This window comes from Xiphophorus couchianus, chromosome 8, assembly GCF_001444195.1.
Source record: "Xiphophorus couchianus chromosome 8, X_couchianus-1.0, whole genome shotgun sequence".
NCBI classification, from domain to species: Eukaryota; Metazoa; Chordata; class Actinopteri; order Cyprinodontiformes; family Poeciliidae; genus Xiphophorus; species Xiphophorus couchianus.
In genome coordinates, this window is record NC_040235.1 from 17891473 (window position 1) to 18035651 (window position 144179).

General features: G+C 38.7%; 3 protein-coding genes across 7 annotated transcripts; 2 read left to right on the forward strand and 1 right to left on the reverse strand.

The window, feature by feature from the left end:
* Positions 1-39041: 39041 nt before the first annotated feature.
* On the forward strand, positions 39042-96371 carry znf462 (zinc finger protein 462). 5 transcript variants are annotated; one of them, XM_028024730.1, is made up of 13 exons: positions 39045-43476; positions 72212-72466; positions 72680-77874; positions 78586-78720; positions 81423-81847; positions 84028-84146; positions 85447-85644; positions 88447-88687; positions 88780-88919; positions 89812-90035; positions 91220-91604; positions 91938-92067; positions 92378-96371. In XM_028024730.1, the coding sequence occupies exons 2-13, from the start codon at positions 72253-72255 to the stop codon at positions 92595-92597; spliced, it is 7626 nt and encodes a 2541-aa protein (XP_027880531.1). In that variant the 5' UTR covers positions 39045-43476; positions 72212-72252; the 3' UTR covers positions 92598-96371. The 5 variants fall into 5 exon arrangements, with proteins under 5 accessions (XP_027880533.1, XP_027880531.1, XP_027880532.1 ...); XM_028024728.1 differs by having other exon boundaries at positions 39049-43476; positions 81420-81847; XM_028024729.1 differs by lacking the exon at positions 39045-43476 and adding an exon at positions 52847-53050 and having other exon boundaries at positions 81420-81847.
* A 3219-nt stretch (positions 96372-99590) lies between these two features.
* rad23b (RAD23 homolog B, nucleotide excision repair protein) lies at positions 99591-106466 on the forward strand. Its single transcript, XM_028025326.1, has 10 exons — positions 99591-99790; positions 100446-100527; positions 101592-101671; positions 101930-102141; positions 102211-102266; positions 102632-102759; positions 104811-104949; positions 105055-105182; positions 105661-105840; positions 105981-106466. Exons 1-10 carry the CDS (start codon positions 99725-99727, stop codon positions 106092-106094), a joined length of 1185 nt encoding a protein of 394 aa, XP_027881127.1. The 5' UTR covers positions 99591-99724; the 3' UTR covers positions 106095-106466.
* A 1822-nt stretch (positions 106467-108288) lies between these two features.
* On the reverse strand, positions 108289-111821 carry klf4 (Kruppel like factor 4). The gene is made up of 5 exons (XM_028025325.1): positions 111493-111821; positions 111260-111368; positions 109853-110717; positions 109471-109641; positions 108289-109061 (listed from the first exon to the last, which is right to left on the reverse strand). The coding sequence occupies exons 1-5, from the start codon at positions 111495-111497 to the stop codon at positions 108886-108888; spliced, it is 1326 nt and encodes a 441-aa protein (XP_027881126.1). The 5' UTR covers positions 111498-111821; the 3' UTR covers positions 108289-108885.
* Positions 111822-144179: the final 32358 nt, after the last annotated feature.

Genomic DNA, 144179 nt, shown 5'->3' on the forward strand with positions numbered 1-144179 from the left:
GAGGGGGGAAAAGGTTGGGTGAGCTCACCTCTTTGGATGGCAGGACGCACAGAGAGAGCCGGCTTGCCTTCTTAGCTCGCGCCATTTGAATTTCTCCTTTGATGGAGCAGGGGATGGGCAGAGGCACGAGCGTGTGGGCCCGCATTTGATTTGGAGATGTTTTGAATTCGGAATGGGTCACCCCCTCCCTACCCCACCACCCCCCGCCCCGTTCAATCACCGTGTCACAGATGGCCACTGTTTCCAGATCTAAGTTGCTCCAAAGAACAGCTGGTTGTCTTTTACTCCACGCTGAGTCTGTTTGAATCAAATATCCTTAAAAACAACGTTTGTATGAGTCAGTGTGGTGTGTGGCTGACGTTTTCCCCAAGCAACACTAGCTGCACTGCAAGAACCGTAAGCCACCAGTGGTGGTTTTTCGATGTGGGAGGGAAAGTTGTCTAAGGCTTGTTGATGGGTCGTAAAGCCAAGAAATAGTTATTTTGTCAACGACACAAGAAAAAAAGGAAGAAAAAAAAACATCCCAAAATTTTAAAACTCATTACTAAATTAAATGGACCTAAACAACATCAGGTAGGGCTTACATTGAATTAATTTTCTGTTCTTTGCATGTCCAGTCAATAGGACTGTGCTCCCTCCTGGGGCTATAATACTTGTCTGGTTTACAGTTCGTAGCTTAGCGCCAAAATAAAAGTCTCTACATTGCCAAATTAAAGGCAAATTTCAAAGGTGTTTGCTGTTTGATCGTTGTCTTGATTTTCTTCTTTAGTTCTTGCCATAATCTTTTCAGTTCCCATTATTGTTTGAGAGGTCTTTCCGTATACAATCATTTCTTTGCATCCACTTTCTTAGTTTATTCTAAGTCACCTCACCTGCATCCAACGTCTTCCTCCTCTTCTTCTTCTTCACTGGTTTTATTGTTCATTATTGGATCTTCTTGTTTTTGTGTCTGTTTCCGCTCCATGTTTCTGCTCTCCTCGTGAATCATCTGTAAGTTTTTGTTTGCTTAATTTCATCACGATCATTCCAAACTCCTGTCAGCATTTCGGTCCAACTTTAAACACAAACATCAGGATAATGTGCTTTTGAAGAGTGATGGCTGTGTTTGTCCGTCTTTAGTTCAAAATTAGATATTTATTTAATATTACGTCAATATTATGTCAATCTTCAAGTGAGTAGCTATTTTTTTTTTCATGCTTTCTTGGTATTCAGAAGTTCTACGATTGTCACAAGCATAAAAAGCACACCTATCGACTGGTCAAACATTAAATGAATCCATTGATCATGGATTCCTTTAAACACAGTTTGTGATCTGTGAAGCCTTTGATGAGGATTTTTTATTTCAGAGAGACATTTCACTGACAAAACAAAATAAAAGAAGAACATTCCTATTTTCTAAGTGTAAATACAATATCCTATTACCAAATGTTCATACTCAAATATATGCAAATACACAACCTGTCTTGTAACTGTGAGGCTAAAAAGGCACCTGATGAAGTTTGACTTATGTAATCATACCTCTTTTCCATCCTGCAGTTTATGACATGAATAATCTTCCCATACATGGAAGTTTCTGAATTTCCTCAATGTCTGATAAATTACAGGCAAAACATGTTTTTTTTTAAAGTTTTTTTATTTTTTGCTTCTTATTTAATAAATGGGTGTTTGGTTGACTGCAGAGTTTGACCAGGGAACCAAGCATGCAAGAATCACCGCTGTGAACCATGAAAGCTCAGATTTCCAGTTGAAACCATCCGTCATGTGATAAGACTATCAGCACAGCCTGGAGAACTTGATACAACAAAGGCGACCCGCAGAGGATGGAGTGAATCTAAAAGAGAGGAACAATGGCACAGTAGATGGAGCAGATTAGATCCAAACTGGATTTACACATGCAAACTGATAAAACTCGGTCACAGTTTGGATTTCTGGATGATGAAACAAATTGCGATTGAGGAGAAGGAACTGTTGACTCAACAAGCGGTGTCGACAGACGAGCTGAGGACAGGAGGGGCCTGATAAAGGAGACAAAGAGGGCAGCTAGAAGGAGGAAATAATACATTCAGCTCAGACAGAGAGAAGGATGAAGGTACAGGAGAGAAGAGGGTCCACCAATGGTTGCAGCTCGGAGCTCATGTGTCCTGCAGAAAATCCAATCCTTTAGACTTGGCAGATAGTGTTACCATGAGAACAGCAGTGGGGTTATTGTGAGCAAAGAGAGATGGGGAAAAGCCTGACTTGCTCCAGCAACCATCTGTTACTTCAGCTCATCATGGCAATGAGACTCACCTCTCTCTGGAAAGGAATGCAGAAGTCTAAACATGATTTAAAAATAAAATAAAATAAAAAACACAAACAATGACCTCTCACTCCGTCTGGTGCCTTTGTCCTGCATTAGGCAAGCAAACTTTATCATTTAACAGATTTCGGAACAATGGTGCTTCTACACGGGAAATATGAAGAGCTGAAGTAAGACTAATACTTTGTGTTAAATTCTGAGAAAAGTTTTATTTTCTAAGAATTTGTCAGTAGCAAGAATAAATCTCGTGGCTCCTGTGGAGGAGGGATAATAAAGACAATGAAGACAAATTATCAAACGTAAATTAAGAGGTAAACTACAACTAATGCAAACAACAAATCGTTTAGAAAATCTGTCACTCATTTGCCTTTTGTATGAATAAAGTTAACAGATTAGTTATATCGACATTTTGAATCGTCGTATGGTCTTCTTCAGAGGACAAAAAAATGGTCTTTATATCATGACAACAGTTCAGTTTTAGCAATGCTGTCTCCATGTCGGTGATCTAGTTTTTGTGGCCTCCAAGGAAACATTTCAATTCCCCATCCATCTGTGACCTCCACAATTAACTTCGCGGCCAATCATATTAGAGTGGGATTCAAGAGGATGTGAGCCACTCAGAACTCTGGAGACAGAATACTTGCTGTGAGATGTAGTCCATAAGGTCTATGTTGTCATGAGAAGTGGCTGTCAGTGAAGTGGAAGAAGCAAAATGCAAAACAGGGTCACAAAGATACTGTGCAAAAGTATTCATTCCTTGAACGTGTGAGCGGTTCACTCTGTCTTTGACGTTTTGACTCATACTCGTGCTGGCCAGAGCAATGCTGGAACTACATGTTTTGTGTCTTCATTTTTCTTCCTTTTACCCCATCTGCCAGCAGAAGTCTGTTTTGTGTGCAGTGTATTTAATTGTGGCGTATTGACACTGCAGCACGTCATCGATTTCTTCTTGGGAAACCTTTTATGTCTGTATAAGAGGCGGCATTATATTTCACCTGGAAACTAACACAGCACAGTGTAGTAAGTATAGATTTTCATTTACAATAATGCTTTTCAGTAAATTAAGAAGAAAGGAGCGAGCATGCAAAGAGCAACCATTCTCTACTCAGGCGGATGTGGGTTTGGTGGTTATTTCCCGGATGTGGTTTGGTGGTTTCATTCAGGGGTTAAACGTATGACTAAAAGTACATGTTCACTCGTGTATGCCCTTCCCCCTCACCTACTCCCTTTTAACAAGGTTCCCCAAAACAACCTTTCATTGTCAACTTGTACCAGACAATGAGATGGGCTGTATAGAGTATAGGTGTGTGTGTTTTTGTTGTTTTTTAATGGATGAAGAATACAAACCAGGTTTATTTCGTGTGTGCTGTGAAGCAGTTTTTAATGATGCTGCAGCTGGTAGCGCCAACTTCAGATCTAAAGTACAGCTCAACTAGATTTCGTTTTCCACAAATCAGTGTTCCATCCACAGTTTATATTATAATAGTGGCAATAGATTTTCAGATGTGGAAAACAAAGATTTCTTCAATTTACCGTCTCAGTCAGATTATGAGGCAAAATTGCAGAGGGACGTAGAGCTCTGCAACTCTGTTTAGAGAGAGTATGCATGATTTCATAATGGAAGATGAGATGAGCTGAAAGGTAGATTCATAAAATGTTCAGCATCATGATTCTGCATATTCTGATGGCTTCAGACTAAATCTGACTAAATCTTTTTTTTATTATTGATTTATTTTTTACAATGTATTGATTTTTAAAAATTTCTTTGTGCTTTTGTCCTGTCCTCGTATAGAATATTATTTGCCCCAGTTAGCTCAATGCTATGTGATTGGTCCAAAAGTTGGAACCATCCTTAAAGGTTTTATTGAAGAAACAAATTAATATTGTTCATATTAATTTGTTTTGACTATCTGGGCTGAATAAATCAAATGTGGAAGCATCTTTGAACATTAGGTTATAATAGGTCAAATAGCTATGAGAATGTATGAAAGACAATGGTTATTGATGTCAGATAATATTATATTTGAACACATGTAGAGCTTTACAATGCTATTCATAATCCATTAAATGCTTTTTTTTCTTACAGAAACCCCAACACCCATGTGTCATGTGAGTGTTATGCAATGGAAAACACATAGTAGTGTATAAGTGTGAAGTAGAAGCAAAATTCAACTTTCTTTTTTTAATTGTTCCTTAGATGTTTTTTAGACCTCTTTTACCCTGATACCTCTTTATGGATAAAATTCAGTGCAAACAAACAGCATGAGGACTGAGGAACCACAACGAACAGATTGGGGTAAAAAGCTTAAAGCAGTGTTGGGTTATAAAGCTTGAAGCATCTCACTGAGTACTACTACCTGGTCTGCACATAAGAGTATGTGCAGACCAGGGCAAACTTTTAAAGCTCATATCACAATTCAGCCTTTCAAAGTGTCAACAGATTGTAGGCCAGTAGTGCACACAAGACAATCCAGACACTTTTCACGTTTTTTCCACAATGGTGACTCCCCAGAATTGCGGTGTCTTTGTTTGTCTTCAAGAAACTCTTGGAGTCCCAAGTCTTCAGAGAGCATCTCCTACCTCAGCACCTGTACCATACCTCCCTACACGCTCTACTGCAGTATGTCATTATTCCTCTATGCTTTCATTCTATCTGTTTATTTTCATCACTGTCACCTCTGACAGAACCTGACTAACACTTCCTTCTTTATTTCATTTCATAAGTCGCTCTGGATAGACATCTGGAAAGTGGTTAAGCATAAGCATCCCTCTTATCTTAGCTAGCAATTACAGGGATACGTTAAAATGTGCACTTTCTTGTTTTACACATCAGTCACCAGATAGCACAAACTTCAAGTTATGATAAATACCCAGAGGGTAAAGCCACATAAGTAAATGTATAACATAAGGGCCAGCAGTTATATACATCCAAAATTAAGCATTTTTTCCATGTGCAAAATGCAATATGTAAGATGTGGGAAGACTAACACCACTACACACAATCTGTACCAAAGTGGTGGCAGCAACAGGATGAGGGATGCTTTTCAAGAACAGGGAAATTAGTTGTACTTGACTATAATTGTTGCTGAAGGCTGCAAAAAACTTGAGTGGAGGTTAACCCTACAGCAGGACAATGACCCAAGACTAGACATACAGCAAAAGCGAACACCACATCTATAGGATTTGTGGTGACATACCAAAACAGAGATGCAGGTGGAATTGCAGCTAGAGGTATTGACTCCATGGAGATGGAGGCAAATGTTTGTGGTTGTAACGTGAGAAATAATGGAAATCATGTCTATAAAGTTTTTAAATGCTTGTTTTGAATGAAAGAAATGACTAAATACCATAAAATTGCGATTTATGCAAATGCATGACAGGCAGTGTATAAGAATTTGTCCATAACTCATTGGATAATTCAGTCTGCATCACACTATTTGACTGTAGCTGAGAAATGCTTGTCTTTTTCAGAGTTGCTGTTGAGTGCAGACTATTTGAGGTGTGAACACATGATCAAGGGTGCACACTCTCTCTCTTTAATCTTATCTTTATAAATCCAAACTTTTTTTTCTTTTTGGGAGTGGCACCCTTCTCGTGAGAACTGCAGAGAATTGCATCATCTGATCTTTTACAAAGAACTCTGGAAAAGATCTAAGAGAGAGACAGAGACATACTTATGTGCACTCGCTAATAACTCCATACCTACGGTCAGCACATCTTTTAAATCTGTACCTGGCCTTCTCTTCTCACCCCCCATAATCTCATTTTTGTCTCACAATGTGCTTCCTCTCTTCACCTCATCCTGTTTCCTCTAAGCCGAGAACATCTCAGCCTTGCTTTGAAATGCGGAAATGAAAGAAGGTCTAAGCATTTGGCAGCACGAGGAACCATTCTTCCATAAACACTGTATGATAAAGGTTACAGAGGCACAGACGGAGATAGAGCATCACAGTCTTCAGGGAAAGGGCTTACTCCCATTGGTAGATGGTTGATTCTTTTTCTTCTCCCCCCGATGAGAAAAGCTTGTGCTGAAAGATGTGGTCTGTCTGTGTTGACAGGCTGAAGATAAGGAAGTGCCCTCAGGTATTAGTTGTCATTGCTTTTCACCAGGAAGAGGAGCTGAGAGCAGGTACCTTATTTTCTTCTTCCCTCCTCAGTGGACCACCTCCTCTTCCTCTTTTTTGGATGAATAGAGAAATTCGCAACAACAAAGCCTTCGACTCTCATTAAGTCAGCTGCAAACCCAGACACAACCGAGGAGCACAATATCTCAGACAGATGAGTAATCCCCCCCCTGTTCAATCTGGAAGCTGGCACAGAATTTCAAATGTCCATAATAACTGCCAGAGAAGGAAGTGAAGGACTCACACATACACACTCTGACACACTGTGATGAAAATAAATTTGTTATTGACCATTAGCCCAATGCAGCAGAGCACAACTAAAATGTCCTTCATCTTAGAATGTCACACTGTGAGTCTGAGTGTGTGAGTATTTGTGTGCACCAAGTCTCCAAGCGAAACATCTTGGAGGACAAAAACAAACAGATCTCTGGCTATTTAGCAAAGTCTTTAAAATGGCGTCTTTACTAAATGATCACATCTTTTTTTAAAAATTGGGAATAACCAAATAAGTCAAAGCAATTTAGATAAAGCTGTATTCAGTGAACAATTACGTCTTATCTAATAATTAACCGCTGCCCCTTTTGGCAAAAAGCTGCAGCAGTATATTTCCGTCCTCTGCTTCCTGCACATTCAGCAGCAGATCAAGAAGTTTGCACTAACTTGCAAGAGGGGAAAACGCTATTGGTAAATCCATTTAGCTTCTATCCACTTTGGAAATATGGAGCCGAGATGCAGGAATGAGTCAGCTCTTTTCACTTGGGGAATGAATCATTCATCTTGGCTGCCAGCAAGGTCCAGAACCGGATGAGGAAGAGCGGGAGCAGGAGGAGGGGGAGGCCGGTTGAGGGGAGCTTGAGCAGGAACTGATGGCTGGTTCTTCTGCTGACTCCACATGCAATTTATGGAGCTGCTGGCGTCTGATGCATCTGCTCTAGGATGGCTGAGATGTTAAGAGGACAAACGCTGAGGTGCACACACTGCAGTGAGCTGCAAGCATGTCCAGACCAGAAGCGTGACTTTAATGCATCACCTTTTACACACACCATCCCCACTGTGAAACATGTGGGCTCGATTGTGTGATTAAAAGTTGTAAAAAAGAAATGCCACGCCCAACCTTCCTTCCACCTCTAATCCACAGCCTGTCTCTAACAGCAGACAGTTACCTCCAGCCCATGAAAACAACCCTGTGGAGGCCAGCACACCTGATTCAGTGGGTTGTGAGTTTGAACCTTGGCATAATGCTGTTTTTCCGACAGGAGCAACAGCAAGTCACATCTAGCAAACTGGTCACAGGACAAGGTCACCTGTAGCATCTACATAAATGATCTAAAGTCTTACATAGATTTTGACTGTAAATTTTGTCTGATTTACTGTTGAGGAAAGTAATTGAAGTTTGGTATAAAGCATAGAAAGTGGATTCTAGCTATGTTTCTTACACCTTTCCTGCCCATTGCTGCCAAATTAAAGAGATCACACTTAGAAGAAGTGGGTTTTATTTCCAAGATCCACGGCTGTGGTGGTGGCAGCGTAATGCTGTGGGGTGACCTTTCTTCAGCAGGTTGAAGTCGTTGGGGAAATTGATGAAGCATGTCTAACATATGAAAACATCATGACAGAAACTCCTGGCCTATAGGCCGGGATTCTAAACAAAAAATCCTGGAATGGATTCTAAACAAAAAAAAAGACTTTAAAGAACCTTTCTTATGCTTAAAATGGCTTGAGGGTATAATACACATTTATCAGTGATGACTATCTATGATATAAAGATTCACAGTATATCAAACCACACTATCAATATTTGCAGTATTATAACAGTTAACTGACTGGATACAAAAATTGGCCGGCGAGAGTGTTTCTGCTGCCATGCAATAAAACTCTGTTCCAATGTTATGTTTGACAACATGGAAGGAGCTCAGGGACAGTGGTTAAGACACTGTAACAATCTATGGATCCAGCCATTAAGACCACTCATGTTTCACATCTTAGGTCACAGGTGTCAAACTCCAGTCCTCAAGAGCCGCTGTCCTGCAGTTTTTAGATGTTCCACAGGTACAAAACGCTGGAATGAAATGACTTAATTACCTCCTCCTTGTGCAAATCAGTTCTCCAAAGCCTTGCTAATGACCTAATTATTCTATTCAGGTGTGGTGCAGCAGAGGCACATCTAAACGTTGCAGGACACCGGCCCTTGAGGACTGGACTTTGACACCCCTGTCTTAGGTGTTCCTATACCTAACTCCGACTTTTTTTTTTCAGACTCTATCAGGTAAGCTCCCCTGCTGATTTATGGAGCTTGAGCCTAGTAGGTATGCTTTAAATTAAACTCACAGATGTTTGGAGGGTTATGGATGTGTTAAACTAGTTGATTCATAGGTTTTGTAGAGAACCTTTTCGCAATATAACAGGGAAAATTTAGCTATTTTCTGTGTCTGAAGCAGATAACTGTGTCTACTTGTTAACATTTTGTGCAGTACAACCGCAAGCGTAAAACGTATTTTTTCTGAAAAGTTCTGGATATTTACTGCAAGCTATTCTATTAAAACAGTTTCCCAGGATTTGAACATCGCATATTTCTGATAATAGAGTTGAATATGGTGTAGCTGCAGGGAAACAAAACAGTGTTTCTATGAGAAATAGAACTGGAGGAGTTTAAACAGGTTCATAGAGAGGGCATGGCGGCCTTCAGAGAAAGTTTAGACCCCTGATCCCGCAGGGAAGTAGACTCTGAACAGAAGGTAGGGCCCATCTCAGCTCCCCTCACTAACCTCTGCAGGACTCTCCTTCTGCCATGTTGCAGCTGGAGTACTACAATAAGAAACTATGTGCCATGATCTCTGAACCACAACTCTGAATAATGCTGTGCTAGGGGGAGGTGCTTCTTTCACTTCCCTCAGAAACTGGAGTCTCTGCAAGAGGTGAAATTCCACCCAACTGTATTTTGAGGAACATAATGAATGTTCTCTTCACAATCCCTGTCAATAGTGACCAACTTAGTCATGAAATTAGTGTCAGTGCACTGCATATAATAAATAATAAATCTTAATAATGAATCTTAATTTGTGCCTCTGCCCATTAGATGGAGATCTGGTGGCCATGGAAACGACTGGAGTAGAGAAAACTCATTGTAATGTTTAAGATATAGCTTTGAAAGTATTTGAACCTTTTTGGCATGGTGTAGTATCCTGCTGGACAAAAGCCTGGATCATTAATACAAAGCAGGATGAAGATGAGTTTCACATTGGTCAATCAATCAATCAAATTTTATTTGTATAGCACATTTCAGCAGCAAGGCATTTCAAAGTGCTTTACATCATTACAAATACAGAAACACAATACAATATAAAATCAATCATTAAGTCAAGTTCCATCAATAAATTTGTAATTGATCACAGGCAAATCAAGGCAAATTCTGACTACAATCTGAATGCCACAGCAGAATCCATAGCTGGAGCAAGAAAGACTCTTCTGTCCAATTTTGGAGACTCTGGGTGAATTATAGATTCAATTTCCTGTCCATAACAGGCAGCAATGGCAGCCAGTGTGGTCTTCCATATGTTCCTGGTTGATTTACGCAAGGGTTGCCTTTCTTTTATGTCCAACAAATCTGCCCAGTCTTTCCTGTCATCAACAAGTTATTCCCATCAACATAACATCTGCTCACTGAATGTTTTCTCCTTTTTTGGACTAATCAAGTAAACTGGAGAGTTGGTTGTGATTCAAAATCACAGTAAATCAGCATTTTCATTATATTCAAACCAGCCTGCCTGGCAACAATAAGCAGGGAACATTCAAAGTCACTTAAATAACCTTTCTACCCAATATGATTGAACTTCTGCAAGTTGTCCTTGCCACATCTACAAATAGTTTGGGTTGTGTGCCACAGGATCGGCTAATTTACTGTTTGTGTTAGCGAGCATTTGAACCAGTGTACTTAATAATGTGGGTGCTGAGTGGAAGAGCAAGCTTAGTTACATTGTGGTAGGACAACCTCACCCAGAGGGCTGCACAGACAACTGGAAGAGATGGGAGAGCAGCAAAGTGGCGGGAGTAGAGGGAAGCAAAAAAAATCAAAAACAAAAAAAACACTGACACTGGAGTAGAAAATATTAGGGAATATGAGGGAGGTAAAAAAGAGAAGAACTGACTTTCTAAGAGGCATCAAGTGACCTCCTCTCTCTCCATTGTCAAAAAGCAGGAGGGACACAGGCTGGAGGCCACGGAAGGGGCAGAGCGTATTGGATCAACCAAGCAGAGTGAAGCCTGCTATGGAGGTACAGAGACGTAAAGCTGCTTATGGATGTCAATAAAGGTTAATAAGACAACAGAGTTTGTTTTTTTTAAAAAAGGACATAGGCCGAGCATATTATAAATCAGATCAAATGTATTTCTCTAAGTCTGAACACGTATGGCTTTATTGAGAGTAGTGAGTAGAAGGAAACAGACATATGATGAAAAACATGAGGATTACAGCATTATCTGACCAAGTATGATCACAGGAAGAGGAAGTGTCTCATCACACAGAGGAAATGCTTTTATAGGATGGGGAAACAGGTGGTGCTACCATGTGATCGAGACAGATCAACATGTGGAGATCAAACAAGAAGGACTGTCGCCTCTTTGGAAACAAAGGATTGCACATTAAAATCATAAAGATTTAAAAAAAATAAAAACACTTGATTTTATTTTTAAACAAAGATGACATTTTAAAAACTTTTTAATTTAGAATTTACCAAATAATTATCTGTATTTTATTTCTACAACTACAAGGTGAAATGATTATTTCTTGATATGATAAAACAAATCATTAGACCTTAATTGTGAAACTCAGAAGATGGAAGATTAAATGGTGTAGGTTTTCTTGAAGTTTTTCCTCCAGTTGGAAAAAACTTTGCTGTTTTAGACACTGATTGTAATTAAATTGCCACATAAACCATCCCATGAAGATGAGTTTGATTCTTTTCCAATGAAGTGTCATATCTTGATGAGGTGGAGGACCCAAACACAGGCGAAAAATAGTCACAGCCCAAAACTTATAAAACCAAGAATCAAAGGAGATAGAAAACCCACAAGAGGGAACCTGAAACTAATAGGGAATAATAGAGAAACCAACAAAGACGATAAATTATGCCTTACAATTTCATTGTGGGTACTTGAATTTAAATTACTGAGGTATAGGCAGCATGGAAAGTCTAGTAAAGCACAGATTAACAGAAGTAGCATCACTCTCTTCTGGTCAAGCAGGCCGCCGACCGCATTACTAAATCAAACTTGAGGTTAGCGTGTCTAAATTTATCTGATCAACTTTAATTTGAAAAAACCCGAAAACGACAGAGTATAGACTTGATTTTCTAAGCAATACAAGCTTTGTTTTTACCATGGTATCTCTCACACCAGGCTTTTATTGTTGCTAAACAATGTGCATGTTATCTGTACTTACTCATGGCTTTGGTAAAATATTGCCTGCATGGCTAGAACCGATTTCAATTTCATGATAGTTATGCAAGATATCAAGAGGATAAATACATAGGTAGCATCAGAAATACAAAAATAAGATTTTCTCACATTGTTGAGATTTATGGTTTTGTATTAATACCGGCAAACAACAATAATATGTGCATTGAATTCGCTTAATTGATTGCATTGATCTCCTGCATTACAAGTCATTGCTAAATTTTGGGAGGGTAGATCACTGGATGTGAAACATTCGAGTCTGATCAACTGTTGGCAGAAGCAGGAAGTTAGAACAAACTGGTGTGATTGACTGGAGAATGACTCTAAATGAGCACAGCTGAGAAGGTGAAAAACTAAGGCAATGGCAAATGACACATTAAAGAACAAAACATCAGAAACCTTCTAAGACACTGAAGCATCAGAATAACTAAATCAATTCCAATGGATCCTGACACGACGAGTCTTAAAAAATGATATGTCTTAAAATTTCACAACAGCTTCATGAAAACTTTATGCAGTTTGAGTTAAATGTGATCTCACCAAATGCATAGCAAAGTTTGAAGAGACACGACTGTGAGTGTCCCTGTCATGGATGTGTTTGGTATAAAGCCAAATTAAACAGAGAAAATCGTCGCAGCCACGGAGAGAACATGCAAACACCTTGCCAAGATTTAAAACCAGCACTGTTTCTCAGGCAGCTGTGCTAACCACTCTGCCCTTGCTTGGCACATGAACAGCAAATATTTTTGAAGGATTCTCCTTGACTGATTCAAAATTCATATGCATGTGTATTTTTGGTAATTGTCTAATATCACTTGTAAACTTTTTTCTGCTAAATGAGAAATGCCATCTTTCCAAATCCCTCAATTAACTGCACAGTCTCAGCCATAGAGGATTGTGGAAACCTGTCCAGATTCAAAACAAACCAAAGCAACATGTTCATTCTATGCATTTAGAAGCCCTGCGTTATCCCCAACCAATCTCTCTCTGTTGTTTTTGTTTTTAATTATGGAGAAAAAAACATCTGAAAATCCGAGAGCAAACGCTTGGTCTAATCTGCCTGCCCCTACACCAAGAACAAGCTGAGACATGATGTGTGCGCTGATGAGTGGATGAATGGTTGTCAGCTGCCCTCCACCAAGGAGCTGCATGATGCCACAGTGACAGATAAAAAAGGGGGGTTAAGGGGTAAGAGGTTTTGCCATGAAGCCCTCACACCAAGGCAACCATCTGCCCTGAAAACCTCACATCTTCTCTGAACTAACTGAAAACCCACAAGGTGTACTAAGAGGAAAAACATCTGCAGTCTATAATGGTGACGGCTTATTCTCATAAATTACAATACATAGAGAAGAAATACAAATAAGCCGGGAATGTATACGTAAATAAAGTGTTGTCTTATGATTCTTCTAAAAAACAAACAAACGGCAAGAAACAAAAAAAACCAGCTTTGTCCAGCCCAGCATGAGGCACTGACTGCTCTTTATCATCACACCAGAGGGAGCTCCTGTCACTGCTGTACTATTCTTTGTCCCTCTGCACATTCTAATGCTTCATCCCTTATGATAAATTAATGCCAACTGATGATGACGGATATCAGCGTGCCAAGGTAACCGCCATTATGGAGCGGTGATTGAGGGTCACTCAAGCGGAGCGGATGTTTATACTGTCCCCCTGGTGTAAAAGTGCTGCTGTGGAGCCATCGTGATGACAGGGGTCATTAGCTCAGGGAAGGTCAGCGGTGTTGAGCTTATTCACTTAGATGTGATAGAGACTGATACTCTGCAAAAGGAGGAGGAATATGTGAGCTGCCACTTGGAATAGTTTGAGGATGATCAATAACCTACAGGCAAAGGAAATACCACAGCTCAATTTTTTTTGTCAGCCCAACGCAGTGAATTACACATTTTTTAATGGTCGCTTGACAGTACAGTTTCAGTAGTTGTTGTATTTAAACAGCATCTTTAGGGTCAGACTACGCATGTTCTGAATCTAAATTGTTCACATACAGAGCTCATTGCTCATTTTCTGACATGTATAGAAAGTAGTGCAAAGTGAATTTTAATTGCAAAAGTTAAAAATGTGAGAAATCCTCAGCAATTCCTTTGCAATTTCATTTTTAAGCTGACCAGAATGTTAAGTGACTTATTTAGTAATTCATGACTTCCTGTTTCCCTTTGGCTAAAAAAATGCATCTAACTTTCTCTGTTCATCACGTCCATATGTATAAATTTGACTTGACAAAAGGAAATGAGTTTAACCACTCCCATCTTTAAAGTGGGAAAAAAAAACAAAAGGACATGGAGGTTTCATATCCATCAATATCTATTAGGAACTAACTACAAGAACAGCTACTTTCCCAAATTTGTCCATAATATTTTATTTCAAATAAAATTAAAAACTTTAAAACTGTAACTGTAACAAACAATAGAGAATGAAGACTCATCCTCAGTTGAGTCCTCAGTTTTTATATTTTAGAGAGGTAAAAAAAAAGGTCAAAGCTCACTGTTCAGAGTTATTCTTAAAATGACACATTTGTTTTAAGGCCAATAGCACATTTTTACTGGGGCTGTAATACATGGAAACTATGTACCCAATTGATGACACTATTTATTCTAAAATGTTATTGAATTAAAATTTTTGTTACTTATACTGTAATATAATTAGGATCAAATTGTCCTGCATATAATTGAGTATGAATGTGACAACATGACGGGATTAGAAGGAAATGAACAGATTTTCTCTCCATATTTATCCACAGATATTCTTGGATATTAAAACTGTTCAGTAACTTTTCACAATGCTTCAAGTGTTCCATGTCAAAAATGGTTGAAACTGGCAATTTGTCATTGCTAATTTAATACTCCTTATTTAGTATTAGGTGTTCATCCCCAACAGGTGCTTTCCTATCTTGTTACAGGAAATATTGTTGGTAAAAAGTTGGCATTCCAAAGGAAGTCTTGATGTCAAGATCCTAACCATTGCTGAATTTTCTTTCAGTGACAATTTTATGACACTTTGATTATAAAGCATGAAAAATACAAAGTATATTATGTGTCAACCAATCACTGATGGGGCTGCAGGGTTTATGCTAGGATTTCAGGATAATACTACAGCACAATTTTTAAATTGATCAGGTGGCATGACTGTTCGGCAAATTAGCATTGTTAGACTCAAATTTGGATTCTGATAACGTTCACTGAGTTTGACAGACTACAAGAACACAAGTGACCAAGAATATCATAAAAATCAAACTGAGGCCTGTTTAATTTTTATGAGAAGACCTTGATCTGGAAAGTTGTTCAAGCTTTGATTTATCCATCTGATTGACTTCTGTGGATGTCTGCCACTGGTAAATGGCTTCACTGGGCAGTGAGCCATGTTACCCATTTCTAAACTGCCACTGATGATTCTGAATTTGGCACTTGTTTTTCTAGCTTTTATTTTGGATGCATTTTGAATATTTTAATGCTTTTAAAGAATCTATTTTATAGTCTTAGACACAAGAAAGAAATCCAGCAGATCAAAAGTGGTAAAGACTCTTTACAAGCAGAAACAGACACACCATAGAAAGGTTGTTATTGAAAATAGGTCACTATCAGATACCTATATTTGATTCTTTGCTTCTTTTCTGCAAACAAGCTTATTTTGGTTATTAATGATAACCAAACCTCAATAGCATTTTAAGGTTTAAAATGTAGGGACTTTTCTCCAGTGAATCATCTTCATGCTTATTTTGTTATTTTCAAGCCAAATACAATGGACATTGTAAACAAAAAAGAATCAATACATCTTGCTTCCTCATGGCGATAGTAGAGTACTATTTTACTATTTTAACACATAAAATATTCCATCCATCCATTTTCTTACACCCTTGTCCCTAATGTGGTCGGGAGGGCTGCTGGTGCCTATCTCCAAATAACGTTCCGGGCGAGAGGCGGGGTCACCCTAGACAGGTTACCAGTCTGTCGCAGGGCCACAAAATGTTTCCTTATGGTCAAAGTGTGGTATGTGTTTCTGACTTTGGCAGCACAGGTGTAGTTAATCTGTCATGCAGTCTTTATGTCTTTACGTTGTTATTTCTGATGTTTTCCTCTCCCCGCGTTTTAAATTTGACGATAATATAATATCTTCGGATTGCTATAAGAGCTAGAGTAAAAACTGAAGTCACTCCTCCTCACCAGTAAAGCTTATAGAAATAGATAGAAACCAAAGTTGCAAGTTACATCTAGATGATTTTGTTCATTTGCGATTAGACAGCAGAAACAAGAGAGACCTCACCTAATGTAGGGACTTTTCTCCAGTGAATCATCTTCATTTACTTTTCAACAGCAACACCTAGGTATATTTACTCATGCATGTCATAACTGGTATTCAGTATAAATATGCCTATTAGTGGTTGCTACTGAGGTCCATTTCATTCAGAGTACTGAATCCATATTTATGAGTATGACTGCCATTTTAAAGATGTATGACAGAGGAGTTACGTCCTGCTGCACAAGGCTGAGGAGGATATAACATGTTAGTTTGCATCAGCTGGAATGAGTCTCTTCTGCATACAGGATGGCACTTTGACTTTGACTTTGAGCAAAAGAAAAAGAAATGTATTGGATTTGTCACTTGCAGTCTGGTTTTTGATCTTCTGGTTACACGTGTGATGCAATACTCATGTCAAAAAGTCAGTATTATTCAGGGATAAATATGAGATATGGATGCTGAGCCACATGAGCAATAATTTTAAATTAAAGCATGCATGCTGTCTTGCAAGCGCCATGCATTTTGTTGTCAGTACATTTAGGAAATTGTTTGCTGTGTTAGATTTTGTTGCTCCTTCCAAAAGCAACTGAAAAGAGGAGGAGACAAGAAGACTGAAAAAAAAAATAATGGAAACAATTGTGGAGCGTGAGAACAGGAAAAATATCACATCTGACAACACTTTTGTTCTAATTTACTATTTCTGCTAAACATTTCATATGCAGCATCGAACCTCTGGAGCATTCAGCTCTAGAACGCTAGAATTAAACTACGGTACGTGTAGATGAGTTAAATCCACATTTTTCCGTTGTCTTGGAAATCTGGTTTCATGAGTACCACCATTCAAAAGATCATATTGTATTCATTTTGGATTTTCTATTTCCATGTGTTTGACATAATCTAGAATCCACACTTTCAGAATCCGTAAATAACTCAAAACATCCCAGCGGAGACTTGTTCAAGCTTTTTTCCTCGGCACATTTCACATATTTGGGGATGGGCCAGTATGAGATCCTCAAAGCCGGATACTCTTGAGTCAAAGACATTATTCCACTTCATTCACACAAACACTGAAAACAAAAAAGTATAGCATGATCAAATTACTTTTATTTAAAATTCAAAAGCTAGAATTTTGTTTAGTTACTGATGCATTTTTAAGCAAAAACGTCTCATGAACATCCATCAAATGAATTTTGGGTAAAATTGCCCTTGGCCCTACACACCTGAATCAAAAGACGGAATTATCTCCAAAGTATGCAGTCAAGTTGTCCAGGTGCTAAGCACACGATTCTTTGACTCAGGTGTGCTGAAGCTGAAACCTATTTAAAGGTTGCAAGACGCTGGCTTGGATTTGACAAACCCTGTATAAAGTAACACAAGCACAACAAGCTGATGCTAAATTATTCAATTTCTGGGATGCCTAATAATTTTGGATTCAACTTTTGAAATGATTGGCATTGGTTTGTCTATTTTATAATAATGAATTGTTCTGGTCTGAAATGTGAAGCTAAGTTGAAGCTGAGCAGGATTAGAGTCTGCACAGACCTCCATTCCACTGAAATGTTGCAGGAGGAATTGAAACATGAAAAATGTGCATGACAGGTTCCTTCCAGCTGGAGAAATCATATAGGAAATATTGTTTTGAATTGTTAGCAAGTTGATGTTAGCAACTAGTGAGCAAATATGAAAAAAAGGATGACAAGAATTTTTTTTGGATGCCAAAAGTGGATGTGTGACAGTACATTTTTCAAACAACAAAGAACGCACTGCATCTATGGCTGCAGATGCAGATTAGATCAGCCATGATGGCTTCCAACATGCTGCTGAGCGAAAGTAGGCCTATATTTAATAATGCTAAACATCTGTCCGCATTCCTTAGTTGTCTGTTGGTGCTTCATTCCAGCAGCAGTGGGAGAAGCAGATGGAGGCAGCCAAAGCAGTCCTGCTACAACATCTGGAACAATGTCAGTTTTCACTGGTTCTGCTACACTGCTGTTCCACTGAAGTCCAAAGAATATCCTCAATCCTCTGCTGTTTCTTTCCTCTCCCACTTCTAATTCTGCAATATCCACCTTTACATTTATATTTTTTGAACTTTTATTAAACCATTCTTTTCCTACCCTGCCAGGGTGAAAAGAGCTGGCCTGAAGTCCCTGTGCTTTCAGAACCTAATCCAGAAGCTGTGGAGGAAGCTTTGTGGACACAAAGCTTTGGTCTTGCGCCAGGGGTATTTCTGCTGCAGGCTGACTGGGGCCAACATCATCTGTGATTCAGACAGAAACCACTGGTGTGACCCAGCCCAGGGACGGAATGCTGGAAAAAAGAAAATTACTCTTTTGAGGAAAAAAAATGTCCGATATTCTGGAAACCTGCAAAAGTAACTAGGCTGCATTTCTAAGAAGCTGATTAAATAAAATGGACCGATTCACAGAAGCCTACTGTGAAAAGTACTCACCCCTTAAAAAATTTTTTTTAAAAAGGATTACTTCTGTATTTCCTTGTTATTTTGTGAATTGAATGTAATTGATTGCAGTTTTTTGAACAATGTCACTAACCATGCACAAGTCCGCTTACTTGAATAGAACCTGTCTGACAACATAAAGCAGGCTACAAAAGCTTAAAAAGCAACATATCTTACCCTTAGATAAGAAAGTTAATAAAAACTGATCAGGGAGGAGAAAAGCAAATGGTATTTATTAGCATGGGAAGGCTTGCAAAGCCATTTCTAGGGTTTCCAGTAAACCACTTTGAGAGCCAGTATTTATAAAATGTAGGAGACACAGAAGCAACAGGGCCTGGTTTTAGCAACAACAAAAAAATATCACCTTGAGGATTGCCAAGACTCTGGAAGATGTTCTTTGGACTGATAAGATTTCAACCAAAGTTGTTGGAAGGCATGCATCACATTACTTTTGGAGTAAAACATGCACAGTTTTTCAAAAAATGGACTTAAAACTCACACTACCATAAATTCTGCTGTCTACCTGGAAATCCTGAAAAAAGGTTGTTTGGTAATGAGTTTGTCAAGCAAGCTTGGATAATCCAAGGTCCACCAAACTGGCTGAAAAAAAAAATAAAATTCTAGGTACTATAAAAATCAGACTTAAATTGGTGCATAGGCATGACCTTTAATAGCCAGGCCAGTCAATGCCAGGATGTTACAAGCAATTGTTAGGTTAAGAGGTCAATTACTTTTCACATCATCCCAAGTTGGTTAAAATAATTTTTTCCCTCAATATAGAAAGTTTTTTTTTAAAACACAGCATTCTGCATTTTCGCTGTGTATCTTTTGTCTCACAACAACATTTATTCTGTGATCTGAAAGAATTAATTTTGATAAAATGCAAAAATGTTGGAGGTCTGCAAGCGGCCAAATACTTTTTCCTGGCGCCGTAACGTGGTGCAGCTGTCTAATGCTGGCGAGCTTAAAACACTCAATTTAGTATAAGTAAATATGGGCAAAGGACGCTTCAAGGTAACTGCAGTGAAGGCGTTGCACGCCACAGTGGAAGTCTGAGGGAAATACAGGAGAAGAAAACAGAGGCAGTCATTTTGAACAGCAGCTGCAGTGCAGTGACACTGTGCTGACAGGTCGGAGATTGGAAGTATGAGCAGCTAATCCTGCCGGGTGAACTGAAACACTACGCCTTTCGGAGGACCAAGGTAAACTTTGTTGAGGACAGAGAGTTAATTGAAGTGTCACTCTATTCTCCATTTGAATGACATCTAGTTCAAATGAAAATCCCAATTCGCTCCTCTCACATTTCCCAACTCTGCATAAATCTCTCTTTGGAGGTCAGTGACTCTGAAAACAGCAGCCGGCCACTTAGCTCACACCAATATCTTAGTCATACTCGGGCATAAAGTGGTTGCCAGGCTTTATCTACAGCCAGCGGGATTGACTGACATGCATATTAGCTCCTTTTGTCCCAAGGCTCTGAAAACACATCATATTTCCTATAACTTTCATTTTCTCCATTCAGATTGCAGCCGCATTGAGGCATCTCAGTTGCATACTAATTGCACGACACACAACCTCTGAGGACAAGCGAGCCGTCTATGCAGAGAACTATTTTTCACCATTGCACAATAAAGTGCACAATCTCAGACAGACATCGAGAATTGCAGAGATCCGCCGCCATCCGTGGAGAACTGGCAATGATCAAAACATGGACAAAATATGATTGTTTGGGGACAAAAACTCCACATGGTAAAGTAAATACAGACTTTGTTCATCTGCAAACCCCATAAAACAGCTTTTCTTCCTCTCTACCTCTGATGATATTCTGAATCCCCCGCTGTTTCTGTCTCTCCCCAGTTTTAACTCTGCAACGGCCCCCTTTTGGTTTTGCTTCCTAGTTAAATGACAAAAACAGGGCCCTTCCTCTCTCCCATGGTGGACATCACAGGATTTTTTTGCTGCAGCTTTTTGTATCCTGTCTGCCCAGGAGAAAAGATGATCACAAATAGTGAAAATAGAAAAGCTACATGTAAAATATTGCACCTTGGGTCTCTGGACAGGTTTAAAACATGTTCTGGCAGACAGACCAAAGTTTGAAATTGGTGAAGCCAAATCAGAGGCCTTGAAAAATCAGATGTGTGAGATTTTTAAAAAAAAAAAAAAAAAAACACCTGAAGTAAGAACTGGTGGGGTACTGAGCATTTCACTGCTTTGTCATTTTATACCTTTGTGGTTTTGGTTGATCTCTACAGACATTTTTTTTTTTTCATTAAAAAAATAAGCCCTCTCTCTCAGGAAGCTTCTTATGTGCATCAGTTCTTTGATAAATATATATTTTTTACATAATTCCAACAAACTGCATCCATTTGACTACTATAAGAATTATCTATAAATGAGTAGTCACTACTTGAAATTCTAATTTAATGTGACGTTCTTTACATACAAAATGCAACGTGTGCTAGAAACTCTCCAGTTTTAGAGAACTATTAAATCAGTTATCCATCTAAACTGCAGCCGGAAAACATGGTAAAGTTACCTGAATTGGATGAACCAAAAAATAAAGATTGGGGTCAATAAAACACCTCTGCTGATCTTAGCTTTTACACTTTGTGCTTGTCAAAGATAAGCATTTATTTTGAAAACCAAAACCTCTGCATATCTTTGGAAAAATACCCAGGTCTTTTAAGGCAAGAAAAGTGCAATGACACACAGGCTACTGCTTTGACACAGATGTCTGGCAGGTGCAAATTGTCAGAGTTTTGAAATATGAATATTAATGTACAGTAGAGAAACTGAATTATTATGCTAAAATCCCTCCGTCCTTCTGTTTCAGGCAGATTAATGCAGCCAAATATGAACTAATATGCATAATACCGTCAATTAATTCAGTCTATATTCAGTATAAAATTCTCTAAGAAGACCAGAAACAGTGGAATAAAAAAAATTGTATTTTAATATTTTTAAACATGTTATAATCATATCTCTCTATATGCTGAGGGAGAGATAAAGAGGGCCTGACAATTGAACGCCTAACTGAAATAAATGGAGGCTAAAATCTGCCCATCAATAAGCAGCTTGGGCCTGCGCCATGAGGGCCACATGCTTCCCTGCAGATGCAGCATTTAGAAAAAAAAAAAAAAAGATGCATTTGGATCCTTAATTGTGAGTCTGTAGGTTTGTGTGTGTGCACATATGTGCTCGCGTGTGTGTGTACATGGATACAAGCTCGCCTCATGCAACTTGGAGCTCCTTCCTACAAGGATTAAAACCTCAGACATAGATTCATCTAATCTCTGGTGGCCCAAATGGAAAGACAAAATCCAATCTCTTCTCTGTAAACTGTGATCCTTAGCACACAGAGGAACAAGTGCTCCCCTCAGAACCTGGCCACATGAAGATCGTTCCCCTACAGCAGTCAACAAAGGAACAGAGCCAGAATGTGGGGGAAAAATATACTCCAACCATTGATTGAGTAGCTTTTAGAACAACATTTAGCAACAATGAATCAGAGGATTGTTGCTAAATAAGGAGAGGAGAAATATTGTTCCAATCTTCTTTAAAATGCTTCTTCAATTCAGTGACCTGTCTTAAACTATCTTAGGTCTACGACATTTCCATCTAAGAGGTATTAAAGTAGTGCTTTGTCAAAAAGGTCGAAAGGTTTGATTGAGGAATTAACATGTTCTTTATAAATCATTTACTTTTATACTTAAGTCAAATTTTGATTTGTTTTGTTTGATTTTGTAGCTAAAGGATGTTAAACCTGATTTTTTTTATCCTAATATTTCTATTCAAAGAAATGAGCTTAGAAGATGTGAAATTAATCCTTTCCCATGCATAACAACATGCTGCCTTCTCTATTTTTCTTCTCACTGGACTGTTTTCATATTTTGTTACATTAAATGACACATTTTATTGGGATTTAGTAGATCATGAGAAATAGAGTATACATTTGTAGAGGAATTAAAGAGATAAACATGAGTAGGCAACACCCCTCATGTTTTTTGTAAACATGGTGTCCTATCTTTTCATAGCATAGCGCTGACACTTTAATACAGTCTAAAGCAGTCAGTGTACAGCTTGTGTAGCAGTGTAAATTTGCTGTCTCTTCAACTTAACTCACATAACCATTAACGTCCAACTGCATTGTTTACCTTCATTAATTACACAACACTGTCACAGATTCTGAATTTAATTTCGGTCTCCATTGACTTAGCCATTGAAACACGTAATTTTTTTCATGCACATGCAGCATTTAGAAGAAAAAAAAGATGCATCTGCATTGCAACTCTGGCTTATGTTTTGTGTTGTTCTGCTGGAAGATGGACCTCTGTCCCAGTCTGACTTTTTTTTTCCAACCTGTGACTAGTTTTTTTTTTTTCTTCTCTTGTATTTGGCTCTAACATTTTCTCATCAACTCAGATCAATTGATCGGAGGACATGAAGAAAAGAGTCCCCACAGCATGATGCTGCTACCACCATGTTTCACTAAGGGTGATGTAGGCCAAAAGGTTAAATTTCGGTCTCATCTCATGATCCTTAAATAGCTTGTAATAAAGTGGAAATAGTACATCTTATAGCTGTGGGTATCTACAGCTCCTCCAGAGTTACAGTAATTAATGCTCTTCTTTCTGGCCTTTCAGTTTATATGGATTGCTGTACCTTAGTGGGTTTGCAATTGTGCCATGCACCATGCACAAGTGCTCTTTGAGATGCTCAAAGCTGTAATCTATATCTGCTAAAAGCATTTTCCCCAAACACTTCAATAAAATAGCGATGCAGACAAAACAACTCATTGGTCTTTTGAACTGCCTTAAGAAAATAAAATATCAAAGCAGTTCTTGTATCTCCATTTCAAATCAGTTAACTTGCCTGAAGGAAGCAGTTTATGTGTGATAGTACAACTTTGCAGCAAAACAGATGCATTCTTAAACAAGCAACAAAAAAAAAGAAAAGAAAGAAACAAATCTGAGCTGCACCTGAAGCCACCTCATCTCAGAGGCACTGCACAGAGCTCGACAAGCTTCTGATGTTTAATATTCAATATGTGAAATCAGATGAACAGAGGAACCCAGGTGTATGCAGCCTCTGTCTGTGCAAGATTCAATCAAAGCCAGGTCAGCTTTATTCAAGCTTCCTTTCCCAGAATTCTCTCTCAAGTTCTTCTAATTTCACTTCAATTTGGAGAGCTCTGTGGGAAAGAATGAGCACTTCTCCCACTGCATCAAACAACAAACATTATTTCTGACTGTTTGCATGATTGCAAACTGTATATGAATGTGTGTCTTTGTGCATTATACAGCGCCAGACTGTGTTGGATCTTCATTTCCATATTTTCTATCCTCTCTTGACAGACAGGAAATCACATCTGACACAAGTTATCATTGTTTAGCTCATGAATTTAAACCAGGTAAACAGAATTTCTGTAATGCAGCTCAGCCTTGGGCTTTCTGAACCTCCGCTTGTTTCAGTTTTCAGATATCGGTGGCATGTTTAGAATTCTTGACTGGCAATATTAGAAAAAAAATCTCATTAGGCAGTTTCAGGTCTGTTTCAAGAAGAGAAAAATGAAAAGGCAGTTCTTGGAAAGATGTATAGAAGATGCTGAGGCAAACTGGTGACTCAATCACAAATACCAGGAAGAAGCTCTCACTGTGAACTTTAATGTTGAAGCGGGGTGCACATTTTGGGTCAATGTATAATAATGAATACAATAAACAGATTGTATTCTGTTACAATGTAACAAAATATTTTTTTCTGCAATGTTGTAACAAAACATTATTATGATGTAACAAAGTTTTGTTACATTGTATTTCATTAGTCAAGAAATACAATGTCACAAAATTTGAAAACAGTTCAATGGGTAGGAATAGAGAAAATACAGAATGTTGTTTTTCAGGGAAAATGATTGATTTCACGTCTTTTGAGCTCATTTCTTTGGATATGAATGTTAGATACAAAACAGGTTTAACATCCTTTAGATAAAATACATGGTACATGTTTTCCTAATAAACGTGCCATGTAGAAATAGCTGACCAACTGTAAATAATGATTTAATGGAAGTTTCTTTATTAATGATGGTGGAAAATACAAGCTTAACATTGGTTTTGTAAATGCATCATTTTTATTTTCAAGAATAACTTTAATAACACTTCTATATAAAAAGAAATTGATGATGTAACATTAATCATCTTTGATTATAAACACTTAAACAATTACTGTAGTCTGATTAACTACTTCAGTGACTGAAAGCAGAGGAAGTAAGTGCCCTTTAATTAAATAGCACTTTCTTGCTGCTGCGACTATATTTAAACAGTAGCTTTTAATTAAAAATATGTTTTAAGTTGAAAGGTTACAGTGAGACATTTCATGCTGGTCAAACCCATCAGTGAGAAGTTGAAATTAACTTCTTCCATCTGCGCCATGTTAAAAGTAGAAAACAAGAAGATTTTTTTTTAGAATGTCTCGTTGTAAAATGTTCACATGGAACAGAGGAAATAAATTAAACAAAAGCTTATGTGGCAGAGGTCACGGTCTGAAAATAGACAGCATTTGTGATGAAGTTTGTAATTATCATATCTCCCAGGTCTGCTTCCCTTGTATTCAGGTTGCCTGGATTTATGATGACGCTTGGTAACCATTCTCCATTGGCGGGTGTGATGATAAATCCCCACCATCTTACACATTGTTTTAGCTCCATGTTAATACACCATCTTTGATATAACTCATCATTTTATTGTTGTGGTTGTATTGTTTCCCTCTTTCAAACAGTAGAAACCTGAATCAGAAGTTATTTCTTGGTTAACCTAGATAGCTACCTTTGTGTAGTATTGAAATGTATTTATGTATATATTCATATATTATTTTTGAAGGCTTTTATGAATACATAAAAGCATATTTTGTCATATAAGAGATTCTCTTGGTGATCAAAATTTCATTGAAATATAGAAAAAGGGAGTTCTCAACATTTTGGCTGGGATTTCAGCCTTGGAGGGGATACATCTGGCTGGTTTGAAATATTTTAATTCATCATGTCGAAAATGCACCATCAGGAAAAACAAGCTGCAGCAGATGATGTTCTCTCATCTCAACCTGCACTGACTCGGGGTTTTATTTGACAGGAGCATCTGAAAGAGATTAAATCCACTGTGGCAGCTTCTCCAACAAACTTACAACAACCTGCCTGCCAAGCATCTAAACTCAGGGAGAATTACTGTCATTACCCACTGTTCTCTACATCAGTAAAACTGTCAATAAAATCTAATGTTACCCCACAGCCACTTACCTTACATGAGTCTTTTACCTGGTGATTTTTAAATAAGATATAATTACACTGTATGTCGCAGAAAATTACCTTTTAACATTGCTTGATGCATATCTAATACAGTTTAAAACATTGTACATGCTCACAGATCTAAAATGAGTGCAGGTGTGTGTGCAGGCGCGCGCATGTGTGTGTGTGCAATAAATAAGGAGATCTGCTATGAAAAAGGTCAGAGGATCTCATTTTCGTCGGATACAGTTGCCACATAAATGCTGCCGTGCATCTTAAAAGCACTGCAGTGGTTTGAAGCTTCTCTCTCCTAAAAGAAAAAAAAAAACTATACATATCTGCACACTCCTTGACAGAATCCATTTCCACCAGCAAAATCAAATCCTTTCAAACGTTTTAAATACTTTTTATGTCTTTTGATGGTAGGCTTGTTCCCCATCTCAACAGAGATTATCAGGGCAGCGCAAATTTCTAAAATATTTCACTCCAGGTCTTCATAGCCGGGGCAGTGCAGATGTCCTTCAGATATCTACAGAAGTCTTATTGGATTCACTTTAGACACTATGGCCAGGTATGTTGCTTTCCGTCCATCTTTTTTATGGTGGTGCGCTTTGGATTATTATCAAGGTGGAATATTCCTCCTCTGGCACGTCTCTAGAAGCTGTGAGTCATCCTGTCAGCCACTATTTTGACAGATCCACATACATGGTGTCATCTATAAATGTCACCTCAACACAAGCTGAACACATGCCTCACTGTCAGGCCCTTGCATTTACTGTGGCAGTCCTGGTTTAGCTCATACCAATAAAAAATAAAATAAAAATAAAAAAAATTGCCCTACACTGAAATAAACAAGTTCTTTGTTTTTGCAGGAAATGTCTTGGGCTCAAATTTTACACAAGTTCCATTATACATTTACTTCAAATATCTCTTAATAAATCATATAATAGAGAGCAACATGCAAATTCAGGAAAAACAGCTGCTGCTGTTAATGACAGAGAACCTTTGAGATGTCATACCAAGATCAAGCAAATACTTTCCATATAATTTTAACACTTCTGCTTATGTCTGAGCTTACAAAACATTTTCCACACACACATGTGAAGTGTGTAAGTTGTTTACTAGCCTGCTTGTCTTTTATAAACTTGCCTCTCTGGTGTCAGACAAACAGTTGCTGCACACATGGCTGCCATGTTTGAAGCCAATTTGAAATAGGAATTATCTTGAAATATGTCTATAATGTAATATTCTGTCTGCTTTGGTCCATTTTGTTCCTTAATTTGACTGTCTTTGAAACAGAAGGGGTTTTGGGTGGGGTAGACTCTCCGCTCAGCAAGTGGCGGGTCTCTAACTCCCAGATTGTAATCCCAGTTTTCCCACCTGCATTCAGTGATATTTTCCTTTAACACAGACACACGTGCATTGTGGGGGCTGGGCACAGGGGGTGTGGCATGGCCCTCCTTTGCCTCTGTGCCCATTAGGCAAAGGACTAGTGATATAGAGATGACCTTGGGTGCTTTGGCTCTGTCACAGGGGAGGGCTCAGCAGGGGGCTGTCCTTCTTGGTGTGTTGTTGCTCCCTGCCTGGCAGCCCATTTTTTCTCAGGGACGCGTCGGCCAGCAGGGGGCCATAGGAACAGCTCTGTGTTTTAGTGGAGATCCTTTCCTCTAGGCTGCCTGTGGCTGCCTCATCAGGTGAGATTGCTCCGTGTCCTCTGACTTCTGGTCGCCAAGGAGGGCTGATGCTTGCCAGCCAGAGGCTTGAGGCAGGTTTTGATGGGTGAGTGCCTGGCCACTGAGGTAACCAGGCTCCAGGCTTGGCCTGCAGTGGGGGATGTGACTGTTTTGGGGATTTCAGTGCCCTGCATCTGACTCTTTGCCTCACTGGCCTAAGGACAGCTGTTCCTGTGCTTTCTTGCAGACCTTGTGTCCAGTTTCTGACTGTCCTGTGGGGTATCTGGTGTTTGTCTGCCCGGGGCTACTGCTGCTTTCAGGTGCCAAGTTTACCTGCTCTGCCCTGATCTCATGTGTCTGTGTTTCAAGATTTCTTTCTCTCTTTCTCTAACATTTTTGAGCTAATCAGGTGACAAACTGGCACACACCTCTATCCCTCGCAAACTCACGCATCCACACATCCATACATTTGCAGTAATCCAAATGGCTAAAGATAATAGAATTACAAGTTCCTATTTTATTCATGTGGTCTGTCTACTTTAATGACAGATTCTGTCTTGATTTCATGAAGTCAACCAAACAAAAGGAAGGTTTCATCTAAAACGTATTGGAGCTTCAAGCTTCAAATACAGCAACAAGACACATGAAAAACATTAAAAACACTTTGACACTTTGTCAATCACAAAACAAAACAAGAGAAACTATCATATTTTTCAGATGTTTTTCTCTGTGCAACTGAATAGTTTTATAGAACAACTGTGCCAATCAAAGTCTGAAAAACTGAAAAGTTTTTGTAAACATTTTAAATGGAGTGCTATTTATTGTATTAATGATTTTTAAATTAATTTGATTGTCTACAAAACACAGACAGTCAATTTAAGGTCTCATTGGCTCAGTTTTTAATTGTTGAACAAGTTGTCTTTCAAGTGGACTGCAAAACAAGAGAATAATATAACAGGAAGCTTAGTAGTATTGTGAACAGCTAGAACTGCTTGTGTGTGCGTGTGTTTGGGGGGGAGGGGAGAAGGGGAGGGGGGGGGCTCAAGGGGCACATTAGTGCAGAAATAAATGACGATAACAGAAGAATATGTTGGTTATATACAGTATTTAAGGGTGAAGTTGTGGCATTTTTCATTTTTAACTGCATCAAATTCTCCTGTTGTCAAATGTGTTTTTTAAGCTTTTAAAGATCCTTATTTAACTGAAGATAAATGATGTGTGCATCAAAAGATGTTGTGCTTATATCAAAATTAAGCTGCTGAATTTCACTTGCCAATGTTTTGACTGTGCCAGCATGAATTATAATGCACTGTGTCAACAGCTCATTATAATTCATGGAAAAATGGCTGTGCTTATTTTTCATATTTTTGGTGGATCAAGTTCTTTCTTCTGGCTATGTGAAAACTTAATTCAAAGCCAATATATCTGGAAAATATCTATTAAAAGAATAAAAAAAACTGTTAAGTGTTTAAAAAAAGATTTTCATCATCTAAGGAGGGATGTAACTAGTGACAACCAATCGTTAATATTCGTCTGTCAGAGCTGAAAGGAACATCAAGCAGTTTAGACCTTTGCTTAAAAAACCACTTTAAACACCTGCTCCAGACATAGTTTGTATTTCACTGCAGGAAAAGAGAGAACAGATCAAATTTAACTTTGATTTCGCATTAATTTTCATTCAAAACATGTTTGCAGCAGAGATATCACAAGAATCCACGTTTAAATTCTTCAAAAAGGAATATTTTCACAAAAACAAACATGCACATGCAGACAGCCACGCTTTGATTCACGAATGCGCACAAACACGGACAGAACTGTCAGTTCATCTGAAAACCCCTCACAAGTTATCATTTCGCTCAGCCCAAAGGACATCCTCTTTGAACGAGGCCTCGTTCTCAGACACACTATTTTATTTGTCCTTATAATTCTGGCTTAGTGCAGCTGACAAGTGTGATGTCCTTTTGCACGCCCCGGCTGAGGGGTGGGGAGAAAGTGCTGACATGGACACTTGTCCCATGAATTTCAGCCCAAGCAAAGGGAATCTGCTGACGCCGCCGACCGTGGCAGGAGGAAATCTCGACAAAGAAGTGAAATTAAATGCCAACAACTTCGTCTGCGCTCCCCGAACTTACACCACGGCTTTAATATTTCATACCTGCTTCCATATCTTTCAGATCTATTTATTGTCTGACCTTATGAGAGCGCAGGTTCAAAGAATCAAAAAAATAGACAAGATAACAATGTTCTCTCAAGGATCCTGGCCACGGATTTTTTTCCCGGCTGTTTAGGATTTCAAATAAACCCTAAATCATTCACAAAGACCAGAGAGTAAATTGGATTATTTGGCATTCCAGTCATGCTTTTAATTTCATGAGGAAATTCACATTCTGATTTGCTCTGTCACCACAATTTAATGCACGGCACACAAATGGTGTAGAAATACTCTTCTTGTTTCCTATTTGCAATTAAAAAATACTTTCATTGCCCTAAACTGTTAGACTTAAATATTGACCAAAAGAAAAGAAAGAATCTCTTTTAATTTACGAAATTAGGCACATCAGCATTCAAAAGATTCTAAGAATTATAAGTAGTCCATACATACCCTTCTCATATTATTGGGTTTGTTTTATTGTAGCCACAATTTATTTTCTTTATGATTGTTAAAAATTTCAGACTGTGAAATACATTGCACAATGATGTATTACTTTGCATTGATTTATCATTTAAAAAACCCTGCTGAAAACCAGAAAGGTTTATATTTGTGACATGAGAAAATACAAAAGAGGGTTCAGGGTTACGTCTCCTGTAACAACACAGGAAAAAATAATGAGTTAAAGGAAAGAATCCGGTAATTGGAAGGAAGACACAACAGAAATGCAGGTCACGATGATGCCTTGAGTATTGGATTGGATTTTTGGGACTTGATCCAAAGAGATCATTTTGCAGAATGTGTATAGAGATGACACACTTTAGTTGCGGCCTTTTTACATCACCATCAAAAGCATCGTCAACAAAATAATATAATGAAAAAAGAACCTGTGCAGATTTTAGGAAATAGTCAAAATCTTGAAATTTTACAATAGATGCTGAAAAACACACACACACACACACCCCCATACCACTAGACACCCTACACAATTTGACCACAACCCAGTGTTTTGCTGTGGTTTCCCCCCTCAGGAAGTGGCACACTTTCATTTATTTCTCATGATTGCATGACATCCTTAGTGCAAAAATGTGACCTTGGAGAGCCATGTTTATACTTGTTGTAGATGTGCTTTTTATGTCCCGTATCTCGCACATGCGAGGGACCAGTGTTGGGGGGGGGTAAAAATCATGTATTTAATAGAAAATGTGCATTGCCGTATTCTTACAATCTTTTCGTTTGTGTTTGGTGACACAAACACAAAGCTATCTTTTGGCTAAAACTTTTACTGCTTTGAATAGATTAGCTATATTTTTGACCAATCAGTATTGGTCAGCATCAGTTCTCTGGAACTGAAGCTGTGTGAAAACACCCAACTTTCTAAGATATTTAACATTATCATGTTTGGTATTTAAATTCTGCATTCTTCGCCATATAGATGTCTCTTTAAATTTACTGTTGCACGAAATAGATTGAATTTACCGCTGCGTAAAAAATACTATTAATATTTTTACTATTACTAATAATATTAATTAAACACCTAATATATAAAATTCCACAGCAGATATGAATCTATGAGAATCTATAAGTCTGTGAACATCCGACGACAAGCTTGAGTGATCAAAACTGATTTGCATAAAATTGCTTCAGAGCAGCAAAGTGAACAATACAAAGATGAAAATGTGAAATGTTTCCCAGACTTTTTTGTGAATGTTGGCAATAGATGTTGCTGCCTTGTTTGCCTCTTCGCTACAATCCCAACTCTGCCTGTATTAGCTGAGATGCTTTTAAAGGGAGCTGACAGCAAAATGGATTAAATGGGGTTTGCTGACAGAATACATATCAAATCTTAGGGCATGCAATTGTGGGGCTGCAGCATTTGCAAGGCTTATGACTTCTGCTGAGGCTGTGGATCCATCGTGCCTCTGCCGGCTCTCCTCTTCTCACCGCCGTTCAGATGAGGAAGAAGGAGGGAGAAGAGGGGAAAATGGAAAGAGCTCTTGATCACCTGCTTTGTCTGAAGTGAGTCACCTTGCAAATATATGAATAGCAAATGCGGGAAAAGTAATCTGGTGGTGCACAGGTACATCGTCCCATTTGCATATCTGCCAGCCCCCGTGTTTAGCTGCCGCATTTTAGGACTTGGCATCTGAAATATGCAAAGGTATGCATATATTTCACCCCCTTTTTTTACACTACACCATTCTTTTTCTGCAGGTCACCCACTTTGGTCTCCTCAACCCTGTACATCTTTCTGCATGTCCTTCACCTTTCAGCTCTTCCCTTCTCTACCCCATCCTTTCCCTACCACCCCATGATTTTCTTCTCACTAGGTCTCCCTCAGACATCAGGGTGCAGTTTCTCCCCTCCTGACAGGTTTCATGACGAGATAACAGGTGGAACAAGGATCAAGTGACAGATCTTCCCCTTCCTTTCTCCCTTCATCTCTCACCCTCTGTCCTGCCGGAGGCTTTCCTCAGACATTCTTCCTCCTTCATACCAGCAGCTTTCCATCTCATCTGACCACATTGATATTCAAATCTGATCCAGGCTGAGTTCCACCTTCACTGAAGGTCTTTCCAGACAACCAAGTTTTCTTGTGTTTTTAACAAAAAAACCAAGGAAAAAATAAAGTTTTACGTTGACTGTTCAAGTAGAAGCAGAGTTGAGATAGCTCTGGATTCTGCTGGTTAGGAAAAAATGAAGTTCCGTTCAAACACTGTTGAAGCAAGAACCGTCACTTAGTCAGACTTTTCAAGCCTGACTAAGTGACGGCCTCAGACCTCTAGCCAATAAAATGCATACAGTAAAAACGCATAAGGCTCCATGCCGTCTTTACAGATGTGTTCGTACCTCTTGAACTTAAATTTATAACATTGTAGCTGAAATGTGTCATATGCATTTGCATTCAACGGTTGCATTCAACTGTGGAACTAATGTTTTAAGGGAGACATACAAATGAACTTTCTGCCACATATGTTGCATGTAGTTCAAAGCGTTATAAGTGGAACCATGTATTTCTTGCCACACTTGCTAAATTTATGTAGAGCGTGATTATTGGTTGTCTTGCCAACTGAATCTCCAAGACTGAGCTTTGGATCTCTGCACTTCCTCCAGCCACCATGGGCTGTTTCTCTGATTAATGCTTAACAGGCATTTTGTTAGGGATATTCAGACAGGGAATAATTTATACACAGGTGACCTCTACTTATCACTTAGATGATTTCTGAATGCATTAATTTGCATCATAAATTCTGAAAAGCATGCATCCACTTCCTTTCACATTAAATTATGCCCTTCTTTGGTTTGACTGAAAACATAAAATCCCTGTCAATATATCAAATGGTTTATTGCAACAAAATATGGCAAAGCTGTAGGCATATGGACATGATTGTGCAACAAATAAAAATGTTAGTCAAAACGGTATCGCACTGCAAATATGTGTGCAGATTAGGTTCACTTTATCTTTCTTCTGAAGAGACAATCCTAGAGGAGAGGTGAGAAAGCATTGTTTACCTGTCTGCTGTTGCTCTTATTGACATGGTCCCACATGACATGTGAAAGGAGCCAGAGTCTAGCATCTGGCCATGAGCTATCATTATCTTTGCCTTCTCCTCTCTGATGAATCTTGCCCAGCTCCTTGCTGAGGAGCACGGCTTTATTTAATGGGCTCTTTCAGCCGTGGTTTGCCAGGCGGAAGCCTCTTACAAACCCATTTAAAGAAGGTTCTATGGATTTCATGGCTCCCCGGGCACTCTCTCCTCGTTTCAATAAGGTGAAGTCCAAGGCTTTATCCATCTGTCAATGGGCCAGGGGAACGGTGGATGCAGCAGTTTTTTAATCCCTGAGATGCCACTGTCCACTCTGTGCTCGGCTGTTCTCTGATAGGACAGCCTCGTTGTGCGGCGCTCACCTGGGGACTTTTGAGTTCCTGTGGCAGAGCAGATTTATTGTTGCATTGATGAGGATAAAGTCTGGGCATCTTAGACTGTGCCTGCAGACAGAAACTCAGATAATAGGATGGGAGGGGAGCGACATAAAAAGAAGATCCAGGTGCTTCTAAAGTAATTACTCATCTACTATGTGGGATGTGCAAATATGTCTACCTCAAATTTATTCAACATTTTCTTGTGAATTTTACATGTGCACTAACAATAATCACATTTGCAGGAAAACATAACAAGACCATAGCTAAAGTAAAAAGAATCACACACCAAACTTTTATAAACTCACACTTATTAGTTGCTGCATTGTATTACATTTGTAATGATGATTACATCAACAGTATTAGCAGTATATTTTGATGGATTCAAAAGGATATTAAGCAACTTAAGATCTAAGAAAAATACTGTTAAGTCAACTTCATGAGATATAATTGAAACAGAAAAGTTAAAGGTTTAAATCAAGGCTTACAAATGGATTATGTAATGAGATGGATTTTTTTCTCATCTTGTTTTTGCATTCTCTTTCCTGTTTGTTGTGGCAAGATAAGCTTAGCTCCTCATCCAGCCTCGTCTGCCCCAGTTCTAGTTGTCTGAAGAATTGCTCTGAGCACAAATATGAGCAACTTTGGGAGAGTCGCTATTTTCTGACTTACGAAGATAAAAACACATCATCCTTCCTTGACTGATTTGTTTTATTAAAATGCACTAATTTTTCAAACACAATTCCACTTTTTAGGTGGGCAGCTATTTTTGTAGCCGATTCCTGACGTGTAAAAGATTGGCGCACATGCACCTTACTTCACTGGCTGATTTTTTTCATTTTTGCTTATTTTTTTCGGCCTACATACATGTGCTTCCTTGTGGTACTCCATTAGGGGATATTGGTGGTCTGTATACATTGTCATTTAGAATGAGTGTGTACATGCGTAGCTGTTTATCTCTGTGTTTCGACCAATGAGCTCTGAAGACAGGTCCCAGCCTCCCCTCAACCCTGCAAGGAGAAGCAGGTATATTTTCCCATTTTGGTTTTATTATTAAACAGTCAATAATTATTTGACTATTATTAAACATACATGAATAAAATATTCAACTCAAACTAAACCCATTCTTATATAATGTTCTCATTTGATCACAAGTTGAGAAGCTTAAGAAGTGTCATAATATTTTGCATGTAAGGAATATATTCTACTCCATCATATTTTTAGTATTATCATGTTGGGATGTTGATTTGCTATGATGAATTTAAGTTTCCTTATTAAAATAGAAAAAAGAGAACAATACATGAAGACTTTAGCTTATGATAAATGCGATTCTGACTTCAAGTATTCTAGTGTAATATCATTTAGATAGTTAGAAGCAAAAGATGTAGTCATTTTTTGGTCCTGATAAATCAGGATAGAGGAACATCACTGAGTGTTTCAGAAATGAAAGCATTCGTCATTCTGAGTCTCTTGATTGTGCCCTAGAGAACGGGGAGGCACTCGTTAATGGCATTATCAGAGGCAATCACTTCACTGAGATCAGACAATGAGGACTTAAAAGCCGTAAAGTTTGCAACAATGACAAATTATCTGCCAACACCACACACTTAAAAAACACATTTACCCGTATTTTTTGTCTCTGGTTTGGAAAAACCAGAGACTGGAAAATCGGAGAAAAACTCAAATTTATATCAATATAAACGTAGACATTGTACGTGCGTCAACAATATTCTGGAAGAAAAATAACACAAAATGTGTTATTGCATTCTATTGTGTTGTACAAGATTTAAATATTTTACATTTTATGTAAACTTTCATGGTCCTCAGTGTAGGAATCATGGTATAATTTTTCAACTTAAGCTGTTCTTAAACCCTGTAACATACTTGAAGTTTAATAAAGGAAGAGAGGAACCATAATCCACTAATTAATCTTTAAAAATCTTCTCTGAATATAAAGTATTATGTCTTAGTCTTTGAGATCAGATTGTCATAACTTGACTGTAAGTGCAAAATGCTGCTAAACACATGACTGATCTAGAACCAATCCGACAACAACTGACCTCCTTGCTGTAAGCTCATTCCACTGACACTGAGGAATTTGAAACATCTGTAGTGGGGGAATTAAGCCCACTCCTCTTTACAAAAAAACTCTCTAAATCCTTTAGGTACTTGGATTCCACTCACAGCTCAAGCTTCAGACCCCTCTGCAAATGATTGAGGTTCTGAGACTGCCTTTGCCACTCCATGACCTACATGTGATTTATCCACATCCACTTCTTGTTTCTCTTGTTGGTTTTGGGTCACTGTCATCCCAAAAGACCCAAACAGGACCCGTCTACAGTGTTCTAGTTGAGGGAAGGAGGTTCTTCTCCTAGCTTTTATAGTACTTGAACTTATTTATCAGCTCTTCTGATAAATAAGAAGAGCAGTGAAGTCATCATTCACCCTAATAAAAACAAAGATCCAAGCATGATGATCCATCTCCATGTTTTACTGTGAGGATAGGGCTCTTTGGGTTAAAGTTCTTGTCTTCAAAAAATCTGAGGTCCAGTTTGTGTCAAAGAGCTTCAGTTTAATTTACATCTGACAATGACATGCACTCTCTCTCTGAATATTTTAGATTGATAGTGTGACAAATTCTCAAGTTAAAAGAATGGGTTAGATTACACTGATTTAAAAATGAAAAACTATTACTATTTTATTATTTTTAGCTGTTTAATGATAAACTAAATAGCTTAACATTTAATTTTTTTGGGGGGGGGAGTGCTCTGTTAATCAATGTTGACATGGAAACTAGAAAAGGTCTTATGAAGAAATGAAAGGTATAAAATGTAAAGAAATTTTGGGTGTTGATTTTCATTTTTCTTGTCTGGAAGGACTTTTGTCTATTCTAATAAATGGATATGTGACATTATTTTCTTTGGAAAATACTTGCTGTTGTCATGAAGTGTTTGCAGGAGGACTCAAAATGCAGACAGGAGTGTCACCAATATTTATTTGTACTGTAAACGGAAAAACTAGGGGGTTTTTTTATGTCTAAGACCCAATCTTAATATTCAAAATACTAAATTATATCCACAAAGACTTTGCCATACACTCATATATAAATTATTCAACTCAAACTAAACCCATTCTTATATAACATGTTCTCATTTGATCACAGGTTGAGAAACTTAAGAAATGTCATAATATTTTGCATGTAAGGAATATATTCTACAAGATCTACCGTCATTGTGACAGTTACTTGTGACCTACGCTGGTAATGATCAAGGAACTCTCATCTTTGCAGGCTGAACAGTCTAAGCCAGCATCCACTATGACTGTCAAGTACAACAGAATTTTAAGTGACAGAGAGGGAAATGTGTGAAGATGCATGGAGAGCTTCCTAAAGCTCTGGATGGTTACTGGAAAAACTACTCACCAACAGTGAGTTCAGTCAGAGCAACAACTAAGGTGTTTAAATCAACTAAAACTAACAACATGGATCCATGTTTGTTTTATACCAAGACAGTAAGCAGGATAATAAGTGAGATCAGTAAAACTTTCTTTTGGCTCTGTGCCAACAGCAAAAGAGGAAGTTTACTCATTCAATATAAACTGCGTGGGTACACTAGTAACTGATCAGAATGCCTTCTGGGAACCATCCTTTGGAGGTTTTCCTGGGTCCAGCCCCCTAAGATTAGACCCCAGAGCAGACGCAAAAAAACATTGGAAAAGCAATATTTCCCTTCTGGTCTCCAAATGCCTGGGGATCTCCCAGGTTGAGTTTGAAAGTGTCACTGGGGAGAGGGTTTTCTGAGTTTGTCTCCTGGATCTGTTACAGATGAATGAAAAAAAAAAAAAACTAATGATCTGAAGGCCAGCATATGTGTAACAGTACATTCTGAACTTTATTATTCTTCAAACATATTGCTCAGATGAGCTGAAACATTCTACTTCTAAATCTTCTAAATCTATCCCCAAGATTTACTGACACCAGCTCTATCTGCAAACGTCTGATACTAAAAATAGCATGGAGGAAATCAAAGAAGGTGTTCTTTCAATGAGTTCTCTATTTTTCATAAGAGAAGGTTGATTGTCATTCTCAACCTTCTCTGTCTGTCAGCAACAAGGGAGTTCAAAGTGCTTTACATTATAAAAGCACAGAGATAGTCATAAAAATTCCAATAATATCAACAATTGAGAAATCCATTAACGAACATAACATTTTGATGAGTGCAATGTTTCACTCATCATGTTTCAAAACAACTCTAAACAGTCTTGATTTAAAAGAATTCAGTGTTTCAGCTGTTTTGCAGTTTTCTTGAAGTTTGTTCCAGATGTATGGTGTATAGAAGCTGAATGTTGCTTCTCCATGTTTGGTTCTGGTTCTGGGGATGCAAAGCAGACCAGAACCAGGAGACCTCAGAGGTCTAGAAGGTTGATACAACAACAGCAGACCTTTAATGTATTGTCTTATTAGGCCGTTCCGTGATTTATAAACTAACAACAGTGTTTTAAAATCTATTCTCTGAGCTACAGTGAGCCAGTATAAGGACTTTAGAACTGGGGTGATGTGCTTCATCAAATGAAACATCAGCACCAGCCCCACCACAACCCTGCAATAAAATGCTGGAATACATGATGGATGGATTTTATAATAATTGTTCTATTTAATTTTTTTTTTTTTGAAACCTTAGAAGAATTTAGACTCGGAAAATGTTCCCAGTTCCTAAAATGCCCATAAAGTCCCCTGTCATTGTTCACCTTGTAACTAACAACACACCCTCTCCTGATTCCCCACTGCTTTGACCATCTGAATCTGTGGTGGAAGGTCCTTTTTTAGCTGTGCAGGCTAAGTTTGGAACGTTTGAGGGGGAGGCCGGACCAGTGGGGATGTCCTGGCGCAGTCTATCCTCTGTTGTACGCCGGACTCCTGGCCCTCCCGTATTAATCAGATTTGCTGCAACGGCCATATGTCCAAGCAGCATGATAAACCCTCACTGCTCTCCAGCACCTCTTAACATACACTGTCAACACAGTGTGCATTTGTCTACAGTACATGCATTGTTCCTCCAGAGGTTTTTCTTTAAAGAACTGCTGAGACATTGAATATGTCTGGCATAAATATCTGAGGTGTTTTTGTTTTTTTTCTCCAAGTAAAGGGTGTTAAAGAAACAGCTAGAACAGTGACATTGCATCAGAGGAAAACCCAAAGGAGGAGGAAGTCACTTTTTGGCGAAGGGACCATTGCCACATTGGTAGGGAAATACATGGGGCTATGTACGTCACTGCAACAGGAGAATTGGCACAATAGAAGTGCATTAACTTAAGCTCATTCCTGTTTCCATCTGTCATCTCATCCTCAAACAGGATGTTTCATACTTCATATTCTTACACGACCCCACTCCCAAGGTGTCATCGTTTGGATACAGTTTATTTCACACTGCTTAGCAACAGCGTTGAGGAGATACTTGTGTTTCAACTCTAGAGGCAAGGATTGCACATTGATAACACAGAGAGCAAAAATCATTTGTCCATCCAAAGCTTTCTATTTTGCTCCACAAAAAGATGCATCTCGCAATCCATAATTCATAAGCGAAAATCACAAGAGGGAACATCAACACTTATCAAACATGATTAACTATGTATCTTGTATCACAAATTGAATTTGGCTCTGTATGGATGCGTGGATGTTAGACAGCAATCACCAGAAATCCGGAGGCAGTTATGTGACACAAGCAGGAAAATGAGTAAGAGTTGGAGAGTTGAAGCCTCTCAGTGTTAATGAAAACAATAAAATCCTCTGTTGGAATCATCAGATAAGATATGGCCATTTATTGTCCACAAACAAAAGGCAAAAATAAAAATATTACAATAACAAAGACTTCTGATTTTTTATTTTATTTGTTTTGTGGACATAACATAGTGCCTTGTTAAAGTACTCATACTCCTTTAAATGTGCCTGATCATACCAAAGCCATAACTTTTCCTGTGTTTTATTGGAATTTTATGTGATAACCAGCAGAATGTACCAAATACTGTAACTGTGAAGTCTGAGGAAAATTATTCTGTGTAGATCTCAGACAGTTTATTCAAGAACATAAGTAAACAATTTCTATCAGAAGACAAATGAACAAAGCAAACTGGTTCAGGATAAAGTTGTGAAATCAATGTTAGTTTGATTCATTGTTAAGTTTATATGACAACAACCCAAGTTTTAAACATCTCAATGAGGACTGCTTATTCCATCATCTGTAAGTGGGAAGAATGTGATACAAATACAGACCTAATATATTGCAATCCTGGCTGCCTGTTTCAGATGCAGTCATGTTCCAACACACCTGAATCAAATACCTGACTTAAGTCAGGCGACCAACCATTGAAAAGTCTAAAAAAATGTAGGATGTCAGCCCATGACCTAACTGAAAGGCTTGGCATTAGAGAAAGAGTCAAGAGGTCCCTAGTAACCTATTGGCAGGTGGGATAAGGTATTGATAGAACAAATGTCAGTCCTCCAATCTACAATACCTTTATTGTTATAAAACAATAAAGGCATTGTTTTATTTAAATAAAGACAATTTAACATTTGCATTTTGAAGAAAATGGAACATGTGAGCTCTTTTTTTTTTTCTTTTGGCCTAAGAAGACTAACAGTACTTGTGAAACCAGTCGTCTCCACAGTCAGTCAAACGGGGTTCTTGTCCTGCATGTTTCAGATATTTAGACATGGACATGAAAATGCCAACAACCACCTGACTGAACATGGGGAAAAGAAATAGAAACGTGTGCCCTCCCTACCCTGCCTTTTCTAATGCTGCCCTGGGCAACTGCCCATATGGCCATTTTAAAAAAACAACCACTGTTTTCAATACACCCTAATCAAATGAATGGCTCACTACCATCCTCCTTTCATCCTTCTGATGAAAGCCATTAACTCAGAGAGACTGAACTCAAATTCATGTCGCACTTTTTCACAGATTTATATATGTCTTTTTTTTTCTAAAGTCATGTACTATTTTCCTTACACTTGAGGAACATGGTCTACTATATGCTGGTCTATGAGATAAAATACAGTTAGATAGCATACACTAAATTTTGTTATATTGTGATCAATTATGGGATATAAATACTTTTCAAGGCACTGCGTATTGTCCTACAGAACACATCTTCTCTAGTAAGAGGACCAAGAAGTCCTGCAACAGATGGTATTTCCCACCCCACCCCTGGTTCCCCCAGGGCCCATATATCAACAACATAGTTAGTCTGGGATTAGATGAAAGAGCAGAAGTTGCTGCATAGTCTAAATCCACAGAGGAACTGTGGTAAGATCTCCATGATGCTTGGAACAACCTTCTGGCCAACAAACCTAATGAGCTGTGTGTTGATTAATAGGCAAGTACATGCTGAGCCAAACACTGACCTGATTTATGCTGCCATTTGAAGACTTGTAAAGCCTTCAAAATGTTCTTAATCTGTATAAGTATGACCTCAAAATTTCATCATTCATTTGTGACATCCCACAAAGCAAATCACCATATTGCAATATTGCATTGGATAAAATACAACATGTCAGAGGTCAGATGTGAAAAAATGGGGTAAAACATTTGCGATTATATCTCTTTGTGATTCCTTAAAGCTATCTTGGAGAAATACAGACAAATGCAGACCTATTTTCTCATTTTATAGAATACTTCATTATGGTGGTATGATTACTAATTTGTTTCTCCAAAATTGATGGTAACCTGTCTTGTCCCAGAAGTTGCTAAAACAGGCAGTTTCCAGTTTTGGCAACTTCAGGAATGTTGCCAAAGTTGGGATAAATTGTCAAGCTAGAGTGTAGTGGTTTCTTCTCTTCAAATAAAAACTTTATGACAAAACAAATCCCTAAAAATATTTTCCAACAGTTCTCCAGTTTGTCCATGTGAACCTCATTCGAACATTCTGCAGGTGGCCTGCAGAGGCATATCTGGTGAGCAGCAGTTTTATACTGTGCAGTTAAAACTGTTCCGGTTGGTTGCCAAGCAGATTGTGAACCCATTGACATCAATCATTATTAAAGGTTGAGTTTATATAGCTAATCTTGAATTTTCACAGTTTGTGGTTTGTTTGGACAGAAACAACTATTTTATTATTTTTTTAAAACTCTGGGGATTTGTTTTGTTCAAATAAAATTAAAAATACACCCTTCTCAATCTTTTGTATAGATATAGATATGTCATATTTGTCCTACAATACATTTATCTTGACTCATCTCTATTAACTCTAAATAAGTCTGTACGTTTATTTCTATCTCTTGAATTCTCTCAAATACTTACAAATTGTTTATCAAGAAGTATCACATTCGATTTTTGACTATATTTCTTTCTTTCTTTGTTTTAATGATCTTCATGTGGTAAAGGGAATCGGTCAAAATATAATGACACAGCACCATAATTGTTCATTAAACCTTTAAAGTCTAGGTCATTTTGTTAAATAAACTTAAGTTTAACTGAAAACTAAAAAATAGACATGACACAATAAGGATGATCTCCAATACTTGGAACATTGTAGATATTTAATATATTTTTTGATGATGCATTCAAATGTTAAACCCCAAGACTATAATGTAAAATAGCATAATTGTCTTCATAAAAGAAGATGAAATAGTTATTATATCAGACATGATTTGCAGAGGCATATTGTATATAAAGCATACAATGATTCTAAAGGCTCACTTTTTCCCAGAAAACCCTTAAAATAAATAGAAGAGGTTCTTAGATTGTAGTTCTCTTGTCTTTCCAATTTTGAATGGTGTGTCAGATAGATAGATATAAATAGATAGATTTGTTTTGTTTTTTTAAATTCTTCTATGCAACTGCATTAAAATGTAACTTGTGTGACTTTGCTGAAACACAGCAAATATAGTAATATTCACCTATAGCTCTTCACTAAAAAAAAGGCTCTCAGGTGATATATTACACTCTAGTTGCTCAATCATGCAAGGCAGGTAGGTTGCTTCTCCTCACTAACCACCCACCCATATATGCATGCCTGCCCTCTTGGCTTCTTACAGCTCAGCTCCCTCCGCCCCCCCTCAGGCATCCAGCCCCATCCTTTTACTACTGACATACATCTGAGCAGGACCCCCGCACCTTTTGTGCTGGGCTCCTTTTCTTTTGTTAGCTGGTCACAGCAGTAGCCCGCAGGAGCACATCAGCCATGTTTTTTTTTTTTTTTTGTGATTGGAGCAAGGGGCATAAAATAAGAAAAAAAAAATTGAGATTATTATTAATTGATTATTTAGAATAACCCTTTTGGTAAATGTGGTTGTGTTTACAAATAGCTGAAAAAGTCTTTTTCTGTCTTACTAAATACGTTTTTTAATATATATATATTTATTTTTATTTATGTATTTGTGGAAATATCTATATTCTTATGTATGGCGTGAAGCTGCAGCATCACCAAGGTGAACTGCAGATAACCTCATGACGTTGCGCACATAGTATTGCCTGCCTATATAAAATTCACGGTGGCCGCGTGTATCTGCTGGTGCTCTGAGCCGCTGATAAGGCTTTGCAGATCATCTGACTTCAGTCTAGATGAAGGATGAGCTTCTCGGGCATAGACATTGTCCATCCTGCTGATGCTCTCTCCTCGTCTCATCGTAAACTCTTGTGCACCCTCTGGTGCTTGCTAGTCTCCCAAACTTCTTTGTGTAGCCTGCTTTGCAGATTGTCTTCCTTGTCTGTGTGGTTGCTCATTATTCAGAGACAGACGGATCTCAGGTCATCTGCAGCTGCAGCGAAGGAGAAGCAGGAAAGATGGCGATCATCCATTAGACCGACCGGGCGCACGCATGAAATACGAGGACAACTTTCGGGAGGATCGCTCGAGGAGAAGATTGTACCAGTGAGTTTTTGGTTTTAATCTCCCCTTCTTGTGATTGTGCGTCCAGTTTCGTCAAGATTGCTGCTGGGCTTTCAAGGTCCAAGAGAACGTCGGTGTGGTAGATCATGGGATATAATTTGGAGAGCGCCTCGTGAATGACCTGGAAAGAGCTGCGTGCTCGCTCGGGTTTCGTCCAGGGTCCAGACGAGGAAGTCGGGGCGAGATTTTTTTCTTTTTAGTCAGTAGGCAGCCCAAAAAGTCAAGTGGGTCCTCTCGCTTCCCAAGCCGCTGCTTCCTCGCTTATGTCGCCTTTCGGTTTGTTGTTAAAGTGACACAAGGAAATGGACGCGGCGGCAGCGTTGGTGGTGGTGGTGGCGCAAAGTAGGAGGCTCGCCTGCGTGTTTCGGCAGCACCGGAGCGGAGCGTTTTGTTATTCCGCCGGCATGTCTGGTCAGGGGAATTAGTCGGTGGCCCCCCTCTCTCTCTCTCTGGTGCCTGCGCGGTAGCTTCATGGAGGAGCCATTGCTCTGGGTTGATCTCCTCTCCCAGACTCCATTAGCGACACAGAGAAGCTGCCATAGCCGCTGGTCCAGCCACACACACACACACACACCTACTCACTCACCATGAAAGCCATGTCCAGTGCTTTCCTATCCCCCTCCTCCTCCTCCCAGCTTCTAGAGAAAGAAACCTTATCAGCTAGCGATTTTTGGACTCCGTTCTCCACAGCGTTGGAGTTAGATATCTCTAAGATAACCCACAGTTTGGTTCTACCTATATTATGTTCTAAGGTTTTTTTATTTCCTGGGTGATTATTGCTTCAGTGTTACCAGCTTGACTGCTTGGAGGTGCTGTTTTGCTTGTCACTGGTCTCAAGTCAGGTATGTCACACAAAGTAGGGCTTCACCATAAAATGGAGGAAGGAAAGATGAGTCTCCAAGGAGAGCCCCTGGAGTCAGACAGGCAGGCAGAACAAAGGTTGTGTTCAGAATGAGCTCATCCACCTTTTCTTCTTCCTCCTCCTTCTGCTGCTTTTTTCAGCTCTGAAGTTTTAGCTTGCTGAAAGGGAAGCAGGAGAAGTTTAAAAGTGGCGGTGCGTTCAAGGTGTTAACTCCCATGAGAATTTTGCTTTCGCTTACATGCTTACAGATAGTCTAGATCTTCAGGTTTGAAGATCTACCAGGGTTTTAAAAAGTTAATGTTTCAAAACCACTGAAATGCTACACCGTTTTGTTTCTCTTTTTCAAACTAATTTTAATGAGATCCAAGGCAAATAGCTGGACATTGCTGGAGTGAATGGAATTGTGGTGCATGGAGTAGCATATCACCTCAATGACCTGCACACTACCAGCCAGCTGGCTGAAAGAGGACTACTGCATTTCCTGGGTGCTGGTCATGTCACCCCTTTGCTCTTAAAGTAAATACTATTTATTCCCTGAGAGAAATTATTTTATCATAATAGTATCTAGCAAACAAATTGTTGCACTTTTTAAAATTATAATTATAATCTATTAATATTAAATGACAAAAGTAATGCAATGGTTAAAGTGCATTCTTTGTTTATGGCTTAGCAAATATAACACGGAGAGACAAAATGTCAATTTGAAGGAACAAATTGGGGAAAGAAGAAAACTGGTTAAGATCTACACTTTTCTTTATTTATAGGAAATAAACATTTATTCAGTTAGTAATTATTTTTGGATGCAATGTATTGGAAACTATTAAGTAAAAATGTGGAGTACTCCTAGTGGCAACACCGTTTTATGTCTGTTAAACTGGCTGGTTTGGCTACTGCAACAGACAGCCTGACCAATCAGCTAATATTAGCTTCTAATAGCCTGTTATGAGTGCAGAGCTGGACAGCAAACTTGAAAACAGCTAATTTACTGCTTTTAACTTAAAATTATATAATTATTGTTTATCCAAATAACACAAGCCAAATGACTATTCAAATATGTATAATGGAATAGTCAATGCACTATTTGTGGTAGGATTAACTGTTGCTCTTTCTGTCTATCAATGGCACTTTTGTCCCGTATAACGTTTTAAAGTGCTTTAAAAATAAAGCTAGATTTTATTGAATTTAACTTTTAAAGTAAAAGCAATTAAGTTATTACATGTTTTCACTTAAAAATTACACTCACAAGTACAATAATACTTTGATGGTTGATCATTTTCTCAGTTATCATATTGTGAGAATCTTATACCAGGTTGTGGAAACAAGCTTGCCTGGTATAACATTGGAAGAACTTCAGTAAAAATATTAATACAATTCCCTAACACAGTGGATCTCAAACTTTTTCTAAAAACTGCCACGGCAGGAAACTGTCCTCTTACTACAATACAGTCACATGTTTTAGTATTGGGTATTATTTGTGCGCTTTTCCCAAAATGGCTGCCTTGGATATAAAACTGAGTGGTAGCTGCAGTTAAATTTTTTTAATTTTAAATATCAGTCACCTTATATGATGCAATCTCCTGCCATAAATATGTCGTTATTGTGTAAAGCATACATAAATGTACATTGCAGGCATATATTGCTAATTGTAGTTCATTTGGTCACTGATTATATTAATTTGAATATCCTATAGTTTTCTTATTTAACTGGAACACATTAGTTTAGGTTTGACGTCATTTCTAGGTGCCAGTTCATAATTTAGTGTTAAATGGATCTACTTTATGTTTCTATTAAGTTTGTACAAGGACATCTTCATATTTCTTCCTCTACTCTTGCTATATGATGTTTTGATGAAGCAACAATCAATATGCTTGGACAGCTCATCTTTTTGGCTGTTGGCATTATATCCCAAATCTTTTGTTTTCAATTATCTAGCACATTACTCTTTCAAACCGACTTTTTAATACCACTGAGAGCAGCCCAACCTGCACCAGCGCTGCTTGTCGAACACTTTCAGAACCGTGACTCTATCTACAGGTGGACATGGGGATACGATAGAATTTTTAATAGCAGAACAATGCCATTTTTTGTTTTTTGGTCTTGCAGGTAGTTAAGGTATCGACACGCACGCATGCACGCTCTTCTGTTTCTGTGTGTGTGCGTGAGTGAAGCAACGGCTTTTGCAGGCGGTTTCTTGTAGGAAATTCTAATGATGATTCTTGCTTTGTTTTTGATCCGTTTCCAGGTTGCCCCATCGGGCACTCTTTAGCGGTTTTCATTAAAATAAAAGCAGATCGTTACAACTTATGATAGCTTGGACTCGAGGGAGTGGAGATCTGGGCTGCACATGTTCATGTTATTACATAATTACTCGTATTGATGTGGGTTTTGAGCCATTTAGAGATTAGGTGTCATGCATGAACATGCTCTGTATTATCTGCTCAGCCTTAGGTGACTTTGTGTGCATAATAGACTGAAGGTGTCCAGCCTGCCTGGAGATTGAAAGGAGTGTGCGTGTGTGTGTTCTGCAGCTTTCCTAGCCACTGTGTGAAATCTTGCTGACAAGAAGCCTGTGAGCTTGACACGGTGTGCTGCGACAAGGCTGGGGCTGGGAAGAGCAATCAAAATGGTGGCCACGCTCCTTCTCTCCCCACCTCGGTAGGGCAGACAAGTTCTCGAGGAGGAGCCGATAGAGGACGAGCAGGCGAGAATCTGCTGTTGTAGACACATTCATCTGGCAAGACAGGCTGGCTGCGGCGGATCTAGTCTGCTAGAAGTTGCTGCAAATGAGCTTGGGGATTGCATGCTCAAGGGGTGATTAAGGTCTTTTGGTGGAGGAAGCTTCAGCGTCCACACAGATAACTCATGCTCTGAGTTTGCACTTCCAGCTCAAGCTTCAACTTTCACATGTCTGCAACACATTCCTTATCTGTTTTTTTTTTTTTCTCCACAAACAGTCGATTGATAGGACTCCACCTTTGGGTTGCAGAGTCTTTCGAACGCCTAAAGTCTGTTGGCTTGCTGTGTCGGTTTTATAGCATAATAGACAAACATCTCACCACGCATTTCATATTAAGAATAGGAAGCACCATTTTGTTCTAAATGTCAATCGTTTAATCAATAATCTGATAATCAGAAACTGACGCAAAAGACCATAAAGCTAATAATTGCCAATAAGCTGATAATTTCTTTTATTTGGCCATCTGTAATTAAAGCCTCTTAATGTTCATGTGGAAACTTTGCTTTCACTTTTCACCCAGTTTGTTTTAAAATCATTATTCACACCATAAGCTAAAGTTAAACTCATTTAATGTTCTTGACTTTATAATTTTGCACTTGTCCAAAAAATAACTTTTTTTTTTACTAACAATGTTAGATTCAGAATAAATATTGAAATGTTTTCATTCGACAAATAGGACAATAATCCTAAAGTTCTATATAAAAGGTAACGGGACTTTTGAATACTTTTGAACTCTCATCTAAAATGGGATTTGGATCATGCATTAAAAGGATCTGGTTTAAATATTTACACCAGAACGATGATAGTGATTACGACACTGATTTGGCATTATGGTCACAATAAGTAATCGACATAATCAAAGTTAGTGATGAGGTGTTTTACGTAAAATGAAATAAAAGACATAAATACAGAGTAAGGGGGAAAAATTGAAGTACGTCCTTTGGTGAACCCTTAATGGCTCCCTCCTTAAGAGCAGACTGTTTTCTTTTTGTTTCTTTCTATATTTCCTCTGCATGTAACTCCAATAGTCTATAGTCATACCTAAGCTCTGAATTTTATTAGAGATAAATATTTTATACTTTTTTTTTTTTTTTTACATTTCATCAAATTAGGTTTAAACTTGTTAGTTAAGGATGTTTTTTTTATGGATAATTGTGATTTACGTTTGAGGCCTACATTAACCCAAAAATCAACTTCCCTTTCTTAATACTGCAAGTTTTATTTATTCTATAACTTTAGCAAGTTAAATATAACTTACTAAATTTAAGTGAAATAGGTGTTTCTGAACTCTGGTGTGTGATGCTAGTACAGAATCCAGTTTACATAGAAAATGTTACTGATTATATGGTTTGCCAGCCTTTAACATCTCTTTTCACAATCCAAATTTTCTAAATATAAATGTTTCACATGATGGAGCTGGTTGTGGATAACGTAAGAACACATTGATTATAATTGCATAACTATGGCTATCTAGGGAATTTATTTTCAATCCTACTTACTGTGTCTTAAGTAGGTAGAGATGCACATCAGTCTTCCTCCTTTACTTTTTAAAAAATCTGACAGGTGATTTTGCTTTCTTTTTAATTTATTTTTCTTTTAAATTGTCAGAACTGTAAGATTTAGAAGATAAATTGTACCAAAGCTCTTGGTTTTGTTGCATCTCAAGCATATTGTTAGAATAGAATTTTTTCATATTTTTAAATCGTTTGACCTTCTGATCTGTGAAAATGACCAGATTGCTGCATCTCTATTCAGTAGTTTTTGCAGGTGTTTTTCACTTCATATTACAACCTGAACTCCTTTGCTGGAGCAACAAAAGAATGCAAGCTTCTCATTTATCAACAAAAAAAATGATGGAGAAGCAATGAATGGAAAAAAATGTCCAACAATTTTGGGCTTTCTATTCAATTCATGACTTTTTGTATATCGCTTAAAGATCTTGCAGCAGCCATTTACCTGAAGTGAAGGAGCTGAGTGCCTCTTCACAGCAGCTCATAACTAACATTTATGAACGATTGTCCAAATCTGTGATCTATTTTAGTAGCTCGATTGCCCCGATATAAATTAACACCAAAACTCAGCATTGAGGTGATGGAGCAGAGGCCAAAAATGCAAAAGCCATTGCGTTTGTGAGGTGTTTTAATCGTTTTTAACTGGTAAAGCAGAGGATCAAACAGCCACAAAGACCTCTGTGATGGTTTGAATGCTGGAAGGAAGTGGTCATGAAGCTCATCAGTCACCCGTTTCTCTATCTTTCTGCTCTTTACCTCCTCCTTTCTTTCTCACACGTACACAACGTCTCCCCTCCTCCTCCCGTTGTTCTGACCTCACTCATTCACTTACTCACACTGCATGATGCACTCCTCCATTCTTCTCTACCTGGGGCAGTGAAGGAGGCCAGGAGAGACGGACAAAAGCAAATTGAAATGCTCCAGTGAGCGCTTTCTTGACGTGATACATGGCACATGAGATGCAGCCCGGCCCTGCCTGCTGTTCCACTACCAACCAAAGCGCTGTCCAGATAAACACTGCAGCCAAATTTTGTTCCTTTTTGTCTCTTATGTTGTTAATTTTGAGGCTCTGAAGCCTCAGTCATTATTTGAGATTGTGTTCAAACTGCGATATGATTTGCAGTGTGATCTTTCTGCTGTGTAACTTTTGGCCTACTTAAAGACCTAAGTGCACCATCATGTCTGGGTTTTAGGTGGAACAAGGAAGTGGCTAAGTAGAGGTGTCATTCCAGTTTCTTTTGTCAGTTGCCACGTTACACTGCTGCAGAACTGGTTCCTCCTCTTTGCTTTCCATCTGAAGATCACAGTTTCACCGTGCTTCCCCTCCTGGAAGAAAGAAAAACGTGTTTGTATCTCAGGGAGGTTGTTTCCTCAACATATTTATACCTAAGGAGTAGATTTTTTTGGAGATCCTGATCTGAAATGACTGTGCAGATGTGACAGCGTGTCTTGTGAGATGAATGAGGAGTCCTATGGTTTCCAAATTCATCATGATTTAATGTCCTTCTGCAGTAGGACACAGTAAACCTACTCTGTCTGCCTCGAGCTGCCTGTGGTGGAGGGAGGAAAGGGAGAAAAAAAAAAACCCTCAGGCTTCTTTGGAGACGCCCGTTCCTTAGGCAGTGTGGTGCCTCTGGACAAGGCCTTCATTGAGCAGGAACAGGACTGGTCTTGTAGAGAGAGATCCACACTGGCTCAGCCTGTGAGACAACAGAGCTGTCCATCCACGATTAAATATTTAGAAACTCGGAAAGGAGGTCCCTGTGGTAAGTTAATATTGATGCGTCTCTCGTCTTTCTTTCCCTTCTCAAGCTTGTTGAGTTGCCTCAAGAGGTCAGTTTGGTAGAGCTAGAGAAGCAGAAGAACTAGCCCACCTCCTCTCATCTTCAATAAACTTTGAAGGTTTTTACTGCATTCTGATTGTAATCTGCTCTGAGTTTTTATTTTGAGCTATTTGGTTATTTTTTTTGTGGGGGGGTTACTGCTTCCCTTGTCCTCTGGGTGGTTACTCTGAAGTGCTCCGTCCTGATGAGCTTGTAACCTCACCCACCTCCTGTAACTGAAGTAACTGCCATGTCAGGCTTACAAGGAAGTCAGCATTGCAGTGTTTTCTGGCAGTTGTCCACTGAGTGCAACTCGCAAGAAACCCTTCAGTGCATCCTGCAGCTTTTTTTTTTTTTTGTCTGGTGATTTGTTTCTGGGGAAGAAATGCAGAGCCGGAGATGCCTTTTACTTTAAGTCAGTAGAGACATATTTGAAATAAAATGGGCTTAATGTTTGGAACCTTTGAGATAATGAAAGGTTCTTGGCACAAGTATTCATACCCCTTGAACTTAAGCCCTAAACCTCCCTGGTGAGTGCTTCTTGAAACCTTTTGTTACACTTATAGCTGCAAGTCTTTTAGGGTACTGAAATTATCACTCCTTGATTATCGTAAAATATCTCGAGCTCTGTCAGACTGGATAGAGAGCTTCAATTTTTACGTGTCGATCCAAATTGACCTTGATTCGTCTTCATATCAGATCGGAACAGCTTCCTTGTGTCTGCTGAAGAAAATCATTCCCACACAATGAAGCTACCAACACTGTGTTTCATAGTGAGAGTGGTACATTTAGAGTGAGAGTTTACAAGTAGGCAAGAAAATAGAAATGTTGTTTCCTCTGACCAGAACGCCTTCTGCTAGATAATTGCTGAGTTATCGGAATACTTCTCATTGGTTTCTTTCAATAATCACTTTCTTCTTGCTACTCTTCCATAAAGGCAAGGCCGGTTAAATGCAGATAAGTGGACAAAATATTGCCAGTGGATTCTACCTCCTGTAGCTCCTGTGGAGTTATTATGGCGGTCTTGACGTTTCTTCTCTAATTGTCAGTCATGTCCTGGTAGGTTTTTGCTGTTGTGCCATGCTGTTAACATTTTTAGATGACTGATCAAACAGCGCTCCATCATAATATTTAAACAACTTTTCAGCTATATTCCTGACACATCTGCTGTGTTCTTTGGTCTTCATGATGCTTGTTCTTCACTGATGTTTTCTATCTAGCCTCTTAGGCCTTCAGAGAACAGCTGTATTTAAACTGAGATGAAATTATGCACAGGTGGACTTTGTTTAAAAGTTAGTTCGACTTCAGAAGCTGATCGGTTGCAGAGGATTTTAGTCATGGAGATCAGATTAAAAGGGTTGAATACAGGCACACATTTTCCTAGCACTTCAATCTTTTGCTTTACTTAAATGTGGTGTATCTCAAAGATATACATTGAAGTTTGAGTGTGAAAAAATGCCAAATAGTTCAGGGGTTATGAATACTTTTGCGAGATGCTGCATCACGGTGGCATTTTGTGAGTAATCCATGGAGTTTGTTTGTGAAATGATGCAGAGCCTTAGAGATGGCAGCAGATTGATTTGTGTGATGAAGCCGTTTCCCTGGAGAAGCTGCTTTCCAAGGCTGCGTGGAATGTTGGGTTTCCTGGACTAATTGTCCTTGTGGAAAAGCACTTCCTGGTTTCTCTGTAAGGTCTGTCCTTGTCTCCTTGGTCGTGTTTGTTTAGCTCATGCACGAGCTGATGAGCTTCAATTTCAGGAGCTCTGACTCAGCTCTCCCGTCCGACAGTGGATATGGTCTGGTTGGACTTGCTTGTTGTTTTTTTGTTTTGTTTTGGGTTTTTTTTACCCTTTAGCCTACTTTTGTATGAAGTTTAATTTCTCAGAATTATTTTTTTAAAACCTTAAGTTAAGAAAGCTCTTGAGAAAACTAAAAATATCTGCCTACCTTCCATTGCAAAATAGTAAAAATAATCATGCCTGGAGCCATTAATTAAATTCTGCACTTAATCATTTTTGGAATATTTAATGATGTTGCAAAGGGTTGCCCTGAGATCCATCCCTCATACTATAAATTCTTTTTTCCCCCTCTCTCTGATTTTATTTGGTAACGCAAACATCTTATTTACACAAGCTTCCATGCATCATCTTAATGTTTTTTCGATGACAGGATTGCTGTAGGTTTTTAGAAGCGAGCTAACCAGACTTTGGATGCTGTCTTCAGCTTCTCTCATGGTATGCTGAGATCAAAACCACACATCTCACTTCTGCTTTCTGCGTCTCGGTCATGACAGCTTGCAGGAGGAACCGGCAGGAGGGGAAGCTGCTTGCTCAGGTCTGCGCTCTTAAAGCTAAACACTTCCATCTGTGTAACAGGATAGCAGAGGCGAGCAACTCCTCCACTCGGCTCGAGCAGGACGGTCAAAGACCTTGAGGAGCACAAAATGGCTGGCCGGCCATGCCACTAATACTCCAGCGCGATTGGCTGTGTCTCCTCGGCCGCTGCGGGGTCTGGCTGTGTGAAATGGAGTCCTCTGTGTGGAGCATTGGCCCAGCCTCGGCTCTGATGCAGAAGATAATTCTGTCAGCCTCGAGAGGGAGAGACGTGAGAGCAGCCAAGTGAGGTGACTATGCTAAGAGAAGGCTGAGCAGAAGACTTTCAGGTTACTGCTCACTAGACTTGCTTCCTCATTTAGTCTTGATTTGTGTTGGGAGCTATTTTCACTTGGTGCAATTGAAAAGGTTCAATTTATGTTATTTATTTCATTTTTGGTATCGTACCAAAAAATAAAGGGTGTTTCAGGGTCTTTGTTACCTAACCTTCACACATGGGAGGCTCTCACTCAGGGATTCTCCAGCTTGATGTTTTCTGAACATGTCAGCCCTGAAGGTCACATAAATAACTCTGAGAATCACATCCGAAAGCAGATGTAAAAGATCGTATTCTGACTGTATTTTTCTTGATAGTCTTCACCATGACAACCTGAAGACGGTAACAGTGCAGAAGATGGCCCTTAAATGCCTGCTTCTTCGTAATCTGCCCGGTCATTATCGTCTAAGCAAAAAGAGGCCAAATGTTGTCACCAAGTGCTCTGTGCTGCAGTCGTCCCTCTTTTCAGAAGGAACATTCAGAGCCCTTTGCTGAGCACAAAGGCTACCCTTGGAGCAAGGTTACTTGTTCCATGATGGCCGGCTTCTTTCTCCCTCTCTCTCTCTCTTTTTTCTTTCCCCCAGTGCAGCTTGAGACAGAAATGTGGAAAAAGAGAGCTGGAAATATTGGGAAAAGAAAATGTCTTGTGTTGTAATGAAGGACTGAAAAAAAAAAAGAGCAAGTTCACTGATCTCACTGCATGTGTGATGCCAGGTAACCATCTGCCACGGATAAAGAGCTCAACACACAAGGTGTGTCTTATCTGGTGAACTTCAATACATAGTGTGCTTTTAACACTTTTAATGTCACGATTGGTGCAGAAAAAGAAAATTACGTATGGGACAAAGTTTAGATTTCTATCCTTTATTTATTAAGAAGTTTTCTAAAAGGTAAAAATTTCTTTAAAAAGTTACATTTATCTATAAATTGCATCATCATATCTGGTCTTTAACCTTTTAACTTTATTGACTGAGAGCCTAAAAACGAAGGAACAGTCATTAAAAGAATAAGTCGTTTCACAGCTTTACAACATAAATCCTGCATTAAACAGGACCTGTGGTTCTTAAAACTGGGTCTGTTTTGCAAAAACACCTGCTATTTTGAACAATAAAATTACCACAATAACATAGTGATTTGTAAGGAAATTGTACAACTGTGTTGTACAGCATCTGTAGGGCAGTTGTGCTTTTTTTTTATAACACTATACACTATTGTTACACTAATTAAACCACAGCCATATTGTCAAGACATCTTTAAATATCTCACCTACAGAACCCGGTCTTCTTCCATATGCTGCCGTTGTCACTAAAGAAGCGAATAAACTTTTAGCAGTTTAGATGTGCAGTCTATTTTTATTCAGAGGTGAAAATGTCCCAATTTTAAAGTTGGGGAGAAGTAAAAAATTCACATTAAGCAGAGATTCCATATGGGAGAGATGGAGGCCATCCTCAAGAATCTAATATGGCGGCCGTGTGCTTACGACTTTGTGAGATCAGCACTAATAAATTATTTATTTGCATTTCTAGTAATTTGTTTCTCACTCTTTTATGTGTCTTTTTTTAATGTATTGTACAGCTTATTTATTTATTTTATGTGTGAAATGCAGAGACTTGCATTGCTGTTGGCTGCTGCTGCTAATCGTTGTTAGCCTGGTCATTGAGTAAAATAACTGACTTATCCTACTGGGCACTGTGTTTGAACAAATGATGACTTTGGTTGTTTGAGTTGCAGCTAACAGGGAATAGTCTCTGTGATGCAGCTTATGGACCAATCGTGCAAAGCTTCCATCCTATTTAATATGAATAATTTGATAATTGAAACATTTGTCACTACAATGACTACGACTGACGAAGCTTTGGTTTTGTCTGAGGTTTAATATTTTGAAGGACTCTAATCATTTCAAAAACTCCTTCCAGTGAGGAAATTTAGTGCCAGATAATGGTTTCCTTTCAGTAAAAATGTCTCCATTAACACACAAACAAAAAAAAAACCTACCACCAGTAGCAATTTTTAAATCCTTGTTTAAGATTAATGGGTGTAGAATAACGGAGTTCTGATTTGCCAAATTTAAGTGTTGCAGATTGCGAAACCAGTCAATTCAGAACTCTTTCACTGCAGTATAGAAGATCCAGATGTTTCTGGGATGATGGCTGCATGATTCCAACCAGCAATCCATGTTTGAGGCACAGCTTTCTCCCTCCTCCCTTCCACCTTCCTTCTGTTTTTGATCTCAGGACTGGCTTGGAGCCCTCAGTCAGCCGGATGCTTTGAGGTTCAAAGATCAAAATGGCTCTGCTTGTTGTCCTCCATTACAGAGGTGGCATGTGTTCAGGCTGTTATGCATTAACTGAACCGACAGTGAGATTTTAAACTTTTTTTTTGTCTGCATTGGTTCTTTTAAAAGTCTAAATAAAGCTGCAAACTGTGCAGACAAGATGAGATGAGAACTTCTCTCATCTATCTGGAATATTTAAGTAAGCAATCCCTATCCTGCTAACATGAGCTGTTTCTCTCTCTTACTTTGAATGTGACACAAGTGAAGGTCAGGCAGGAGACAGATCAGCAAATCTTGCTGGACTGCAGTGTCTGAAAGGCTCTGCACATGTATTTATGGCTCCTCTAAGGCGGACTGGAATCATAGAGCAGATCTTCTGAGTGTTCACTAGAACCTTGTCAAAAGAACTTGATGTCACTATAGATACACAAAGTGAGCTTGGACAGGAAGAGAACAAAATAACACATTTTGAAGAATTTTGAAAAATCAATCAAAGCCCATAACTATTCCACAAACATGGTGACAAAAGAACAGAATGACAGAACGAAGGCCATGTCTACTTGAGGTCATCTCTCTATGATGGATGGTCCTATTAAGCAGAAGCTTTGAAGAAGAAGGGAAAAAAAACTACCAAGAGGCCCACAGCAAAGCTAAAAATAACTGAAGGTCTGTATGGTTGAATCTGTCTGCAGCTTGCACTTAGCTTGAGTTTTATGTGCTCTGCATACTTCTGAGCTTTCCTCAAGGCAACAACATAAAAGAGGTCTTCTGGCCATGAGGTCTATTTTAATGTTAATTTCTCCAAGCATCTGGTTAATTCCCAAGCTGGGAAGCAGAACTTGTGGCCTGATGAAATCAAGGTAGAAATCTTAATTTGTAAATGTGGAGCACTGGGACATGTAGTGCACAGCTGTTAAGTTGGAAGAGATTAAATTTCCTGACATTTGTATAGAGAATCAAAACAAGAAGGCCAAGAAAAAGTTGTGACTTCAACCTGGATTGTGAGAGTTTAGGAGCTGCTTGAGATTCCACAGATGCAGCTGCCTGTTGTAATATTTGATGAGTTTGTAATATTTGAAAGAGCACATGATTTTTCATACAAATGAATAATATGAAAATAATAATAAAACTTAAATCCATTGTATATTTATCTCAGGAGGAGTAGAACCTCTTTTTAAATCAGCTGAATAGTTTGTTTTCTAGCACCATAAACACCAAAAATCAACGGACTTGGTGTGGGAGCACAAACTTTCTAACCAAGGAACAAGCTGATGACCCTTTAGTGATGGTGAATGCTACATTTTGTGCTATGATATTTGATATGTTATATTTTTGAGTGCTTTGATTTATTTTCAAATTCAACCTGAATTGACCAATTCTCAAAATTAGCGTGATGATGAAATCTTTTTTATAACGCCTGGAAAATTAGTTAACTTTTGACCTCCTGCTATTATTACTATTTTTAAATATGCTTAAGACTTACATTTTGGGTTATTTTGGGCAGTATTTTAATAAAGTAGTTGCAATTATGCATTTTTTAAAAACACAAGTTTTTAAAGCTTCCAGTGTAAATTGAAGCTGATTGACATTTACAATTCTGTCCTAATTTGTAACCTACGCAGGCAATCTTGGCATATTTGAAAGTTATTCCATTCTTCTAAATAGAATTGTAATTGAATGACTCTTTTGGAAAATGTTAACACCATGTCTATTTTAAGTGACTAACTTTATACTGAAATATATGAATAAAGTTAACAAAGTAACACCTCAATGCAAAGCATTTCCATAGCAACAAAAACCGACTGGTTCAATTAAATTAATTGCTGCATAAAATAAATAAATAAATAAAATAAAAATAGAAAAGTTGAAAAAAAGCTCTTAGTACTCTGAATTGAGCAAAGATGGATTTCATTAGTTGAGCTGAACTTTTGACTCATGGGAGGAGGCATGTACCAGATCTGATTTCACAAATGGTGTGGTTTTGCTTCATGATGGACCTGCGTTTTTGATGTGGAAGTAATTGATGACTGTCTCTAGTCAAATGCTCTATGTTGGGCAGAGGTTGACCTACTTTCTAGAATGCCATAAGCCTTGAGAGAAGTGTCTATCTCCAGATTATTGCTTGAGGTTTTTAAAGAGGTGGCCGGTTTTTATTTTTGGATCATTTTGTTGTCTCTGCCATGATGTAAAGACACTTTGGACTCTCCAGAGCTGGTTGGTCTACTCTGGTCAGGGCCTGAAATTCATAGTTGATTTGCTGGTTTACAAAGTTTTGCTTACACTTATTAGTTATCCTTCCTAATATGCTGGGGGTTTTTTACCAATCAAAAATGACCTCATTTAATGGAATTATGCTTGGTGTTTAGAAATTTCATACCCTTCCCATCGTTTTTATTTCATTTGAGGAGCCGTCTGATGAATGTTATGACAAAATGTTCATAGAGAGCATTATTGATTCCTCACATCTCTTCTGAAATGTGCCCCTCTCATTGATCGGGCAGGTGGGATCGATGTTTCATCTCTCTGTATTCAGACTTCCGCAAATGAGCCGCACCATGTGATCACATCATTTTTGGAAAGAGCTCTGCTCAGGCAGAGAGGAATGAGGTCAGCATCCATCTATCTGGTCTTTATCACACAAGATCTGTAATGCTGTTGTAATATGGCAGATATTCTTGTCAAGAATTCACAAACAAGATATCTATATAGATTATAGATATCGTGTTAAGTATTATAGTTTGGTAAAGTATTTCATTTTTATCACACTGTTTTGTCAGTACCTAAAAATCAAGACTTTGCAAGCCAGCTCATAAATGTGTTTTTATGAATATTCATTAGGCATTTTCTCCCTTAAGTTCAACTGTTGAATTATCCTCCATCACAAAATAATTGCTTATTGAATCCCAATCAGTTCTGCATCAGAATATTAACTCAAAAGTCCACACATTGGTTATTGTATCTTCATCAGCAAGAAGAAAACAAGTCCTGCAACAGATGGTCTTGCACACTTCCCGGTCCCTTCCCCCAGCCCATCCAGATCTGGATCTGAACAACATTCAGTCAGTCCAGGATTATGAAGTGATTTAAATCTTCTGAATCAACCTAAATACAGAAGAACCTCCTGAAGGTTTTAAACTGCTGTTTCTAATCTCAGCTGTTCGCACGCAAAATATTCAGATTGAGACTTAAAAAAAAAAAGGTTTTTGATTGAAATTTGAATATTTGTGTATGTATAAAATAATTCAGCCCAAAACTATTCACACTCTGGCAGATTTAGACTTAAAATCATCAATCAGAAAGGAAGGTTTCTGAAAGGAATGGGTCAAGCGTCTCTCAAAAGATAAAGCAATGTGAAAGGATTAGTAATTTCAGATAATTTTTTTTTTAAACACTTTATTAAAAATGTAATTCCTACAATTATCTACATCCTTCTCAGTAATGGACTTTTTTTAGTAGTACAACTTTTCTTATGATAGCTAAACTGCTTATTGCATGTTTTCAAGGACTATTTCCAGGATTTATCTTGGGTGGTGAGTTCCAAGTTTTTTGAAGTTAGAAGACCTTCTTATCATCACACTATTCATCACCCTAATCTCCTATTCTCTTAACATTCAAGTTATGACTCAGGCTGGACCACTTTAAAACATTAATCCTACTTTCAGTCATTGGAGAAATGTTGATATAGTTACTAAGTACTTTAATCGCCAAAAATATGTATCTCCCTAGTCGTTTTGCTATTCAGACACTCTATTGTTGTATTTATTTACTAATAGATTGGAGACCCCATCCAGGACTGATGTTCTGATATCACTTCTTTTGTTTTTAAATCTTTAGGTAAAGATAATCCACCAAAAACCCAGTTGTGCAATTTAACTGTGACCTCAGTCTGTGTGTGTCTACAATCTCTGCTGACTGATTGTTGTGTGCAGAGAAGTTAATTTAGGTGCAGATGGGCGCATGTTAGCTGACAGTCCAAATGTTAATTACACTTCCTGGCTACCCTTTTGCTGTGGTCTCAAGGCCTGCAGCTCCCTGTGTTTGTTCACCATAAAAAATTTAATTATGTTGTAAATGTGTGAAAACAAGTAAAGTGTTAACAATGTTGAATTATTTAATTTTATTATGTTGTTTAGGCCTTCAAGCAGCTCCCTGCTTTGACCACAGCACTGATGTGTCACCACCTTTAAAGTAAACGTGACAAACTGTTAGCAAAGTGTTGTTTATTTACACAGCTAACTGTGGCAGACCAGCAGCAGCCATATTTCTGGTTACCTAGTAACTGTTAGTCACTCCATCTCTCAAAAAAAACATGAGAAAAACAACTATCAAACAATTTCCCTTTTCTCAAGAATTTTAAACAAAAACGTGTCTAAAATATGTAATTGCAGTTATTTAGAAAGCTTTCCAGCTGTGGGTTTAAACCTACTTCACAAGAGTTTTGAGTGACTGATGAAGAAATATTTTAAAAACATCCAAACAATAATTTGTTTTTGTGATCAAGCTAAATGTGTCATGTATTTATCATGCTGTTTATCGCTGATCATTTATCATGATAAACTTGCTGTCATGATAAGAATAATAAGATTTATTGTGGTGGCGCACTGGTTAGCACGTCCACGTTTGGAGGCCTTAGTCCTCGACGCGGACGTCGTGGGTTCGACTCCCGGTCCCGGCGACCTTTGCCGCATGTCTACCCTCCTCTCCTCTCCCTCTTTCCTGTCTGCCTACTGTCGCAAAAAATACGAGCCACTAGCGCCGCAAAAACTCTTCGGAGAAAAAAAAAAAAGGAAAAAAAAAATATGTCCGAGTTGTTAGCTTTACTATTTTATAATGTTTGTTCAATGAAAACAGCAATAAGAATCAATATGTTTGCAAATATTATTACTGCAATTACTTTGTGCAGTTTAGTGATGCAATTTGCACATCTTTATGTGACTGGTATCCTATAGAATTGTGTTGCAAATGGGAATAATTTTCAAAAGCAGCATTTATGTTTGTGGGACTGTAATTGCTGTGACACGCAGTTACAGCCACACATATCTCAAAAAGAAGTAATAAATAGTTTGTATTGTCAGACAGTTGTCTTTTTTTGATATTGCATGTGCATTATACTTATGTATAGATGGTAGTTAAATGTTAATCACGGAAAATACTTATTCTTTTATGGGTGTATAATGTTTATTAAACTTGTGAGAGCCCCAATAGGAGGAGCGTGTTATTTCCCACACATGTGGAAGGAGTGACTCAGTTGTCCTGACCCTCTGGTTATGTCTGTGGTGACTCTGTAACTGAAGGAAGCCGTGACTGTGGAAGTCACCTTGTCAGACTTGTTTTGGTTTTTCATCAGACCGAGTCTGTTTTCAACCAATGGATGTTTGTCAGCTGAATCCTATGCGGTTTCAAGTATTGAACTGAGTTGATTAACAAAGATAACTTGTTGTTTTGGTCTACTGAGAAATGGTTTGTGGGGGTGGTGTTGGAGCAGCCAGATGCAGTCTGATTGTTTGAGAGAAAACAATCTTCATAACATAATTTGAAGAGACTGGTCTGATCTCCCCCAAAACACGCACACACACACATACACACACACACAAACAACACTGTCCGTCCTTTGGTTGTTGCCAAAACAGCTTCGACCCACCAATGCGCGAAGTCCACAAGACCTGAAGGTGCCCTGTGGTATCTGGCACCAGTATGTCGGCAGCAGGTTTTACTACGGTGCCATAGGCCGGGCTTGTACCGATGAACGAACATGAGATTGTAAGTTCTTCTTTGAATCATCATTCAAAATGTGTCATTGCTGGCTCTAAGTTTCCAGTCATACCTTGGTTCATGGATCCTTCACCTTACTGGTTTCTGACTAGAAGAATTTATTCTGACTCGGCTTGGACTGATATTAGATTCACATGGTATGATAAACTGGAGTGCAAATAACACAGCATTTATAAGAACTTAACTCACTATAACAATGTTGTCTAATTACTTTTGTTTAAAGCAGAAAAGCAAAAGTAATATTGCATATTGATTATTATAATAATCCTCTTTATAACATTTGTTATGATTTTTTCTATTCTGCTCTTTTATTGAGCATCGCTACTCTAGCTAAGAGGATACAGGCAGATACTAGACCTTATAATCGAGGCTCTTGGTGACGGTCACTTCAGGCCAGTAACCGTAAGCCAGCATCTGCAAGAGAAAAACTTAAATGACAAAAAAATATACACTGCTCAAAAAAATAAAGGGAACACTTAAACAGGTGTTTAACACTTAAAGTGTTCCCTTTATTTTTTTGAGCAGTATATATATCTTCAAAGGCCACATTTCTTCCTATGTTCCAAATTTGTCTGTTTGGACTTTGCAAGTCACCACAAATCGGGGAACTGGAAAGGTGGAAGAACATTTTATTCTCTAATGAAAAAAAGGTAATGTGGTCATTCATGATGGTTTCCAAACTTACTGACATGAGAGACATGTTTTTAGAGAAGCAACATTGGTTCCATCATGACCGGGGAGCCTTTTCCTTGGAACTATTGAGCTTCTTGTTGTGCAGTGGGATCAAACCATGGCTCATTATGTAGAGATGACTGCGACTTGATGACTAGGTATTCCACCAAGACATAGCTACAGATTTCAATACCTGTCTAACAAAGGACCTTCACCAGCAGAATAGGTACCCTCATTTGGACCATCCTGCATATTCATGTTTCTCAAAATTGTGTGATGATGGCAACTGAGGTTTACAAATATTTAGTTAAGTTCCAGACCGTGGGTGCCTTTCATAAGCCATCTTTACTACAAAGACCAATATTTCCACCAGCTTTGCTGGAAATAAATCAATCACTTTTAAATTATTTTTTTTTAAGTAATCAAGAAGACAATTGTGGCTACTCCCTCTTACGTACTTTTTTGACATTTCTAATTCTTTCTTCTTTCTTTTTCATTTTAGTCTGCACTCTGAAACTTTCGATCTGCTGACGCATAGAATTTAGATACAGTTTTGTAACAGATTTGAATGTGCAGTGTTTGGTACAGAAACCTCTGTTTACAGTGACGGAGGACAGATATTTTTGTCTCATCTGTCCTCATGACCTTCTCCCATGCTTCCTCTGAATCATCCAGATGGTCATTTGAAAACTTCAGACAGGCCTGGACATGTGCTGGCTTGAGCAGGGGGACCTTGCTCACACTTAATCCTTGACGGTGTATGTAGCGTGTTACTCATGGTAACCTTTAAGACTATGGTCCCATCTCTCTTCAGGTTATTGACTGTGTCAATAACTAACCTGTTGTGTTGTTCTGGGCTCTCACCTTTCTGATCAGTTACTTTTTTGATGCAATAACATCCATATGTTTTATGTATAACATATGTATATATATATTATACAATAAATGTTATATAACATGTAACATCCAAATGTGAAAAAAATGATCTTATATATTTAGCGAAGTTAATTTGTTTCAAGTTAACTTAATCAACTGTTTCAAAATTACAGTATTTCACAGAGTGAAGACCCAAATCCACCATGATGTTTCTCATCCATTTCAACCTGTCAGACTTAATTATTAAGCACTGGTTGTGTGATTCAGTGAGCATATTTTTATACAGATGTTTAACATGTAGACAGGATCAGAATTCTCCATTTCTATGAATTCTCTAATGATCGGGTTCAGAATGACCTACAGAGGAAAATCAAACTTTGAAAACAAACTTTGACTTTGAAATTGAGGCGTTACGTCAGTTTAATGGTGTTTTCAAAGTCTCTTAGTTGTATCTGGGAAAGAGAATGATTAAAGCCAAGGTGCCAAAACAGATACCTCTTGCTGTGGCTTGACTTGGCCCTCACTTGCATTAGCAGATGCTTGATTTCAGCACCAAGAATTGATCCTTCACATACAATAAGTGTGCAAAGTTTCTTCATACTGTGCAAGTGACAGGTTTTATTAGGATCATTATATAAGACTGTCAATTAAACTACAACTTGATGTCTTTCTACATTTAACAAGGCGAAAAGTCAGAAATTCAGGACTAAACAAAATTCATAATGTAGCATTATTTCTTCTTTTGAGAAATTTCAGGATCATATTTTCTGTAAATATATTTGAAGTCTGTTCCAAGTAAAAAGGAACAGATTTGAGTTAAAATGACAGATTAGTAAATTAAAAGATTACTAAAATTGAAACAGGAGTCTTTGTGGGTGGAGTGGAGGAAGTACCCACATAAAATGCAAGATCAATAACATACTATTCATAATATTTATTTATAGTAGTTTTAAAGCAGGGCTTATCAGTGTTTCTAGCAACTGCGTTTTAAATAAATCCTTATCTGTGTAATACTGATTGATTTTGAAATTGTTGCAAGCCATTAATGACTTAAGGGATAAAGTGGAAAACCTAATTAATGTTACAATTTTAAGATGTAATTTAAGCTAATACCAGCAAAGAACATATAGCATTTTTAAAGAAAAATAATCTAGTTTAACGTCATTCTCTAAGATCTGTAAATAATTGCATGGAATTAATAGTTGCCCTTCTGCTTTTTGTGAAGTTAAAGAAGGTTAACAAGGTAATATTAGCTAATTGTTTTGCCTGGCTTAGTAAAATGTGTTGGTAGTTTTATTTTATTAACAGACATGGTAACTCTTGAACGTTTTTGCAAATGTCTTGCAAAACTTTAATTGTAAATCAGGTATGCCTTTCTTTTAGTATCCAAACCATAGTTTTTATTCAGCCCCCCAAAAGATACTCATAACTACCTGCATGATCCTGTTTATTTTTTATATGAAAAGTTGTACGTGAGTTTGACCTCATTTTGTCACTACATACAGCTGCTTGATGGCACACAGCAGGTACCTGGTGTTTCTAGTTCAAGAATTGTATGGTGGAAAATTGTAGCGGTTTTGAAGCATCACTATGACAAGGAGGTCAAATGTAACTTTAAAAATCAGGGCATGAGAAGCTTGCTGGTAACTTTAGCCGATTCTTGCTATGTTCTTAATTTTTTCACTGTGTTCAATCTCTAGCAGAAGCGTGGTTTTCACGGATGAGTCAGAAGAAAAATGTGCTACATACAAGCTCATCAAAACAGCAACTTCTTCTATGCAACTCAGCGTTTGATAATCTATAAATCTTTAACTTATGTTGACAAAGTTTCGAATGTGCTTCTCAAAAAAAGACGCAGTTTTCAAATGTATTCATTGTTTAAGTGCAAGAAACATAAATCATAGGGTAGAGTCCAATAAATATCTGTGTGACCTGGATACTGTCAGTCAAGACAGTAAAACTTGAAAGAGTGAAGACAGAAGGATCAGAAATTCCTCCAAATCCACCATGAATTACTTCTAAAAAAAAACACAAGCTTAAAAAGAACCCCTCCCAGTTTTCTGACATTTAAAGTCGGCGGCTACGTGCAGATCAGCCCGAATCATCTTGGACCTGGAAGCGACGTTGTTGAAACAATAGGTGCAAATTAGGAGTTGAGGTGTGCTCTCAATTAACAGGTTTAATTTTGTGAAAATCAAATGTGTTCGCTCTGTTAGTGTTCATCTTGAAATGTCTTTAAGAGACATGGCATTTCCCTGCAGCATAGTTTTACATTTTTATGAGCAGCACAGAATAATCTCAAGTAATTTTCATCCGCAGTAGTTCTTTGTCACATCTCAGCAGGTAAAAGTGCCCTTAGATGTAAGGTACCTTCTCTTAAAGGTGTGTTCACACCTGTCTGGACTTTTGTTCTCCACCAAATTTGCATTCAAACCCTAATATTATGTCATGATGTTCCAACTTCTGCCATCTTTTTTAAATTTCATTCATGTATAGATATTTCTAAGAAATGTGAACCTTGCTTTACATATCATATGCTTTGAGTACCATAACTTGACATGTTTTGGAACAAAATGTGATAGTTTATCTACGAGTAAAGTGATTACCATGACGGGGTGGCGGGAATGCTGTGGCAGGAGTTACTGTGAAAACATAGGACCACCATCTTTGGCACGGCTGTGCAAACCTCCCTATCTCAGGAGCTGAATAGTTGTTATTTACACAGAGAGTCGGTGTGCCAACACGCAGGAGCTGACAGTCGTGAACCTGTTTGTCTTGTAGGGCTGTACAGCAGATACCTCGTCTCTGGTGGCTGTGATGCATGTATGATAAAATAATCACAGCGGAGAGCTTCAAACCCCCATCTGCAAAATCTCACACTTTTCATCAGTGTCAGTTCATGCGGTCTGTTGTTTGATTTTTGAGGCGCACCTTTGTCAGAAGCTGATGCCAGGATGTGCTATTAGACTGATAGTTTGAGTGATGTTCAGCATATATTACTGCTGGGTAGATAAATAGCTTTGCCTGATCGTTGGCCAGTAATTATTAAATAATAATCAATATTCTATTCATACACCTTCAACATTTTTAGTCTCGCCTCTTGCTCTGAACCCCTCTAATAAAATATAGCTTCCTTCAGAATACCCTAATTAGAAATGAGTCCATCGATGTGTAGTTTAATCTGCATACATCCAGCTGTTCTGTGAAGGCTTCAGAGGTTTGTTAGTGAACATCGGTGAACAAACATCATGAGGACCAAGGAATAAAGTTGTGGACACATTAATAGGAGGAACACGCCTCTCTGAAAGTAGAGTGTATTGTGCTGTGCTAACCTAAGAAGAATTAGCCAACAACCCAAACTGACAAGTAGTATGTTAGAGAATGCATTAGGATCAAGGAGTCCATCAAGAGAACAGTATAACTGTGGAAGAGAAATCCAATCCTCTGGTGTGAGTATTATTAATGGTTACAAGAAGTTCTGTTTGTAATTTGTTTAGCGAACACAGCAAATGTTTGTAATGTAGCACTTCATTTCAATCTGAACACATCATCCATGCAGTGAAGCTTGGTGATGGAAGCATCATGTTGTGGGGATTGTTTTCTTTAGCAGAAACAGGGCTGAGCTGTTAAGAAAATTGATGGATTTAAATACAAGGCAGTCCTGGAGGAAAACCTGTTGGTCTGCAAAAGACTTAAGAGTGTGGGTGGTTGAGATTCACCATGTTTATGTGCTAGAAGGCCCAGTCAAAGTACACCTAAATCCAACTGAGAGTTTGTAGTAAGAATAGAAAATGAACACTCTTAGATATTCTGGGACAAATGAACAAAATGTCAGTCTCTAGTTTGGCAGAGCTGGTTGAGACATACCCCCAAAGACTTTTTGACCTTGTGTTTGTCTGTCAAATAAAATCTCATTAAGTTATATTTAATTTGTGGTTGTGTTGTTGAATGATAAGGGTCAAGAAGTAAGAATGCATTGTAAACAGAAGTTTGACAGAGTTTGACTGATACTTGGTCAGTTAAACCCCAAATTTCTTAAGTTTTAAAACATCAATTTGAAGTAGACAATTTGTCACAAACCTGTAGATTCTGTCGTCTTTGTTTCAGGAAGCTCATATGTATTTGTACAGAGACGTTGGATGATAATCTCCCAGGTTTTTCTGCTTGAGGCTGCTTTTCGTTGAAAGTATGGAGGTCATGTTTCAAAGCTTTGGTAATTTTATGCTTTAGTCCTTTAAGTCATTATCCTACCTGCTTGTGCTGGTAGCACTGCATCAGATCTGCTTCGGTGAACCCTCCTTTTAGCCATCATGATCAGTGCAGCAGTTTTGCTCTCCAGTTTCTCCTCTTTGTGCACAAAGCCAACTTGCTCCTCTGCAGACACAATGGGAGCTTTCTCCGAGGTCTTCTGGGTAAATCTGAACACGGAATAAACTAACGGCATCTGAATTTGAAGTACCGTGTGGCCATCTATGCACTTCTTCTTTCGTTTAGTTTCTTTAATAACTTCCTTTGAACTAAAAAAGCATTGATTCCTCGCTGATGTTGTCATCTCATCTCTGCAGAAATCGATTCTCGCTATCTGCTGCTTTAGCTGGTGTTTTTTTTTTCTTTTAAAACCCAGGCTGTCATTTTCAATCAGCTGGTCATTAATTATTGAGGCAGCACAGGTTGACAAGACGCACATCCTGTCTTGTTTGCCAGATGATTCATCTGCAGCCAGAATGCCCCGACGTATAATAATGTAACGTGTCTGTGGGCTCCTCTCTCCCAGGAGGGTATGAGGTGGTATCTCTAACCCACAGTTAAGGACAAAACCTCTGTACTACTAATCAGCTTAATGCTGGCTTATTCAAAGGCCCTCTTTCAGACCGAGCAGCTGCTGTCAGCCAGTTTGAGTAGAGGGTGTGACTGCTGGCAGAGCTTGCTGATGCAGAGAGACCGGTTGGTGATTAACAAACGTCAGTAGACTTTGGAATCTGGGGAGCCCGGTCCACTGGCTTTGTCTTGTGAAGATCTACCAGGTGGCTCCGTCATGCTCCCTGCCTGCTTTTCCTTCCTATCTTCTCCCCTTTTTTTGCTCCTACTTCTCCTCGGGGTTGCAGAGGTCTGGGATAAAGTTCAGACACGCCTCACATTTCTAGACCCCCTCGTGGAGGCTAGTTGGCAGCTTCTACAAAAAGCAGTAGCTCTCCATTTTTTTCCCTTTTCTTGGTGCATGCTGCCTGCTCTGACCTATTCTTCTCTTTCCTCGGAGAAGGAGAATCAAGCATTTCTTCGAAAATCTCCTGATGTGTGAGATAATGTTCCCAAGAAATGAAAGGACTAAGCAGAGCAAGCCTGGCGAGAGTGGGAGATGTTTTCTGCTGAGCTGTGTGGGCAGACTGCTTGGGTACACCGCCGTACATCTGGCAGATAGATTTCTGTCAGCAGCTCTCCAGTGACAGGCTGCCTGCCTTTCAGGAAGAGGATCAGATCTGCGGGTCCATGTTGCGAACACCTAAGCACACATAGCCTGCTCCTAAAATGGCTGCCCTTGAAGCTCAGCTCAGAGGAGGATCTGAGCTGCTCAGGCGCTGTCTGCTGGGGCCCCAGCTGACTAGATGAAAGGAGTTGTGCAATCTCCCATTAGCTCGGTGTGGCGCAGAGACTTACTGGCTGAAAAGACACAGCCAACTGTAAGGCAGATGGTGGGTTGAGAAGGAGGGTTTTCTTCCCCACTTTATGACTGTATTCTTCTCTCCTCCTTCCTGAAAGGCTTCTCTTGATATCCATGTCAAGGAACCTTGTGATAGGAGCCAACTTTGTTCAGAAAAGGAGCAAACTGCCAGGAGTGGGGTGTGGACATGTGATGAGGCTGTAACCTGATCCTGGACAACAATGGATCTACTGGTTGCTCAGGGACATGCAGGCAGTTGGACTGGTTCACTTGCAGTTCTCCACTGACCGGTCTTTAGGGGTTGGGAGGTAGGATGGGAGGATTAGTTTCTCTGGTTAGATCAGATTAAACGGTTCACTTTTGCAAATCAGCAAATAATAATGTTCCACTCTAGATTATTGTACAGTGAAGCCCAAAGTAACTCATGGCAGATTTAGACTTGCTTTTCAACCAACAAGTTTGTTTTTGAGAGGAAATGTCAGACATCTTCCAAATAATAAGACAATGTAGCTGGTAAAACATATGTTTTTTTAAAAAGAGAAATCCTCTATTTAAGTTTTAACAGTATTGGCACATCAAGAGTTGTTTATACCCTTCTCCAGAAACAATAAAATCCCTTTTTTAGCAGCTGGACACTTCTTATAATTACTCACCCTCGTTTTTTTTACTCTATCAGTTATAGTGCCATTCACTAATAGTTGCACCTCTGTTTAGGATATGTACAAAAGATTTTTAATAAATTGTTACCATAAATACCACTATTTACCGAAGTTCTTGAACAATGGCCATTTACCTTACTTTAATTGCCAGTTTTCTTGTCTTTCCCATTTTAAAGAGCAACTGAGTCATGAGCCTTCAAGTCGGGTCACACTCATACTCAAAGAAAGAGTGAATTTTTATGGGTTTTTGCATTATCTTTAAACAGTGTTGCCAATTCCAGTGGCGGTGACTCTCCCAGTTAGCATTTTTGTGATTCTGTCAATCTCTCAACAAGAACTACAGACCCTATTGTAGATTCTTTTTCATAGAAAAAGCTTGATGTAATTGGGCAGACTTTGTTCTCCACTGCGGAGTTGTTTTTTAAAATTAGATCACATATTGCGCAGATAGACTTTTTCATACGCTCACCTCTTCAGATATTTTATTTTATCTCAACAAATTGTCAGGTATGCTTTAAACTCGCCAACAAATAATACAATTTACTCAGTTTCAAAGACACTACTCAAGGTTGTACGTTTTTGTGGTGAAGGAGTTTTTAACTAATGTGACACTTGTTTAATAAAAAAAAAATAATAATAATCAGAGGAAGAAAAGTGTTGGATTTTCTTAAGGTGATTTGTGCTATACATGCTAATCTTCAAACTCTGCAATCTCAGTAAATCCAAGTAATCCTTAAGAAACTGTCAACACAATGTGTAAAAATTGTTTACACTCTTAAAGGACTCGTCCCTTTTTGAAAAAATTTACCTGCTCCTGTAATTTAAAGTTGTACTTAAAAAAAGATAGTTATTACAACACAAAGGTCACCTAAAGTTTGCATTAGGAGTTGGAGTGATAACCAAAGAAAACAGCAGGGCTTAAATTAGTCCTGAATTCTTGTTCTGTACATGAACCACCATGTTGACTGCTGTCATTGACAACAATAAATTACCAAAGACTGACATTCACATTTTGAGCACTTAATCTTCTTTGAATGCATGCAAACAGTTTGGTCTTTGACTAATGGAATAATCAAATGAGCTCTTGCTGCATGGAGACAGTTCTTAGAAACATGGCTTGTTAAATCTTTACTAATGTTTTAGTTTGATGCATGCATATGTCTTTTTATTATTATTTTGAAGAATACAGACATGCATGACATAATATGCTAAATTAAAATGTCATCCTATGATAAACATACTCTTGCCATCCCTATTTTTAGTAGAAACAGAGAGATGGAAAGTGGTTTCAAGAATATTTCTCACACTGTGTTCGTTGTATTTGTATACAGCTTTTCATGTTTTCACTCTGTTGTGCTACTTTTTGTGTTTCCTTTGAAGTTTCTTCTAGGTTTGGGTTTCTTGAGTCAAAGTAGGGCATCCTCTGCTTTTAGAACATCAGAAGGTAGACACTGTTGGCCGAGGCTGTAAGCACTACACCCTGACCTATAGAAATGGCATAAATGGTTGGTGTTTGTATCCTGTGAGAGTTTTGGTTCTAAAAATGGCATGATGTGTCTATTATAGATCTATGCAGTGTCACTGCCATCTTCTTATGTTCTAAAGTAAGTGGCAGAGCTGTCAAGTTTTGTAATTTTGTGATAGTTTTGTATGAGACTATCACATACAAGTGATCAAGTGATCACATGATCACTTGATCAAGTGATCAAGTGTCTCTTGATCAGTTTCAAATTTTGCAGTTTAAGTTGATGCATTGAAACAGTCACTCACTCTTTATTTTTGCCTGTCAATGCAGACAGATTTATATGGTTATGAATTTGAAATATATCCTAATGACCAAAAAATGGTCTTAACCAGTAAAACCATGTTTAGTGGAATGCTAAAAACAAAAATCTCAGGCACACTCAATATATCTCTTTGTGTTTAGGGTGAGCAGGTACAGGCAGTGCTAATCATTCACTCTGAGTTTGACCCTAAATAATACATTTTATTTCAGTTTATTTAATAAAAAGGTATCGGATTTCAGCACAAAAAAAAAAATTAAGACAAACTACAAAATGAAGCTTAAATAATCCCTTTTTATCTAGAAGAGAGGTTACCTTGCAGAATTGTCAAGGATCTACCCTTAGACATATTTCTTTTTTAGCGCTATATTGTGACAAGCTAAAGACTGAACTGCAAGGTTTAACAGTTGCCTCTTAAGTCATTGAAGTAGGGAAACCTCTCCGCCACATACTGTACGGTGCTCATCAACAAGCATGCAGCTATGGATTTTAAACAACCCAAACCAATGGTGTCTGGTCACATTCTGCCTCTCTACCACCTGATGCCCTGGCAAAGGAAATATTTTCACCTGGATTAAGGTCTATCTCTTTTCTTTGTCAGATTGTCTATCAAGCTTTTAAATGTCGCAAGAATGTAAGACCACCAGCTTCCATTTTTCCAGTACATGTCAGAATAACAGACACCCCTCTAAATTGTAAAGCCTTCATTTCTTAGTTGATTCATTCAATCTTCAGAGCAGTTAATGCAATCAGATGGAATATTCTGCTCTAAATACTGAGCTCTGGAGCTGCTCTCCAGCTGTTGCTTATCCCAAGGTAAAAAAAAAAAAAAAAATGGGACAAATCAACCCATAATCCCTCCTCAGTTCCTGCATTGTTCTTGGAATAATGCTACGCTGAAAAAAATTGAACCTGCAGCATCTGCTGAATCGTCCCCTCTGCCAACTCCTGTTAGACTACAAGAGTTTACTGACACATCTAAACATTTCAGAGATTTCAAGATACTTTATTATATTTTGATACTTGCTTCTATTAGCTTATGTTGTGGAACGTAAAATATAAGGTTTTAGCAAGAAAACTGTTCTTAAACTGCTTTTAAAAAATGTTTTTTCACATCTAAAATTGTTTTTATAGAACATTTAGTATTATCTAATTTATTCTGTGCAAAAGCATGTCTGCATCTAACATCTGATTGTTCATTGTTTAAACCAGGAAGCATTAATTAAAGCCATCCAAGATCAAGATTAAGCCCTTTCTTATGAAAAACCATGTGATATAGATTTAATTTTTGTTGAACTTGACGCTGTCTTCAATTATTAACTTTTACATCATTGTCTCTATACATATTTGTACGTATATAAAAGTGTCATTCATTAAATTAATATAACAAAGCAGCATGCACTAATTGATTGACTGATTTTCCCTCTTTGTCTTGCAGGTTTCCCTGATTTTTCCAGGGAGTTCTCCCCCTTTTCAGTGATGGAGGGGTTGCAGTGTGATGGCTGTGACTTCCGTGCCGAGTCATACGAGGACTTGAAGACACACATTCAGGAAGTACACACTGTTTTCCTGCAGCCATCAGACGCAGATGAGTCGGACTCCCTGAGAGGAGAGGATGAAGAGGAAGAGGAGGAGAATGGGGATAAGGAAGACAAGGATGACAAAGATTACACGCCTCCTAAAGCTGGAATAAGTATGCCCACCACAATCAGATGCTGTTGTTATTTTGTTTAGGATTAAGAAGCATTTCTTTTCTCTATTTTAGAGGCCTAGTAAGTGCTGATGCATTTTAAAGAGGAGACAAAGAAATACTTTTCTCTGACTGCAAAAAAGTAAATTATATTAATAAAAACTCTGATAATAAATATTCTAAAATATATCTTCAATACTTTATTTGATTTTTTAGGTCCCAACTCTTCTGAAGGACCCAACAAAACGTCACAGAAACCAACTACTGAAACCCATCTCCCTTTTTACCAATGCCAGTTCTGCGTCCGTTACTTTCGGTCAAAGTCGTTCTTGAGAAATCACACCAAAAAGGTCCATAATGTCAGAGAGGAAAAATCAGATCCAAAAGTCTCCTCAGACAAAGCTAAGCAGGCCAGTTACACTGTAATAATGCACAACGATCATTCAAAAGTGTATTCCTGTCAGTATTGCACATACAAGTCTCCCCGCAAAGCAAGGATCTTAAAACACCAACTAATGTATCATAACAAAGTTCCCTCTAGTAGTAGCAAAGCTCAACCGGGCACAGAGGCTGAGGAGGAATCTGAAGCAGGTGCGGAACTCATCAAGGGAACATTTCCCTGCGAATGGTGTGACTACCAGACTGACCAGAAGGACAGCTGGACTGACCATGTGGTAAAGGAGCACAGTGATAAGGTGAAGATCGTTTCCGGCCCTGAAAATCTAGAAGGAGAACCAAGTGCAAGCTCACCCAAGCCCAGCTCTCCAGCCTCTTCCTCTAGCCCAACAAGATCAAATGTGATTTTCACCGGAAAGGAAGATTCGGTGGAAAAACCAGAACAAATGGTGGAAAAGTCATTTGCAGAAATCTCATCCATTCAATACGCACAGATTAGTGCAGTCACTCCCAACAGCACCGGTTCTTCTATTTTGTCAAAAAGATTCGCCTCCGCTGATGTCTCCAACAGTGTACCACATGTGGACACCAACATGGTCAATGAGGATGACTCCAGGAGCAGTTTGGAGGACGACGACGACGACGAAGAAGAAGTGGGTGATATAGATGATCCCAGCTATACGGGAATCCTCTCCGCAGATGCAAAGCAACTGTTAACAGATGGTGATAATAAACTACTGGAAACTAAAGGAATCCCATTCAGAAGGTACATGAACCGATTCCAGTGCCCCTTCTGCTCCTTTCTTACGATGCACAGGCGGAGCATCTCCCGCCACATTGAAAACATTCACCTCTCTGGCAAAACAACAGTGTACAAATGCGACGAATGCCCCTTTATTTGCACCAGCCCTTTGAAGCTCGGCACGCACAAGCAGAGCCACAATCCCTCAGATTTAGAGACATTGGACCTTACTGGGGATAGCCCGGAGCCTCAGAACGATGGTGCCACAGAGCCGCTTAACGGGGGCAATATAAGCTCCAAAGTAAACGGGAAGAAGCCAACCAGCACATCTAATGACCAGCAGAACCCTCATCGCTGCACTCTCTGCAGCTTCTCTACCACCACTCTAAAAGGTCTGAGAGTCCACCAGCAGCACAAGCACTCCTACTGTGATGACCTCGATTCCACTGTCTTTGAAACCCAGACGAGTGACCAGCCAGACACTGAAGTGGAAGCTTCTCCAGTGTTTCTGCAAAAAACCCAGACATCCATATTGGGATCCACCACCAAGAAAACATTAGTTGCAGGAAAAAGAGCCAGGAAGTCCATAAATGACCTTCCTTTGGATCTGTCCTCTGTCAAAAAGAGAACTAGAATTGATGAGATTGCCAGTAACCTTCAAAGCAAAATAAGCCAAAGCCAGCAGGACATGATCATTAACCTGGATGACATGGATGATGAATACAATGGGGAAAATAATGGCAGTGGAGACGAGAGTAAAAACGACAACAGAAACCCAGTCTTTGCTTACAACACGCATCTGTTTAATCAAGAATCCTCAGTCTCTCAAGAAGTAGGCAGAATAGGGAAAAGAAAAAACAACCCCAAGTTAAAACAGAGAAACATTCCAATATCTCTGACTCTGTCTGATGACGGTGAAAACACTTCTGCTGATCCCAGTGACAGCACCATCCACGAGAACATGGATTATTCAGATGATTCTGGAACCATGCGCTTCTACTGTAAACACTGTGAATACCACAACAAATCAGCTCGAAGTGTCAGCACTCACTATCAGAGGATGCACCCTTATATCAAGTTCAGCTTTAAGTATATCCTGGATCCTGAAGACCAGAGTGCAGTTTTCCGTTGTTTAGAGTGCTACATTGAATACACAAATTACAATGACTTACACCAACACTACATGGATCACCATCCGGAAGCAAGCAACGTGCTTAATTTTAACCAACCACATCTTTTGTACATGTGCCGCTTTTGCTCATACACAAGCCCCAACGTCAGGAGTCTGATGCCTCATTACCAAAGAATGCATCCCACCGTGAAAATCAACAATGCCATGATCTTCTCCAGCTACATTGTAGAGCAAAGTCACAAGACCAGTGAATCGCAAACCCTTAGAGAGATATTAAACTCTGGCCCCAAAAGTTTTAACTCATCTTCTTCAGTGCCCAGGTCCTCCTCAAGCCCTGTGCCAAAAACAGCTCCAAAGTCTCCAGAGGCCAGTGCTGAGACAGAATCTCTAAAAGAAACCATCAGCAATGTGGTTGTCTATGACTGTGATGTATGCTCCTTTTCCAGTGCCAACATGCACTCAGTGTTGGTCCACTACCAAAAGAAACACCCAGAGCAAAAGGCATCTTATTTCCGTATACAAAAAACAATGAAGGTGGTGTCAGTTGATCCGTCACATCCCTTAGCAAACTCCTCCTTCAGCCCTGCCATCTCCAGCACTCCAAAACAATCCAATGTAACTCCATCTGTGTATGGATCAGATGAAGAAATGTACTACTGTAAACACTGCGTGTACAGCAACAAGTCTGTGGTTGGTGTGCTGGTCCATTACCAAAAAAGACACCCAGAAGTGAAAGTGACAGCTAAATACATCAAGCATGGTCCTCCCACTCCTGGTCTAATGAAATTAATGGATGAACTGCAAATTGCTGCTCCCAAGCAATTTTTGAAGCAGTTTCAAAATAATGGCCACGATGGCTCGAAAAACTCCAAACAAGGTGGTGGTGAAAAAGGGGAAGAAGAACTGTTCTTTTGCCAGCATTGTGATTATGGTAACCGGACTGTAAAAGGAGTGCTTATCCACTATCAGAAAAAGCACAGGGAAACCAAGGCCAACGCCGACCTGGTGCGTCGTCACACTGCAGTGGTGAGGAGCCAGCGCGAACGAGCACAGATGGTCCAGTCTAGCAGTACTTCCTGTACTGCGATCTCGGCTTCTGCTGATCATGAAAATGCCACACCTATGCGTTCCCTTAAGTGCAGACACTGTCCATATACAACCCCCTATGTTTACGCCCTAAAGAAGCATCTGAAGAAGGAGCACCCTACTGTTAAAGCAACAGCCATGACCATTTTACATTGGGCTTACCAAGATGGCATTTTGGAGGCAGGTTATCACTGTGAGTGGTGCATCTATTCTCATGCTGATCCCCAGGGCCTTTTGCTTCACTACCAAAGACGCCATCCTGAGCATAATGTTGATTATGCATACATGGCCAGCAAGCTTTGGGCAGGGCCAGAAACCACCCAGCAAGGAAATACGGACACAAAACATTACAAATGTAAAGATTGTGCCTTTGAGGCTTGCTCTATATGGGACATTACAAGTCACTACCAGGCCGTCCACCCCTGGGCTATCAAAGAGGATGAATCTGTGCTTTTGGATATCATCAAAGGTGATGGCACTGTTGAAAGTTTCCAGCAGCAGGTCACAAAGGAGCATGGACTTCTGAATTGCCAGTCTGATGAAGGAGTACTAGTTATTGCCACCCCACCTCAAGAAACCCATTCTCACCCACGCCTTTCTATTTCTAACAATCCTTATCAATGTACTGTGTGTCTGTCAGAGTACAACAGCCTCCATGGCCTCCTCACTCACTATGGCAAGAAGCACCCGGGCATGAAAGTAAAAGCTGCAGATTTTGCACAAGAGGCAGACATCAACCCCAGCTCTGTTTATAAATGCCGGCACTGTCCATATGTAAACTCCCGCATTCACGGAGTCCTAACTCACTATCAGAAACGACATCCCTTGGTGAAGGTCACCGCCGAGGACTTTGCAGATGATATAGAGCAAATCTCAGAATTGCACGAAGGAGACGACAAGTTCAAAACTCAGAGGCAGGGCTACGGTGCCTACAGATGCAAAATGTGTCCATACACCCATGGGACACTTGAGAAACTTAAAATCCATTATGAGAAATATCACAATCAGTCGGCCTCAGATATGTTCACACCCTCTCTGAGTAATTTTGCCTCCTTCAGAGAAACAGAGCCAATGGCTGAATGCAGCAGCAGTAATATGTCAAGCACTGCTAAAGTCCAGGAGGTGAGTGAGTTGGACTTTGCCCTTTCTCAGTTACCCATCAATAAGCCAGAGAAACATGCTGTATTCAAGTGTCAGCTTTGCAAGTACTTCTGCTCCACAAGGAAAGGCATTGCTCGCCACTACCGCATCAAGCACAACAATGTGCGCGCTCAACCTGAGGGTAAAAACAATGTCTTTAAATGTGCGTTGTGCTCTTACACAAACCCTATCCGCAAAGGCCTGGCTGCACACTACCAAAAGCGCCACGATATTGATGCCTATTACACTCATTGCCTGGCTGCCTCCAAGACGATGAGCGACAAGCCCACCAAAGTGATTGCTCAGCCGCCATCAGATGGGGAGTGCTCAGAAATGAGCGAAGAGCTGCGTTTGGCGGTGGAGAGGCGGCGATGTAACCTCTGCGGATTCCAGGCCTTCAGCAGGAAGAGCATTGTTTCGCACTACATAAAACGCCATCCTGGTGTCTTCCCCAAGAAGCAGCATTCCAGCAAACTTGGCCGCTACTTCACCGTTATTTACGCTAAGGAGGCTGAGAAGGCTGAGGAAGGCGTGCCAGACGAAGAGGACAAAGAAATGTTGGAGGTCCCGCTACAGCCAGAGGAGGACGGTGATGATGACTGGCTTCCTTTCAAGTGTCTGAAATGCTACCGCTTGTCCTTTAGCACGGGGCAGCTGCTATCTATGCACTACAACGACCATCACAGCATAGACCTTAAGAGGGATTTTTTGGTGTCATCTACCCCTGAGGATGAGGAGTCTGAGTTATACGAATGCTCCCACTGTGAATTGAAGTTTACGGGTCTACCTGACCTGGCTGATCATCTACTGCAGCACAACGAGGAGTTTGAGAAGAGAGTTATGAGACTGGAGAGAAAGAAGCAGGTTCTTGGCAAGCAGAAAGGAACAGAGCCGCCGGATAATAAACATGAGAAGGTGAGCATAATGAGCTCTCATGGAATTATTTTGGCTTCAGAAGGACAGTTCAGAATGTCTCTTTTATAAGCAATTAATATCTGTTGTAGCGTGTGAATGTGTGTATGAACGGGAATGACCGATTTCATTGTAAAGCATCTTTGAGGGTCCTGAAAAGTGCTATGCAAGTTTGATATCAGTTCATTACATTTCATAGATAATACTCATAGCATCTTTATGTAATATAAAACTTGACTACCTGGTTCCAGAGGCTGAAACTTAAAGAGAGTCCAAGAAGACAAAGACCAAAGTGGACTTACTCCATTTTACAGGTCCAAGTTGAAAAAAGAAAATATCGTAGTGGTTAATCCAAATAGGATTCCGAAACCCTTGAAATCTATATTGTTTAGTCATAAGTCACAACTATTCAAAATCATAATGGCGTCATTTCATTTGTGCTTTCTGCATTTCTGTAGTTGTACATAGCAATGCATTTTAATTAGTTTCATTGAATGGTTGTTAAAAATACCTTCAGACGTATTGTGAACTATTAGATGTTTTAGCTTCCTGGAGAAAATGTAAGCTAAAAACAATATGAATGCCCTATAACTCATCAAATATTTTTGGTTATCAATATTTTATATTATCTTAACTGTATAATTTATCTAGAGCTTCTATAAAAATGGTTGAGTAAACCAGATTCAGTTTTTTCTTCTTCATTTTTGTCATCAGGAAAGCCTTGCAAATAAAACCCCCATAGGATTCAGGTGCAACTTCTGCGTGGAGATCCACCCGACCCTCCGAGCCATCTGTAACCACCTTAGGAAGCACGTCCAGTATGGAGAAGCCAAACGGGGTCGTGTCAAGGTGAGCAAAGCTGTTTAATATTTCTGTGTTACAGATGTAGTCATAGGAAAGTCATTCTTTCCAAGGATGTAATTGCACAAATGTTTAGCACAACAATAATACATGTACAAAAGGTAAAAGATGCTTTCAATCACACTTTAATGCTAGTATCTTTAGATCATGAGCTAATTATCTCAGCGTCTTGAGATGCTTGTGTTAACGACTTAATTGTTATGTAATTGCGAGAATCCACTTATGGTTATCAGGAGGTATGCAGAGTGTCATGCCAGCATGGATGGCTGGTATTTTAATCACTGCAGCAAGTGGCTGGCTTAAAATGTGTCATCAAACAGGGACGCTCCAGCTCTGGCAATCTCTCATATTTTGCATACTGTAAGAAGACATTCTTGATTTTTAGAGGAAAGATTTTTCATATTTTTGATTTAACATGACAAAGGTATGAAAGAGTGATGTGGGACAACTTGAAATTTAAAACTTGTGAGTTTGTTTTAAATCTAAGAGGAAAGTTACACTTACACTGTTCCTAAATCATCAAGAAAAGTTCTGAATTTCAATTACTTTCAAATCTCTGTAGGAAGAAAAAAATGCGCTCTTCCTTCCATCCATATCTCTCTACAATTTGTACGGCCATCCATGTTTGTGTGCGTGGGCGTGTGTGTGTGTGATACAGCCCTCCATACTTTCTTTTTATCTTGGAGATTAAATGGACCAAAAACTTCTGAAAAGTATCGCTATTAGAGCTGAAAAATACGTAGACTCTTCATGCTTAAGAACTTTAACATCATAACAAATATATGTAGACTGTGTCCTAGATTCCTTCAGCACACCAAGCTCTAATTCCTGCCCCCTTGCTGTTGTAATCGTCAACAATAGGATGTCAAACTGTTCCTGTAGGAAAATTAAGCTCCCCTCAAAATGACACTCCATGCAAATGTAAAGATTCCTGCTGTGCTAAAATGATCCACAGATCCTTTTTTTAGGGTGTTGTAAAAGCACACTCTGCTGGTCCCCGGCGAGTCTGTTGTATTTTCTAACTCTCTGAAAATTGCAGTGATCTGTTTAAATAGACTTTGGTTTGTGCATTTTGTTTATTGCTGACAGAGGCCGTCATCCTCTTTCAGAGAAAATGAGTTGTGCTGTCCCATCCTAAGCAAGACGATGGAGCTGTGAGCCATAACTTTTTAGACAGTCATTGGCAACAGTTTGTGCTTTAGTAATCCACTGAGACTGCCACAAAGGGCAAAAGGCCTGGAGATCCAACGACATACTCAGATAGAGGCCTGACTCGTCCATCAAACTTATCCTGTCTTTACTTGTCCAAGAGAAGATATGCAGGCAAGCACAGAGCATGAGACAGGAAAAGTTTTCTGCTTGCATTTTAGGTAACCTTCCCCAATATATATATTTTTTGTTACTATCAAAAAGTATTTTTCATATTTTTGTTGGTAACAAGTAGTGCATAATAGCAATGTGGGACAATAACTGTACATAACGTTCAGGGGTTTTTTTTGGTTTTGTTTTGCTTTCCAAATCAAAATCTGCAAAGTGTTGGGTACATTTGTATGCACACTCCACGAGTAAATATTTAGCAAAACCATATTTTGCTGTGATTAGAGCTGCAATTCCTTGGGGCTATTTCTCCGCCAGCTTTTTGTCTCCAGAGACTGAAATTTTTGTCCATTCCTCCCCAGAAGATCTCAGTCAATTTGGATGGAACGCATCTTTGAAGATCAAATTTCACCTTTTGCCACATTTTCTTACGTAGGTCTGAACTTTGTACCATTGCGACACATGAACAGGCTTTGATCTAAACCACTCCATTGTAGCTCTAGGGTAAGGTTGCTGTCTTCTTTAAAAGGCAAACCTCCAGGCACTCTTTAGTCTTCACACCTTCAAACAAGGTTTCCTCCACGACTAGCTCTTTAGTTAGGCACTTCGATTTATTTAAGAAAACCATTCCCACAGCCTGATGCTGCCTCAGCTATGTTTCAACATGGGGATTTTGTGCAGTGTTGGTTTTTCACCACACATGGTGTTCTGCATGCATGCCACACAGATCTTTACTTGAGTAACAATTCACAGCCATGGATCATTTGCATTTCACATTATAGTTGTTATTGTAAGTTTTAAATTAACATATTTACTTTATTGATTAAACTTACCATATGAGGAAGAGTTAAAAGTAATGCTTTTCAAATGTTTTTTTTTTTTTTCAATACCAGTTTTAAATCAGGAAGTGCTTCTGATATAAATGAAGAGCAGGCAGTAAAGGGTGAATTCAGGAACTGGTTGATTCTGTGGTTGGTGCTTCTTATTTATGGCAGCCTGAAGTGCAGGGTCAGGTCCTTCCACAGACAGAATGAGTTTTCTCTTGGCAATAAAGAAAAAGAGTGCAGTGATTGTCTTTCTGCTCTCCATGGTCGTAGTTACTAGCCTGCTTCTCTAGCAGATGAGGAAAGTAAAAGAGAAACTGACGGATTTTGTTTGCTTCTCTGTTCTGTAAATCAAAACAAAATTCATGCAAAATTTAATTTCTGACCAAACCAAAGTGATCAGTTACAATAAATGGTTATGGACTGACATGCTGATTGAGTAATAATAATGAGTTTTAAGCGCCACAAATGAATCCAATGGGTTAAAATTTGATTGGTGTATCCATCTCAGTGAACGAACAAATGTTCTTTTGCTTTGCTTCACAGCAGGAAGTCACTGACGTACCCCTGACCGTGCCCTCAAACACTCTAACCAATGGCGTCCTGGAGGAGGATGAAGCAGCCGAAGTCGACCACACCGACAGACCCGAAACCTCATCGTTCATCCCCCCGTTTTCAAATCGTTCCACCGATCAGAACGTTGATGACGTTGATATGGAGACCCTGGATCCCAACGCGGAGGTTGAGGGAAGAGCGGCCACCCTCGTGGCTGCCGCCAGAGCCACAGTGTCAGGGACCCAGTTGAATCACCGGCTGGCAACCGGGGGTCACGCGTGCTCCCAATGCGACCGGGTCTTCATGTCCATGCAGGGACTGAGGTCCCACGAGAGGAGCCATTCGGCCATGGCTTTGTTCAACAAAGAGGACAAATACAGCTGTCAGTACTGCCATTTCGTCTCACCCTTCAGACACAAGTAAGTGAAGAGGAGTCATGCTGCTGATACCTGACATTATTTTTCTCTTCATCTTAGATGCAAATATAGATTTACATATAAATACATGAATTTACATACATTCCTGCATATGCTCTGTGGTTCAGTTGGTCCATTCTTACAGGTTCAATTTAAAAGAAATGAATTAAAGAAAAGAAATTGAATGGATCCCAGAACTTCACCATTATGTTACTAAAACATCGTTCTTACATAATCTGGAAAAGGAATTAAATTAGATCCCTGCATCAGTCTGGAAACCATTTCCATCTTTCCTTTTCCTGTCTCTCTTCTGTCCTTCACTTTGTCTGTCCTTATCTCACAACCTTTCCCATGTCTTTCCCTTTTTGTTTTCTTCTTGTCTTCTTCCATTGTCACATTCTTCGTTTTCTTTGTCTTCCCTGCTCTGTTCTTACTGTTCTTTCCTGTTGTTCTTGCTTGTTCTATTTTCATCCTTCCTCACTTGCATCCTTCCTTTTTTAATCTATTTCTTATCCTTCTTATCCTCTTTCTGCCCTTCTATATTTCTTTCTGTCATGACTAGTTTCCTTCCATATTCATCGTTCTTTTCTTTCCTACTGAGTATATTTCTGTCCTTCCACCTTTCCTTATTGTCCTCTTGTTCTTGTGTCTTTCCTTCCATAATGTGATCCTTTCCTAACTCCATTCTTGTTATTCAATCCTTGCTTTCCTCACTTTCTTTCCTCTCTTCCTTTCCTCCCTTTCTTGTGTCCTACATTTCTTCATTCTGTTCTTTCTTGTGTCCTTCCCTCTTTCTACGCATGTTCTGTTCTTTCACTTTCTTTCTTCTTGTCTGAGTTTGTGCTTTTTGCTACGGCCATATATAAAATCTCCCTAGTGTAGAGATTCATTAGAAATTTTTGTTTTTATTTTTAAAAAGTTGAACAGGACAGAGCACAGAAATCTGAGTCTGGAACATTTTTGTATTTTTGCATTAAAAAGCAACTAACAGCGGGTGAATTTGAAGGACAGCGTTTCTAAACACAGGATTTATGAATTCAGATGGGAGCAGTGACTAAAAGGTCATATCTGTGGGTGGGATGGACCTACATTACCGCACCGGTTCTATTAGTTCTGTCTTGAATTAAAAAGAATAAAAACAAAACTAAGTCGGAGTGAACATTTCATTCACTCCACTTGTATTGGTCTCCACCAGCCTGCCTCCCGTTCCTGATGAAAGCATTTATTTCTCCTAGCTCAGCAAAGGTTTGGAGCCCAGATTGAACTAGTTTTTTCAGCACCAGTGCCAGTCAGGAAAAACCCGTTCTAAGCAACCGTTTCTTTGCACACAACCCGGTTTCACATTTGTCCAAATATCCATTTTGAGCTTTACGTTTGTGTGACAATGATAAAAGAATATCTTAAGTTTTTGTGATATATAATTTCTTGAGTTGTTACTTACATCATTTGTGACATTATGTGCTGTAGTTGCACTAATTCTTTTACTTCATTCATGTCAGGTAGGGAGAATGGCCTCATTTAGTTTAAGCTGAATCTGCGTGCACCATTTGTTGGACATGTAGCCCCAGTTTCCTACATTTTAAACCGTTTCCTTGAACACCCTTCCATTCTGACATCTGCCGTTTCAATCACCTGGCTGTTGAACTCATTTTGTTCCGAGCACAGTTTTACACCTCGCTCTGTTTACCTGATCGCAATCCCTCTGAATCTCCAATCTTCTCCGAGATTTCCTGCCTGTTAGGAGAGAAGGGCAAACATTACCGCGAGAGACAGGACATTTTGGTCCTGCGATTTGTTTTATCTGCCGCAGAGATGGCGAGAGCGAGAGGGAAAGGGAGAATCCTCATCTCCTCTGAGCTCCCAGGTGTAATCCCTCTGCACTGTACATGCCCCGACCCAGAAAGTAGCTGCATTCTCGTGCCACCGCAGAGGTACTGGCGTTGAAAAACACAGCTCCAACCATCTCCACAGGACACTGGCACACTCATTCCCTACAGGGGATTGTGGGCAGATGAGTTCATCCCTCTTGGCTCCACGTTATGCAGTCATTAGCAAAGATGTAGCTGTTGTTGGTTAGATGAACGTCATTACCCTTTTCTCCTTTTTCCTGTTCTAATCCAAACATTCCTCCTTTATTTGTTTTTCTTAATTAATTTATTTATTCATGTTTTGTGTCACGGCAGCCTGGACAGACATGTGCAGTCTCACCATGGCCACCACAAGCCGTTCAAGTGCAAGTTCTGCCCCTTTAAGTCTGCCTACGCGAGTCGCTTGAAGAGCCACCTGCATAAGGCCCACACAGGTAAACACACCTGTGCACACAGTTGGATTGAGTCACACATTACAAGAGAAAGCAGAAGGCCTAAACGGCAACAAATTCATTACTATACAGAGCACAGCTTAAGATCTGTTTGTGTTGAAACGCAAAGTTGCTTGTCTTTAGTTGAGGATAAATGTTAGCTGATGTCTTCTGCTGTTCAACCAGAAACTTGAAATTTTCAAAATGTGATGTTCTCCCTAGATAAAGCTTAGTAAGGCAGTGATTTTCCAGCCTAACCACTTCTTGTAAAGCCACATTGCAGTCAGATTAGATTTTCTACCTTGCTTTTTGAGCACATGCAACAGAAACGAGGAAACTTGATTCTTTTGTGGTGTCACGATGACGATGTCGGCAACACCGACTGATAAGATTAGCTTTTTAAAATAGCTTGGCCACCAGTTTTACCAGCAGTTTACTATTATGAATCCTTTTAGTGAGATCTCTATAATTAACACAAATTTTAAAAAATGCAATTTCTCAAGTGCTCTACCAGAAGCCTTTTTAATTTACCTTGATGGAAATCAAATGCTAAAATCATGGTCAGACTTTCAGTTCAGTGCAGAATCTTTAAATTCCCAAAAAACCAAATTCCTTCTACTTGGTCTCCAAAGGTCTGTATTTTATTCAGTGCCTTTTGAAAAGTTTCCATACCCCTTAAAACTTAAAACTTTTATTAAATTTTTTCTTGTTATAACTTTAAACATTAATTTATATTATTGGGCATTTATACAACACAAAGCGGTGTATAAATGTGAAGTGGAAGGATTACCATAAAAAGATATTTAACATTCTTGACAAATAAAGATCTGAACCTTGATTAGCTATGCTAACACATTGATCTGAAGCTATTGTATTAAAGCTATAGGGTTGAGAACCATTTTTGACAGCTTCTAACTGGATTGAATATTGGTCTTTGAACTGTCCTAAGCTTTAGATGTAGTTTTACAGCCCACTGCTGTTTGTGTTTGATGTTTCTGGTTCTTATTTTCCAGCATCATTTGAAAACCATGTGTCATTTGCCGTCCTATTCACAATTATGTGTTGGTCCAAATAAATACAGTGTAGTTTGTGGTCGTAATGTCACAAAAGTGCTAGGAGTTCGAATACTTTTACTAGACACCGCGAATGCAAAGGGGAGCCCTAATGATTCCAGGTTGTCTTGCCTGTTACAAAATAATACAGATGGCTTTGTTTCTGCAAAAAAAAATAAATCTTTGTCAACTGTTTCTCTAATAATGGATAACAATATATATTTTTTTAACATTTGTTCATTTCCTTCCAGGTGAGCAGTACACATACAAGTGCTTATCCTGCCCATTCTCCTCTATGACCATCAGCCAGCTGAAGGAGCATTCTCTGACGGACCACGGCGAGGTTCTGACCCTCCATAAACTCCGAGCTGCCACCCAGGCTGCGCACGCTGCTATCAGGCTCCCCCGACAGCCTGCGCACACTGACCATTCTCATCTGACCACAGATGGTATAACGTCATCTTCAATATGTTTTTCAATAGATTGGAGACTACTCAATAGTATTAGGCAGAGAAATTGAGACTTTTTTGAAGGTTTAGATGGAATATCTTGGATGCAGATTACAAGTGGGCTGGATGGAGATAAAAGTAAAAGTTGCCCTGTGTACTTTCTCAAAGGTTGCGCACATTCCGTAGCATTAGTTGGAAGATTTTTTTTTCCCAAGTCAAGCTAACAAGTTTCACATCAACTATTTTCATTCCCTTTTTTATGTCAGACATCTTGATGCACTTACAAAGACAAAATCTGCTTTGGATTCTTGCCTTCCAGGTCTCCCCTCGGTTTCGTCTTTGACGCCTTTTCTTTGCTGAATATGTTTAGTCGAAGCGGCGTTCTGGCTGTAGCTTGACACGCTGCTGTGTTTTTTAGGTGTTGCCGTGGTTTTTTCTGCAGCAGCGGCGTTAGCTTGCAGGCTTTTCTTGGCAGCAGCTGTCACCTTGCTGCTGGAGCTGTGGAATCTTCCCTGGAGCCGGTGCAGCATTCCTCAGTGCACCATCCACTGCTGTCAGCTGTGCACTAGCAGGACAAATGAAGCATTGAGAGAGAGCAGAGCTGACATATTGAATGTCTCCATGCTGCGTCAAACCAGCCACCTTCCGCTGAATATCTGAAATTCAGACCGAGCAAGTCTTTTTTTGTTCTTCCTTGTGAAGATCACCTGATCAATTACCTTTGTTTTTACAAGCAAAATTTACCCAGTTTTCCTTCGAATTATGTCAGTAATCGAACTGACACTCAAACTTGACGATATTTAAGCTGATGATGTGGCTGTAACAACTGCATGGTTCTCCTTCAACAATGGAAACAAAAAATGAAATAGAGCTCTGGCTCTATTTCATTCAAATCACCACTAAATTTGCTTTGTTTCTGCTTTTTTTTTTTTATTCCACAGTGCAGAGAGGATAATAAAACATTAATAAGTTGTGGTACATCTGAACTTCTCTACCTCTTCTGCAAATGTCTGAAATCGGATCTTAGAAAAAAAAAATAAAAAAGTGCAAGCTTTCCTTTTGTAGTTCTTTTTGTAGCTGAATTCGGCTTTTCCTACATGGGTTCATAATCTATTAGTGTGCCTTCCGCTTATTTATTGATGTGTTGGAGGCTCAAAGTAGGACGAAAGCATGAGCCCAATCACTGATATCATAGACCCTTAGGAGAGGGGGAAGGAGGATGAAGATGACTGAAGATGCTCACTCTCTTATACCTACGATGGTGAAATTGCGCAGTTTAACGCAGCAAATCAGTCCATTACTGTAGCAGTAGGTAGATTACTTTGTTTTATGCAAGACATGTATGAATTAAACAAATGAGCCAGTAATATGAACAGAATTGCAGATGCACGCTTGAAGCTTAAGCTACACAAAATGATGGCAATTTGTGACTTCAGTGACTTCTGGCTCTGACTTGAAGTTTCTTTTGTTTGTGAGGCAAGCAGATTTTATTTGATTTATGTTCATATTTTATAAGAATAACTCAAAAACCTCAAGTCTGCTACATATCAGCAAACTGAGGTCTTGTTTTGTCTTCATAATGCAGAGGTCCGCTTAAGTTCCTCATGAATAAGTCTCAATGGTGCGATTAGCTCGGATACCAGTAGCATGGTCAATAAGCAGAAAATATGCAAATATGCGTTATCATCCTGAAAGCTACAGGTTGATCATACATAGGAGAAAAAAAAAATTTGTAGTCTGGAGACTATATCAATTTATATGGATATTAATTTTGTCAATATAAAATGCAGTATTTCAGTTCCAGTTAAGTTGTGTTTTTATGTTGGCTAGTTCCAGAAAGAGCCTAACATCTTGTACCGTTCTAATAAATTCTTGTTCAATTACAAAACCTGAAGTGAAAGAAGTTTTTTTTTCAACAAGAAAGGCTGAAAAGTAGGATGTTCAGTCCCATTATTCAAAACTGTGACATTTTGTTGTAATCACAGTTGCAACTCTGTTGGGCTATGTTTCCAGCTACTTTAATGACTGTTATTTTTGCAGATAAATCTATTAGAATGTCTTTTTTATTCAACTAGAATGATGGAGAGGGCTGTGAACAGCCATTATCAGGTCTCCGTTATAAAGGTCTGAACTCTGACCTGGCCATCATAAAACATGATTATGCTTTGATCAGAGCCTTTCCATTTTATCTTTGGATAAGCGATTAGGTTGTTGTCCTGCTGGAAAGTGAACCTTCTGCCCAGTCTCATGTCTTTAGGTGACTTTAACAGGATTTCTTATAGGATTGCTTTTTGTTTAGTTCCATCCCTTCTCTCATCATCTCTGATCATCTTCCCTATTCACAATTTTCCATCGAGAAGCTATTTTCAGGTTGCTTTTAGCAACAGCGTTTTTATGTTGCAGTGTAACGATGGCTTTCTTCCAACATTTAAAATACCTGGATAGAAGTTGTTCTGTTCAGAGATTCTCGCACCTGAGCTGTGACTCTCTGCAGCTCCCACAGAGTTACCACAGGCTTTTGGCTGTTTTTCTGATTGCTTTTCTTGCACGTTCTGCCAGTTTGGGTGGACGGTCATGTTTTGGTAGGCTTGCCATATTGTTTCTGTTTTAAAAGGATTCATTGGGCAGTGTTACATGAACTGTCCAAAGCTTGGAATATTGCTTTATAAGCATTCACACAGTCCTTCATTCTTGACATGTCTGGTGTGTGGTCTGTAATTAACAGCTGGATTTTTCCTGAGATGAAATAACTCGATTTTTAAGATTGTAATATTCTCTTTCTTTCTCCTGCCTCTTTCTTAGATCCGTCAGATCTGGAGCCAGCTGATGTTTGTGAGGAACTCACTCGCTACAAGCTGGCTTCCCGGAGTCAGATGTCTTTAAACTTTCAACCCGGCGGCTCCACGCCGTGCGGCATGCTCACATGCGAGTTCTGCGAGTTCAGCTCCGGATACATGCAGAGTCTGCGGCGGCACTACAGGGACCGCCACGGCGGCAAGAAGCTCTTCAAGTGCAAAGACTGCTCCTTTTTCACCTGCTGCAAGTGAGAGAAAACTCCCGACCTTCATTCGAAGGGCTCCGTTTTATTTTGAAATATTATTAAGGGTGCAAAATCCATCCGTAAATGTTTTTCAGGGATAACTTTTCACTGCATGTCGAGGCTGGTCACAACAACAGTGGAAGCGGGGATTTACCCAAGGAACTGCACTGCCCTCTCTGCCTCTATCACACCAAACACAAGAGCAACATGATTGACCACATTGTTCTGCACAGAGGTACGCATTACTGGTCATGGAAAGTAGAAGTTTTACAGGAGTGGTTTGAGATTTTTGCTGTTTGTTTTTATAAGTGCCAACTCTCCTATTGTTCCAAGGTTCCAACATACACACCGAGTAAAGAATTAATATAAGAATGTTTTAGCATTTTGACTTATTTAACATCCCATTCTAATTTCTAGATACTTATTATTTATTTTTGACATGCAGTGTATTTTTAATTAAGGGTTTAATTCTAAGATTTATGTGTAGCAATTTGAAATTCAGTGTTATCTATTCTGTACAATGAATGAAGCTGAGCTTAAGCCTTAGATTAGGTTTAAAGAAATTTAGTTTAGCTTACTTTATTCTATTTTAACTTAACTTTTTTGTCTCAGTTTAGCCAAGTTTCCCTTAGTTTGGGTCAATTTGCCTTTAAACTGGCAGGTTAAAATAACCTACCAGTTCTTTAAACACACTAATAAAATGCAAACCAAAGAAACAAACGTTCCATTAACTTGCCCTTAATGAATCTGTGTTTGCAGTTTAGAAAGGTTTTATTTCTATTTGACATTTTTATGGTAGTGGAGGCAGACGATTTTCTGTAATGCGTTAAATGTAAGCCTCGACCTAGTGTAGATAAGTCAAACATAAACAGTAACATTTTAGTTTCACAGACTGGAAACTGCTGCTTCTTTACTTTTTTCTTGCCCTGGGGTCTCTCACTGGTTCCCTGGCAACCTCATGGTGACGTCAAGACTACAGGAAGTCCCAGTGCTCTGTTTGCTTTTCCTCGCAACAGCCCACAAAATGTGCAGCACTGCAGACATATCTAATTTAGATTCACACAAATCTTCCTCCTCCTCTTCCCGTCTGTTAAAATGAAACTAATTTTCACTTCCCTCTCCATCAGAAGATCGTGTGGCTCCTCTGGAGATCAGCCGCTCCAAGCTGTCGCGTCACCTAGAGGGCCTTGTGTTTCGCTGCCACAAGTGCACCTTCACATGCTCAAGTGACCATGCCCTGCAGCTCCATCTGCAGAAGCATGACGAGCTTAAGCCCTACCAGTGCCAGCTCTGCTACTATGACAGCAGCCGCAGCAGCCAGCTAGAGGAGCACCTTCGCCTTGAGCACAAGGTCAGTTGGAGACCAGTATGTGCGGTTTTGCATAGCTACATTTTCCATGGATACACAGAAACTATGAGCGGACTTTCAATGAGCAGAGACTTGTTGGGTGAACTACACCAGGGTGTCTATTAGCAGCAGAAGAAATGAATACCTTTGTAATTAGGTTAAAATGAAAGAAAAAAATAAATAAAGCTGCACTTGGGATGTTTCAGAAAGGAAACTTTTCTGTGATGGTTGCAAAAACAAATGATCTCTTAGTGAACATAAACTATCTTTACCTTAAAGGGACTCTGTATCTAAGATTATTTCAGCCTTTTATAACTAATGTACATGTTGTGATATTGTTACACATTTATGTTGCAGCAGGTGTTTCTCCATTTATTCACTGGCAATGAGTAGATGTATCATAATGTTTTGCGATTTATTTTGTTTTTCTCTGGAATCTAAATCCTTCAAAAGCCTCCATTTCTAATTAAAAATCTTTTAAAAGTATGCTGAAGAGAGCAGCACCGTTTCAGGGTGAAGCTAAAGAATTCAGAGATCAATCTTTTGTGCTGAGAGCGTTACAGAGCACCATTCACCTAATGCTTCAGCAGGTGTTTCACAAAGTGCAAAAGAAAGAATAACCTCTTTTAATCTGTTGCAGGTTATCAAGAGGTTCTAGAAAATCATCAATATAACTAAATATATGTCTGAATAACTGCATTTTGTGACTCTTATAATAATAGCTCTATTTAGTGCAAAAGTTCAGGCCTTCTAAAAAGCAAAAGTTATGCCAAAACTCAGAAGAGAACATAAACATTGCTATTTCACTCCAATCTTTCTGATTATACAATTTTTAAACATGAACCTGCTTTGCTTTTATATTTAATGCTCTAAACAATAGACTGATCTTGTTTAGATCTGGTAATTCTAGCTTTTATAAGCATATAAAAGTCACCGAATGTTCCTGATCCGAATTAAAATGAAAGAAAAAAACTTTCTTTAGAAAAGCTTTGTTTTTTTATTTTGCTTTTGTATGGAACATTTTCATCTTTAAAACATTTTAACTTGTCAGTGAAAATCCTGCCTTTAAAAAGTGAAATAAAGGTGTCAATTTTGCACTGTTCTTGGGTTGCAGTATTTTAAACACCTCCAAATGAAAGACATAATTAAAGCTCTTAAGGGAACCCTGACATCTTGTTTCTGATCAGGTTATCCGTAACTTTGAGCTGATGGGCCGAGTCAACCTGGACCAGCTGGAGATGCTAAATGAGCAAGAGAGCAGCGCAGAGGAGGAAGCTGAGAGCGAAATTCTGGAGATGGGGGCAGACGGAGAGGCCACCATGCAGGTGGAGGAAGAGGAGGAGGACGAAGAGGTGGAGGATGATGACGACGAAGGAATGGAAATCATTGAGAACATGGTGGATGACCAGGAGGAGACGGATGACAAAGATGGGGAGGAAAACATCAGAGAGGACGGGGAAAATGAGGCGGTGGAGGAAGAGGAGCAAGAAGAGGAAGAACTGCAGGAGGAGGAGGAAGAGGAAGAGGAACAAGAAGTCAAGGAGGTAGTGAAGGAAAACACTGTCCCGCAAGGTAAAAATGCACATCAACCAAAGGCACTTCTTGTATGAAATGTTTATGGAACATAGGAAGAAATAGTTTAACACTTTTAACAGCGTTAGAGTGATAAACTAATATTTAAAGGAGCAACTATTTCCATCAGATACAAAGAGGTAGAAACGTCAACAGCTGATTGTGACTGAGCTGCCAGTGAAAGTAGCTAAACTTTTCTGTGGACTAACTCTAAATTTACATTGCTTTAAGAGTTAAAGATGTGACTTGATTACCAATTGCTATGATTTTCTTGGGCTGTAAATGGCTCACTTTGTGCTAAAGTTAAGCATTTGTTTCAACTCTGTTTCCCAGAAGTCCTTGCGTCTCCCAGCAGCACCAGCTCTGGGCCAAGCAGCGGAGAGAAGCGACTTCCCTGCGAGTTCTGTGGCCGCTGCTTCACCAACAGCCTAGAATGGGAGAGGCATGTCCTGCGACACGGCATGTAAGTCTCAGCACTGCACAGCGTCTGGGCTTTTTTCTCTCTTTTTTATTTTCTTTCTCTCTGCCTCTCTCCCTCTAAGTCTCTCTCTTTCTCTCACATGTTTGTTCTAAAAATGGACCAAAAGTTGACTGGAAGCTGCTAGTTTTACTCTGGAAAAGTATGGGTTTTGGAATTTGCTGTCAGAGCCCGGAAATTAATTTGTTCCATGGATTACATCTGCCAAAGTTGTGCCGCCAGGAAGCTGAATTTTGTGTAAGGAATGCAACTAGTCTTACATGTCTCTCCTTCATGTCCCCTCCTTCATCTCCAGGGTGGTTAACAACACGCGCCTGGACACCGGCTCCACGTCAGCTACTGAGGCCTCTGCTCCGTCCTCCAGTGACTCCTTTGTTAATGCGGACTCAGGACTGGACCTGGCCAGTAACGGCAAAGAGGAAGAAGATCCCACTGATCTCTCACTGACTAGTCAGAGCCAGTATGTGGAGGACAAAGAAATGCTTCACACCAAAACGGATCAACAGTCTCCTTAAACTGATTGCAGCGACTTCATGCTTAAAACAATTGGAAAAATCAGCGCAGAAGCCTTTGGGAGGTTAGAATTTAAAGAAAAGTGACTTTTATCAGTTGGTGCATTAGTAGATTTTTTTTAGGTGTTACATATAAATATTAGGTTGTGCTGCATAAAAAAACATCTGAGCCCTTTTAAATGGGCAGTCCCCTTGGACAGAACTTAATATATTGGTAACCAATAGTGAACAGAACTCTTTTATCGCTGACATTCTGGTCACATCCACCAAGAAAGATCCCTACCTTGATGAAACCAAGCTATTTATGAAGAATATTGTCCAAATCAATAACTTAAAGTTAGCATTTTATTATTTCAAGCATCTTTTGCTTCCAGGTTTGGTGAATTTTATCTTTAAGCCAACGGCGGGTGAAAGAGATAAACGTTTGCCCCACTGAACAGCGACCAGTTCTTACTCCTTGGTAAAATTTGGGACTTTTTTTCATCCTGTGTTAAATGTGTGGGAATATTCCTTAGAAAGAATGGCACCTTACCTATGTTAGTAAAAATCAAAAAGCATCTTTTCCCCATTTTAGAGATTTTGAACATTTTTTCCAGCCTTTGTAGCAAATTGCTATAATCTAGGTCCCTTTATATTATATTATACTGAGTATAAGCCTTCAACCTGTGATGCCCAGCTCCTTTAACCTTTACTTTTTGTTTGTCCTATTTGTGAAATTACACAACTCCCCGTTATCCCTGTCAGATTCATGTTGTTAATAGACCTAGAGATATGTTTCAAGTGTCATATCTGTATTCATGTCCATTCAGAAATGAGCTGCAACTGGCTTAAAAATAATGGCCTCTTGACAAAGGCTAATTACACTTGTCTTTTCAGTGCTGATTGTTGGATTAGGTGTGTGCAACCACATCTGCAGAGACCCAGACAACATGAATTGAAACACAGGTTTACTGGGTTACACCGTGCACAGAATCAGACCACAGTGGGTTCAGACCTCATCTGTGTTTTGAAACCAGTGCCTTACAATAAAACTCCTCTACTGGCAAATATACTATATATAGCTTAGAATAACTACGTGCTTTAATGAAACCTAGAGTTTTAATACAAATACACACGTATATATCTATGTTGCTCCCCCCCAGTTGAAGACATTATCCAACAACTAGTTCTACTTCTATTGGTCAAACATAGCAAACTCCTTGTACTTTTAAGATCGGAAAGATGCACATCAGTCCAGTGACCCAAAGCGGCCTAAAGCCCCATGGTCTCTGTGACCTTAGCGATCATTCAAATTCTGCTCAGTCACTGCAGATTTTGACTGCTCTCTTTGTTGTCTTGCAACAAGAAGTCTTACGCACTCTGTATCACCTCTGCAGTAGAATGTTTTCTGAGAGACATGCACGATGCATCCGTCAGATCTGGAGCCAGCTGATGTAGTGTGTGTGTGCACCTCCGATCTTTTATTTTCTTATGTTCTTGGTGAGCAAGGATTGTCTGAGTCAGCTGCTTGGTGCGATGCTTTTTGTTGCAACAGTTCAATGGCAGAACCCTCAATGGGCGCTGGTGCTACCGAGGCGCCTGCAGAAATCACTCAGGACTCTGCGCCCACTGCGATGGTCATCATCACCATCATCTCACCACAGAGGTTTTGTGAGCAGGGTTTTTGATACACACCAGAAGACTTCTTCTAGATCCTGCAGGGAACATTCCACATTCTGGCTGATTTGGAGTATCATAGTCCAGTCTTAGAGTAGTGAGAGCTGGTCTAATGCATCCTCAACTATTATTTTCTAAGCTTTGGTAACAAACATCAACAGTCAGATTTCCATTGTCATGTTTATTGATACAGTTGGCTGAAATATAGGTGGTAAGGCTTAGACACATTAACATTCAGGAGAGTTACACCCAGACAATACCGTTCATTAAAAAATGGAATTTGCAATCTTAAGTCTTTTTTTAAAGACTTAGATTCAATTCTAGAGAATAAAAGAGACATTTTCTGCAACATTATGTCCGTTTGGGCTTTCATTAGCAGTCAGTTTTTCTTCTTTTAGAAGACTAAAAAGTAAACTTTTTTTTGATAATTGGCTTGCAAATCCTTAAAAATCATATAATAAATTTAGGGTGGAAGCAGTTTCTGTTCTGGTTTGGAAAGAAAAATCACAGAAAAGACAAGTGTAAGCAAAGCAGAAAGTTCCAGATACACATATACCTGACTTTTTATGAGGTAAAAGAAATACTGTTAAACTCTTATTCTGTGTTGATAAACATGTAGTAGTCCACATTTGTGTGCTGTTTTTTTTTTTTTTTACGATGGTTTATCTTGTTGATCTTGAAAAAAAGCAGAGATTGTATTTGTTGGAAGTTGCTGCTTAAATGCCCTGAAGCCTTATGAGACAATGATTCTGTTCAATTCGTGTCTAATTTGAGCAAAACCGACAGGAAACGGTGAACAATCTGTGATTTAAAAAAAACAGCGGATACTCGGTACCAAAATATTTATGAAGCCTGCTGTGTTTGCTGCTGTACTTGTCTTTTTATTATGATTATTATTATTATTATTATTTGCATTGAACTGTCAATGGAGATGGTGAATTCTAGGTTTGGACCTCGGAATCCTTGGATTATAGTTCAACATGTAGGAACCCAGGAAAGCTACATATTTGCAGCCATGTATAGAAAACAAAACTCCTTGTTAAGTGTGTGAACTGTGGTGTTTCAGAACGGATTAATCCACCCTGTTTTCCTTTGGGTGTTTTTTTTAAATTATTATTATTATTTTTCAGGGGAAGAAAAAAAATTAAGATAACCTTTAGAGACTTTTGAATCTCAATTCCAACGTTATCGAGCTGTTGTACAACGTCTAGTTGCTTTTTTTGTGCAGCAAAGGAGTAGAAAGGAAGCATAAAAGGAAACTTATGCAGTTCTCAATAATCGGGCAGGGATGTTATTGTGGCGAATGAAGAGATGACGCACGCAATAGTTCATTTGGAAGCACGAACTGCTTGGTTCTCTTTCGAGCTTTGCCACCATATGGGTTTTTAGTCGACCTATAGATGTAGCTGGTCCATGTCTCCAAAATCGTGTCGCTCCACTGTATTCTCTTGGTTAACAGAAATGGTGACGACTTGTTTAGACCACGTCTACCTGCTCATAATCTCATAATCTTTCCAGTCAACAAGAAGTGAAGAAAGCAGCCCTTATCTGCTCCTCAGTTCCTGAAATAACTTAAATCCAGTTGAGTTGGTGCTCAATTTTAAAAGCTGTTTTCCCATTTTGCAGAACAAACTTGTCTCCCTTCCCAGAAGGGAAAAGCCCGTTGAAAGTAGTTGTTGTAGGAATACAGTTTTTATTGCCCAGCCCGGTGTAAACCAGAGGATGAGTCTGGACAAGTGTTTCCATGAAGCTGTCGGCCTGGTATAGTTTGTTGTTCCGTGATGATCTTTGATGAATCCTTCACTGTGTTCAGGATCCAGACTGTAAAAATCCCCAGTTTACCAAATGTTCCTGCCCCTGCTGAAGACACACTGGATACTTGTATATATGTTTAGTTTGTTTCAAAAGCATTTCTCTTTTCAGACTGTTGTCTCCATAGTTTGAAACTAGAATCTCTCCTTGCCTTTTTTTTCCTATATACATCTGATTACCTGATGGTGGGTTGTGATGTTGCCTAGAATGATTGTTTACAATTTTATTCCATTTATCTCTGGATATTCTGTAAATATTGTAATTCATTGTCTTTTTTTAACTTGATAATAAAGTTATCAGAATACTGAATGTTGTTTTCTTCTCTGCTCTAAAATGTCCTGTAAAATGTTGTATTCTTGGAAATAACACAAAGGAGAACTAAAGCTTATGATGAGGTTTGATGTTATTTTAAAATAATTAATTCATGTAGTTAAATCATCATTTCCTGATTTCACTAAATTTCCCTACTAGAATGGAATTAGAGTTGGAGAATATCTCTAAGCGCTTTGCAATTCTAGAGAGTGAAAGTTTTGCCAGTTAGTCTTTGCAAAGCAAAGCCTTGAACAGAGAGCATCTGCAAACTGACATTTCCAGGTCTGGCTGCAGATTCTCAGTTGGATTCAGGTCTTGACTTTGACTACGCCATTCTAACATGAAATGAATATGTGGTGACTTAAACTCTGCCCAGTCTGTATGTTTAGGATCATCCTACTGAAAGGTGATTGAAGCTCCTATATTTGTCCCCACCATCTCTGACCAGGCTCCCTGTCCTTGCTAAAGAAAATGATCACCACAATATGGTGCTCCTTATGGCTCTCACAACAATTGTTTTCTTTTTTAATCGCTTTCTGTTTGATCTCTGTTTAGTTTTTTTCTAGTTAGCCAATACTCTTTCCATTTTCTGATGGTGGATTGAACAGTGCTCTGTAAGCACTGCTGCTGCCTGCTGTGTTCCTTGGTCTTTATGATGCTGTTTGATCTCTAATGTTCTCCAACAAAACTATGAGGCCTTCACAGAGCAGCTGGGTTTATACTGACCTTAAAACATCTGAAGGTAATAGGTTGCACTGGGTTCTGTTTAGGGCTATCAGATATGAGACTGGGGTCTTTATTATTTTACTCTAAACAAATGTCGAAAAAAATGTCTTGCAGTAATAAACTTTTGTGTTGGTCTGTCACATAATAGCCCAATAACATACATAGACGTTTGTGGTTGCAATGTGTAGAAATTCTCAAAAAGTCATAGACATTAAAAAGATCGTTTTGATTTTCTTCTTTTTGAGGGTAAGGTCTGTAAGCAGTGGCTCCAATTTGAATTTAGAAATGAATGGTCAACACATTGAGCAGATTTCAGAAGTGAATTATTGTGGTTTTGTTTTGGATTCTCATTTATAAATTGAAAAGCATAGTAAAATGATGAGCACAGTTGCAAAAGCAAACCTTCATTTCCTCTACATGTGCACCTACAGTACATTTAGACTAATTCAAGATTTTCCTTGATTTCATGTTGTAGAGTTCCATGCACTTTATGATTCTCATTTAAGTTACCTTGTGACATCCTGGTTTTATGCAAAATCAACCATGAGGCCTCTAAGGATGATATATGACCAAGCAATCAAAATCTTGAACATAAAACCTGTAAGATGTAATCATGCTTTATTCAATTTTGTAATTTCTTATGAATTTTAAAAAATTTTGTAAGGTTGGGATGCTCAGTTGCTCAGTGTTGTTGCAGTTCCTCTAGGTTTAGTAACTGATGGTGCATTCAGCAAGAATCATAAGGTATCTTTTTGTCAAATCTTCTTGAGTCAAACTGCCTTTTTCTGTGCAAGCGATTAATTGCATGGAGTTATTTACCTGAGGATTTCAAACTGATTACTTACTGGCAAATTTTCAGAATAACACAGTAGTTAGTTGTTTTTTTTTAAAGAAGACCAGGCTTGCAGACATGTAAACAGCCAGCCCATGGTTCAGTGATGGTCCTCATTTTATTGTGGCCTGTTTAAGGAAGATACTTTTAGGATTTATGTTCTTGCTATAATTTTTTACTCTCTTTAAAAGTATTCTATGTTATTAAATGCCCATCTGTATTGTAAATTAACTAAGGCTATAAATATTATGATGGATAGATAGATGGAAACGGAATAAAATACGGTAGGTAAATAGTCACTGCGCTTGTCAGTAGCTTTCATTGGCTACACCCTTCCAGTCATCTGTTTTCCTCTGAACTACTCTCCACACCCTGCAAGAACCCCGCTGACTTGAATAGATGTCTTTAAGTATCTGTTCAAGACACTTGCAATCCTGCAGGGCAGATGTTTTCAGAAAACGGCTTCAAGTTTTTGGGAAGTCTATGAACACAGTTTCTTTTTGTTTTGTTTTTTTCACTGAAATTCTCATTTTCACATCCTTCCCTACTCTGCCTGCTTAAGGTGGGGGAGTTGGGGCTGAGTCTTTATTTCACACGTCTAACATCATCTCTTAAAAATATATTCGAGTCGCCAGGGATCAGACTGTAATCTCTGCAGCTCTTCACTTCAGAGGAGGCCGATGGCAGACTGACGACCCCTGGAGACAGGAGCAGGAGACACAGTCACAGCACAGAGAGGGAGAGAAGAGGGGAAAAGAGGACAACAGTACAGCTGCCGAGTGGAGCAGCATAAGGAATGCCTGATGAGAGGATGCATAGGCCAGTGAGGCCAGTGAGGCCACTGCTCCTTCTGTGAAAATGTGATGGAGGCGGGGGGCAGCCTGAGTAGAGAGGAGGATCTCAGGATGCGAGAAGAGCAGGTCATGCAAAGAGACGCAGAAGGGCAGAAAGAGAAGTGGGAGATGAAGATTGACTAAGACTGCACAATATTGCAGAACACCTCAATTATTTTATTTTTTGTAGTTAGCAGGCCTCCTAAAGTGACCACTGGGCAACAACTTTGAAAAAAAAAACAGCATTACATAAAAGCTTTGAATATTGATTGATAACAGGTGATTTAACAAGTGTTAAAGGGTTGTGATTGTAGGAACTTTCTCATCAGTTTCTACTGTAACACAAACAAACATAGACACAAGCCTTTTTTCCATGTTGCCCACTAGTCAGCAAACTGAAATAATACTATTTTGTACATACTCATGATGCCTGCCCCGACTCTTTAAGTACAAATGTTCATGGTTACTCTGTATTAAAATAAATTAATTATGGTAAGCATTTTTTGTTTTAAACAAAGTGTAAGCAAAGGGGAAAAACTGGAATATTTTCACTCAAGCTTAATGCTGAATGAATGAAGTTGATCCATAGACTGTAAGTCAAATTAAATGTTTTATTTATACAATCACTGCCAAAACTCCATAACCAAATATCTAATCAGCTGTAAAAGAGAGTGAATAAAATGGCTAATGACTAACATAGTTACATAAAAAATATCATTCAATACAGTGCATTAATATTACAATTTCTGAGTCAAATTGAATACAAACGCAACATAGGATGTTGTTCACCATCTAACCACTAGGTGGACCATAAGCACGATGAATAACACACGAAGAAGAGAACCGAAAAGTCATGGCGGCTGACAGGTTGTGATGAGCCAACGAAAAAAACAGTGGAGTCTTTCAAGTTGGATTTAATAGATTTATGCCAGTCCAGTGGGTAAAGCTCGACTGACAAGATGCTGGTAACTCTGAAGACATTACAACAACAAACATTTAAAATTGACATCGATGAGGAGGAGACGGTGAGAGATAGAAATATAAGTGAAGGGGGTGGAGTGGGAGTGGGAGTGGGGTATGTCCTGGAACCGAGAACAGTTTGGGAATGTCTCATAACAGGCACATCCATCCATAAGTAGGTTTGCGGACATTCATGGAATGTCATTTATGTATTTGTCCTCAATGCGTCCCACTTAGGCTTTGTATATTTATGTTATCATTTCTGAACAAGTCAAAGTAACTGACTTGTACATATTGAAAAAGTGACTTATGTTATCAGTAATTAGCCGCAGCCCGCGTGATGTTCCAGATGATGTTTGAAATGATTTACTTACTAACTTTTACTTTCGCTGAGCTTATGTAATATTCTTTTTTTTATGTACGGGGACTGCGTAATATTTAATTTAACCAAAAGGATACTATAACTATTTTTTACCTTTAATTTGTCTGTTAAGCTTGATTTAACTCGGGTCGTTGTGGCAATTTCAGAAGGAAGCCGTTATTTTTATGCGATATGTCACAGGGAGTTTGGTTTGTTGACTCGGTTTGAGAGCAGGTCAAGCTCACTTCCTTTATTACTCACTGCAACTAAACAGGATGTTTTAAGGGTTGTAAACACTTGTGCAACATAACATGTGAACAAGATTGTTAACGTTTTTTTTTTTCATGTTTTGTCTATAGGTGAAAATATTAAAAGAGAGGATTGAAAAGGAGAAGGGGAATGACATCTTTTCTGTTGCAGCACAGAAATTGATCTATGCCGGTATGATATGTGCAAATCAATAAGATAAGATGCTGACTTCATACATTACCTTCCATGTTTTTGGAGAGATGTGTGAAAGTCTGGAAAAGTATGGGATTTTATTTTTCCAAGGTTGATTAAGTATGGGGGGAAAAGGTCTCCAAACTTTACATTTCAAACAGCCATTTTTGCCCTCAGCAAGCTAAATAAGTAATTTAGAGTTGCAAATGTTACACGACTTTTTGAAAAAGGGCAACTTATATGTGATAAATATTCATTATAAGAAGCTTGTTGTGATTTTTAAAGAACTAAACCTTTTTATGGAACCTTTTTTGTATCTTGGCTTTTAAGAAAGTCAAACATGAAAAGCATCACCAACGTTTTGAAATGCCAGTAGACTTTGCATATAAATCTGCTTGACTCTGCCAGACAACTGAAAGGACAATGATTTAGAACATGTGGCAAAATTAACACAGAGATTTCAGTCTTTGTAAGTCAGTACAAAGACTGAAAAGCTTCAGCTGGAAGAGAATAGAGTGACCCAGAAGTCTAATTACATCAAGTGTTAAGAGCAGAGGAAACAACAATTGTGTCACTGAAAAAAGTTGTTTCTTCATACAGATTTTTTCCCCACTAAATGAAGCTACCCACAATCCATGTGCAACTTTATTTTCACCTATAGATTTGATGGATTATGGTCAGCTTCATTTAGTGAAAAGAAAGAACTGTAACCAAATGGTCAGTGCAGAATTAAAGTCTCTCAGTGGTTAATAGTTTTATCAACTTTAAGAGACCTTTGTTTAGACAAGTGGTGCATATTTTGATACATTTGCTTTGTTTTCCATAGTAGTGCTAAGTAATATGTTAAGATTGATCTATACAAGTTAAACATTGTTGCATGCTCACATATTTTTCTAATGTATTGAGACAGTAGCATGTTAGACTTCATTGTAAAACTTGAATTTGACACATTTGCTTTCCTAGAAATTATCTATACACTGTTCAGTCATTTCTTCAGCAGAGGTTTAATTCATATAAAGTGTGCACCGTTTTATATAGGTGTTATTTTTTTTGTTTTTTGACAGGTAAAATCTTAAACGATGACACGCCTCTCAAGGAGTACAACATTGATGAGAAGAACTTTGTGGTGCTAATGGTGACAAAGGTTCATAATTTAAAGTTTCTCCAACTTGCTGTGTTTTTCTTTTTGATTTAGCATTGTATCGAATAACGCTGGTATTCCATCATAGGATTAAAGCTGTCTAATGACTATAGTCAGAATTTTTTTTTGTTGCTATTTATTATCAATTCGGAGCAGCACATTTATGTAAAATACAACAGAGTTAATAGTTTGATCATAATGACAGCTTTTATATGACAAAAGATATTTTATGACCTATAATTAATTTTTTTTTTCTTCCAGCCCAAAATGGCCTCAGCCACCACACAGACTTCATCAACCTCTTCAGCTCCCGTCACCACGGCTCCTGCAGCTCCTCCTGCAGCCCCTCCTGCAGCTTTGTCTAGTTTAGAGAATCCAGCAGAGCCGACTTCCTCCGACAACAAGTCAGAGGACAAAACAGAGGTGACGCCACCAAGCTCTGACCCATTCTCCACCAGTTTTGGCAGTAGCGGGTAAGGATCAGACATTCACCCAATAACATTATGTTTTGTAGATATTAAATATTTTCTTTTCTCTTCTAGAAGCCCTGAGACTTCACCAAACTCAAACTTGATAAATGAAGCTGTTTCAACTCTTGGTAAGGCTGAATTTATATGTTTATATGTTTGTTTGTTAGCTGTTCTGATGTACGCTAGGCACACGTCTACATGTCCTCATGCTCTACACTTAGAACATGCATTGCCTCAAAGTGAATCCTGTGAACCTGCATATCTGAAAACTGCTGAGTATCAATGCTTTCTGATTTCCTTTAAGCAATAATACTTTTTTTTAATTCAAATTGTTTATATTGAGTTATGTTTATGCTTTGTAGAAACAAGTATCTCTCTTGCTGTGTCTTAGCTTTTTAAATTTTGTTTTAAAGAATAGAGATGAAAAGATTTGACTGCACTGCGACAATAAATCTCAGTTGTTTTATTGGTGACTGTCTACTCATTCCTTCAGTGACAGGTTCGTCGTATGATGCCATGGTATATGAAATGATGCTCCTGGGCTTCGGGAGAGAAGAAGTAGTGGCAGCTCTGAGAGTGAGCTTCAACAACCCTGACAGGGCTGTGGAATACCTGCTATCGGTATGAGGAGCTCTGTGGTTGAAATGAATGCGCTTTTAATCATATTACCAGATTGATACATCTCTTAACTGATTATAGATTATACTTTTGTGTGACATTTGCAATTTTGGAGCTTACTTTGCTTTCTCAGCTCATAGTTGTGTTAAAGACTCGTTTCAAACTTTAGGTCACATTCATATCATTGTTTTGTAGACAGTCCGAGTATCTATGAAACTTTACAAGAAGCCCCAAATATTTGTTCAGAACAATCTTCTAACTCTCACACTACTGTGGGTTTACCATTTCAATAGCACACAAAAACATGATGCTTTTGGTGAAAAATATAATATTGTAGTTTGTAGTTTTAACTTCCCATAAATCAGGTTGTCAAAGGCTTTTTATTTTCTTATTTATTTTTGTCAAAAACGTTACACTCGATGAGGGTCTAACTTGTAGACATTCTATATACAACAAATATGAACTAATGCCTTGGATTTTAATATGAAATTTAAATTAACAGGCAATTCCATTTAATCCCACAGTTTGCCACTCACGGTGGCAGCATGTTGAAGTAGCTCTGTTACATTATTTCTGATTCCTTCGTTTTGTTAACTTTTGGTTCATTTTTTTCTGGCTGTGGCATTGCTTTTTTGGAGAATTATTCCCTCTGGCTTTGAATGCTGTGCAGCTGGAACAACTTTTGTTCATGCTGTTTTACTTTCAGGTACGGTAGTTATTATCATGCATAACCATAGCAACCAGGCTGGGACTAGCTCACAGGTGTTAAACTCCAGTCCTCAAGGGCCGGTGTCCTGCAGTTTTTAGATGTGCCACAGGTACAAATCATTGGAATGAAATGACTTAATTACCTCCTCCTTGTGTAGATCAGTTCTCCAGAGCCTTGCTAATGACCAAATTATTCTATTCAGGTGTGGTGCAGCAGAGGCACATCTAAAAGTTGCAGGACACCGGCCCTTGAGGACTGGAGTTTGACACCCCTGGACTAGCTCAGTTTAAATAATACCTGAACTAGCAGCCCAAAACCCAGAGGAGTTTAAAAAGGGACTTCTTGGATGAAGAGCAGAACCAAAGAACAGAGAGGAAGAGGAAGTCCAAGCCAACTCTTCCATTTATGATAATGGACAAAGATCATATCAACGACTGTAACATCACAGGCAGAGATTTAAAGAGGAGTGGGAAAAGCATTGAGGTAGATTAGCAGTGTTGGCAAAAACTGGATGGTGTTATCTAGGAAATGTTCCCGCGTAATATCATCTCTGCTGCCATAATATTGAGCAGTTAGCATGTCATGCAGGGATATATAGCAACTGTGTTCAGTCAAAGGATTCTTCAGATTTGTTGCAAAACTGACTACTACCTGAGATCCTTCCTGCCCAAAGCATCACTATCCACAATCACTTTGAAGATACTTGGATGATATGAGTTAAATAAAATTTTTCTTTGGGATAAATGTATTTATTTATTTTTTTTCAATTAGAATTTAAAGTAAATGTCAAGCAATGACCCTAAATAATGTTACGTAATGTCATGGTGTGCTCTGTCTACTCTGAAAATGTATTCCCTCAGCATGCTGGATGTTCAAGTAATGACAGTTAGACCTATTTTGTGTATTTATCAGCTCATAATATTTTAGATAATATGCCACCTGACCATCAAAAATGGTCAGGTGGTCAATTAGTTTTAAATATAAAAATAGAGAAGTAACTCAGTATGTCCTGACTCAGTGTTGGACTACATTTTACACCCTTCTCCCAAATGTTTATCCATAATGCAAGCTTGGGGTGCATCAAAGCCAACACCCATATTTTGTATACTTGACAAAAGTGGTTTCACAGAATGCAATTTATTTCTTGTTGTACAAACCCACATGAAATCCATTTTCAAATGCATCAGCATCCATGGAAAAATAGGAAACAGTTTGGCAGAGGTTTTAGTGTTCACTTGGAAAAAAAACTTAAAACTCTTACAGAGTACTTCTTAATCAAGATATGAGAGCATCATCCCCCTTGTTGTTGCTCTACTAACCAGTGGAGGCCTACCTCCTTCCACAGGGTGTGTCAACCAGAGATCAGGGTCCTGCACCAGGACCTGATACCACGGCGACTCCATCAAGTGGAGCTCCAGCTGCTCCCTCCGGAAGTGTTAACACTCCTGCCAACACTGGATCTTCACCAAGCGCTACAGCAGGAAGTAAATGGAACACCCTGATTCCAAAAGCAAATGAGGCATGAAACTATGCTTTCTCTGCCAGTTTTCTTGTTTCTTGCTGCTTACAATTTTAATTTCCGCTTCCAGCCAATCCCTTGGACTTCCTAAGAAATCAGCCTCAGTTCCAGGTGATGCGACAGCTGATTCAGCAGAATCCTGTCCTGCTTCCAACGTTGCTGCAGGAGATCGGCAGGGAGAACCCAGACCTGCTGCAGGTGAGGAAGAGCCAGACCTCAACAATGTTTCACTTCTAGATTAAAACACTTGTATACTTTTATAGGGGAGTTTTAACAAAATGACAGTTTACTCATCTACCAGTCTACTATATCCAGTGTTTAAAATGTCAAGTAATTCTTCTAATGACACATTGCCAGGCAAAGACAACTAAGCCTGTTGGGCATTTTTACAATTGGTAATACATTGCAGAGTGTTTTAATGGGATTTTGTGCAATAAATTAACCAAAAGTACTGTGTGTTTGTCAAATGGGAGCAAAATGTTAAAAACTTAGAACTGAAACATAATTTTGCTTTTTATTGCACAAAAAATGTATTAACAGTTTGAATTCACCTTGTTTCATTTTATCACACTACTAGGTTCCACACAGCCAAATTAAAGCTCTTTTTTAAACACTCTGTTCTGCGTTTCACTTTGCAACAGTACACTATTCATGAACGTTTCATTCTGAATTATAGGAGATCAGTGACCACCAAGAACAGTTCATCCAGATGCTGAATGAGCCAATTCCAGACCCAGCTCCAACAGGTGGCGGAGGAGGACCGGGTGGAGCCGGAGGAGTGGGAGGTGGTACATCTGGTGGGGGTCAGATGAGCTATATCCAGGTCACACCACAGGAAAAAGAAGCTATTGAGAGGGTGAGGTGGAGCATGACAATGTCCAGAACCTGTTTTTTTTTTTATTTATTATTATCTAAAAACACTGGAGCTTAAATTGAAAAGATTGATGGATATTACAGTTTTGTTGAACTAACTTTCACCTTTTGCTTTCCATCCAGCTAAAAGCCTTGGGTTTTCCAGAAGGACTCGTCATCCAAGCCTACTTTGCTTGTGATAAAAATGAGAACTTGGCTGCCAACTTCCTTTTACAACAAAACTTTGACGACGATTGAAGGAGACATTTTTTTGTTGTTGTTGTTTTCATTCTTCCACTGTTTTGTTAGTCATGTTCAGTATATCTGCAAATAAGCCTTTTAATTTCTAAAGTGTATTTTATTTCCCGGTTCCAAAGCAAAGTTTCATGATTACACTGGATAATTCTCAGTTGGGATCTGCTGTAAAAGGACAAGCTGTTGTTAACAGGTTACAATGGAGTAGTGATTAAAATCCAATACTTTTGCATCAGAGTTTGCCTATGTGCCTTTTGTTTTATTGCTTAAGAACAATTGTTTGTTTGCAAATAATAGGGTAAAGCTAAGAGGTTCTTACAGGTTCTTACATTTGCTTCTTGAAAAAAGAATTAAATTGGAACCAATCAAGCAACATGTGTGTCTCCTTCTGTTCGTCTTTATTTTTGCACCATAATATACAGTATGTTGAACTTTACAAATGCAACTCACTATATTTTTGTCTTCCCTTATATCAATTCCAATGAAGAGACAACCCAGAGAGCATTTCCTGTTGTAAAAATCAGGATGATTTAGCTGAATAAACCTGCAGAGGGCAACATAGACCACAAAATGTTTCACATTTAACAGCGCGCCGACATGAAGGTATGCAACAAATAAATGTCGATACTGTATGTTAAGCATCCCAACATGGGTAAAGCTCATATTTAATTTAACTACATCTTAGTTTTTATTCCCTTTTAAAGCTTGTGTATAATTATTGATATCTTTAAATAATTCCATGTATACCAACTTGGAAAAAAACATGTTATATGTTTCTAGCAAAATAAGGTAGGAAGGTAATGGTCAGGCTATGAATATACTGTAAACAAGTCAAAAATATATTAAAAAAAAAATCTGGAATAGGAACTAAGTATGTTAAAACTTCGAATATACTATTTCCAAAGTAAAATTGTTTTGATACTTGTGTGTGCAAGATATATGTACATAAACACATTCTTTTTGTGTTTAATTTGTCTTCTTGAAGGGGCATTTTCTTACATGTGTAGATGTATAGATGGTTTGTTCATTTTCTGTTTTTTTATTTTATTTTGGATAATCCTGAAATTGTCATATTAATATGCACCATATGGTTCTAAATCTGTTTTTCCCTAAATTGTTGAGGTAGTATTTATTTACAGATAGTCTTTGAGAGGTTGTTGGATAACCTTTTTTTCAACATTTCATTTTGCACTGTCATGTTACGAACTCGTGTTATATCAATTTGACTGCAGTTTTTTCAGCTCAGGTGCATATTTTGATTTGTTCTTGGACTGGAATATATTAAAAACTTGTTTTAAGATGCTTGCAGTTTGAAGGACTTACATCCTAAAGTTTCCCAATGTTTGGAAGCACTGTTTCAAAAGAAAATGACTAAATACAACTCTTTCACAGCATCTACTTTGAAGAACCCAAAATAAAACAAACATTGCTGAGTCATTATGAAACTAAAGAGGCAAACAGAGTTTAATATTTCTTCATTAACCCGCTAACATGGGAACATTCAAACAGCAGTTTTATGCACACAGCAGTGTACAAACAAGAAATGAGAATACAAAAACTGTCATTCTAGATTCACTTTGTGTTTTTATTCATATTGTCTCAACAGAGAGCAGCAATCAGATCTGGGGTCATCCTTGAATGTCCCGTTTTCTTTTCTTTCCTCTGACAGGTGGAAAGAAAAAACCTCACGGAAACGGGAAAACTTTTTTATGGCCACATTGTACTGGTTTGCCTCTTCATATGGGACGATTATATTGTGTAGGACGCGACTGTGAGTCACCGCTGCCATTTCAAACATAAATGTGCTGCTCTGTTACAGTTTCGCAAAATGTTCGGTAACCACATGCATCTCGTCATGAGTTTGAATTAACTAAGAGTATAAATGCCACCTTGATTTTCTTAGTTCAAATACATTTTTATTTCATTATACTGTAAAATACAAAACAATAACAAAACATTTTTATGTACAAATGTACAAAGTTTAACATTATATTACATATTTTGGCTATAAACAAAAACAAAATCTTTGTTCAGAGTTACTCATTCAATACAAAAATACGAATGTTTCATATAAATTATTGCACTTTGCAGCTGCAGTGCGTTGTAGATTGCCATCGCAGTTTAGAAAGTGTTCACCTGAAGTCATACTTTATGGAAGAAAACACAAACAACTAAATGGCACTTTTATTTTCATTGCTTCACCCTTTTTCTTTATATCTATTTTCCATCATCTTTGGTACCTTTTTTTTCTAAAAGAAACCTTCTCTATTACTCAGCACCATTCTGTATAAATTAACATTGTACCTGAAAATAAATGGCTTTGCAGGTGAAATGGGATGATAAATATCGCTGTTTATTAATACAGTTTGTTTTAACAGTGTGTATTAGGAGTAAAGTCTGCGATGGTGTGTTGCTCGCTGCTAGAAGGCCTCTGGAGATGCTTTGTCTGTTGCTCCTGGTTTCCCTGAATTTTCCAGTTAAAATCCGCTGGCACCTGGTCCACCAAGTTTTGTCGGTTAAATAAGACAAATTCCAGTTTGGTCCCTTTTTTTTTGTTTGTTTTAATAAGGTTTTACAACCCTGGCTGAGAGGCCTCGTCGAGTCACCTGCACAATGCGAGAGGGGCTCTTAAAGGAGTAATGCTTTCTTTTTCTTTGTGCCATGAACACCACAGCGTGTCTTGCTGCTCGACGTCAGCTTGAAGGCAAGTTTTGGTAAAAAAAAAAAAAAAAAGTGTTCTGCAGACAGATATATATATACTGTGGCCTTCAGCTTTTGTCGTCTTGTCTGCGTCTCATAGGTGTCTCTTCATGTGGAGAGCAAGGTGGTCCGACCTGGAGAAGGCCCGGTCGCATTTCTGGCACTGGAAAGGCCGATGACCCGTGTGTTTCCTGTAGTGGCGAGTGAGCTCATCGGAACGTGCAAACTTCCAGCCGCAGCCCTCCCAGTCGCAGTGGTAAGGCTTCTCCCCTGTGATAAAAAAAAAACAAAACACACACACACCCAGAGCAGTTAGCACCATCCGTAAGGTTGAAGTAGCCCAGGCTTCACCACCTCCAGCTAAAAAAGAGGTCCATCCTGTCCTGCAGCTCCTCTGTAAAAGGCCTAGCAGTTGTATTTGAGCAGGGATCAGTGTCAACCTGTTTTGCTGCACCTGACAAGCAACTCCCCTAGTCCATCCCCCACCTTTCTATGAATGTGTTTGTTCAACAACGTGCAAGTGATGTGGCCTGTTTTTTTGTAAATCCACAATGAAAGCCTTAAGCTGAATAGCTCTAGATTACACAAAAAAAGTATGATTAATGAGCGAGGATTCAATGTGCATGCCTCATAAAGTAAAAGGCAACAGGAGAAGGAAAAACTGTAAAGGGAGCTCTACCTGTGTGTGTGCGGTGGTGTGCTTTCAGGTGGGAGCTCTTTGTATACGTTTTGCCACAGCCAACGTAGTCACACGTGTGCGTTGCCACCCTCTTCCTGGGCCAGGCGCGCCTACCGCGTTTGGGCTTCGGCTCCTCGGGCAAGCAGTCCCCGCTGGAGATCATGAGACCCTCTGTAGGGTGACGGGATGGCCAACATAATCGCCATGAAACATTAATATCATACCATAGAAGAATAAAGATCTTAATAATAGAATTTGCTTGTACAATCGGCATTGCCAAAACTATTGTTTCGTCTCTAAAATTGAATTTATTGAATAGATAAACTCTCTGCTGAATTGGTTGTACAAAGTAATTGATACTGCAATGTGGTGTGCCAGTCACCTGGGTACTGCATGGATGAGCCCTGAGGGTAGGAGGTGTAGCCCTGAGAGGTACCATGGTGGTACCCCTGCGGAGGTAGCGGGATCTGAGAGAGAGGGTGGCCCAACTGGTGCTCCCGACCAAGAGGATTGTCTGGAGAAAGGGAAGAGGATGAAGATAATCTAGTGCTGGTCATGGTCCTCCCATTCCCTGGAAATGCATGAAGATCCAAGTTGCTGGGGCGCTGTTGCTGGCCTGCCCGGCCATGAGAGTTCACCCCTGCCAAGTGCAGGTCTATGGGCTGTGAAATGGTGCAGTTACTGGGGTTCTCCTGCTTTATCCGGCTGCACACGAAGGACGGCGAGACCCGTGACGGAGCAGAGTCCGATGCCGGGCCGACGCAGGCCTTGCCTACAGTCATGCTTTGGCTGTACTCTCCCATGTCCATTGTTGTCTTGACTACAAACTTGCCATGGAGGCTAGGAAGGTGGAGGTATGCTGGGTCCAAATCAGGTCTCATGAGTTCTGCCACAAAGCCTCCAGAGGGCGAAACGTCACTGATGTCTGGGATGGTGTAGAGCAGCTCACTGGCAGTGTCTTGAGGAGAAGGAAGTTGGTAAGATGAGGTGAAGGAACCCGGGGAAGATGACATGGCCTGGGCAGAGCTGCACCCCATGGCTTCCTCCTGCTGTTGCTGTTGCTGTTGTTGCTGCAAGATGGAATTGGACAAAATAAAATCATAGTCCAAGTCCAGATCTGGCTCAGTCTCCTTCTTGGACATGCTGGTGCTTGTTATGCAGGTGGCTGTAGGGTGGTCTGGGTCGCAGCAGCTGCTTCTCTCTGGCACACTTGGTTTCTTAAGATGGGACAACTCCTCCTTCCATTTCTAGAGATAAGTTAGAGACCAGATAAGAAGCTTGTTTGTGTCGAGTTACCTCTAATAACAAGAAACTCATACCCATTTATGTCCTGCTCTACTTCAAAAGAGTCCAAAACAAGGGAAACCGACTTGTGGACAAGTGCAGTTTAAGAAAAAATGTAATGAAGTGTGATATTTATGAAAGCTCAGCAGCACAGTTCAGTCAGGTGGAGGAAAGATCTTTGGAATGTGCACTGGTTGAAATACTGGAATTGATTCAGAAAGCATAAAAATGGGAAAAAACAATAAGTAGGCTTGGATAAGCGCTCGGAGACTTTGTGCAATCAGATAATATTCTTTCTAGGAGTTTTGCTGGAAACCATGTGTGCTTTCCCAGTTTGAATGCCTACGGTTCCCTGTATAAACTGGTGCACGCCCCAGCAGTGTCAAGCCTTGACTGCAGTAATAACATGGGAGCTACACTGAGAAATAAACACTCTTTAAATAGAGGACTATAAGAGATTCCCTGATGCCCAAGTTCTATCTGGTACTCAGTAGGGTTTACTCACCAGATAAGCACCTCCTATGGATCTGCTCTTGTCAGTTGGTCCGCTGGCAAACGTGGAAATAGATGGGAGAAGCGTGCCACAAGCCATCTCGACGTCATTTGGAGGCTGCCTGAAATTACACAGAAAAACACCGTAAATCCCCGGAACGATCCTGCAGGAGGAGGCGCAGCGCAGGCTCCTTTATATTCCACAAGCAAGACGATGATCAGGCGATGTTGTGAAAAATGTTTCACCTCATCAGTTAGAATCGACTCTTAAGTCTTCTTGCCGAGGACTGCACTGGATCTGGTAGAAATAAAATCCCCTCGTCAGAAATGTTTCAAAGTTTCTGCTCCGCACCGCACGCCGCACTTTGGCTCCGGGACATGCCGCCGCTAGATTGGGCGCGCCGGTGGAAAAGGAAAAGCAAAAAAAAAAAAAAGAAAAAGAAAAGAAAAAAATGGAGCTAGTTGTGACTGATTGGAGGCTGTTTTGAACGGGGAAGACAGAGAGGCGACGAGCAGGGGAATCCCTCCCGCCAGTTGCCTTGCGGGGAGACCGGCAGTCTGAGTGAGGAAGCAGCGTGAGAGAGGCATCCTTAAATCTAAATCATGGGAAACGCCTTCTGTCGCCCCGGCAACGGGCGCAGGAAAACATTAGGGGGGGGAGGGACGAAGAGTGAAGGGGTAGGCCGAGTCTAATGGCATAAAAAAAAAAAAGTGAGGCACAGCGAGGTTTGTTTGTATTCATAGCAACGGTACCAATCCTTGCTGCTTTTATTCTTGTAAAAAGCCATTTAGGAAGCGCAAATTTCCAATTGCAACACACAGACTGACAGGAGAACATAGGTAGGGCGATAAATGCGGACACCTGCACATATCACCTGGAGAGCCGAGATAAATAATACTTAGTAAATAATGGAGATATAATATTTAATAACAATAATATTGATGAGTAATATTTTTTTTTATATTTACTTTTTTAATAGTTAATGACACACATACATATATATATGTGTGTACATATACGAAAGTTCACTTTTATATCGAATAATCACTATACATAGTGCAATGAATATTGCTTGGTAATCTTGGCGTAAGGTTCTCATTAAAAGCATCCATTGTCTATATTTGCAAATAGATGCGGGGTTAACCCTGGACAGGTAGCAGTGTAAAATGGCAAAGCACAGAGAGGTAGACAGGGCAAACAAACATGCTCTCTGACACTCACTCCTGCAACCAGTTTAGAAAGACCACTTACCATAACTTGCATGCTTTTGAACTGTGTAAGGAAGTTGTACCTGGGGAGATACAGTGAGACTGTGCAAACTGCAACACATTGCCCACATTGAGCCTAACTGTGCCGCTGTTCATCCTGAGGCATAAACAAATCCAGTTATTTGGAAAAAAAAGGTTCCCTGTTTACTACTTAGGAAAATTATTATGTGTTGTTTGGATTCATTTTAACTTTTACACAGAGTTCTGTGACACTGCTAAAATTAACTCATGATGAATCTTTCTGTAGGATGCATCATGCTGTGGAAATGTTTTCCTCTGTTTGGGATTTGAAATCTGGTCAGAGATTATGAGGAAACAGACATGACTAAATACAGGAGAATCTTCAAAAATATGTTCAAGGCTGCAAAAACTTAAGTGTGGGTGTTGGTTCACCCTCCAGTACACAAGACCTTGTGTTGCCTTAGTCAGGAATAATGGCAAAACAATGAACAAAATTGCAGTAGATGTTAAAAAAAGAATATGAAGAAATATTAATAATGGCTATCTTAGAATAAGAACTTCTAGAATTTCTGGTTGCTTAAAAGTAAAAACATAAATGTTTTTAAATACATTTGTACAGTGCAGAATTATTAATTAAAAATATATGTAGCCAAAGATTTCAAATATGATTAAACTTTTGCTTGGCAAAAATAATTTGATCAAAATCAAATTATTTATAGTAATTTTACTCTATAAGTGTAACATTTTATTCCAAAGACACACACAAAAAAATCTCTGTGTTACTGAGGTTGTATTGGGTTTTAAAAATCTTCCTTGAAAAGCATTAAAGCTTTAAAATGCCAAGCTTTGTGGTTGAATTGGCATCTTGCTGGATTTGCAAATCATTTTGGCACAAACTCTGCTGTCCAGAATAGCTTGGCACACTGACTCCAGATCATTTGCGAGAGCAAACAAAGCATTCGGCATTGATCCTCCTGCATCAGGATCTCGTCTGTTAGGTATGTCAACAAACACGCTGGCGTTTCAACAGGACATGTTCTCCATAAACGACTTGTCCGTGTCTTCGCACAGAGTCTGAAACTGCATAAATGCACAACGCTTCAGTTAGCAAACAAAAGCATGTGGGAAAAAAAGGCAGGACACAGAGACACATGAGCTCTGTCAACAAAAATGGGTATCCTGTTTGGGCTGCTTATGGCTACAATTTCACGTATTATCTCAGACCAAACATTGCAGATGTAGATGAAACAAACATTTGCATACACTGCATATTAAGACAAATCTTTTTCTCACAAAAGCAGGAAAGTTAAACTTTTTCTGTTTTTGGCCAGATTGCTCATAATGTTTTATTACTTTCCTAAGCTGTAAACATTTGAGATTACTTTGCAATTTGGGAAAGCCCTGATAATGATGCCCTGTCACGATAGGTTAATTCACCACATTGTAGTTAGAGGGAGGCAAACCTGTGGATGTATTTAAGCACAATACATTAGACACATTGCTTTGTTGTGTAACATCATAGAGAAAAATAAAGAACTCAGCCAAAATAACAGCAAGAGAATGTTAGAGCTTCACAATTTCCAGATGACTGATGGTACCGTGCAAATACAACCGTAGGAAGGAAACAGGTTACGTGTCCGAAAGATGACCATATTTTGATGCAAAGTGTGTGAATCAACCCCAGAATAAAAGCCTTGTACTGACACGGCTGAAAAGTCACTCCGAGAGGAAGCAGCCTTTACTCTAAAAACAATGGTGGGTTAGGATTTGCAAATGCCCTCAGAGACGAGGACTGACTGGGAAGAGTAGTTGTCATAGAATCTAATTGCAGCTTCCTCCCGTCACATTTTGATGTGCCGCTGGGCAAAGCACTTAATTTCAAGTTGCCTACCGATCTCCGTAGGGGTGTTTGTATGTGTGTGTCTGACAGTGACAAGGCGAATGGGACTCTAGTGTAGACCACTTTGAGTTCTCAGATGGACCAGAATAGTGCTACGTAAATTTGCTCCATTTGTCTAATTTTTTGGAGATAAATCAAAGTCAAAGAGTGTGGCCATAATAACCATTGCTACATTAGAGGAAAACAGGGAAGCTTGCAAGGCTGAAAACTCCATTCCAGCTGTACAGGTAGATGGATGTACAGAGGAGGCAGAACCGTGTGTTGCTGTGTTGCTGCTGGAGGGGTTGGTGGAATTCACAAAGTTTCACAAATTGCTAGACAACAACCTCGCATCTCCAGTTTGATGAGTTTTTGTTTTCTTGTGAGAATCACTTCTATGGTTTCATTAATAAAAATACAAAAGAAAAAAAGAAAAGCATCAAAAACTGTAAGTGACTGAATTTATTTCAATTTAGTAAAGGGTTTTGTCTGACTGACAAAATACAAATAATTTTGGTATTGCTTGCTAAAAAAGGAAAAGCGTAGTCTGATTCGATGTCAGACAGGTGACAACAAAAGCTACTTATCTTTTTATGCACTATGTGTAAATATCAGGTTCCAATTGTATATTTACTTGACTTTCTTGAAATGTGTGGAGAGCAAAGAAGTGATGGTTTTAAGTTGTGTGTGTGTGTGTGTGTGTGTAAGGTTCTTGAAGACCAGCTTCCTAAAGCAGGTAGGAAGACAATAGAGACCATGTCATTATAGCCATATTCTTTATGATGGGACATAATGGTTTTGAAAGTGATCCTCAAAACAAAAGGCTGACTTGAACAAGTGAGGTGCTTTGCATTGGAATAATAGCCCAAAGAAAATAAATAAAGACTGAGAAGATGACACCACTGTGTGCTGGGCTCTGTTCCTGACACAATGAAGTCATGGCCTTCTGTAACTCACACCAAACCCTCGTATGGAATAAGTTAATGCAGCAGTGATAACTGAATGAACCGCTGATATTTAAAAAAAAAATAATCTTGTGATACACCACTGCAGTGAATCACTTCAACATAACTTCAGATATTTTCTTGAACACTGCGGTGACATAACAATCGGATGTGGTGAGACTGAGGTAATGGTATTTTATCAGCAAGGAGAGGTGAATGATATGGGTAATACTTTCCTCTTGTGAGCTTTCAGCATCCCCAGGGTTGTGTTTTTGTCTATTTCTCTGTATAAATAAAGTCTGCCTGTCACGACATTTACCTCAAGAAGTACCTTCACCTCCGTAAGTGTTTTTAAGGTGAGCTCAGGTGTTGTTCTTGGCTGTGCTGAGAGTTTCAACAGAAACACTTGTAGAACATTTGTACATTTTGAGACGCATTAGAATGAAATGACATACCAAAAATGTTGAGAATTCAGATAAAAACTGCAAACTACAGATAAATCGTAGCCCCTCCAGTTATTGTTTCATCGCTGTCCCTCGGTGAAACCCCCCCCAACCTGGACAGCTTCCAAGTGAATATATCAGCAGATCATAACTCCAGATATTGAGGTTTTCTACGCTCTCTTCCAGATGCTGTTCAGTAATTAAAAAATTGCTTTCATTCTTTCCTTAATTTCGAAAAGTTGGGGGAAGGTTTGTCGTCCCTCCGCGCTGTACTTCCACACTTCTAAATCTCACATTAGCTGTAGTGCTGTTACCCTTGGACTGTGTTTTGATGATTTCTTGCTAAGTAGTGTTAGGAAAGAAGTAATTTAAACTAAATTATTCATCTGGTTGCTGCTCTTAGGGACGGTTAAGGAAAACAATGTTAAGAGAAGAGACTCTGCTTAATGTGTCTGTGCTTTATTTGGTACATTACTCAAGTATTTGCAGTTTTTAAATCAACTACTTGAATGCATTTTATTGAGACTGTGCGTGAGAGACCAATACAGTGTATGACTGTAAAGTAGAAGGAAATGATAGTTTTTAAATATATTCACTTATAAACATCTGAAAATGTGGTATTGCTTTGTTTTCAACCTCCTTGTGTCAACTGCTGCAGCTGCAAGTCTTCTGGCCTCTGCCAGATTTGCACAACCAGAGAATGAAATTCTTCTTTGTATAACAGCTCAAGCTCAAACAGATATAATAAAGAGCATCAGTGGATATTAATCTTTTTTTAAATTTCCTGCTACAAGTTGTCTATTGGATTCAGGTCTGGACTTTGACTGGGCCTCTACAGGACCCACTTTGGCTTAATATGTAGCTTTGCTGTTCTGCAGGAAGCTAACTAAGTTCCCTGTTCCTATTTAAGAAAAGCATTGCCACAGCATGATAGTGCCACAACTTAATGCCATTGTGGTGATCATGTTTTAGATCTAGGACAAAAATAAATAGTTTGGTCTCATCTGCTACATTTCTTGAGGCAAACTGTCTGTGCACTTCTTTATAAGATTCATTCTTTAATGACTTTCACCTTACCCTATTGATTAAAGGCTACATTTGTTTAGTGTTTCACTAAAAATGTAGTTATGTTTTGGTCTCATTTGACCAAAGTGCTTTGGTTATTAATGCTTTCCTTGTCTAGCTTGTCAGTTTAGGTGGATGGCAATGTCTTTGTAGGTTTGCAGTTGTATCATACTGTTACCTTTTTCAGATGATGGGTTGTACATCGCATTCTTGGGATACTGTTTTATGATCCAGCACTCCTTTAAGCCTGTTTGAGATCTTCCTCGCTAACCTGTCTGCTGCATCCCTTTGTCTTCATGATGCTGTTTTTCAGTGATGTTCTCCAGCAAACCTTTGATGGCTTAACAAAACAGCTGGGTTTATACCAAAAATAAAATACACATAAATAAACTATATTTACTAACTAGGTGACTGGTTGCACTGGATGTTTTTTTTATAGAACCATAGCAAAAATGGGTGAATAGAAATGTATCCCACACTTTTCCAAAAATAGAAAAGTATTTCAAATCTTTTGCTATTTTTCTTCTTTCACTTCTTATATTGTACTTTGTCTATCACTTAAAACCTTGATAAATTCATTAAAGTTCATGGTTGTAAGAGGTGGGCATATTTTTGCAAGGTAATGTATTTGTAAGACTTTGTCTACCATGTCTGGGAAACTAAGTTTTTTTTTCTGTTTAACTGAAGAGACAAAAGCTTATTGACGGTGTCCGCTTCAGTTAGGAAATACTCAGAGAAAATACAGTTTTGTTTGTGGGTGAAATTAGCTTACAGCCAGCAAATAAACATATGCACAAGGCTTGAGTCAGTTTTTGTTGTGACAGTTGCACAACAAAAAGATGCTGCAGAGTTGCAGCAAGGCATTGCTGGTCTTTCATCATGTTGTATAATGTATCTGTGGGCTTCCACTGGGACTGTAACATGTGGTTGAGGTGTGGAGTGGTGGTCGTGGTCATGTTTCAGGTTTTGTGTAAAGCTAAGCGGGTTTAAAGGAAGGAGCAAAACCAGGGAAAATATCCCAAAGAATCCGACTGTGAGAAAGGAGAGAGAGAGAGAGAGAAAGAGAGAAAGACAGAGAGCTCCTGCCGGGCGGCAAGCTGTCCAGCCTTTGCCTGCCCTGGGATTCCTCAACAGCCTTAAATATGCCAGTTATTTTTAACCGGCGACGTAGCATAGTCCAGTGTCCGCCCCCTTTGTTAGAATATTTCCTTTCTGTCAGGAGGAGAAATGGATGAGAGCCATGCTTCCTGGTCACATGATGAAGTCCAGTCTGCCAAGTGAGAGACTTTCTACGGGCTAAGCAAATGAGGAAGAGAGAAGGAGAAGGCTGGGCTGGCTGTTGCACACTGACTCCAGCCCACACATTCAACCAACGCCTCCCTTCTCTAAAGTTTAACCACCTCAGAGGGCCAGATGAGGCGTCAGATGAGGCAGTCCCTCTTAATCAGATGCTCAGACGTCAGAGGCTTGGGAAACAGGAGCAGGGATTGGTGTTCGTGAGCTGCAGAGGAAATGAGAGTGCGGGTACGGCACATAGGCAGACAGAGGCTTGGGGAGGAGGGCCCTGTGACGTCAGGCCTCGGACCCACCAGGATTAGAAGCCTCTAAAAAGAAAAGGTCCGGGACTGGGCTGCTAGAGCTGGAGAGAGTGTGTTTTTCTGTCTGCCTGACATGGGAGAATCAGGGACTTACCATGAGCTCACCTTGTTGATATACTGAGAACTTGGGCTGCTTCCCTTCCAAGTCTTAAACATAAAATCAGTACCAGACACACAACTGCCGTGTTTCACAGATTTTTTATTGTTTTCCATCCAATTTTTATACACACCAGTTAATAGATTAACATGCAAATTATTACAGCAGTAGTTAAAGCCATACTTGTTGAATTTAAATACCAAAACCCTGGTCGAAAAGTGCCAATAAACATTTATTTTTTACATTTTCAGTATCCCATTTACATACGAGTAACATTTTGGACATTAAAAGAAAATGTTCAAGTTCTACACCGGAATCCTCAAGGCACGCAAACTAGAAGCAGTCGGAACAAAAGGGTCTCTGTTTGCAGCCAACTAGGCTGTCAACTAAGAACATAGTTCCTCTGAAAGTAAAACTTTTAATCTCAACCTAAATTAACAGCAGACTACACTGACAAAAAAATCCCTTTAGGACAAAGCTTAATGATGAAATGAGGAAAAGATTGACTTGTTTGGCTTCGCAATATTTGGAGGAGTAAAGGTAAAGTAAAGGCAAGATCTTGAAACTAAACGTTAATGGTTACAGCGTCATATTTTGGGGCTGCCTCGGCGCCAAAGGAGATGCCGGCCTAATTCCATGCTGTTTTATTTGGCATGGAGCACAACAATAACAAAATCCTTCTGGTTTCTTGACTTGCAACTGAGAAGATGATCTGAAATCTGAATTATGACTTGTGAAAAAAACGGGGAAAGCAGCAAAACCCCACAAAACCCATTAGTTGTAAAGGGTGTCCTTACCTTTCTCTTCTATTGTATCTCTCGTCCAAATTGGTTATGCCATGTGAGCACAGGTTTGCGCATATACACAAGTCCATGCATAAGTCAATGACAAAAATTCTTTCAATTAAAGTTCTGGCCTCAAAGGTGTCCAGATTCGACAGAAAATCTGAGGGGGGCATGACTCTGACAGATTTGGAGAATTTTTGAAAGGTAGAGTGGGCAAATAAGGCCAATTTTAGATGTGGTAAGCTGATTCAAAGAAAACTTTGAATCAGAAACTTTGTGAAGATCTACAAACACAATTTTTAACACAAATTTGGAATGGTTTTTTTTGTTGTTGTTATTTTCTGTTGACTGGTGATCCCAAAAGTATCCAAGTATTTCAAATAAGTTAATACTTTCCCAGGGTAAGTAAACATTTACTTTTGAGTCTGGAAAAGACTCAAACTTTTATCCTTGGATAAAAGACGCCATGAGAAGCACTTCACTACCCATGGATTATACTGCTACACAAAATGCAATTTTGTTTAGCCACACAAATCAGTGGAGGTGTATTTACATAGTTAAGTATGTGTTCAAATTTACTCCTGTGTTTACTGGAGATAATCCACAATGAATTCCAACTTGTGCAAATGACTTTTGTTGTTAAGGCCATTCCAGTTTCATATCATGTAGTCATTCCAATCTGGAAGATCAAATGACTCAATTAAATTGTTGAAAGTCACAATTATTTTATCAGATTCCTGTCGCACATCCAACATAGTAATGACAAGCCCACTTCAACCTTATAGAAAAAAATATAGTTGAATCATATGATACGTTATGCCTGCCACATATCTGAAACGCTTGACTGGATCTTCATGGTGCTGAAGCAGTGCTGAGATGCAATGTGTTATTGACTTGATTGTTCAAAAGTTTTGACAAGTGGCCTAATTGTGGTCATTTGCAGAGCTAAAACCCTACATGCTTGATATTGTTGCACATAGAATATCAAGCATATGGGATTTAGCTGAGGGCTTAACGCTTATGCGCATAAGTTTTGAATTTAATGTAGGAAACTACCCACACATCCTCTGCTGATGATCACCAGACCTGTTGAACACCACTGAGAGGAGTCCTGCAAGTACAGTGCTTGGCATTATAATATACTGAAATTCTTCTGGTAATTGCAGTCAGACTTCAGGGTGGTAGGCCTCTGTGTTCCCGCAAAGGTGTACAGTTGTGTGTTTTCCCACTGGGAGTGGTTGAGAATGTGTGACCTTTCCAGAGATCACTTTTTTTTCAGACCCTGGATTAGCTCTCTGAAAAAGTCTAATTGTCTAACCCATTTGGGGATGTAAAATGACAAAAATAATCCTGAATGCTAGAACAGAGACCCTGGCTGGATGATCCATGGTTTGAAGAAGAGAGGAAACAGTCTTGGTGGGAAACTCCCATCACAAAAACCAGGGATCTCCTCATAAATTTGCAGTGCAATAAGAGACGAGAAGCATAAACGTCACCACAGTTTTTTCAAACCTCCCTATGGTATGCAGTTTAATATCCATGCATAAATCTGAGAACTGCATGGTCAAAGTTAGAACTGAAAAATATTGCATGACTGCAATGGACCAAGAGCAGAGATGTGGAAAATTACAGTAAGGAAAATAATTGGAGAACCAAATGATTTCTTGGTTCTTGCTTAAAAATCAGTGTGAGTGTGGAGGGGATTTTTCTTCATCAGTGCATTTTTTCTTGTGTACAGTAACCCGAGCAACACTGAAACTTTTGTGGCAATGTGTTGAAGGCAGAAGGCCAAATCAAATCAGAAATGGCACATTGTGGTAACCTTAATCAGACTACAAATCATTTTAGTGCAGACTGATCGGCTGTGCGGAGCACTGCATGGAGAACAATGCTTGACAGGTCTAATTTAAGTGATGGCTTTGCTAGTCGGACGTTTTATTGACATCATGCTGGGTCTAATTGAGGAGGGGGTTTCAGTAATTCAAACCAGATGGGCCACCAGCTCATGAACTAACAGCCAACACACTTTCTACACTCCTTCTCTGGTTGTCTTTTTCTTTTTTTTGGTATTTAATCCAACTATAACCATATACTAGTTATGCAACTTTGATATACATTTTATAAAAATGGCATTTGAAGTCATTTTGCATGCTACACTCCATAGATGTGAAAGTTTCTCTTATTTTCTTTTTGAATATATGGGATAAGCTTATAACTACCCATGAGGGCATTATTTGAGCTTCTGAGAACTGCAGTGTTCTTATTTGCTTTCCTGCCAAAGGTTAGACGAAACGACACCATGTGGCTTAAGCGATCAACAATAGCTTGAATTTGTTTCAAGCAAATTCCAAAAAAATGACAAAAACATGAACGAACCAAGAATTGTGGAGTCTGTGACACAGACGTTTCTATCCTAAAACCATGTCGGCATGCAGCAAATTATACTCTTGATTTATGACGGGGTCTAGCAGCTATAGCAAGTAAAGTCTGTCGTCAGAAACAGATAAAGATCTGGCGAACTTGAACACAAAAATGTTGGGGAGCAAATCCTTTATGGAGCTTTTGCTTTGTGTCAGTGAGGAGCTGAAGATATTTTTTCATAAACTTTCATTAGAGAAAACTGGGCTTAAAACAAAATACATTGCAGTCACCGATGACGTGTTTAGAACGATGCTAAATGTAATCATCACACACTACGGATGAAATTATACTTGTTGCCATTTGTTTGTTCAATTTAAGATGAAACAAAAGTTGCTTTTAGATTGAGTCACCCATCAATTATTTCCCACAAAGTTTAATTACTGATCTTAATCAGCTATAAGAATTACTGAAGATTGATGGATTGTTATATTATTGCCTGTTTACTTGTGTCTCTCTGCAGTTAGCGTAGCATTGTGTCCACGTTCAACCATCCAGTTATTGATGAGGTGTAGGTTACATAAAGATTGTCATATCAACTAGTCTGCAATCGTCCACTGGATTGTGTTGCTTTGCTAAAAGCAGCTGGATCCAGTGGACAAAAAGAGCAAGTTTGATCACCCACAGAAGAAAATAATACAAGAATGCTTCCTTGGATGAAGGACTGGGAAGACAAGTCAGTCCTCAGGGATTAGGACAACATGTAAACTGTTGAATTCCTGATGAGAATACAATTAGCCACTACTGCTGTCTATTTCTGTCTTTGAAACTGCTTAGAATCTAGCAAAGTATTGTCAACTGATAGTCTGGAGGGTAAAAAACCCGACAGCTGTGCATGTACGCATGTTAGAAATGTTCTTTACACTGGCACTGAAAACATTTTGAAGCCTTAAAGCCTAAAAATACCTCTATGAGTCCTTGAAAGCTCAGTTAAACTGTGGTGTTCCCATAAAAGAGCTAAAGTTTTCACTCTTGCCTTACGGGGGGTGATAAGTGGTTCATGCTGTGTTTAGAAGGGCACCAAAAAAGAAATAATAAAACCATGTCACACCAGGAAACCAATTTAGTTTTGTATCCTGGTTCCTGAGAAATAAATTATCCAGATAGTAAAAACAACAGCTCTTCCCACATTGCCAGTGTCATTGTTATTTTTCTTCCTCTGCTTATTTTTCTTTATCTGCTGTAGGTTTGGCGCCCCCCTTTGACTGGTCGTTCAGTTAAGTCACTAAAGTCTCTGCTGCACACAGAGATTCAAAAAGGGACAAGTGAAGCAATTACAAAAGACAACATTTACAACAGAAGGACTTAAGAACTGAGCAGACAGTAGAGCAAAATGGGAAGTGTGAATCAGGCCTCAAATTAAAAGCTTAGACTTTCTCTTCTCAGTAGTAGCTCCTGCCCCAGTTTTTATTTTGTATTTATTTATTTATTTATTTATTTATTTATTGCAGTGTGACTCTAGAAAGGCAAATATATTTTCAAAGCACTCCCTATTTTGACAATTTAAAAGAACTCAAGGTGAAAATGTCCATGAGATGAAAATCCATGAGATGAAGCACCATATTAGCGGATATTATATGTCCAACTTTTATAAGACATTTAAGCGTATCACTGTTTCCTAAGACAAACAGAATTTGGATTACAACACAAATCTACATTGATCATTACTGCCATCTATATCAATAGTAATTAGTGCTATTGTCACTTTTATACAAGTGTATACTAATGACATACAGTGTACAAGACATACAAGTGTATATAGAAATGAGATATCTGTGAAAACAATCTAATTGTCAGTGATTTGATAAAGCAGATGGATTCTGTCTGACCCATTAGGCTTCCGATGTGCTGAAGATTCTTTGACTTTCCTGCAAACTTGGCGCTGTAACTGATAACAACTTCACAGAACCTCAATTTAAAACAATCGTAACTGTCCATTTAAAGCACAGAAACAACTGAATTTATAGAAAACAATTGTGAAAGGTATGATTTATAGAAAATCTTCATATGTGGAATACACAAGAGAAAAAAAATTAAACCAGGTAAATTATGTAAAAGTAAATCTGCAAACAACGTCAGGATCCTGTGAAAAACTTTACGTATGCGACATTACTTCACGCTATGTCCTTTTTGTGTTCTCGGCTGGATACGGTTGTCACATAAATTAGTTGATTTGAAAACGTGCTAGTGGGATGTTCTTTTATAAAATTTTAAAATATATGTTTCACATTATTTGATTTTTAAGAGCTGAGTTTCATCTAACTGTATAATATAGAAAAAAGCAGCATATCCGATCTTCTAAGGGAAACTGGCCATGCATTTGCAACATTTTACAATGTAAAAGAGAAACATACATAATTTCACCTCTGCATAACATTTCAGAATCTCAGACACAGACACTATTACAGAAGGAAAACTACTACAAAGCATGTTTATTAGACACATGGAATTAATGAGTCTGTAAAGAAATGTGGCTGTTAGAAGTGAGCTAAATTAGTGGCTTCATATGGCATTCTTCAGAACCAAAATGGGAAATATGCCACATCAGCGAAACGCTCGTCATTTGTGGATATTTTTGAAACAACATCAGAGACTTTCTGATTCCATACCAACTGCAATCAATGGGACACTTTAAAGCATTGAGAGTAAATTCAGCAGCTGCTAATGACATTCATGACCCAGCACGTTTGGCGCTGTGATCAAGCAGACTTCAGAAAATACTGAGAAGTTCCAAAGAATTAAATTAGGGTTTCCCTGGCACAGTTCGCCACATATAGATGGCCATAAACAGGACAAAGGCATGGTAACCATTAAAGTTTGGCCTTATTGTAGCACCCTTAATAGTTTTCCTGCCCACAGATTTTATTGATTTTGGTTGGAAAGACTGGCATATAAGGTGGAAGTAAAAAAGAACACTTTCCCACTTTATTTTCATGACATCAACTTCAGAGTTCTGACTGAGTGTACGTACTGGTGACTTTACACAATCTTGTTTTTTTACTGTCTTGAGCACATACAGTTGAAAACAGGCATTTAAAATAAATTGTTTAAAAGGTCTCATGACTTTTTTCCCCCCTACTTTCTGACATTTATTACCAAAATAATGACCAAGATTGTTTGTCGAGGACGTCTTTACATTTTCTTTTTTCTTCACACTCTGAAGTTTACATACATTTCCTTGGTTTTGGTAGAATTGTCTCAAAATTGTGAGATGATCGCTCCAAAACATAAACTTTACTGTCATTCAGCCACTTTGTAGTTAACTGTATGATCAGAGTCACTGTTTCTTTGAAATACCAACTGGGTGATATCTTGAGATGATACTTTAATAATCATTTTATTTTCTTATGATGCACTCTGTTTTGTGAAGTGCACCAGTCCCTCTTGCATACCACCACACACTATGAAACCAAGTGAGGAGAGAAGTTGTTTAAACTCATGGAGTTTCTTTTGATGTCTGTTGGTTTTTAATCTGAATATGTTTTTTTGTTTTTTTATCCTGGGAAAATAAAGGTTAAATTAAAAAGAAAAAGAAAAATTTATCTAAAACAGGAGATGTTTAGCCTAATTTGATGGCATTGTTTTTATGGAGTGTATGAAAATATCTGCTTTAATTTGTATGTGAATCTATTCCTGGTAAAAAATAAAAAATAAAAAAATAGACCTGTAGACTTTTAGTTCACAGAATTACAACTACGTGTACATGGAAATTTTTAACCCGTATTGGTCCAAAAATCCCATAAAAGCCATATTATTTGATGTTGTTGGTTTTTAGTTTGGTGTCCAGATTTTTAGTTTGGTATCCAGAGTAAAGTGTGACAACTTTTTTCTTTTATTCATATACTTTTTGCGGTACTTTATTGTGTCAAAGGAGTTTTTTTTCAAACCTTTTGACCCTGTTGCCCCAAACTGGCTTATAGAGCATACAGTTACAGTGGATATTGTCCAGAGAATGCATTGCCTTGGTACATATGCCTGCTCACATACTCATTGTGAACCCGAGCTATTTCCATCTGTGCCAAAGGAAAATGTGATGCAGAGCAAGCTGCCAACAACACATTATGGAACTGCATAAAAAACAGCAAAACATGGGTATACAGACACCACATAAGCAAAACTACACCCACCTACCTCCATTATGTGTGCTCAAGGAAAAATACAACTTTTTGCTTGTCTTGGAGGCCTGAGTGCCACCACATTCAGACACTCTGAGAAAAAAATTATTTTTCCATTTTAAGATCATGTATGTATTTTCTTCTTAAATAGGTGAAGGTCTCTTTCCTGCCTGTAATGCAAACAAGTGCATAAGCACAATCAGCAGTTTATGTACCTGCTGCAAATGAGTTGCAATTGGACTTAATGTTTTGTGTGCTCACACATTCCCAAGAGCTATGACTATCCCTATTTCCTCGCTCTTCGTATGTTTTTTGTGTCCAAATGAGACGTGAATAGAAGATCAGTGTGTTATATTCCTTTGGAAGATTACAGTGTCAGTTTCAGTTTCCTGTTTCACAGAGAAGGGAATCACCCCAAGGGAATATAAACGTATTTTTCTTGCTTCTTCGTAATAGTGTTGGCTGAAAGGAAAGGACGCAGCAGCTTTGCAGGATATATTGTTGATAGAGAAAAATGTAATCTATCCAATCCAGCTAGCTCCTTTTCACTACTACTTCTATTTATTTTCATTGCTGAATCATTCACAAACCTTTCTCATTCTCATTCATTCTCATAGCTTACGGCTCAAAACCTTTGCTGCAGCCAGTAACAAGTAAACCACACCGGACAACGACTATCAATGAAACCACTCACGAAAATAGTAAAAGTTGCACTTAAAGCACTTTAGCCAAACTTGGTAATACTTGATTTAACAAATTAACGCCCTTTGCATCGTCTCCAAGAAATGAACACATAATGTTTAAGTGGATTTGATGAATGGTTATATTTTATGCTGTTAAATAAGTGTGTGTGAGAGAACGAATACATCCTTGACCGGTTAAAGAGTGAAAACTATGTATAACATGGGTTTGAATTGTTGTAAACCAAAGTCTCACAGTTTAACACAACTGAATTTTCTTTGCTTTCATTCCAATAAACAGTACATGGATTTATTTTTCTTCCCAGTTTAATAGTTATAATAAATCTATAAAACTGACTACTTATTCAATATATATCAAAATGATTCTAAACCCCTCTTATTCATGTAGTAAATGTTTTTAAAAGTAATTCGAGAAAATGCATGTGTAATAAGCATAATCACTTCTAGGTTATAATTCTTTCAACAGCTTTGTTAAAAAAAATGTTCGTCAGACAATGTCTCTAAAATTCCCAGACTAAACAAATTAACTTTAGAGCAGGGAAAATATCTATAGATATTATGTCTACATACAATTTAAGTGTTTATGTTGCACTTAAATTGTAAAGTAAACCCTTTATATGTGGACTTTAGTCAAAATTTAAAAAAAATAAATTAAAAAGACGTTTGGAAAAGAACTGGAATCTATTTTTCGACATTTTATCTAATACGACATGGAGCATTTTCTAAATCCCTGAGGTGGGGTGTGACTTCTGTGTGCTGAGTAATGCTGAATCACCGGGAAGAGTCTGGACAGACTGAGAACACATAGAACCAGAACCAGGAAGGTTCAACCCAATTTGTAACCAACAGCCAAGCCCAATTACCTTGTTTTAAATTTTGGTTGCGTACATTTTCTGCTCGCCATCGATCCAAAGCGTTTTGTGTTACCCTCACACACTTTCAGTAGAGACAAAACTAAGTTTATTCTAAAACATCAATTTAGGTACCATTCCCAACTTGGTACGAAAATTCAAAGAGAGGAACCACCGAACATCCAACATCTGTGCTAGATGAGAACAGCCGGGGTTTTCTTGGAGAGGCTGGGATTGAGCAGATGTGGTGCTGAGATTTATTTGTCCTCTGAGATGAAAAACCAGATACTCAGAACCTCAGGACAATGGACCTAGGTCGGCCCAACGAGAGCTGAAACAAGAAGACTTGAAAGTAATCTGTGCCTTGCAAGTTTTTCTGAGGCTATTTTCTGACATGAAAAGCTGCTGGATATCAAAGACTTTCCTGCTTCTCAATACTCCTTTTCTCTCCTCCAAACTTTTCATTATGCTAATTAGATTAGGGTAAAAGAACAGAAAGTAATGAACCTTAAGTTTAATTTTCAGAGGCACAGAGAAATATAAAGTTTAACCTTTAATCAGCTAATTATAATTCTCGGCTCTGTTTGAAATTTTCTCTTTAACTAGTTTGAATTGTTTAGTTTATTTTTCTTATTTAATTAACCATTAACATATATGAGTGGAATCACTAATAGGCTATTATAATTCTATAACTGAGTACCAATGAAAGTATTTTATTTCCAATTAAAGGGTCAATATTGTGATCCCCAAAATAGATCTACTTTTATGATATGCAAATCTAATTTATTCATCTTTAAAATATTCAATAAGATGGTTCAATGGATAAGGAAAATAATTTACTCTTTCAGACTTTTTCGATATTGTTTACTGGTGCATAGCGTGGAAAAACAAATGAAGCTTATTGATTTTCCCAGTTTTTGTACCATTGTACTAAGAACAATAAATCAGTTAGTTACATGGGTTGTTGCCATAGTTTACATTGAATATATTGCTAAAAACATGAATAATATGGCTGTTTTTCTACACTGAGGCTGCTAAGTTTATTGATATTTTCTACATAGAGTAAGCACTGAGATAATTTATAAGTTTGTAGAATTAATGGCCTCCTGCTTGTGGATCTTTATCAATCCCTACAATTATCCTTTTTCCTCCTCCTTCTTTATTTGTTGTTTCTGTTTTCTGCCCCCATGCAGTGGTTGCAGATGCATTCTGCTCATGTGCCAATCCAGCACTACTCTCCCTGTAGAAGAATTCAGATTGTGCAACTGTCCGTCAAACCAGTTTTTTTCTCCTCACTATTTAAATACTTCACCACAATGTAGTAAAGAAGACAGGCAGGCCCTCCCTTCCCAGTGACTCATATTGATATGTGCGTAAGCAGTTGCTACAGACCATGGAGTAGTATTCCATTACTCTTTCTATTTACAACTGCCTTCAGCGTCGTCTTTGCTGTTCTATTTATTTTATTTTTTTTCTGTCGTGGTGGGAATGACTTGCTGGATTAAAAAATAGAGACGACTCATTATAGCAACAAGTCTTTGATGATTGCATATGGTGATTATGTCATTATCTTATGTCCGTGGAAATGTGCTGCAGCTTTGTGTCTTTGTTCCTCTTTATGCGCAGTGCGCGTTTAGTGTGAGACTGAACTCCGAAGCTCGACACTAAAGTAGTAAAAAATAAATAAATTAAAAAAAGCCAGCAAAGATGTTGACAGGCTGCCAAAGAAAGTGAAGGCATAAGAGGGAGAGCATGTGAGAAAGTACATGAAGAAAAGCAGCAGGTGTGGGTCAGAACTGTGGGTCAGAGAAAGATCACTTTGGAAGTGGTTTTCCATTGAGCTGGGAGTCTCTGTGGTATTATGTCACCCATTAAAACATAATGAAGGTTTTACCAAAATTATAGCACATTAAGCACTAAAAGCAACAGCTTCGAAATTTGTTCGCTTGTCTACATCAAAATCACCAGACATGTACAAGAAAAGAGAATTCTGAAAATGTTGCTCTGACGTTGGGCAACACGTGGAACCATCCTCAACTGAGATGCCAAGCAAGCCCAGATAAATGTCGAGGGATTGTGAATGAGAAGCTAGGGCACTGGGCCAAAGGGTAAATATCCACTCCATGATAATGTGCGTGCTGAGCTCAGTATACACGCCCTCTGCCCACAGATAGGAGCAGTCGTTTATCTCAAACTGTTAGCATGCTGGTGACAGTGACGAGACAGAAAAACAGCCATACGTAGAACTGGTGAAGTGCTGAACAAGCATCTTATCTGAACAGTATAGAGTTGTCAAAATATTAAGTTGCTTAAGTAATTATAATTTCTAATTATTTCCCGTAGAAAATATTATTTGCTTGTAATTATTCACTTTCATAAATTGAATACTGTTCTTGACTGCTCTTTTCAGTAAAACATTTTACTTGTGACGTACTCTGTACATTTGTAAACACACCAATAGAAAAACAGCCTGTATATCTGTATCAGTTTATGTACCATTTGCTCCAGTATGTCCTCTGTGCATGTTGCTTTGGGGTTATTTTTACTTTTTCTCGAACTTAGCTTCTTAACTGATTTCATTTGAGTGGGTTAATGCATATCAATGAACCTACAATATTGCCGTAAACATAGCAGATTTAGCAAGGTGTTAATTTCCATCTGCAGTCCCATAAATATTATTCATTCTTTGGTGAATAACATGATGACATGTGTGATGTTTATACATGTCAAGTTAGTCTTAACTCAGTTTAGAGCCTGTTAAAAGTAGATTATGTATGTATTTAAATGCTAGACCTGACAGAAGTGGTACTGTCTTCTCAAGTACCCTCTCTACATATGGTTGCTAGCCAATGTATTGTGCATTAATATGAAATATTTGCTCTGTACTCCTTTATTCGAAGGCTATTGTGTTCACTGTTTATAAAACACAATCATTATTTAAGTCATTTAACCACAGAATAAAGTGCTCGGGTAAATATTTAATGTGTGTCGTGGAGATTCAGAGACTAAGAGAGTGTTGCCATCATTTTTTCAACAATGTTAAAAGATTGTGTAAATTCTTAATACAGTACCAAAATATTTTCATTCAGGTTTGCTACTTAGTTTTTATAACCCATTTCTCAAAGTTCACTGGATGTTTTATTGATAAGGAGCAAACCCCGGTCATATCTGAAATATTTAACCAGCTGTTCAGTATTTTTTTTACTCTTGCCCACACAGTCCAGCTCTTCCAACATTAAAACAGCAAATCCACTACAGCCTTTTTATACTGTAATGTTACTAAGCTGCAGCCAGTTTCTCAACCTGCTTTAACCTGCTTGCTTGTAAACCCCTTCAGGGGGCAGGCACTTTCCTGAAAAGGTCCAACAAAGAGATAAAAAAGCACTTACACCTAGTACACTACCGGTGTTAGACAGTTAAATACCTAAAGAAAACCCACATGTTATTTTGGACTGTGTTATTTTTGTTTTTGTTGTATTGTTGTTGTTTTTTTCGTTTTTTTCTTGGTTGCTTAATTGTGAGAAATTATAAGTAAATAATAAAAGAAAATTAGAACCAGCATCCTTTTTAAGTCTGAAAACCTTAATGTTCCCTTTTGCAGTGAGCACTTTTTTTCAATGCAAACGCATCTGAACAATGTCTACATGGTTTCCAGACATCAATGCTGTATTTAGTAAGTATTTGGATTAAAAGCAATTATTTTTGACAGGTATAACTAGTTGGATAGTCATTAGGAGATTAAATGTAGACCTACATTGCTGAGACTGACTGGCACATAACAGGAGTGAAAGCAGCCTGTCTCAAACTCAGAACCTCATGATAATTCAGCAAATGACAAATCCATTTGATAATGCTGTAGCCTAGATATGAAGGAAAACATTCACACTGTGGGGTCAAAGGGCCAAAGAAATTTCTGCAACCTCAAAATAACCTTACTGTGAAAACTTTCATAACTTAATCAAATTAATACCACATTGCCGTGGCAATGTGGTATTAAAATGGCACATTGCCACATTTAATTTTAATTTTAATTAAAATTAAAATGGCTGTTTCCAATCATGACTGCTCCTCAGCTCATTTAGGAGTTACTGACTGCAGGTACGCTACTTCTATGTCATAACATGTCCTTTGAAGTGTCCCTTAAAAAAATCTGAACTGTACCTTTTAAGACAGTGGTTCTCAAACATTTTTCAGTGATGCACCCCCTTAAAAATATATTTTTAGTCAAGTACCCCCTGACACGGGCAAAACATTTTTGGAATTAAAAAGGGGTACAGTGCTGTAAAATCACTGTCTGATTTATTAAAGCCAAACAACTTATATCAGTGAACCTGACAAATACATCCATATTGCAAACATTGCATGGTTAAACAAAAAAGAAAAACAGAAGACGGTGACCACCAGGAAGGTATAAAACCAGTCAAACCGTTTTATTTTAAAGGATATTGAAACTAAATACTGAATATAAAATTCAGTACATGAACACACATTTATATTTTATCGAACTTTTCACAAAATAATTTTTCCCAAGACTTATTATGAGGAGCCTACTGATTTTTTAAAGATATTTTGAAAAGCTTCACGTACCCCCTGCAGTACCTCCACGTACCCCCAGGGGTACACGTACCCCCATTTGAGAACCACTGTTTTAAGACATCACATACAGGCAAAAGAGATTCACAGTTTTGTAGTTCCGTATCTAAATAACATTTTTCCACAAACCCCTCCTAATGGATGCTATTTCAGCCTTTTCACAAAATGTGTCCTATTAAGCCCCAGAACCACAAGTGTGAGAGACAGAGACGCTTCTTGTCACTGAAGGGTGCATTTTGATGTTTATCAGTATTTCAGAGCGCCACTTTGTCTCCACTCAATTTGGTGTCCAGCTGCAGTGTGAAACGTTCTAATTTCTGCAATAGGAAATGTTGACGTTGACCACAGAATCTAGGCTTCACTCACAGTTAGATCAGATAGAGCCACGAAATGCAGTCCCTTCAGGAGCCTCTAAATGAGCACTTTGTGACTTCGTCCCCTTTGCTGTCTAAACAAAACTCATAAATGTGTTCAAAGCCAAGGTCCATTTCATAAATACACATAAGGACATAAGTATTGGTAGCTAATTGGCTGGCATTGCGTTACGGTACAAGGGCAGCATGGTCATTAAAAAGACATTTCCTGTTTGAGTTGACTGATCCTTTGATTGATAAGCACAAAGACAGTTTTATATGATCAGAGATTACAGGCACCAATCTAAAACTGGATAAAGAGGGAGGTATCATAATGTAATATTTGTTCATCTGAGGCTATTTGAGTCAGACCTAAATAGTCTAAGAAAGAGTTGTGATCCTGACAAGGGCCAAAGCACACAGCTAATACTTCAATATGCTTAAAATAAGCTTTGTGACACATTTATAAATGTCTCAAAAAGGCCAAGATTGAATCCTGACATGACGCAATGCTACACTTAGAACTGCTTCTTCAACATCTCAGCATGAGCTCAAGAGGAGCAAGCAACAGGCCTTTCTAGGCAGAAAGGCCGTAGGCACTACATCAGCCAAAGGTCGATGACTTCACAACATTGTGCTATCAAACCATCGTTATGCAACAAGCCCACCACTACCCATGTTGGCGAGGCTGCGGAGGAAGCGTCGAGAACAGATAGACCAGCCCCCTCCTCCTTTTCTCTCTCGGGGGGCTAGGTGGAGAGACAGGCCTGTGCTCAGATCTGATTTCGCAGGAAGGAAGGGAGAAGGGAGGGGAGTGCTGGATAAGAGTGCTGTCGTTGCTTTATTTCATCCTTTCCCTGTGACCCAGGCCTGTGTTATGAATGCCACAGAGGTGGAGTTACTGCATACACAAAGCCAAGCCAGGTCTAATCTTGCTACTATTCTGTTCTGTAACAATACTGGGCTCCTGTTAGAAGGGCCACATGTCAGATAAGTGCAGTTTGACACACATTAAGCAAAGCAAAACTTATGTAGCAACACAAATTGGAATTAATTTACCCATTTTCTTAATTGGGGCATGACAGGGGCATGTGGCCTTTTTAGACTCTGTCTTTGCTATCTTCCTTTCACTTTCCTTTGCTGCTGTTCACTACACTCTTTCGTCTTCAGGTGATTGAAAAGTACTTGTCTAGGCCAAGGGGCGCCACAGTCTAGCTATAAAAAGACAATTACTACAACGGGAAACTGCTGTCAGCTGGAGGGAAATACACAAGAAGGAATTCACACACACCCATTAGCCTGCCTGCACACACGAATACAAACACGGAGTACCTCTGAGATATCTGCACACCTCCTGATGCTTTTCAAACACAGTTTAGGTGGCAGCCATGCCAACTCTCTTAACCCCTCCTTCATTTTTCTGTGGTGACGGGGCACTTCTTAGCCAGACGACACAGAATCTCCCCACCCAACAGAAAGCTTGGAGCACTGTGCCAGAGGTTTGACATGAAGTTGGCAGAGGAAGAGGACCCACACCCTGCTGGCAGGCAGACAAGCACAGCAGACCTCACTACCTGTCTGTCTTGGCTGTCAGTGTAACATGGTGACATTTGTCCCCTTACTCTTTGCCATGGCACACAGATGGTAAAACCTCATCAGCAATGCTTTTTAAGTGTACTTCTAATATATATTTTATTTACATAAATTTCCACAATAGCAGGTATAATTTTTGCAAGTTTTAAATTCTGGTTAATCAGCCTTAGAGGTATGATCTTGTTGAAGTGGGAGTAGGTATGTGCACGTCACTCTTTTTGTATTCATTCACAATTGGATTTTCTGTGTTCCCTATTGGAAATGAAAGAAGAATGCTCTATCAAGTACAGTTGTTACCGCTGACAGTTTTAGATTTCAACCTAAACATATTCAACTGAGAACGTTTTGCCCATAGGACAATGAAACAGTCACGTCTGAAATGATAATTGAATAGTGTAAGATAAGTATCAGAAACTGAGGACAGTGGGTTTTTAGCAGGAAGCTTAAAGTCTGAGAAGTTGGAATGTCTCCTTGTCACCAACCTAGTCTTTACCTTCCTCCACAGGGAGCCGTGAAGTCCCTCAACTTGATGCTCTGCTTAACAGCATGCATGTTATTTACTAATGCGAAAACTTCACCTTGACTCCTCACAACCTTCTAGTTATTTTGACCAAATAGCTACAAATTCTGTCTGTTCTGGAGCAGGAGCTTATTGCTATACTAGTTCCTCGCTGAGGTCAGTAATGGTGGTATTCCAGGACCTTCCAGATTGGATGGACTCGAACTGTGTTGGTACCTGAAATTATGTCAGGAACCCCAACAAAACAAAAAACAAACCAAAAACATTAGGTTTGGGTGCAACTTGCAAAGGGACTTTACCACAAATTTTAGTGTGTTGGCATGCATTTTTAAACTCGTGCACTCTGTTCTGAATTTGAATGTTCTATTATAAGGCCACCTCAGAAATGTAAAGATCACTTTAAGCCTAAAGTTGCAAATAGTAATAATAAAAATGTTGAACTTAACTTTATATAAATTGCTAAAATGAAACAAAGAGAGCAACAAATACTTCAAATCTTTTTTTTTTTTTTTTTCAATTTTTCAAAGTTTCAATTGAACATTTTTTATGTCATAGGCTATATTGAAAAATATTGTATTAGTTTATGGGGTAGGAGTTGATAAGTTTCTTACTTCTGCCTACTCCTTTTCGAGCATGTTACAATTATTGTGGTACAAAAATATGTCTTTTGTATTCCTTGGTCATGTGTGTGAATTTATGCTTCTATCCGAAAAAATATATATAATAAAATAAAAATAAGATTCTAATGAAGCTATCATTCAGATCTGAATAGGGTGCTGTTTGGTAGGAATAGTATTAGTAGAATTTATATCACGTACAAATGCTTAAATATTAGTAACATAGTAGTGTTACTATTTTTTTAAAAAAAAAAGCTTTTTTGTTAAAATGAATCCAGAAATCCAGAAACACTAAATTCATAGTTGGAAACACATGAAAGTAATGGAAAATGAGAATAGTTTGAAAGTTCAACATATCATGCAGGACAAAAACAAATCTGGAAGTGTCAACTCCTCGCATGTTGTTTTAAACTTCACCATGTTTGCACAAAACTAAGGTATCTTTCTATTGGAATGATGTTAATATATTTGGCCTGTAACGTTCATACGCTCTCATTTGAAATGACTTAGAATCTGAGATAAAAAAATAACCAAGCTCAAGTGTGCAAATATTCATACATTGTTCCTGCAGAAGGGATGTGAACTCCCCAAACAATATTAACACTGAAAGTCAACATTTCCAACAACCTCACAGTCATTGTTTCATTTCATGTCTTCAGCACAGGATAGGAGGCAACACAATGAGAGCCATATCACTGTCCAAATAACAACAGAGTGCACTGTTTCAGGAAATCTACACGTTCATCGAAACATATCAGTTTCAGCGTTAACCGTGACAGAATGTGAAGCTGAGAAAATAACTACAATAACTACAAAGACGCATTCCTGAGCTGCGTTTTCCAGTTTCTCCCATAATCTTTTAATGCTCTGTGATGCAGTTTCTCAAACACAGTCAGCTTTTTCATTTTTTCTTTTTTTTTTTTTTAATCTCTGACTCTTAGTTACTAAAGCTGGGCTTATAAAAGTAAATTGCATGTCTATAAACTAACCTTCTGGGTTTGTGGGGGCCATATTTGAAGTTGTGTCATAGCAGCAAAACAAACTGTTAAAAAAATTATACAACACACAGTCACCGCAAAAGATCAGCTAAGCAGTTACACGGATTAAGATATAAAACGAGCCAATCTGCAAATATTTTTCACACGATGTTGGTTTTGTTGCTCTTTTTTTACAGTCTTCATTCAAACCTGTTAAGGCTTTGAGTTCTTTTATACAACAAACATAAGTGGTGACCTTCACTGAAGAAGACTGACATCTAGTCCTAAAAATATTTATTCAGACAGAACTAGCACTATACCCTCACAGAAAAAGGAAATAAAGGATTCCTAACTGGGCTTAGGTGTGACATGTCTCTGTTGGTTCCATAGTGGACACACGTCGGTCCAGGATTTGACTGTCTAATGGCCACACTTTGTATTACAGAATGCGCAAATACTCAGGTGAGATCATGATTTGTGTTTAAATCTTAAATGGTAACATCCCACTCTCATTCTTGGAGTGTCCTACTTCCCCTCCACATATGACTCATTGGTATCTTGTTATCTGATAAAGGCTCTTTGTCCTTTTCTCTGCTTTGACAAAAAACGCTTGTCTACCTGATGCTATTCTCACATAATGCATATTCTGTGCTATATTTTGTTTTTGCATGCAGTCAGAGCCATAAAACTAAGATTTTTTTTTTCAGCGCTATCACAACATAAAATTACGAGCAATTTCAGCTGCTGATATGCCCTTATCTGGTGTGGACTGCGTGGGAGTTCTGTCTTGCAATTTGCTTCCACAAGGAGGCCAAACAAAGTCCAATAATTTGCTGTGACTTGACAAGACACGAACAGAACGTTTAATGGGAAGCCTGCTCCTCTGGTGTTTATGATGGGAAGTGTCCAAGATTAGTTTATTGTTTTTCCATTCTTAAATTATGTTACTGTCATATCAGTAGAGTTAACGCTGTTGTATAGTTTGCTGGGTTTAACTTTACTTTCTAAAATGTTCTCACATTTTTCTATCATAAAACTTTGGACAGATATTGATATTCTATTGCGAAACTAAAGTCTGATGGCTACACTTTTAAGAGAGAAAACAGATAATTTTTTATCCCCTTACCAACATCATTATTATGTAATAATCAACATTTTTGTCAACCTCAGCTAATTACTAATCCAGAAGCCTTTCAGTGGAAGTCTGTGAATAACTTCTAATCTTTTAGGGCTTCACACACAATGTTTAATACCTGAGTGAAAAAAGGTAGACATGTGCAGTCAATTTTCTGGTGCACTAATGTCAGAGAACAAATTAAATTAATAATTCTGATAAAAGGGATGTATATGTCTTGCTTTTCAATTGCAAATGAAGATACATGGCAGTGATGCCCCAGATTCACCATTCTTTGCAGCTTATACTGCGGCAAATATCATCGATCTACAGTGAAGTAGATTGTTGTATGCATTTCACAAACGTAAAAGTGTCATTTGCGTCACACATGGGAGCGACTGAAACATAATTTACACAAATTCTACTCCAATGTTACTGCAGTGACCCCAAAAACAAAAGTAATAATGCCACTTAAACTGGTGCTACATTACGCAGACACCCTGTATGCGCTGGCTTGCAGATTCACTCACCTCAGCAAACCAGCTTCAAGCAGCTCTAACTGACTGCAGTTCAAGCTGTTTTCTGATTAATTCAAATCAATTTGGTTTAACTGAATGAACCCAAATGGTTAATTCAGTTTGTAACCATTTGGGAATGCTCACTAACGGTGTGTACACAACATTTGCATAGCGTTGCTGTGGGATTGATTGTGGGGCCATCTTGTCAAAAATGATGATGAAGAAAGGAAGTGGTTTCTTACCATGGCTTGTGATAAAATTTGGGAGTTTGCTTTTTGTATTTTTCAAGTATCTGATTTGCATTTTTTCTGTATTGATAATCACATGTTTAGAGTATGACCGCTTGTTTATAGGTGCACCTGTAATTAGAGAAAGTTTAACGAGAAAGTTTAATGTCCACAGTGTACACTGTGATCCACTTCAAATGCAAAAGTCTGGGCTTCAATATTAAACTTGTGTTGGAAATAGACTACAGCATCGTGGTCATACTCAAAGTTGTTCCAGAAGAGGTTTAGTTGAAGAAATGAACTCAGAAAAGCTTCAATGTCCTCATCCAGAGCCTTGCATTTTATTCCTGTAGTTTTACTTCAACCTTGCAAAACCAAAATTGTTAACTGAGATAGCATCAACCCTAAGCTTTTTTTCGTGATATTGCATTTTCCCACATCTTAATGGTGCAACAAATACAGCGAACAAATTAACTGATATTAACCAAATGCAAACAAATAATAACTATATTGAAGTATTAATTTGTTTATACATATCCTCTCTCATGACTGGCTGCTTGTCTTATCTTCTTGCACAGACCTGGTTTCGATCGACCATTTCCAAATCCAAACCACTAATCTGAATCCTTTTTCCCCCTCTCTTTTCTCCCTTTTTTCTCTCTAACATCTTTGGTCTTATCCTCCTCGAGTATGGACGTAATAATGCACGTCCATCCAAAACTCTGACTACGGAAAACCCCGGAGGACACCACATTCTTTCACCCTGCCCTAAAATACACACGCACACGCACGCACATGCACAAGTGCACACACACATGCACTCCTCTCAGCTGGCTGTGTGCTCACCACACCCAGCTGCTTGACATCAGCCTGTGATGTCATCATGGGACCAACGCTGGCATGTTGTCGAGCACAACTTCATCATCTGTGTCCTCATCTTTTGGCAGCGGAGAAGGGGCCTCGGATGGGACACAGCTGGACTGTAACAGGACTATCAACCTTCATGCATGCCTGTGCGCGGGCGTGTGCGCGCGTGTGCATGTCAGTGCAGAGGGAAAGCTAAGGGATGTCACTGCTCTGCCTCAAACAATCTGAGCTAGATCGAGCTTGGACCAGTTTGGCTTCTCGGTCTTTTTTTTATAGCCCTCTGTGGACAGATTCACATCATGTTTGTCAATATTTTAGCTGTGAGGTAAATATTACGGTGTTCGTTACAGACTGTACACACACACACACGCACCCCCACACGCCCGCCCGCGCACGTACACACACAAAAAGAAAAAAGTGAGAGAGGAGAATATGAAGCAGCTGAGAACGTAGAGACTAAAAAAATAAAAACAATATGTGAGAGAAGGAAAAAGTCAGTTTAAGTGAGATAGGACTGGATAGCGTGATAACAAGGTGAGACCAGGCAGGATGGAGGGAGTGTGAGAAGGTAAAGAAATCAAAAGGAAAAGTATTTCTTGGTGACTCAGGCGCTTGAAGAAGTGCAGAGCTAATGAAACAAAGTCAGAAGTGAAGGACACTTTTTGCCCCGTGATCATAGTACTTTATTGCTGTCATGTCAATTTTTTAAAAAAAATATGTACACAAGGATCCTAAAACATGGATTTAATGCTGTGTTTGTGTTTTTAATGTCTTGGCAGCCTTTTATGAAATAAACATTTCTATAATGCATCAAACAACACCTAAAGTTTATTTTCCTCCACTTTCCTTCTGCTTTCCTACAGACCTGTGTAATCATGTACCATTATTCAACCGCTGCTCAGTTTTAGGTTCTTTGTGAATAATGTGTGTGAAAAGACGCTGGACTTCATAGGCCCTCCCCTGTGTTTTTGGTTTTCATCATTTTGGTGTTTTTATAAATCTTTTAGGGAATTCCAAAAAAAAAAAAAAAAGAATTATGCTCTTTCTTTTGTGATTTGAGGGACTGTTTGTACAGTTTGCAATGGTTTTGCTCATGACGATCCTGCAGATCACATGACTGCCTGGTTGACATAGAAGCTGGACTCAGGAGAGAGATTTTTTTTTTTCTGTTTCTTATTCTTGTAGACTTTATTAATGTCAACACTTTAACCCCTTAAGTATTTGGCTTTTTTATTTCCACCTGTAAAAACATCCCAGATTACAAGATCAGTTTACAAGTGTGTGAGGGCCCCCTCAAGAAAATCTTCAGGTCTAGGGATAAGGAATATTTGGACACTTTTGGAATTACAATAAGTCTCTTTTCCAGTTACATCATCGGTCATTTTGTTTCTGTTTTGAGTGTGTGTGTGATTTAAAACTGTGAATTAAATTACAAACATCAGCTTTATATTTAACGGAGCACTGAGGAGATTTGCTTTTTAAATCCCTGTAAAAAGAAAGACACAAACAGAAAAAAAGTAGTTTACTACAGTTGTGTCTAAAGATTTTATGTATTTTAGAATTAAGGCTGACAGTGAGGTAGAATAGTTGTCTTTCAATTGAAATGTTGTTGCTGATGTGCCCCTGGGCAATGCAGTCAATCTCAAGTTTCCTACCAATTTGTGTATCAATGTGTCTGCAGTGTAACATTCTTTGAGTGGTCAGTATGAATAAACGTTAGTGATCTTGTTCTGCTTTATTTTACAATCTCTCGTACAGCAGTATTTTAGGGACTCTTCAATTATTATATTTTTTTCCCTAAAAGATCCTGAACTGAGCTCAGTTAGGTTTTAGTCAACAATGTGGAATCGCTTGCATTTTAGCCTTTATGAAAGTATATGACACCGTTTTTATTTTTTGTCATAAACTCGTGTCACTTTTTAACAAAGTCAACAAGGAAACCAACTAACTTGCAGGATCTATGAAGAGTTTAACTTTTTCCCTAATTTTTGTCAATAAATGTTCACTTATTGTCGTCTTGTTTTACTCCAATTATTTATGACTGTTTTCCCTTCACTGTGTTATAAATACAGACTTGGGGATTATTTGCACCCTTCTTCTGACTGCAACATTTTTACAGTGGTTTTCTTTTGTTCTTTTGTAACATTGATGCAGACTAAAAAATGAAAAAGATGAAAATTTTTACATATCAGAATACTGATGATGACTGAGTTCTGACATTTAATCAATGTATGAAGGTTTTGTTTCAAGTTCAAAACACATGCAATCAGTTTATAACAGATTTTTAAACTTTTATGTATGTTTTATCAAGTCATGTTTGCTTGTTTCTTACCTGAATTGCAAATGATTTATATTAGACAGAAAAACATTTTGAATTGATTGAGTATTGTCTCTTTTTTTTGTCACAAACTTCTGGGTTTGTGACACTTATGACATCTATAGAAAAAACACCCCCAAAATATTTATTTTTCAGTCTGATAAATCACAGTCAATGCAGATTATGCAGATTATGCATATATGCTTGCTCAGTCAGTCTGAGTTTCTGAGAGCACACAATAGCAATTAAGGCAGATTTTTGAGCACTACTATTTCATTCTCTGAGTTTGGGGACAGGAGTTGGCTCCAGCTCGTTTAAACCAGCTGTTCATAAGAAAACACTTATAATAAGGAACCGCAGCGTTCTGGCACCGGAGCCCTGGATCCCCCCAGATTATCCACAGTGTTACAACACACCTGGAGTCCATCCCAGGGACGGAGAGAGCCACAAAGAAACAGAGCCAGATAGATGGTTCTGTAAACCAAATCACTAAGACAGCAAATCCAGATGTATATTATTTATATATTAAAGCTCTTTCTTGGTTGACCCTGTTTCTTCTGCTGAGTGTTTAAATCAATCTGTGTCAATCTCTTCCAGATGTCGTCAGACGTATCTATCATTAATCAAAGAGAAGTGGCTTCATCCAGGCACACAGTGTGAGCAGTAAACAGATTGTGCTGTTGATGTTGATTTTGGTATTCTTCTAAGCTGCGTGGCAGATACCAGAGAGCATGCTGAATATTTTTGATAAACACCTCAACAAACTGAAGCAGCTTTCTCAGCGAAGAAGCAGGGACCTTTCCCCTGCAGATGACTAAAGTATGTAAATCTGATGCAAATCTGACGATCTGAACCATCCGCTTTCTGCTTGAGGAGCTGAGAAGGAAAACTACAAACAGTACGGAGCTGTCTCTTTTTTTAAATTTTACTTTCGGGTGGGAAAGTGGACTGGAAGAATCCACACTCGATCAATAGAGCAGGGCACCTCGCCAAGCCATGTCATTAACCGCATATTAATGCTGGCAGCAGCCGCCGAGCCACATTCTGATCGGGGTGGTTTCTAGTGGAGTGTTTACAAAAACAAGACGCTCCACTCTGCTTTAGCGGTTTCATAGAGCTATGCAGTGACGTCGGAAACCTGGACACATTACTGACTTTATGTACGTATGTAGAAATGTGAGGTCATGGCAGTGCTGTAAGTGTACTTTCTCACCAACATGTGTTATGTTCTGGAAGGGCTCCAAAGGAAAATGAAAGACTGGCTTTTCTCTGTTTTTAATAGCTTGAGAAACGTTGTTAAAGTGAAAAACTTCAGTCTTCCTCCAGTTGTGTTGACAGTGCTTTTTAAAGGAAAAGCACTGTTAAAGAGGGGATAAATTCAGCTCCAAATCACGAGTCGAGACCAACCATAAACTTAAAGGCACCTTGTAGAGGTTAGATCAGCAATGTATCAAATATCCTTCACACAATTACCACCCTTTCTACAGCCGATATCTGAGTCTTCTCACTCCAAATACAAGACATGTGTCAAAATGTCCCCCTCCTAATTGATCCCTAATCACATTTACTGAGCACACAGACATGTGGGGGGTCTGTCCATTTAGTCTTTCCTGAGGGTGTCAGGTTTGCTTGGTCTTCTTTGTCTGATGCAGCCACAGTCTCAAAAAATGATCAAATTTTGCATACAGTGCCCATAATGGATAGCACCCCTACTAAAGATAGTTAAAAAGATTTCAAATCTTTAATTGCAGTTGCTCCATTTAACATTAAAACATTTAGAGGGAAAAATTGTAGTAAAATTATTCTGAGTGGATAAAATCCCACATGAATGAACAACGTTTCCCATAAATATTGTTTCCTAACCCTAACCCTACTCCTCGAGCCTAAAGTGCATTGTATCAAATTCTGTAGACAACTTCTAATGCAACATTTTTACATTTAAACTGATTTGCAGAACAAATATGAATAAAAAATAAACTCATGGAAAAATAATTTGTTGTGTCTTAAGAAGAGAGAAACACTTAATATTTCAAAGATTGGGGCTCGGAGTGATTTTGATTTTGAGAATTTGACTATTTATCTGCTAGGATATGTTGCGCTGATGAACCATTTAAAAATGTAAAAGAAATAACTGGTTGTTTCTGAAACTTAAAATTATACTAAATCTGCTGTGAGAAACATTGCTGATCCTTTTCACAGGCTACAGTATCTTCTCTGGGTCACTGTTGAAACCTTGAATCAGGCAAGATAAGGATTTCATTTACAGCTAAAATATCACTTTAAATAAATTTAGATAATTTATCCACATCTGTCCTTATTTCTTGTTCCTTGGCAACCAGTGGAAAATAATCCAGTGACTCCAGTCATAATCCAGTGTCCCTCAAATGGAGCAGAAAGTAATGTACGGACATGTCTGAGCTTCGGTAAGACATGCAGGTACCAAAACAAACCACTTTATCACGATTCTTGCTGTCATAGTGAAAGAAGCTTTCTCCTACAAAGCACCACATATTTACCCAAAGCTCCACCTTGGAGCTGCAGTCCCCAGCTGACCTGTTGTCCCACAGAGCAGCCCTCTCCCACACCTCCACCACTCACCTACCCCAGATTAGCAGCAGCAGCACTAGCACCTGGTGGAAAAAAAACTTGGTGGAAACTTCAAGGAAAGTGAAGACAGGTCTGTTTTTCAGCAGGATAATTATATAAAAACATGAACAAATCAACTCAGAAATTGTTCAACAGACATAGAACCAGTCTTCTTTCATGCCATTTCAATCTCAATCCGTAAATAAAACTCACGAGTTGGAGAGAACATGCGAGAGAAGCAGAACTGAAGTTTTAACATCAACAAATTTGGTAAACATGATTTCATGTAATATATATATTCATTAACATTTCCTTTTCCACCTAAATCAAAATATTAAACTTAAATTATTCAGTGTCATATTAAAACCTTTCCACACATCTTTACTAAGGTCACCAATAAATGTGAAGCAATCACAATTTTTAAGTTCATTAGTCTTCTGGGTCTTTATTTTTTGCTTCATGAACAGTAAGGTCTTTGTGGCGATGTGAAGAAAAATTGTGCAAAGACAACAGAGTCCAGACGCA

What these genes read in the sequence shown, in the direction of transcription:
- rad23b (XM_028025326.1), top strand. Translation starts at nt 99,725, where the DNA reads ATGCTGGTAACTCTGAAGACATTACAACAACAAACATTTAAAATTGAC. An exon ending in ACAGAAATTGATCTATGCCG is followed by an intron (nt 100,528 to 101,591) that starts GTATGATATGTG and finishes GTTTTTTGACAG; the next exon opens with GTAAAATCTTAAACGATGAC. An exon ending in AAAAAGAAGCTATTGAGAGG is followed by an intron (nt 105,841 to 105,980) that starts GTGAGGTGGAGC and finishes CTTTCCATCCAG; the next exon opens with CTAAAAGCCTTGGGTTTTCC.
- znf462 (XM_028024728.1), top strand. Translation starts at nt 72,253, where the DNA reads ATGGAGGGGTTGCAGTGTGATGGCTGTGACTTCCGTGCCGAGTCATAC. An exon ending in GCCTCCTAAAGCTGGAATAA is followed by an intron (nt 72,467 to 72,679) that starts GTATGCCCACCA and finishes TTGATTTTTTAG; the next exon opens with GTCCCAACTCTTCTGAAGGA. An exon ending in ACCTTCGCCTTGAGCACAAG is followed by an intron (nt 90,036 to 91,219) that starts GTCAGTTGGAGA and finishes GTTTCTGATCAG; the next exon opens with GTTATCCGTAACTTTGAGCT.
- klf4 (XM_028025325.1), bottom strand. An exon ending in CTCATCCATGCAGTACCCAG is followed by an intron (nt 109,642 to 109,852) that starts GTGACTGGCACA and finishes GTCACCCTACAG; the next exon opens with AGGGTCTCATGATCTCCAGC. An exon ending in ACACCACCGCACACACACAG is followed by an intron (nt 109,062 to 109,470) that starts GTAGAGCTCCCT and finishes TTTTTATCACAG; the next exon opens with GGGAGAAGCCTTACCACTGC.